At 52.2% G+C, this 122320-nt stretch overlaps 8 protein-coding genes and 1 long non-coding RNA gene across 27 annotated transcripts in view; 5 read left to right on the top strand and 4 right to left on the bottom strand.

Annotated features, from left to right (window-relative positions):
* SLC2A11 (solute carrier family 2 member 11) overlaps positions 1-16304 on the bottom strand; it is a 23089-nt gene extending 6785 nt beyond the window's left edge. For 2 of the 6 annotated variants that reach the window (XM_059408965.1, XM_059408964.1), the window contains exons 1-12: positions 16225-16304; positions 13085-13183; positions 10922-11082; positions 8323-8447; positions 7406-7535; positions 6792-6940; positions 2044-2231; positions 1824-1934; positions 1142-1243; positions 968-1043; positions 587-714; positions 151-360 (exon numbers count right to left, since the gene is read on the bottom strand). In XM_059408965.1, the coding sequence (XP_059264948.1) occupies positions 160-360; positions 587-714; positions 968-1043; positions 1142-1243; positions 1824-1934; positions 2044-2231; positions 6792-6940; positions 7406-7535; positions 8323-8447; positions 10922-11082; positions 13085-13183; positions 16225-16245 (1491 nt within the window). In that variant the 5' untranslated portion in view covers positions 16246-16304 and the 3' untranslated portion in view covers positions 151-159. Of the gene's footprint in view, positions 1-150; positions 361-586; positions 715-967; positions 1044-1141; positions 1244-1823; positions 1935-2043; positions 2232-6791; positions 6941-7405; positions 7536-8322; positions 8448-10921; positions 11083-13084; positions 13184-16224 lie in introns of those variants that run through there. The other 4 variants (XM_059408967.1, XM_059408966.1, XM_059408970.1 and 1 more) reach the window with 4 other exon arrangements.
* Positions 16305-30304: 14000 nt separating this feature from the next.
* DERL3 (derlin 3) lies at positions 30305-33194 on the top strand. 6 transcript variants are annotated; one of them, XM_059408979.1, is made up of 7 exons: positions 30316-31104; positions 31220-31282; positions 31372-31445; positions 31564-31657; positions 32124-32319; positions 32780-32870; positions 32970-33194. In XM_059408979.1, exons 1-7 carry the CDS (start codon positions 31012-31014, stop codon positions 33049-33051), a joined length of 693 nt encoding a protein of 230 aa, XP_059264962.1. In that variant the 5' UTR covers positions 30316-31011; the 3' UTR covers positions 33052-33194. The 6 variants fall into 6 exon arrangements, with proteins under 6 accessions (XP_059264959.1, XP_059264964.1, XP_059264958.1 ...); XM_059408977.1 differs by having other exon boundaries at positions 30320-31104; positions 31217-31282; XM_059408976.1 differs by lacking the exon at positions 32780-32870 and having other exon boundaries at positions 30305-31104; positions 32907-33194.
* Positions 33195-35082: 1888 nt separating this feature from the next.
* SMARCB1 (SWI/SNF related, matrix associated, actin dependent regulator of chromatin, subfamily b, member 1) lies at positions 35083-72749 on the bottom strand. 2 transcript variants are annotated; one of them, XM_059408974.1, is made up of 9 exons: positions 72469-72749; positions 68508-68619; positions 66702-66831; positions 61819-61956; positions 59680-59807; positions 48515-48681; positions 42845-43035; positions 35775-35906; positions 35083-35424 (listed from the first exon to the last, which is right to left on the bottom strand). In XM_059408974.1, exons 1-9 carry the CDS (start codon positions 72559-72561, stop codon positions 35385-35387), a joined length of 1131 nt encoding a protein of 376 aa, XP_059264957.1. In that variant the 5' UTR covers positions 72562-72749; the 3' UTR covers positions 35083-35384. The 2 variants fall into 2 exon arrangements, with proteins under 2 accessions (XP_059264957.1, XP_059264956.1); XM_059408973.1 differs by having other exon boundaries at positions 68481-68619.
* A 47-nt stretch (positions 72750-72796) lies between these two features.
* On the top strand, positions 72797-75872 carry LOC132023389 (uncharacterized). The gene is made up of 3 exons (XR_009405953.1): positions 72797-72876; positions 73271-73455; positions 74845-75872. It is a non-coding gene; the product is annotated as an uncharacterized LOC132023389 (long non-coding RNA).
* MMP11 (matrix metallopeptidase 11) lies at positions 73867-84194 on the bottom strand. Of its 2 annotated transcripts, none has more exons than XM_059408971.1 (8): positions 84052-84194; positions 78714-78943; positions 77633-77776; positions 77420-77553; positions 77039-77280; positions 76743-76959; positions 75881-76138; positions 73867-74705 (listed from the first exon to the last, which is right to left on the bottom strand). In XM_059408971.1, the coding sequence occupies exons 1-8, from the start codon at positions 84160-84162 to the stop codon at positions 74572-74574; spliced, it is 1470 nt and encodes a 489-aa protein (XP_059264954.1). In that variant the 5' UTR covers positions 84163-84194; the 3' UTR covers positions 73867-74571. The 2 variants fall into 2 exon arrangements, with proteins under 2 accessions (XP_059264954.1, XP_059264955.1); XM_059408972.1 differs by lacking the exon at positions 84052-84194 and adding an exon at positions 83836-84025.
* A 2313-nt stretch (positions 84195-86507) lies between these two features.
* Positions 86508-88506, top strand: CHCHD10 (coiled-coil-helix-coiled-coil-helix domain containing 10). Its single transcript, XM_059408985.1, has 4 exons — positions 86508-86668; positions 86946-87153; positions 88040-88187; positions 88290-88506. Exons 1-4 carry the CDS (start codon positions 86628-86630, stop codon positions 88307-88309), a joined length of 417 nt encoding a protein of 138 aa, XP_059264968.1. The 5' UTR covers positions 86508-86627; the 3' UTR covers positions 88310-88506.
* A 71-nt stretch (positions 88507-88577) lies between these two features.
* On the bottom strand, positions 88578-91387 carry C8H22orf15 (chromosome 8 C22orf15 homolog). 3 transcript variants are annotated; one of them, XM_059408983.1, is made up of 5 exons: positions 90857-91387; positions 90177-90263; positions 89948-90085; positions 89638-89712; positions 88578-89557 (listed from the first exon to the last, which is right to left on the bottom strand). In XM_059408983.1, exons 1-5 carry the CDS (start codon positions 90879-90881, stop codon positions 89418-89420), a joined length of 465 nt encoding a protein of 154 aa, XP_059264966.1. In that variant the 5' UTR covers positions 90882-91387; the 3' UTR covers positions 88578-89417. The 3 variants fall into 3 exon arrangements, with proteins under 3 accessions (XP_059264966.1, XP_059264967.1, XP_059264965.1); XM_059408984.1 differs by having other exon boundaries at positions 88578-88939; positions 89634-89718; positions 89939-90085; XM_059408982.1 differs by having other exon boundaries at positions 88578-89028; positions 89397-89557; positions 89948-91387.
* Positions 91388-93200: 1813 nt separating this feature from the next.
* On the top strand, positions 93201-96483 carry VPREB3 (V-set pre-B cell surrogate light chain 3). 3 transcript variants are annotated; one of them, XM_059408986.1, is made up of 2 exons: positions 93201-93952; positions 96037-96483. In XM_059408986.1, the coding sequence occupies exons 1-2, from the start codon at positions 93895-93897 to the stop codon at positions 96351-96353; spliced, it is 375 nt and encodes a 124-aa protein (XP_059264969.1). In that variant the 5' UTR covers positions 93201-93894; the 3' UTR covers positions 96354-96483. The 3 variants fall into 3 exon arrangements, with proteins under 3 accessions (XP_059264969.1, XP_059264972.1, XP_059264971.1); XM_059408989.1 differs by lacking the exon at positions 93201-93952 and adding an exon at positions 95197-95317 and having other exon boundaries at positions 96085-96483; XM_059408988.1 differs by lacking the exon at positions 93201-93952 and adding an exon at positions 95198-95317.
* Positions 96484-97424: 941 nt separating this feature from the next.
* ZNF70 (zinc finger protein 70) lies at positions 97425-106196 on the top strand. 3 transcript variants are annotated; one of them, XM_059408990.1, is made up of 2 exons: positions 97425-98050; positions 101511-106196. In XM_059408990.1, exon 2 carries the CDS (start codon positions 101588-101590, stop codon positions 102932-102934), a length of 1347 nt encoding a protein of 448 aa, XP_059264973.1. In that variant the 5' UTR covers positions 97425-98050; positions 101511-101587; the 3' UTR covers positions 102935-106196. The 3 variants fall into 3 exon arrangements, with proteins under 3 accessions (XP_059264973.1, XP_059264974.1, XP_059264975.1); XM_059408991.1 differs by lacking the exon at positions 97425-98050 and adding an exon at positions 98082-98265; XM_059408992.1 differs by lacking the exon at positions 97425-98050 and adding an exon at positions 98411-98484.
* The last annotated feature ends 16124 nt before the right edge of the window (positions 106197-122320 follow it).

The raw sequence follows: 122320 nt of genomic DNA on the forward strand, positions 1-122320 counted from the left end.
TGTCAAATAAATAAATAAATAAGCTTTTAAAAATAAAAAATAAAGCACTCATTAGACAAATGAACACAGGAACTAGGGAATGCAGGGGGCCAGGACCCTTGGCAGGAAGCAAAGGAGACAGCAACAGCTGAATCTGGGCCCCCACCATACCTAACAGAGCTACAGCTCTGTGGACAGGATGACTTCTGGGCCCATCCTCTTGGGGCCCTGGCTCTGCCGGGGGAAGTTGAGTCTGTGCAGTTCCTCGGAGATCTCCAGGAAAGTCTTGCCTTTGGTCTCAGGGAGAAAGAAGCCAGTATAGATGGCCCCACAGACACAGAAGGCGAGGAAAGGCATATAGAGAAAGTGGGACAAGCCCTCCTGTAGGTGTGGAGAGACCCGGAGACCTGCTGTGGCCCAGTTCAGCCGCCAGATGGAAGGCTTCATGACAGGTGGTATTGAGAGATTCGTCCCTCTTGGTTCAGATGAGTCCCAACCCCACCAGCCTCCTGGTGGAGGATGGAGACCTCCAGCAGGGACTCTGCTGCTGACAGAGGTAAAACCTAAGACAGGGCCCCGGTGTTTGGGGGAGACAGGGGAGGCCTACCTTAATGAAGGGAAACCCCAGCCCGACCAAGAAGAGCAAGGTCCACACGAGCGCGCCGCCAACCATATAGGCAGCAGGCCTGGATTTCTGGTCAAACAGCTCCGTGGCCAGGATCCCTGTCACTCCAGCTAGAAGGAGGAGCAGGGACAAGGGGCTGCCAGCCAGAGCTCCCAGCCCAGCCTTCCCCCCACCTTGTCCCTGACATGGGAGTGGGGACCCCCTTGTCCTCTTCTCTGGCCATTCCCTCCCAGAAGCCTCAGCGCAGGTAGGCTGGGGGGAGGGGCATGCAGGTGACACAGCATTCACAACCACCTGTCATGAACACAGACAACTGAGTTCCTTCTGCAATGCCAAAGCCCGGTGTTCCTTGGGCTCACTCACCGGGGCCAATGCCAAAGCTGAGGATGAAGGCAAAGATGCAGGACATGGCCAGGTAGGGCATCCAGGAGAAGGAGCTCTGTAGTAAAGGAGCAGAGGGGGTGCAGTGAGGTGGAGATCAGGCTGCCCCAAGTTACAGCACTCGTGCCCGCTCCGTCCCCATCCCACACCAGCTACCTGCAGGCATAGGGCCACGGTGAAAATACTTCCCCAGCAGGTCATCAGGCAGTACCCGCCTATCAGCAGCACGCGGCGGCCGGACCTCTCGATCAGCACACACTGCAAAGGAAGGGAGGCCTGGTCACTGACCCCTGCACTGGAGGCATGCTTCCCCTGGTTTAAGGGAGAGCAGTGGGAAGATGGGGGCGGGGGCGGGGACTGTTAGGAGCTGTTGATTGCTTCAGGAGATTAAGGCATTTTTTAAGATTTTTGAGAGAGAGAGTGTAAGTGAGCAAGTGAGAGAGCAAGCGCAGCAGTGGGGAGGGGCAGAGGGAGAGGGAGAAGCAGGTTTCCCGCTGAGCAGGAAGCCCAATACAGGGCTCAACCCCAGGACCCTGAAATTACCATCAGATCTGAAGACAGAAGTTCAAGTGGCTGAGGCATCCAGGTGCCCCTATTGATGTTTTAATTATTAATTTGGCCCCTCCCCTTCATTCAGTTTCCTCATCTCAAAATGGTGTGTTAAGTGCACGGTCAACAGTTGGTGTTCAATAAATGCTAGCTAAGTCGCCCCATTTGAACATAGTGACCTGGAGTGGAAAAGAGCTCAAGGTAGAGGACTTCAGTCACTGCCCACCACCCCCCCCCACCAACCCCCAAAGGCTGGTAGAGGGTCAGCCCAAGCCCATGACAAACTCACACTGAGGCAGGCTGCAAGCAGCTCACAGCTCCCAGTCCCCAAGACTGCATACTGGACCTTCTCCTCAGGGATCCCCGCCGCCTGGAACACTGAGGAGGCGTATGCGTACACCTGGAGACAGAGAGCAGAGGGCCAGGCTGCCAGAGGCCTGCAGTCTGCAGCTTTCTAGTGGCCTGCAGCCTCCTGTCCCAGGGAGAGGGGAATGAAGCACAGTCCTCACCGAGTCGTTCCCGCAGAGCTCCACGGCACTGCCCAACACCACGAGGCTCATCACCTGCCTCCGCAGGCCGCGATCTTGGAACAGCTCCCACGGGCGCCGGGTGCGCTGGTCCTGGCAGGCGACCCGCTCCTCCTCCAGCTCCTCCAGCTCCCCCACCACGTCTGCAGTGCCCCGCAGCCGCTGCAGGGCTGGGGCAGGGGTAGAGGGCGCTGAGCCCCATCCGTCCCTCTTTGGTCCCCCATAGTGAGCTCCCACCCCCAACTCCGTTCATCCTCTCCCCCGGCCCCCTGATCATATGGGGATGATTTTCCCCTTTCCCTGTCATTTCAGGGCATCACGGACCAAAAAAGGCTTTAGGAGCTTGGGGTTCTGCAGAGACATCAGACTGGACACAACTGCAGCAGATTGCCATTATTCAATGTCCCCAGTTCTCCATCCTCCCCTGCATCCAGGCCCTCTGCTAGGTGATTTTTGCAGCGGCCCCAGCCAAAGGGGCAAGTACCTATTCTACCCCTTGACACTGAGCTGTGTCATATGACTCGCTCTGGCCAATAGAATGAGGTTCTAGGGAGGGTATGCAAATTCCAGCCCAAGCCTTAAGAGACCTTGCTCATTTCTTCTGCTCTTCTACCACCATCATAAGAAGGTGTGGCGGGGCTAGCCCACCGGTTCCAGGAAGAGCAGAGATGGCCCAGCTGGGACCCTCCTAAATTAGCCAATGCCCAGCAGACTGTGCGAGAGACCAAGAGCCGCAGAGCCACCAGCCAGGTGCAGACATCAGCGAATCCCAGGGAACTCAGAAGCTTCAACTAAGGGATTGCTTCTTTGGCTTGCCACTGAGGTATGATTATTAGGCAGCAACAGAAAACTGATGAATTAACAGGTGCAGGTGCTACCATACTAGGACCTGTAATCTATGGTACAATTCCAATACCAGGCAGAGATGGAGAGGAGGCTGGAAAAATGGACACCTGGGTGGGTAGGAAGGGCAGTACTGCAGAAAAAGGAAAACAGATCTCATGAACTCCTGGGCTCTAGGGAAGAGATCCTTATGTGGTGAAAGCATGAACTGATTGCTTTTCATTGATTATCCTAAACTTACTGTAAGAAAAACATGAGGGACACCTGGGAGGCTCAGCCAGTTAAGTGTCTGCCTTTAGATCAGATCATGATCTAGCCTGGGATTGAGCCCCGCATCAGGTTCTCTTGCTCATCAGGAAGCCAGCTTCTCTCTCTCCCTCTGCTCGCCAAACCCCCTGCTGGTGCTCTCTCTTTGTCTATCAAATAAATCAATAAAACCTTAAAAAAAAGAGAGAGAAAGAAAAACATGACCTCAAAAAGACCTTCAGAGAGAACAAGATTTAATTAAATTTAACTTATTCTGGAACTCAATAGGTTGATTTAATTAAAAGACAAAACAAAACAAAAAAACATCTCTAGCCCCACCAATTAGCAAAAAGACTTTCATGTGGGGACGCCTGGGTGGCTCAGTTGGTTAAGCAGCTGCCTTCGGCTCAGGTCATGATCCCAGTGTCCTGGGATCGAGTCCCACATTGGGCTCCTTGCTCAGCAGGGAGCCTGCTTCTCCCTCTGCCTCTGCCTGCCACTCTGTCTGCCTGTGCTCGCTCTCTCCCCCCCTCTCTCTCTGATAAATAAATAAAATCTTTAAAAAAAAAAAAAAAAAGACTTTCATGTGAAGTTACAGCCTGAAAGCAAATATCAAATCCAGGGGTGCCTGGGTGGCTCAGTCGTTGGGCATCTGTCTTCAGCTTAGGTCATGATCCTAGGATCCTCGGATTGAGCCCCACATCAAGCTCCCTCCTCTGTGGGAAGCCTGCTTCTCCCTCTCCCACATCCCCTGCTTGTGTTCCCTCTCTCGCTGTGTCTCTCTCTGTCAAATGAATAAATGAAATCTTTGTAAAGAAGGGGCGCCTGGGTGGCTGAGTGGGTTAAAGACTCTGCCTTCGGCTCGGGTCATGATCCCAGAGTCCTGGGATCGAGCCCCATATCAGGCTCTCTGCTCGGCAGGGAGCCTGCTTTCCTCTCTCTCTCTGCCTGCCTCTCTGCCTACTTGTGATCTCTGTCTGTCAAATAAATAAATAAACAAAACTTAAAAAAAAAATCTTTGAAAAGAAAAAAAAAAGGAACTCCTGCATGGCTCAGTGGGGTAAGCCTCTGCCTTTGGCTCAGGTCATGGTCTCAGGGTCCTGGGATTGAGCCCCACATCAGGCTCTCTGTTCAGCAGGGAATCTGCTTCCCCTCCCTCTCTGCCTGCCTCTCTGCCTACTTGTGATTTCTTTCTCTCTGTTAAATAAATAAATAAAATCTTTAAAAAAAAAAAAAAAAAAAGATCAAGTGCAGAGCCCTGCCAGTGAGCCATGAACTCAGGGTAATGATCAAATTAAGGGTGTGGTTTAATGCCAGTGCCTCATAGACACTCCTGGCAGGAAAAGGGGCATTTGAGGGACTTAAGGGTGTTGATCCCCAGCAGCCTACCATGCCCCAAATTCCAGTCATTCAGTCTCAAGAGGGAAGCATGTCCCAAAAAGACTTTTGGGTATGGCTTTTGGGCACATCAATCAAATACATAGAAAAATCACATCGTTTCTCAAAGAATTATATTGACAAGAGCTCCATACACCGGATGAAAAGGGAACGAGACAACTGGAAATGTAAAAACTTCTGTACCTCAACTTTCTAGGAGTATATTCGCAATGCCCTCTTCAGAAGGTGTCAAGGATGGATATCTCAGAGGGCAGAAGCTAGAACCAGGGGACACCATGGCCTCAAAGCCCCTCCCAGGGGACAGAGCCAGAACTTGATCATGGAACATTCCCTACCTGCAAAGCAGGGAGATTTGGCAGCATTTTCCGAGGGGCACCTTAGCGTTAAGGACCGGTGACTGCTTGACTCCTCCTCTTTGAAATGAGGGTTAGGGGCACCTGGGTGGCTTGGTGATTTAAGCCACTGCCTTCAGCTTGGGTCATGATCTCAGGGTCGTGGGATCAAGCCCTGCACTGGGCTCTGCTCAGCGTGGAGCCTGCTTCTCTCTCTCTCTCTGGCTGCCTCTCTGCCTACTTGCGATCTTTCTCTGTCAAATAAATAAATAAAATCTTAAAAAAAAAAAAAAGAAAGAAATGAGGGTTAGTTCTGGTTATACTGTCCTACTTTCACCATTGTGTGTTGAGTTCAGAGAGGCAGACGACTTGTGTTGTTAGTTCCTAGGTCTCTGGATCAAGAGAAGCCACACAGAGACTTGATGTGATCTTAAGATCCTGGACTACAAGACGGATGCCATGACTGGGTGAGACAAGGGGTTCCGGCTGACACTGAGCATGTTTCGCATAGGGGAAGGACATCAGTAATAGCTGTGGAAGGTGCATGAGTGCGCGCTGGTCCTCAGCTCTCTCTAAATGGACATCCCTTGCCATGTGAGAGGAGAGGCCGTTGATCTCCCCATGCCTTGACTTTGGACTCAGGGACACAGCTGATGGGCTGTTCACGGGCATGGGGAGCACAGATGTGCAAAATACTCGTGCAAGTAGATCTGCTTTCTTGGTCCTCTGCCATCACTGTAATAAGAACATTCCCGGGGTGCCTGGGTGGCTCAAGTCATGATCCGGGGTCCTGGGATGGAGCCCACATCGGGCTCCCTGCTCAGCAGGAGGCCTGCTTCTCCTCTCCCACCCCCCCTGCTTGTGTTACCTCTCTAGCTCTCTCTCTCTCTGTCAATTAATTAAATAAAGAAATCTTAAAAAAAAAAAAAAAAAGAGAGAGAGAGAGAGAACATTCCCAGGCAGGCCCACTGGTACCAAGAGAGAGGAGAGAGGCGTGTATGGCAGAACTGAACGGGCTCCAGTCTGGACCAGCCTGGACTGGCTCATCGGCCAATTCCCAGACACCAAGACTGCTGGCTGAGATCAGCAGTCATGCAGCCTGCCCAGCAAGTACATGAGTAGAAGACGCCCTAATGGATTATGTTAAGCCAGAGACTTTTGGTATTGTTTTGGGGCATCATTATCATGGCCGTAGCTAATGAATCAGTCCATCAGCACCCAGGTGACACAGTGTTTCGTCCTGCAAATGCGGTAGAGGGGAAGGGCTCTCCTTTGGCACCGTCACGCTGTTCCTGGATGTCAGAAGTGGGGTCTGCTCTGTCCTGCAGCCTTGGCACTTAGGACAGCCCTTTGGTAAAAGGTTTGTTTTTTTTTTTTAAGAGATTTTATTTATTTATTTGAGAGAGAAAGCGAGCATGGCGGGGAGGAGCAGAGGGAGAGGGAGTAGACTCCCCGCTGAGTGCAGAGTCAGAGGCTGGCTCTATCCCAGGACCCTGAGATCATGACCTGAGCCGAAGGCAGATGCTTAACTGACTGAGCCACCCAGGTGCCCTGATAAAGAGTTAAGATGCGCATCTGGGGGGCTCTGTCAGTTAAGCGTCTGCCTTCAGCTCGGGTCATGATCTCAGGGTCCTGGGATCGAGCCCCACATGGGACTAGCTGCTCACAGGGGAGCCTGCTTCTCCTTCTCCCTCTGCCCCTCCTCCCCACTTATGCCCTATTTCTCTTTGTCTCAAATAAATAAATAAATAATATCTTAAAAAAAAAAAAGACTTTTGAAGAGATGGGTGGATGGCACAAAAGTGAAGGTCAGTTTTTTCCTGATAAACCCAAGAAATGGGGATTCACATGCTCTGGACAGATGTGTCCCTGTGTCAAGGGTGGTCTGGGGACCTGAGGTCGGGGACTCACCTGCCAGGCAGGCCTCGGTGTCTCCACGGTCAATGAGTAGGTAGCGTGGGCTCTCGGGGAGCAGAGGGAGGGAGGCAAGCTGGAGCAGCCCAGGCACCAGGCAGCTGGCCAGCAGCAGGGGCCAGGCCCCTGGGTCACCCAGGAGCTCCCTGGGGAGGCAGAAGAGAGGAGGGACCAGGTGCTTCCTTGCCAGGACCCTGCACACTTGCCCCGTAATCCCCCCCCACCTCCCCCCACCCAGTCCCCTGCCTGTCTGCCCTCTCAAGGGCAGAGGACCTGTGTTACTCTTTGCTTCTTTCTAACCAGCTCTGGGTCTGGACACCAAGATCCCTCCCATCCTAGGTAGGATCCCAGGATAAGGCAGGGCCACGGCCCCACCTTATCCATAGTGACTCCTCTGCCCAGTCTTTCCAAACCACACTGAGGGGTGGTTTGACTAATACCCGTTTTGTGTATCGGCCAGATGGGTGTGGACAGGATTTTAGTACAAAGAGGATTTCTTAATTTAAAGAAGCAATGCCTTAATACACTTCGTGGATTGAAAAGAAATTTAGGCGAGGCCTTTTTCTGGCATCCCTCAAACCACTCAGGGCACAGGGAACCAGAGTGCTTACCTGAGTCCAACCACCTGACCTATCAAGATCCCCAGGGCAGTGAAGATGGCTGGGGTCATGGCCACGGCTCCTCGAAGTTCCTTGGGAGCACTTTCCCCCAGGTACATGGGCTGGACATTCATGCTCAAGCCTAGATGTGTGCATAGCCACGGAGTTTCAGAGTACTTTCTTTCCCAGGAATAGATAACTAATACAGAGACCCCTGGCTGTGTAAACAGTAGTAAGTCAAGAGGGGATTTGCTGATGGGTGTCTCTAAAAACCCAGGTAGGGCGCTAGGGTGGCTTAGTGGGTTAAGTGTCTGCCTTTGGCTCAGATCATGATCCTGGGGTCCTGGGATCGAGTTTGGCACTGGGCTCCCTGCTCATCGGGAAGCCTGCTTCCCCCTCTCCCGCTGCCCCTGCTTGTGTTCCCTCTCTCGCTGTGTCTCTCTCTCTGTCAAATAAAGTCTTTGGGGGAAAAAAAAAAAAGCCCAGGTAAATATGCTTCTACACATGACAAGCCCCAGAAACTGAGGAGCCCCTAACAGGCTACTTTGCCTCCACAGGGACAATCTGAGAACTCATCCTGATATCTTTGTACCTTAGCTTGCCAGGAAGCTCCTGGATTATAGTGTGGCTCAAATATGGGGCCTCTGTTAGCACAGGCTTGGGAATGTTCTTATTCACTTATTCACTTTTCCAACTTTCGATGTCCACTTTAAGGGTTCGGTTATATGAGCCTTTTGAGATAAACCATCTTGCAAATAAATAAATAATCATTTTGCAAAAGGAGAGGTGGGCGTGAAAGAAAAGTGTGAAGAAAGAGAATGCAAGCATGGATGAAATTAATCAAGAGAACACAAACGAATAAATGGGCTACATGACTGAGTAGGAATAGGGAGGCAGGATGGGCTACCCCCCACCCCCGCCCCGAATACCTGCACTGATTCCCATGAGCAGCCTGCCCAGCACGATCATCTCAAAGGAGCCTGCTCGGCGGCTGAAGCCAAACAAGGTGGCCGCGGCCACCACAAAGACGTTATTCACTAGGAGGGACTTCTTCCTGAGGGGAAGTAGAATGCAAGCAAGAGAGGCTCAGGTTCAGTCTGGGGGAGGGGGGACTCTTCCCAGGGACCCTTCTTTGCAGCTCCAGCTGGCCCCAATCAGACCTGTGTGTGCGCATGTATGACCTGCATCAAGAAGTCTAAGTTAGGGGTGCCTGGTGGCTCAGTCGTTAAGCCTCTGCCTTTGGGTCAGGTCATGATCCCAGAGTCCTGGGATCCAGCCCCACATTGGTCTCCCTGCTCAGCAGGAAGCCTGCTTCCCCTTCTCCCACTCCCCCTGCTTGTGTTCTCTCTCTCTCTCTCTTGCTGTGTCTGTCAAATTAATAAATAAAATCTTAAAAAAAAAAAAAAAGAGTCTAAGCTACACAGACAGAAATGCCCGCATGTGGTGTGCCTTGAAGGGCATACTCCCACATCCCTCCCTCTCCTGACATACTCCAAGTGACTGTCCTCTCTGCCTACACCACGGCTTGAAATGACAGTATTTTCAGATGAAGCATCGCTTTCCCACTCTTCTGTAAGATGAGGGGCCTGACATCTGATTTCTCCGACTCAATCAAACCATAGAGAAGAAGAGCTGGGACTTTCAGAGTAAGGGAAGAGACACCTGGAAAGCCAAGTACCGTCCTCTCACATTTTCTCCCATGTATTATAGTCATTTTTCAGAACTTTCAGGATGGAAGGGTGGCCCATGGCTAGTTCAGTGGGACAGTCTGCAGCCCGGGGAGTGGCCACTAGAAATGTCAGCGGCTTAACCGTGCCGAAGCTTCGACTCTGGGATTCCTGATACTGAGCGCAGAAGTGCTGTCACACAGGGAACTCGGGAGAGCCGGCTTCTGCCGGGGAAGCTGGATTCTAGAGGAGGCCAGTGTTCTGCCCAAAGCCAGCGGCACATTGGCGAGGGAATAAAAACTAATCTAGATTGCCTGGGTCTAGAGAATGGAGAATGGCACAGATTATAGCAAACGTGGTCCACGGGGGACTCCTGCTGAAAACCAGATAAGGTTTCCTTGGTGCTGTAAATTAATAAAGTACTTTGGGGGTGGGGTATTTATTTGGTAAATGCATTTTGCTCCATTTCCATACGCAGACAACACCGAAAACTTTTGGCTTTCCCCTAGCAGGGGCAGAAGTATACCTTTACTGACCTGCCTGAGGACAGAGCAGCTCCCCACCTGGGGCCACAGTCCCCATAGGGCGTCTTGCTGGCCCACTTCTCTGATGATTTTACACTGAAAGGACGGGGACAACGGGCACCAGAAGAGTCCGCTGTCTTGTAGGGCACAAGCATGGCAAAGACCAGACGTTTCAAGCCGCCGCATCAGGGAAGTTCCCGAGGCTCCCTGGACTAACGCCCATCAGCCTATTTCCTCCAAAGGGCATGAGAAATCACGGCCCTCCCTCTAAGAAGGATGATCAACTCTCAGAGAGCTCGTTCCCATTTTGGAGAGAGAGCACGGACCACCCTGGGTGTCATGCTCTCACACACAAACCAGGTGATTTGAAAACGTGGCGGCTTCGAGGGGAGCTCAAACACGGACAGTACATGGACAGTGTTCTCCAGTGGGTCCACGCGAAGTGCGAAGCGCTCTGCCACTCGCCCCTTTAGACCTAAGAGAGCCTACAGTGCTCCAAGTGACTGTGGCGGGTGTCTAAAAGGAGAGTCACAAGGCAAGACCTAGAATTTTGGAGCAAAGCCACTCTCCTTCAGTGAATTATCATCCTCTTTAAACAGCTTTTTTTTTTTTTTTTTTTGAAGATTTTATTTATTTATTTATTTGACAGACAGAGATCACAAGTAGGCAGAGAGGCAGGCAGAGAGAGAGGAGGAAGCAGGCTCCCTGTTGGGCAGAGAGCCCGACGTGGGGCTCGATCCCAGGACCCTGGGATCATGACCTGAGCTGAAGGCAGAGGCTCAACCCACTGAGCCACCCAGGCACCCCAATTATCATCCTCTTAATTAGAAATAACCTTGGACTTGTCAGTAGTGCCTACACCAGACTCTGGGATCACACACTGTGTCCCATAGGACAATCCTTCGCTAAGGTAGGGTGTGCCTAGTAGCACTTAGTCACTATTTCAGTGATGCCCCACATGGGCTCCAAAGGTTTGCATGAGCAAGTTACTCATGTCGGCATGCCTACTTGACCACTCTGCCTGCTTGACCATTCCGCTGCCCTTCTCCCAAGGCACCCCAGGGGTCAGAGCTAATTCCTTCTTTTTTGCAGGAAGAGCCCAAATTTACCAGCAGACATGGAACTAGACGCCAGGAATCCTCCCTCCCTCAGAGCACAAGGCTCCTCCCTCTACCAAATCGGCTTGGAAATGTGACTCTGTGATGAAACTTCTGGCAGGGTAGGAGGCTGGGGCAGTTGAGCGGACCTGGGCCCCTAGGGGCTGTTCCTTCTCCCACATTCCTCAGCCTACAGACTAGGGCATCCCCTTATCAAGGGTACACACAGAAAGTACTTACCTTCCCAGCAGGACAGCCAGGGGCCCAGTAAGCAAGGCTCCAAAGAGGCCCCCCAGGGGGTACAGAGACACAATGAGGGACCATACAAACAGAACCAGGTGGTTGGGCAGTGGCTGGCCGGTCCGTAGCCACCATGTCTCGTTGATGAATTCCTGAATGGGCTTTGGACAGAGATGCCAGTTAGCCTCCCAGGAACAGGCCCAACAGGCTAGGTCTTCTCCCCAACAGGTCTCTGCCTCTCCAGAGCAGGCACCCAGGCTTCCCCCAGCCATATTGCTCCCTGGCTGTGGGGGCAGGGACAGAGTCTCCTGAACTCCTACTCTGTGAGTACACCAGGCAGGTCTCCTTCACATATGTCTCCAGGAGCCTAGTGCTGGCCAGTCTCTGTCTGCCCCACAGAGTCCACGATCACCCCCTGGGGCCTTGGCTTTCAGCCCAAGAACCCAACCTCAGGGCTTGCATCAGTGGGCCCCTAGCTGACTGGCTTTCTGTGGGACTTGGCCAATGGTGAGCACCAGTAGGACATGAGAGAGAGCGGAGGGGTGCCGGCGTCCAGGTCATCTCTAGCTGGGGGGGGTCCCCTCAGGCCAGCTGTGACACTCAATCAAACATCACCACTCCTCTCAAGAGGTCCTATGCCACACGTCTCTTTCCTTCTGGTTTCGGTTACTGCTCCTTCCACGTGTCCCTTTGGGGGCAGGTGTGGTAATGACTCTGGCGTCAGTGAGCTCTCCCTGGTCTTGTGTGCTCTCTGCCACACTCAATCTGTAAATTGTCCCTTGTGGCATCTAAACCTACCTGACTTATCTGGACTGTACCATCTGCTTCCCTGGGACCCCGATTTTGACGGCCCTTAGAGGTATTCTGTTAGATACACGTCACTCTGCTCGCTGTTTACACTCAGAATTAGGACCAGATTGGTGAAAGGACTTGCTCATGGCTTTAGCCACAGGTCAGGGCTGCAGAGGGTGGTCAGGACAACCCAATCCTCCACCCCCAGAGCTGCAGTTCTAGCTAAGTGAACAGAGGCCACAGGGTGAGGAATGACTGCACTGGGGCAAGTCCCGGACACATTTCAGGGTCTGACTGGTCTCAGGCTCCCAACAGGATGTGAGGGAGGATGTAGGGAGGGCAGCGGGTTGAGGGGTTGGACCAGCTCCCCTCGGGTCAGGCCGGCTCAGAGTAATGGGTGTCAGCCTGGTGCCTCCCAGGTCCCTCCCGGGGAAGGACCATCTAGGAGAGCTGGGAATCAGGCCCAGCCTCTCCCGCCCTTGGCTGGAAATCCATTTGGTGGATTAGGAGTCTCTGAGGCCAAGAAAGTCCCTTGGGCCAGGTCAACACCATGTGCTGGGGGCACAAGGACGACTCAGACACTGAGAGCAGTGTCCCACACAACCGGCACACAACCTCAGTGGGGACAGCCCGCTCGAAGGGCTGGGGAGGGAGGGGCAACTTCCACCTGGGGTTGGGGGGCTGCTGTCGCAGGAAGGTTTCAGGATGGTGATGGTGTTTGGGTGGTCCTTGAGGGGCTTCTGCAGGGGCAGCAGAGAGGGCTTCCTAAGCAAAGATGCTTAGAGAGAGAGCTGTGTGCATTTGGGGAGCTGCATTTAAATTGCTTTGCTAGTGGGGTTCAGGGAATGAAGGCGGGGGTCAGGTAGACAGGTTCTGATCTAAGGAGGCTTTGAATTTCAGGCGGATGAGACTGTTCTTACTCCTATAGGCATCGGGGAGCCACAGAATGTTTCTGGGCAGGGGAGTGCCTTGGTCAAACTTTCAAGGCCAGTGAAGAGGCAAAGCCAGAGGTCCAGGAAGGAGAGACAGGGCCTGAACTGGAGTCATGGCAGAGACACAGGGAGAAACGGCTAGCCAGAGGTAGTTAGGAAGGGCTCGGTATTTGGGGGCAAGGGGCAGAGTCAAGGCTGGTTCCCCCGCTAGGCAGACAGTAGAATTATCCGCTGATATCAGGGACCCAGGAGGACATCCAGGTTCAAGGGAGGATGTAGAGCTGGGTTTGAACCTGCATCTGTGGGCCATCTCAGTGAAGGTGGATGCATGGGGGGTGGGTACCACAAAGTGGATGCCGGCCTGAACCCCACAGCAGGCAACTGTTAGCCTTCCCCCACACCTACTGGGATGGGGATGGCAGGCACAGAAAATACATACCAAAGTCGGGGCATTGATGATGGAGAGGTTGTAGCCAAACTGAAAAGTACCACCAATGCCAGCCGCACAGGTGGTCAGGAGCAGGACCCTGCCCTGAATCTGAGGAGAGAAGGGAGGACACAGAGTGACCTTTAATAGCCTCCACCTCCCTCCCAGGGCTGCAACCTGCCAATCACAGCACTGCAATCTAGTTGAACTATGCAGTGATGTTTCCACTTTGTAGATAAGCCAACTGAGGCAAGGAGAGGAGGGGTTACCTAGGTCACATGGCTGGTGGGTAGCAGAGGAACCCCAGGCTCTGCTCTCGAGTCCCAGGCCCCACTGCCCCCTCACCCTCCACCCTCTCCTCCATCAGCATCTTCCCAAAATAGACAACAGGTCTGTGGCCAGGCTGTCCCTGGGCAGGCCTGCCTGCTGTTGTTCTGGGGCACAATGCTCTGGGCTGGGGCCCCAGGAGAGTGAGGCTCTGCCCCTAGCAGGACTAGAGCTCCCCAGCCCCAGGGGCTGGCCCCAGCAAAATATTCTCCAACAGAGAGGCTGCGCCTCCTTCTCTCACTTGCCAGCCTGTTTCATAGTAAGGCTAACAGAAGGGCCACATGGATCTGTATGTGTGGGGACTTGTGGGGCATATGAGAGTAGCCACAACTGGTGGCCGTGCTTGGGTCCCGCTGCCAACTCTGCCCCTCCTCCCTTGTCCTCTCTGAGTCACTTCTTTACTGGACCTGGAGATGATCATGCCTACCTCCAGGGTGGGGGGATAGGCAGCCAAGGTACACATGCGCCACACATACTTGGTACAACAGAGGACAGTTTTCATCCCCATGCAACACCCTTGAAGATGGAGAAAGAACGCTCCAGAGCACCCAGCCATGGGAGCTCAATGCTAAGGTCCTGTCCCCTTAGGTCAGTATATTTTTTAGGGATGCTCAAATTTCTTTTTAAAAGACTTTATTTATTTATTTTTTGTGTATGTATGAAAGAGCACAAGCAGAGGGAGAAGCAGGCTCCCTGCTGAGCAAGGATCCCTTCTGGGGACTCGATCTCAGGACTCTGGGATCATGACCTAAGCTGAAGGCAGCGGCTCAACCAACTGAGCCACTCACACGTCCCTCTCTTCTAGTTTTTAATGACAAAAAACTACATGCTTATTAAAATGCTCGAAAGTTTAGTAATGCTGAAAGTTCTCCACTGACCCAAAGGCACAGCATTGAACTGCTCCTCTCAGATACTTTCCTAGGCATGCACAAAGTAGTTGACTACACAAAAATCAAAACATTGATCTTTTCCTAGTAAATCATACTGCCTGTCTTGTTCTAGCAGATCACCCTGCAAATCTGAAATCCTACAAGTCAAATGTATGACTTTTTAAGTACTCTCATACCAGTTTCATGGCGGAAGGATGTTTGGCTAAAGATTTCCCAAAGAACTTCCAGAACCTGATGACTATTTATTCATTTTATCAAACACCCAGTGCCTGTCCCAGCTAGGAACAGTGCTAGGGAGCAGACCCAGCTGGGCAAAAAACCGATGTGCTTTCTCCATTTGGTGAGCTACCATGCTGACAACGAGGAGGCTGAGGAAGGGGCTCTGGGGTGCAGGATCTTGTCAAAGATCTTGCCACAGGTCTAGAGACAGATCTATCAGAGGACCTGCCCACAGTTCCCTGAGGCCTAAATAACTTCCTTCTGGAAGCCAGAAGAGGGAGCCAGGCGAGGGCCCAGGACTCCGTCTAACTGGAGTCACGTTGAAGCTCCACGTGGGCTGCATGAAGGTGCGCCTAAAGATTGGTGGTGGGTGGCGTGGATGGTCTCTTCTGGCTGCCCCCATTTCTCTGTGAAGCAGAACATCAGGACAGGGCTCAGAGGGAGCGTGGAGGAGGAAATGAAGGTTGGGGATGTGGCGAGGGTGGGAAACAGTCGTGAGAGGGAGTGAGGCGACCAGGACTGCAGTGCCCAAGGGCTGCTGTCTCTGCGGGCATGTCCGACCTACCGGAGGACTCCAGAACAATGTGGGCAGCACGAGGGCTGCTCACGTGGGATGCGGCCCAGCCACAGTTCCTGCAGACAGGTGACCCCATGCACCGCTGCACTGGCCTCCTGGCCATTCCTGCACGTGACCTCCAGCTTATGTTCCCCAGAGCCCAGCACCTAATTCCACTGGACAAACAAGCACCAGCTACTTTTACACACGGACACTTCCGCTAAACCTTCTAGAGTGGCTGCGCCGGTACATTCACGCTGGTTTGCAATCCCTCGTCAGAAACACTGGGTCAGGGCGTGGTTCGGAATTCAGAACTTTCCGGATTGCAGGACGGCATTGAGGAAGCACACACTTCTCTAGCATTCGCTATGACACCGGGTTTGCGATTCAGAACTGCCGCTGCCGTCGCCGCCCGACCCGACGCTCAGGTGCGCAGAACCGAGGGTGACGGAGTCTTTGCTGCAGGACCCCAGAAATGTTGGGGAAGCGCATGCGCAGTGGACGTGGTAGATGCGCTTGGCACCTTAGCGGCCCCGAAGCGGATGCGCAAGCGCAGTGGGTGTTGAAGGCAGCCCAGTGAGTGAAAGACTCGCGCAAAGCGCGCCTCTGGGCAGAGTGCGCACCCTAGACACCTGCGCAGGCGCAGAGGGCGGTTAAGGGGTATGAGGCGCTTCGGGCCGTCACCGGGGAACGAGACCCAAAAGGGCAGGTGGTATTCTTCCTCCATCCCGCCCTTTCCGTAGCTTTGAGGCTGAAAAGCCACACGTTCCTTAGTCGACCGAGCCTGGGGCCCATCTCTGCAAACCGGAAGGGAACTGTGGTCCGAGGTCACCATGGCCTACTCCTTGCAGTCGCCCCGTGAAGTCCCAGCGAGCTGCAGATTCACCCGAAACCCTGTCCTGGCCTCTAGTCCCTTTTCCTGCTGCAGTCTCCGGTGTGATGCCGGTCCCTGCCTCGTTTCCCTCGGACCTCCGCCGCTGCCCCTCCTGACCCCTCTCCCCTGCTTCCTTTTACCCCCAACAAGCCCCCCCTGCCAACCACCAGGGCACGGGAGCCCCACCCCTGCTCCCACGGACATCCCCGCCCTCCCCCAATCCAGGTGTCCCCTCCCTTGACCCAGTGGAGGGACAGAATCAGAAGGGACTGAAGGGCAGACCCACCAGTCTCTGGAGCGCTCTCATCCGTCAGTCCTGGCAGAGCCAGTGATTTGGGTGCAGAGCGGAGAACCGGTTTGGGGTTGATGGCATGAGAGGCTGACCCTTGGAGGTGAGGAACCACAGGGTCCACTGGACCTGGTTAATCTTTTATTTCTCAGGGCTTTTCAGAGCCTGCGTGGAATCCAGGACGTGGATAAAGGCCAAACCGAACCAGACTTGGCAAAAACACTCTTTGTGGTCATAGAAGCGTATACCCGAAAATGACCTTAGGAAGCCCTTTGAGAAAAGACTGTGATGGGACATAAACTAGAACGGAGACTGCAGTATCTTTCTTGCTCATGCCTGGTTTTTGTTTGATTTTTGCTGCTCTGAATTAAAAAAATAATAATACATTAAATTTTTTTTTAGAGAGAGAGAGGGCTCAAACTCGTGAGAGTGAGGAGGGGCAGAGGGAGAGCATTCCAAGCAGGCTTCCAGCTCAGCACCCGCCCAACTGGGGACGCCATTGCAAGACCCTGAGATCATGACTTGAGCCAAAATCAAGAGTGGGTTGTTTAACTGACTGAGCCACCTAGCAGTCCCTGCTGCTCTGCTCTAAAAAAAAATTTTCCTAAAAACATTGGAACGCATGGTGGCTCAGTCTGTTGGGCCTCTGCCTTAGGCTCAGGGGAGGATCCCAGAGTCCTGGGATCAAGCCCAAGTCCCTGCTCTCTGCTCAGCAGGGAGTCTGCTTCTCCTATTGCCTGCTGTTCTCTGTGCTTGTGCTCTCTTTCTGACAAATAAATAAATAAAAATCTTTTTAAAAGGTTTTTCTAAAAACACCATGCGTTATTAAGGAAAAATACAATAAAGTAGTAGCAGTTGCTAATTGCATGTGTTTTCTGCACCTGTTGCAATGATCATATGGGTTCTACTATACTGTTTATGAGCTCAGCTACATCAAGAGTTTCTAAGGGTAATTAATCCTTTAATTCTTAGGATAAACACAACTTGCTCATAGTGTTGTCACTGTTGGTTTCAGTTGCTAATATTTTATTTAAATTTCTTTTTTTTCCCCCCCCTGCAAATAGCTGTGCTGGTCAGCTAGGGCTTCAACATATTTTGAGGTGGGTCACTCAATGGGCCTGCTTGTATTCACCCAGGGGGTAGGTGGTCACCGTGAGCCCTTCTACCCTACTCAGGTGTCCATTGTGCAACCTGGTTGCCTAAAAGCGGCTTCTACAATAACCTCAGTGTAAGGACCTATTTTTATATTTTAGCTAGAGGCTTTCATTGAGGTTAAACAAAAACCTTGTTGTTTAACCCTTAAACTGTCCCTGCTCCCATTCCCCCAGGAGATTCACTTAGAAACAAGTCCCGGAAACCACTCCAGGTAACAAAGCCCAGATACAAGGGTGGGTCAGGCCAGGTAGAGAACATCTGATCAGTGGGAGGGATGCATACTGTCTCCCTGGTTACCAAAGAGTATGGGCCCCGCCCTTTGGGAGCCTTTTGGGCACCAATCCCAACCAAGGTGATAGGCTGGGTCAAATGTCTACTAGGGTAAATTGTAATTCAGTTGGTCACCTAGCATCACTGTGTGTGTTACAATCTCATTGGTCACCTGTGCGTGGCCAGGCTCGACTGCATGGCCTTTGCCCTTAAAAGCTAGTCTTTGGGGGTGCCTGGGTGGCTCAGTGGGTTAAAGCCTCTGCCTTCAGGTGAGGGATCAAGCCCAATGTCAGGCTTTCTGCTCGGCAGGGAGCCTGATTCCTCCTCTCTCTCTGCCTGCCTCTCCACCTACTTGTGATCTCTGCCTGTCAAAAAAAAAAAAAAGTTAGTCTATGAAATGGGGAAGGGTCACCCTCTCTTGTAAGAGGTGCGTCCCCGAATGTTGGGTTAGATTCTTGATGCTTGGCGCGAAATAAAGCTTTGCTTGACCTTCGCTTTATATCAGTCTCGCTCCTTTAATCACGGACCCGTTATTGGTGCATAACACTCAGTATAAATAAGGATAAAACACGCAGGTTTCTTATGAGGATTTAATATCATTAAAACTAAAAATCAAGTGGCACCTGACTGGTTCAGTGTTAGAGCGTGCAACTCTTAATCTCGGGGTCATGAATTTAAGCCCCATGTTGGGCTTGGAGCCTACTTAAAAAATAATAATAATAATAAAATTATAAAATTGGGGCACCTGGGTAGCTCAGTGGGTTAAAGCTTCTGCTTTTGGCTCAGGTCATGATCTCAGGGTCCTGGGATTGAGCCTCACATCGGACTCTCTGCTCAGCGGGAGCCTGCTTCCCCCTCTCTCTGCCTGCCTCTCTGCCTACTTGTGATCTCTGTCAAGTAAATAAATAAAATCTTAAAAAAAATTATAAAATTAAAAATCTATGTTAAAAGATAACCATAAAAATGTGAGACTAAAAGCTACCATGTTGGAGAGGATGTCCACAAGCATATCACCAAAAAAGTACTAGTATTCGGAATAAAACAAGACAATGGGCAAAGTCTCTGAACCAGGAATGTATAGAATATAAACGGAAGTGGCCAAAAAAACATGAAAAGATTCTTGCTTGTTTCAGCAATGAGGAAATGCAAACTGGATTGACAACAAAATATTATGTCCCACTCAACAGACTGGCAGCTTCATTCTGACAATACCAAGGCAGTAAGGATCAGCTGGAACGCTCACTGTTGATGAAAATGTAGATGGGTTCAATGAGGCTGGAGAGCCATCTGGGCATATCTAGAAAATGGGAGTTGCAAACACCTGGCAAGCCAGCAAATTCCAACAGTTCCTCTCCTAGGTCTGCCTGAAAATAAGAACTCTTAATCCCATTCTCAAGAACTTCTGTTCACAAATGCAGCATACTGTTAACAGCCCAGATGTCAGTCATCTGTGGTTTGTCCTGAGAATGATTTGTGGTTGAGCCGAGAATGCCGGTCATCAGTGGAAAGTGATGAGCTAGAACAGCATTAACATAAAGTTAGGTGACTCCTAACAAGGCATGAATAAAGTTGCAGAAAATTGCACAGACTATGAAGCCTTCATAAAAATTTTATTTTTATTTTAAAAGATTTTATTGTTTTGTCAGAGCGAGCACAAGTAGTGGGAGTGGCAGGCAGAGGAAGAAGCAGGCTTCCCACTGAGCAAGGAAGCCCTTTGAGGGACTCCATCCCAGGACCCTGGGATCACAACCCAGAGTCATAGGCAGAGGCTTAACCCACTGAGCCACCCAGGCATCCTGAGGATTTTATTTATTATTTTTTTAAAGACTGGATTTTTTGGGTGCCTGGGTGGCTCAGTGAGTTAAAGCCTCTGCCTTCGGCTCAGGTCATGATCTCAGGGTCCTGGGATCGAGTCTCGCATCAGGCTCTCTGCTCGGCAGGGAGCCTGCTTCCTCCTCTCTCTCTCTGCCTGCCTCTGTGCCTACTTGTGATCTCTCTCTGTCAAGTAAATAAATAAAATCTTAAAAAAAAAAAAAAGACTGGATTTATTCATTTGACAAAGAGAGAGAGCACAAGTAGGCAAAGCAGCAGGCAGAGGGAGAAGGAGAAGCAGGCTCCCCGCTGAATGGGATCCTGATTCTGGGCTCAATCCCAGAACCCTGGGTTCATGACCTGAGCAGAAGGCAGCCGCTCAGTGACTGAGCAGTCCAGGCAACCCTTAATTACTATCCTTGTCAGGAAGCTTGAGGTTTCTCCTCAGCAAACATTAACTGGGAGTTTAATCTTGAGTATGAAGGTTAAGGTGTGAGCAGTGGGTGGCCCCAGGGCTGTATGCTAATCCTCTCGGCAACTGCCTAGTGGGAGGTTTCAGTATCCTTTGCAAAGGAGTCACTGATAGTGAAGAAATGATTGGGGTTCGGAGCCAGCGGTGAAGAAAGAATTCTTGAGGCATCTTGGGTGCAAAAAGGTGGTTTTATTAAATCACGGGGACAGGACCCATGGTCAGAAAGAGCTGCACTGGGCTTGTGACCAGTGGCTGATTATAAACTTTCAAGTTAGGAGGGGGTTAAGTCTGTACAGAATTTGGAACCAAGGTTTCCAGGACCTTGAGAGGCTAGGGGCCATTAGGAAAAGGTAATTTATTATGGTCTAGTAAAGCCCTAGTCATGAGATCCTTCAGATGTGCTTGGGGGACAGTGCAAATGTATATCTTGAGGAGAAGAGATAAAGGCCGTTTCCAAAGGAATTTAGATCTTAGAGGATCCTGGGGGTTTGGGCCTTTTGCCCTTAGCAAAGTATTAACGTATAGGTTGCTGAGCTCCCAAAGGAACGTTACTCTGTGTCAAGGACTCGGCAATGGGCTGTAAGTAGTAAGGAATTTTTTTTTTTTTCTTTTTGGGGGGAGTGTAGAAAGAACACCACTTGACTCTTCCAGCCCTTGGGTTTCTGCATCTGATTCTCACCTAGTGGGTCTCCTGAGAAGGTGGAAGTGAGGGGCAGGGGAGGAGGGGTAACCTGCCACAGCCACCAGCCACTCACAAAAGACACTTACCAGGGGCTAGTGTAGATCAGGGGCTGGCCTCCAGCTGGGTGCAACTGGGTATGAGGCCACGCCTCCATGCCCCCTCCTACAAGCTAGAGCCTTTCACTCTAGAGATAGAGAAACTCAGGCCCAGAGTGGGCCTGGATCTGCCCCGGCACTCAGCAGGAAGCAGGGAGGAATGATGCTCACACTAAAATTAATGAATACAGGGCACCTCGGTGGCTCAGTTGTTTAAGGTCGGAGCCCCACATGGGATTCCCTGCTGGGCAGGAAGCCTGCTTCTCCCTCTCCCACTACCCCTGCTTGTGTCCCCTCTCTCGGTATGTCTCTTTCTGTCAAATAAATTTTTAAAAAATTAAAATAAAATAAAAATAACCAGTACATGCAACAATGTGGATGGAACTAGAGGGTATTATACTAAGCAAAATAAATCAATGAGAGAAAAACAATTATCTTATGATCTCACCTATATGTGGAATTTAAGAAACAAGGCAGGGGATCATAGGAGGAGAGAGGAAAAAATGAAACAAGACAAAACCAGAGAGGGAGACAAACCATGAGAGGCTTTTTTTTTTCTTTAGATTTTATTTATTTATTTGCCAGAGGGGAGCAAGAGAGCGCGCACAAGCAGGGGGAGCAGATAACAGAGGGAGAAGCAGGCTTGATCCCAGGACCCTGGGATCATGATATGAGCCAAAGACAGCCTCTTCACTAACTGAGCCACCCAGGCGTCCCAAGAGACTCTTAATCATAGGAAACAAATTGAGGGTTGCTTGGGGCGGTGGTGGTGGGGTGGGGTGGTGGGTGGGGGTAACTGGGTGATGGACATTGGGAGGGCATGTGGTATAATGAGCTCTGGGTGTTATATAAGACTGATGAACCACAGGCCTATACTTCTGAAACCAATACTACATTATATGTTAATTAACTGTATTTAAATTTAAAAAATAATAATCAATACAGAAAAGCCAGTACAACTCCCTTGGAAGCGCCTGGGACCCACCTCTTGCCTGCCGGCTCTGCTGCCCTTTACTCCCACCTGACCTGTCCCAGAAAATACCTCTGCCTGTTGTCCCAGCTCTGGCGCGGGCGGGGCGGGAGCTACCAGAGATGGGGCCTCCAGACCCCCATTCAGCCTGCCCCGCCCTGCTGGGTTCCCGAGGTTTCCCCGATGCCGCCGCCACCCGCTCTGGCCACGAGGGGACGACAAATCCCAGGTTGTGCCGTTGCTGGCTCCTCCGAGCTAGCGCCTTTCCCCCTGAAACCGGTGCTCAGTTTGGACCCAGAGCCCCTTGGCCTCTCCTCCAGGGCTCAGGCCAGGAGAAGGCCAGGCCATCACTGGGACTGAGTGGTGCGTGGACCACTACTAGTCCAGGCTGAGGTACCTGGCACGTGACTTAGGGCTGACCCGTTTTGGGCCTACCTCTTAGCCTCTCTGGGCCTCCATTTCCCAGAAGTTCTGCAGAGTGGGCTTTTAACTCCTGGTTCAAGGCCACTCAAAGGCCCTTCCTCCTTTCAGTTTTTCCTGTTCCTCCCACCTGGACTGGCACCTCTGCCCCATCCCAGAAGTCTCCCAGGGAGGTATGGGGGCAGAGGTTGGCAGACCTGCTGACCTTGGACACCAGGCTGAGAGAGTGGCCGCCGGCTGTCACCAAGCACAGCATGGCAGCCACAGGCCTGGCTGCAGCCAACACCCAGTGGGGCTTCTGCAGCTCCAAGAGCTCCCTCCTCTGTCTGAGTCTCTGTCTGCTTACCTGTAAAATGCGGACATCATAACCCCTGGCCTGCCCACTGCACAGGCGTTGCGTCTTCAGGCCCCTGTGTGTGTCTGTGGACCTTCCCTGCACTGAGCATCCTGAGGACAGGCCTTCTTTTCACCCTCACACTTGTCCCAGACAGGCCCTTGGCTGTGTGAACACGGAGAGGGCAGCAGCATAGTTGGACATCCCCAGTGGGGGCAGGGGTGCAGAAAGCAAGGCCCGCAGGCCCTACCCCTGAATCCTGCTTCACCCTCTTCCTCAGAGCTGGCAGGCATCCATTCTGGCTCTGCGTCTCATTTCCAATTTGATGGTTCAAAGGAAGAAGAGAAGGAAGGAAGGGAGGGAATGAGGGAGGGCCGGCGGATCACAACCAGTCAAAGCGGCTCCTCCTGGCCACCTTCTGATATTTGAGGACAGGACAATGAGACCCTTGCGGCTAGGAAATTTGAAGCCATCGTAATTAGAAGGAAAGAATGTCCTTGCGGTTGGCTGCTTGAAAAATACAGCTGTGTCCACATCTGGAGGGGAGGGTGGGAGGTGGGGGGGCGGGGGGGGGGGGGCCGGGGGGGCCACGGGCGGGGGGGGGGGGGGCGGGGGAGGATGTGGAAGCTGAAAAGGCAGCCCAGCCCTTCCTGGGTACCCCCTCACCCCTTCCTGGACCCCTCCCCCCACCTCCATTGCCCCGAGGGGTCCCTGCCTGACCTGCCGCAGCACACCATCTGGCCACATGCTTCTCAAGATGGAGGGATTTTTTTCTGGGTTTTATGATGTTGGGCGGTATTTGTCAGCTTTTATGAATGTAGTGTTTGTTTTGTTTCAGTTCTCATTTGAAGTCAGTGTTCCCTCTTGCCACCAAATCTTGCCATTTTCATTTTGCTTTTGTTTTGTTAACGAGGCCCCAGTGGCTGGGGTAAAACCAAGGGCAGAGAAGTGGAATTCTGGTGGCAGGGCCACAGTGCTGACGGGCCACAGCCACAGGCAGGCAGGCCACAGGCAGGCCACAGGCCAGCACGGCCTGATGATCCTGTAAGGAGCAGGAAGACTGTAGGACAGTGTGGCCCCGGTTCCGCACACGCACGTCAGGGCCGCACAAACCACAACTACGTTCTGTGTGCTACCCACCAACCCACCCCGCCCCATGTGCAGACAAGCAGCACACACTCACAGGGCTCTCCCGTCTTTCTACGGCGCCTTGCGCTCCTCCTGTCTGGGTGAACGGGCATTGTGGCCCTGCCATGCCGCTGACTCTGACAAGCGGATTTCCCGCTTCTCCCAAAACACCACCCACAGTGCTGAGCCCCAAAATAGCAGAGTCCAGGGAGAGGCTCTTCCAGATGCTCTGGGGACTCCTCAGTGGCTGGCCGGAGGTGGCTTTGACATTCCGGCAGTGGCCACAGAAGGAAGTGGGAATTAAGGGCACTTGCTGAGGATCAAGACAGCTGGGAGGGGACCAGCTGGGAAAGGACGCGCCCATCCGGCCATCTAGGGTCAGACACAGTGACCCTGAGGCCCAGGCAGAGAGCCAGGCACCCACACCACTCAGCAGGAGAGTGTCGCAGTATTGCCGGACGTGCTTCTGATGCTCATGACACTCCAGAAGCCCAGAGATGGCAAAGAAGTTTTGCCTCCAAACTCTGGCTGGAGAACCGTATGAGGCTGTGAGATGCTGGCTGGGTGAGGGGGTGGGGGGGCTACCTTCCACAGGCACCCGCAGGTGATGTCCCTCACTCCCCACGCTGAACACCCCTGTGCCTTATGATAAGATCTAGGAGCAGCTCACTGCCACCAGTCCTTTCCATCCGTCCTCATGGTGGCAAAGTCAGCATGGACATCTTGGTGTCTTGGTTCCTCTCTCTCTAGCTGAGTATCCTCAAGTAGGTGACTTAATCTCTCTGAGCCCATTTCCTCCTCTGTAATAATAACCTCTTTGAGGGGTGCCTGGGTGGCTCAGTGGGATAAAGCCTCTGCCTTCCGCTCAGGTCATGATCCCAGGATCCTGGGATCGAGCCCCACATCGCATCGGGCTCTCTGCTCAGCCGGGAGCCTGCTTCCCCATCTCTCTCTGCCTGCCTCTCTGCCTACTTGTGATCTCTGTCTGTCAAATAAATAAATAAAATCTTAAAAAATATATTTAAAAAAATAACCTCTTTGGTAAGGTGGCCATGTGATAGTGTGTGATTGATAAGAGATATACTTGGGAGGCACCTGGGGGGCTCAGTGGGTTAAGCCTCTGCCTTTGGCTCAGGTCATGATCTCAGGATACTGGGACTGAGCCCAGCATTGGGCTCTCTGCTGGGCGGGGAGCCTGCTTCCCCCTCTCTCTCTGCCTGCCTCTCTGCCTACTTGTGATCTCTGACTGTCAAATAAATAAAATCTTAAAAAAAAAAAGAGAGAGAGATTTAGTCTTTCCGATGACCAAAATATATTTCTCGTATTTGTTAGATCTTTATCTACAGTTCCTTGCTGACAGCTTCCCAAATCCTTGGAATTCCTGGGGGGATAAGAGCAAGGGGAGCCTCTTGTGTTCTACTTGTTGTCTCATAAATTCCTGAAGCCTCTTCTGAGCCATGAAGGTGAAATGGGGTTCTTATTACTCATAACAAGGTCCTTTCCGTCACAGCTGGGTTTATGTTAAGCAGGTGACTTTTCGGAAAACACTTAAGGATGGGGGCCGGTTGCCAGGGAAACCACCCTCGAATAAAGGGGTGGAGCTTGCAGTCCCAGGCCATGACATGTGGGGTGGGGGAGAAGAGCTAAAGGCAGATTCAAGCATCAGCAGCCCACACTTTCATCATTTGTGCCTAGGTGGTGAAGCCTCCAGAAGGATGGGGTTCCGAGAGCTTCCCGGTTGGGGAACCGGAAGGCTTCCATGTGGCCTGGTGCAGAACTCCAACTTCCACAATGGCAGAAGCGCCTTTGTTTGGGACCTCACATTAGGTATCTCTCCCTGTGGCTGTTGATGGATCGCCTTTTTTGTTTTTGTTTTTGTTTTGTTTTTAAGTAATCTCTACACCCAGTGTGGGGCTCGAACTTACAAACCCAAAATCAAGAGTGGCAGCCTCTTCTGACTGAGCCTGTCAGGCGCCCCAACTGGTACCCTTTAATATCTTTTGACTTAAACCAGTCATCTAGTGAGTAAACAGGTTTCCTGAGTTCCGTGAGTCGCTCTAGGAAATTAGTGGAGCCCAAAGGGGGTTCGTGGGAACCTGATATAGAGCCAAGAGGAAGATATAGAGCCGAGAAGAACCTGATATAGAGCCAAAGGTTATTACCTTTGGACTCTCCCCTGAAGTGGGGGCGATCTTGGGGGGACTGAGCCCTTAGCCTGTGGAATCTGATGCTATCTCAGGGTGGAGTGTTAGAATTGAGTGGAATTCTTGGACACCCTGTTGGGGTCTGGTTGCTTGTGGGGAAGCTTGAGCACACACACGCCCCACACGCATGCATCGGAACTGGGTCCAGGAACCCACTGAGGGGCTTCAGTGAGGGGTGCAGAATCCGGTGAGGGGGTCGCTAAGCCACTGTTCTGACCGTGGCGACTGGCTCCAACCTTGGCTCTCAGGACCTCACTTGTCCTTGCCTCCGTGAGACATGGATTTTTTTTTTTTTTAATTTAAAGATTTTATTCATTTGTTTGACAGAATGAAAGAAAGAGCACAAGCAGGGGGAGCAGGAGAGAGAGAAGCAGGCTCCCTCCTGAAGAAGGGAGCCCGATGCAGGGCTCGATTCCAGGACCGTGGGATCATGACCTGAGCCGAAGGCAGTTTCTTAATGACTGAGCCACCCAGGGTGGCCCGAGACATGGATTCTCCATGTGTCCACACCTTTGCTCAAGGCATTCTCCTGGCCTTGGTGCCCTCTCCACTGTCATAGTCCAGAGTCTTTCTGCCCGCCCGGCAGTCCTTCCTCAGCAAGCCCACGACTCTTGGCCCCTCCCTGCACAATGTCGGTATCTTTCCCCATATCCCCATCAGAGCCAGACCCTACTGCCTCCCTCCCAGGCTCTTGAGGCCTCTGTGAATGTTCCTCTGTGAATGTTCTCCACTGCAGCCCTGGGAGAGCTCTGGACTGGGAGGAGGCAGGTGAGAAAACCAGCCTCGGGGAGAAAGTCCTGCCTTGGTGCATTCTCGTTCTTTCAGGGTCTCTACCTTGCTGGGGGCCAGGAGGGGCAGCCATGACTGTGTCCCAGGAAGGGGCCCCTGCCCAGAAATCTGATACTCCCCACATCAGGACAGACTACAGCTGAAGGAGGCTCTACAAATGGGTTCTTCCCACTAGCCCATTTCACAGACCAGGACACAGAGGCCCACCTGGCACGGTCAAGTCTCAGTGCCAGCCCCCAGGCCGCAGATCCAGCACTGGAGGACGGGTCTCGGCCTTCTTGAGGCTCAAAGGTCACCGAGGACTTCCAGGGATAGAGAGCATGGTGAGCTGAGAGCACCTACCCCGTGCTGTAGGTGACAAGGGGCTGGGAGAACCAAGCTGGGGTGGCCAGGGAGGGAGGGCTTCCCTGAGGTGGTCATGCCCCACAGCACCTGAATTGACATGTCCCAAGCCAGTGGGAGGTTTCCCTCCAAAACCTGGCCCTCCCCGACACTCACCTGTCTGCCAATCAGTCACGAAGGTTTGTGGCTTCCACCTCCTCCTCTGTCACTCACCCCTAATGCAGGCTGGCTGCCATCCTTCTCCACTCAAATGAGTGCTTCTCTTCTTGTCTCCTTCTTCCTCCCGAGAGCTGCCATCTCACTGGCACGTACCACCATGCTGAAAACTCTCAGAGGGCTCCTCATTGCCCTTCAGGGCAGGGACCACAGCCTCTACAGCCCTGCTCAGCCTCACAGTGCATACAGCCCCTCTTCCTTGCCATGCCTTCTGCCTCTCTCTGCACCTGCACCATGGCACCTCAGGACTTTTGCACAGACTGTTCCCCAGATGGGCCTGGCTCATGCTACTCTTCCTCAGCCCCAAGCTACCTCCTCCCTTTCCATCCACCCCAGAGACCTGCTAATTCCTGGAAAGTCTGGAATCTGCTACCAAGCTCAGAGGGCCAGCCCTGGCCTGACAGAGCCCACCTGGACGGTTTATTGTTCTTGCACTCCGGCCATAGGCAGCTGCTGCCGAGTAGGTTCCAGATTCAGTGCTAAAAATACACCATAACCCAGACAGGAAGGGCCAGCGGGGACACAGCTGCTCCTGGGAGGAGCTGGCTGGAGTTGCGGGGGCGGTCTTCCCACCACAGTTGGGGGCCCATGTGCAGGAAGGGGGTTGGCACTGAGCTCCCAGCCCCTGAGGGAAAGCCCCCCTGATGGAGGAGGCCCAGGGTCTGAAAGGGGCAGGTTCATGTCAAAAGGAAAACACAGCAAGGCCAGAGAGGCAGCTTAAGGAGCAGGGCTTGTTGTCACCTGGCCCAGGGACCACAGGCCCTCCTTCAGCTTCATCCTCAGCCCAAGAGGCCCAGCTGGCACCCCTCACCCCCCAACCCCCACTTCAGACCAGCAGCCACATAGACGTCAGGCTGCCTGCCCACATCTCTAGGCCCCTGGGACCATGGGGAGTCCAGGGTTCCTTTCCGTAAATAACTGTCTGCAGGTGTCTGAGGCAAGAAGTGGAACGGCCCTGGGCCTGCAACTGACGGGAAGAGCCTGGACTGGTGATGGAGGTCTGCCTCAGGCTGTGCTGTACCTCCTACTGGGGCTCAGTTTCCCCCTCTGAGAACAGCCAGGGTTCTGAGGAGGGAGCATCTGCCCTAAAATCCAGCCATTGTTCCCCTGGATGTCCCCACCTGTCCCAGCCTCCCGGGCTCCCCGGGGAATGTGCTTCTCTGTCTGTCCCTAAGCGAGGCGCCTGCCTTATCAGCTGCAATCAGAGGGGAGACAGATGCCCCTGTCCACAATGACAAACCCTCCTGTTAGCCCTGGCCTGACCCTGAGTGGAGGGCCTAGAGCTTGCTGGGTGCCTGGAGGCAGGAATACCCACTCTTCCCCACACGGGCATGAAACCTGACCTCCCGGGATGGCTTTCCTGCCTGGCAGGTGCCAGCCCTGGCATCTGCAGCCCTGCCTCCACCCAGATGGGATCTACTCCACTGGGCCCACCTCAAACATGACCTTGGCCTGCTTTGCTGGACAATGGGGGCCATCTAAAGGGGGGGGGGAGTCCCACCACCCAAACTCTCTGCATGTTAATCCAATTCCCACTGTTATCAGACCAGACCTGTTCTCACTCTGGAGCCAAATGCACAGTGCCCTTTCATGCTTTCAGCCTCTTCCTCTGCTTCTGTCCCCTGGGGACTCCTTGAGCCACTCCCTAGGGAACCCTTCTTAGCCCTCTGTTTTCTCAGGATCCACCTGAGATAACTCTGTCAGCTGGTTCTCAGCCTTTCCAGTCTCCTCGGGGGGCCTCAGTGCCCTGGTCCAGGGCATTCTTAGTCTTCTACAGTTACGTCCACACCTGAGCTCCCCATGTTGGTAAAGGCACATCTGTTTGGGCACCTTCCTCTTCCTCCTATCCTCCAGTGTCCTGGCCACAGCGGCTTTGGCATGGCTGCACCCCACCGTTCCCGGGCCTCATCTCTGTGAGCTTCTCGCTGCCTTGCTCCTGAAGCCCTTTCTTGGCTCAGCTTCTAGAAGCCCTCTCCAGCCTCCCCAGGCCTCCCTGGCCAGGTCTGCCTTCTCTGACTACTGAATGGTAAGCCACCCAGGCAGGGCCTCATCTGCCTCACACAGGCCCAAGACTACACAGGCCACTGGTGTACAGAGGACTGATATCCACAACTGGACTGCCTGGCCAATCTCTCCCCCAACACCACCCTTAGATTTCTCCAGGTGGAAGTCACACAGATGCCCCAAACTCAACAGGGCCATGAAGGGATTCCGTCCGCTCTCCTTTTCCCCAAGCGTTTTTTCATCTTGGTAAAAGCCACCACCATCCATCTGCCCTATGGCTCAGACCTTCAAGTCACCCTTGGTTGCTCTCTCACAGCTCCGTCCCATCAATGGGCAAAAGCGTCTCCCGCCCTTCCCCTATGCTCCAGGCTCCACCCTGCCCAAGCCACCATTGTGCCTTGCAACCTCCCCTGCTCACTGATTCTTCAGTCTACTGTCCTTGCAGCAGCCACAGGGGTCTTTTAAAAGTGACAATCAAGCGTCACTTGCTCATCACTTGTTTGCAGAGGCTTCTCAGATCACCCCACCTGCAGTGATGGCTCACGACCCAACCCTCCAATCTTGGCATTATTTGCGTCAGTTTACTGTCCTGGGAACACAAGCTCTCATATTAGTACGAGCCTATGACTGACTATCTGTCTCCTCATCTTTTCTTGGCTGCTGTATCTCCCACATCCAGAAAAGCGCCTGGCACACAATCTGTGTTCAGTAAACAGTGGACTTAATAAATGAATAAATGGAGTTTCTCTTTTCTTTTTTTTTTTTTTAAAGATTTTATTTATTTATTTGATAGAGAGAGATTACAAGTAGGCAGAGAGGCAGGCAGAGAGAGAGGAGGAAGCAGGCTCCCTGCTGAGCAGAGAGCCCGATGCGGGACTCGATCCCAGGACCCTGAGATCATGACCCGAGCCGAAGGCAGCGGCCCAACCCACTGAGCCACCCAGGCGCCCCGAGTTTCTCTTTTCCATCAAAATGATTAAAACGGGGTGCCTGGGTGGCTCAGCTGGTTAAGACGTCTGCCTTCCGCACAGGTCATGATCTCAGGGTCCTGGAATTGAGCCCCCAGTAGGGCTCCCTGCTCCGTGGGGGAGACTGCTTCTCCCTCTCACGGCTTCCTCCCTGCTTGTGCACGTGCTCAAAGAAAGAAAAAAAAAAAAAAAAAAAAAAAAAGAAGAGGCCCTTTCCAGCCAGTTCACTTGCTCTGGCCTGTGTTGACACTCTGGCGTTTTGGGTTCAAAGACTGTCCGCAGGAGTCGGCGTGGGGTCAAGTGGACTGCAGGAGGGTACGGGAGTGGGGTGGTTGGACACAGTGCTGAGCGCCTCTTCTGTTAAGGGTCAGGTGGCACTGTGTTTGGCTGTCAGTAGGAGAGAGGACGGGACAAAGTGTTTGGCGGCGCTAGGTGGACTCACAGAGCCTCCAAGACCAGACTCCCGACGATTCCGCCTGGCCAACCGCCCCCACTGTGGCCCCGCCCCTTCCGGTCTCGCAGTTCCGCGGTCTTTTCTCTTCTTCACTCGCGGAGTAACCTCAGTCCCGCCCCCAAAATCTTGTGCGTCCTCGTTATTGGTTCTCTCTAGCTTGCCGTGAAGCGACCCGTTCCTCATTGGTCACACGTTCTCCCGCGCCGCCACGCCAGCCATCACAACAACCGCCACGTGCTCAACAGTGGGGCCTGTTCTTTGGTCCCTAGTTCCGATCCGCCCACTACCCTGTCCCGCCCCCGGCTTCCCAGTTCCTCCTCCTATTGGTTACCGGGCCCAGGGTCCCTCCCTCGACCCTGGGCGTGCGGCGCCTCCGACGCGGATTGGCCGAATTCGAGAGTGAGGCGGGCTTTGGAGGCGGGTTAAAGAGCGCGCAGCAAGTTGGGCCACGCGTGTCAAAGAAGTTTCAATGGCGTGGCAGGGGCTGATGGCCGAGTTCCTGCAGGTGCCCGCGGTGACGCGGGCCTACACCGCGGCCTGCGTCCTTATCACCGCTGCTGTGGTAAGCTGGCTAGACGGGTGGGGGCATCTCCGTGGCTGCAGTCCGGGAGGGGTGTCGTCATGGTTACCTCTGCGTTCCGGGGGCACCACCTGACGCGTCCCTGGTTCCGCAGCAGCTGGAGCTCCTCAGCCCCTTCCAGCTCTATTTCAACCCACACCTCGTGTTCCGGAAGTTCCAGGTGAGGCGGCCCCGCTCATGGCACCTGACAGCCGGGCCCTGCCTGCCCTGCGCCTGACCGCCCGCCCGCCTTCCTTCCCATCTCTGTAGGTCTGGAGGCTCGTCACCAACTTCCTCTTCTTTGGGCCGCTGGGATTCAGCTTCTTCTTCAACATGCTCTTCGTGTATCCTGCACCGTGCGGACCCAAGCGTGGGGCGGTGGGCGGGTCGCCGGGCTGGGGGATGCGCGCTGTGGGGAAACTGAGGCTCTGCCTGGTGACACTTCCTTTACGGACGCCGCAGGTTCCGCTACTGCCGCATGCTGGAGGAGGGCTCGTTCCGTGGCCGCACGGCCGACTTCGTCTTCATGTTCCTTTTCGGGGGTGTCCTCATGACCGTATCCTTTCCCGGGCTCTTAAACTGAAGGCCGCAGTGCCTCTGGTCCAGCCTGTGCTGGCCGGTGAGCGACAGAGTCGCTCCCTCCAGCTTAGGATGTATTTACCGTACATAGCGGACTCGGCTCCGGATGTCAACGCCAGCTCTTCAATGCTGTACACAAAATACTACAGGGCAATGTGCAGGGGAGCCGGGTGGCGTGGTTGGGGGCTGCGCCCTGCATGCCCATTGTCAGGAGAAACTGGGGCAATGACAGGCAGTGTTTGGAGGCTGGGGGTGGACAAGAAGGGCAGATCACTTGTGGGGCCTGAGGCCATAGTGTGGCCTTGATTGGAAGGGCACAGAGGGGTGATGAGAGAAGGGAAACTAGGGATGATTCCAGGGTGTTAGCAAGTCAGAGGGGCCCTGGGCAGGAGCTCTGAGGCCTGCACCAGGAGAAGGCCTCCAGCACCTTGACTCTGGCTCAGCTGCTGGGGCTCCTGGGCAGCCTCTTCTTCTTGGGCCAGGCACTCACAGTCATGCTGGTGTATGTATGGAGCCGCCGCAACCCCCAAGTGAGAGTCAACTTCTTCGGCCTCCTCACCTTCCAGGCACCATTCCTGCCCTGGGCACTTATGGGTTTCTCTCTGCTGTTGGGCAACTCCATTCTTGTGGACCTGCTGGGTAAGCCTGCCTGTGCATCCGCCCTCCCCATCTGGTACCTGATGGTCTTTGGGAGGACTCTCACCTGTCCTCCCACCCCCTCTTCCAGACTTTCTAGCTCCTTTGTTCTCCCGGCCCCTGAATAACCCAGCCAGCTATGGGCTCCCCATATTCGGGTGTACTGATGCTCATGTGGGTCCTGACCAGAGATGAGCATACGGTGTGTCAAGGTGCCAGCCTTGACTCCTATTCCTCCCATGTTCTCAGGCCCTCCCCTCCCCACGTCCTGCCCACTTCTGGGCCAGGTAAGCCTGTCCTTCAAGGTCAACCCTGTGCTGGCAGTCTGTGCAGAACACTGGGTACTCATAATCTGGGGCCTGAGTTGTTTGCCTGCCTGTGCATGGAAGGAGGGAGTAGGCTGTGAGGGCCTCGGGCTCTGGACCATGGAGAGTGGCCTCAGCCATTCAGGGTTCTCCTACAGGGATTGCTGTGGGCCACATTTACTACTTCCTAGAGGATGTCTTGCCCAACCAGCCTGGAGGCAAGAGGCTGCTACTGACCCCCAGTTTCCTGTGAGTGCTAGAGATAATTCTGCTACCCTCCCTCAGATGGCTTCCTGCACCAGTGGGAACGCCCGCTGGCCTCAGCTCAGTGTGGGCCCCTCCTTACAGGAAGCTGCTACTGGATGCCCCACAGGAGGACCCCAATTACCTGCCCCTCCCGGAGGAGGAGCCAGGACTCCTGCAGCAATGATCCTACCCAGGACCAGCCTGTTTTCCTGGCCTCTGGCAGGCCTCCATTCTACCCCTAACTCCCGATTACAGGAGAGCAACCTGTCCTGGAGACTGGGCTGGTGCCCAGGGCCCACCCAAATAAACAGAATGACCTGCATCTCATTGCCCGCAGCACTGGCTCCCTGCCTTGGCTGGCCACATCCTTCCACGGAGCTGGGCAGGTGTTGCTGGCCTTGACCTAGGACCACCAACCCTGGCCGGCCCTCTCAGACCAATTGTAGGTGGTAGGATGGGAGGCCCAAAGGGGGTCAAGAACCTGCCCACAGTTGCCCAGCAGCTTTGAGCTCACACATGGCATACTCAGGGTTCTTACTCCAGCTTTGCCAACACCTTGATGGAGCCTTGGGAAAATACCACCTGTACTGATCTCTGCTCTAGGCCAGGCAGCAAGGGGGTTGGCCAGGTTTCATTGGCTGGGGCCAGGACTGGGATGTTCCCATCATGCCAGGCCTAGGGGCTCCTGCCCATGGTACCCTCAGGCTGATGCCTCACTTGACTCTTTCTGTCCCTCACGGGCAACAAGGGGACCTTTGCCCCATTTTCCAGCTGAGCAGCCAAGGGACTTGGCCGAGGCTCCATGAAGTCAGGTGCAGGAGAGGGCCAGGACCGGGGTCCTCTGCCCTTTCTGCAACCCCAAAGCTTTGAGAAATTTTCACCTCAGCAGAGTTCTGCAAAGTTCTCTCCCTGATGTTTGTAGCTAAGGACCATGGGAGCCTGATCTGATACCACAGCTCACTTTTTACTTTGGTAAAGCGGGTACCAGACAGCCTGGCCAACTTTCCTCATTGCCCTAGACTAGTCATAATGACAGTTGATTCCTGGATGATCAACAGCAACGGTATTCCTCCAGCCCTAGGCTGTCACATTCACGGATGACACAAGTATTCATCATGGAGTCTGACCTAAATTTTGTAGGCAAACCGTGTGGAGTTGCAGCTGGCTCTGTAGGAGCACTGGGCTGGGTTGCCCAGAGGGGCTGAGGTGGGCAGTATTCAGTCCATCCCACCAGTTGCATGGGCACATGGACCAAGCAAACCCTTCAGCAATGGAGCCCACTTGTCTCCAAGGCCAGGAGAACCCAGTCCTGGAATCTTCCTCTTTGTTCAGGGCCTTCCAGTGAAGCCCAACTTCGCTCCAGCAAGTTGCACTCCTGGATGAAGGGCAGTGGGCCTGAGTACAAACTCCCCAGGAGCTAGGAGCTGTCATGTCCCAGGACATGATCACAGGACCCCCAGCCCAGAGGGCCAGGCCCATCTACCCCTATATCCTGGCACCAAAACCCCAATTCCTACTCAAGAACTCTGCCCTTGGCCAGTGTGGGGCTCAGGTTGGGAGCCAGGTGGCACCATGCTCCTGCCACACCCAGGGAGCAGAGCTGCCCTGACCCAACAGGGAAGACGCGGCAGCAGCTAAGGGCAGCTGCCCGGTGTTGGGGTCTATTCTCTTCGGCAAGACTGCAGCCATGGGCTCAGTTCACCAAGCACTGCTTGGCTCCGTGAGGAGACCCACACGTGCCACCCTTGTGGAGCCCATGTGCCTTGTGTAGAGTGGGGACATTTCCCCATGAGACAAGGATGCAGAGCTGAGGAGAGGCCCAGGGCTGTGCCTCCCTTCTTGGCACACCACAAACCCCCACTCCAGCCCCAGGCAGGCGTGCCGCTCCACATGTCTTACTCCTTGAGACCCACCTGAGAGAGTTGCTGGCAGGGCTCAGGGCTCCAGCTGGGGTGGAGCTGGAACAGGGTGGGGCTGTTGCTGACAGGAAAGCCGGCCCCCTGCCCTCTGAACCTCACTTCTGTTCCTTGGAGGATGGCACAGGTGGTGGGTATCAGCCCAGGGCCTCGGATGCAGCCTTATCAGCCCCCATCTGCCCACCTGGGGCTCTGAGGCACAGAAGGGCGAGAGGCCTGGTGTGCTGGCCTTGGCCACACTCCACCCAGCCAGACCCTGCTCCTCGTTCCCTTTCTTATTTTTATGCTACCACTTTGAAAAAATGGAACATGACCTGTTGTCTTTATTTAAAAAGTGTTGCTAGCCCTACCTGGGGCTCCTATACAAAAACAAAACACAATCCAAAAATGAGGCCTCTTTCTGACCAGGGACTTGGGTGGGGACTGGGGCTCAGAAACTGGAATGTGTGCCCAGGGGAGGGTGACCGTAAGCCCTCCCCACACCCCATGCTCCTCAGGATGGCCCCGGCCTGCCCCCTTTGCCTCCTGCCTTGCCAGGAGATGATGGAGAGGCGGTCCGATCTTCTGAACGCTCCGTGGGAGCCACGCACTGACAGGCTGGTTACCAGGCTGGGGCAGTGTTGGCAAGACGTCTCATACGCCTGCAGGAGGAGAGAAGGAGTGACCCAGAGCCCCCCAGGGATCTCTAGTGCAGCTGGGGGAGTGGGGACAGAGATAGGACATGGATGGTAAGAGGGAGGATCCCTAGCCCCACTCGGCCTGTGCCTGTCTGCTGCTGGAGGCCCTGCGTCTGCTCTCTCTCCAGCTTGCACAGGTCCCGCCTACCTCTCCAGGGCTCCAGAGGGGCTTATTTTTGTTCCCTGCAGGGAAACCCATGCAGGGGCCTGTCTTTGGCAAGTTGGTTCCCCACAAAACCAGGTCACCACATCTCTCACCTGCCTTCAAGACAGAGCCAGCTGTAAGGGACCTGGAGGGGTGGGGGTGTGGATACCTCGTGTTCCTGTCCTGGTCGCGGATCTTCTTTTCCATCTCGGCATCTGTCAGAGTCTCCAGCAGCGGGCACCACTGGTCAGCATCCCCTGTGTTCCGGATGGCAATCTCTACCGTGGGTAGGGGGTTCTCACTGTGGGCCAGGGTGGGGTGGAGTGGGGGGTAGTGACTGCTGAGTTCACAGAGTAGCAGCTAGAAACGCCCCCAGAAACAGTGTCCGCCCCCTGCCAGAATGCTGGAGCCAGGCCATGGCAGGAAGGCCCACGCCTTTCCTGCTACCTCCTCTGTCTCCTCCCTACTGGGCCATTTCCATGCCTGGCTCCTCAGAACAGCACTCCTGAGAGGAGTGGCCCAGTCATCACCTGTCACTCAGACCTCAAGGCAGAGTCACTGGAGATGCCAGCCCCCCCCCGCCCCCGCCAATAACAGCCTCTCTTCAAAGCACTCTCAAACAGGCTCTAGATTGCTGCCGAGGTGTCTCTGTCTATAAGCCTGGAGAGGGCATTCCCCGTGACCAGTGTTGCTGGGAAGGCAGGGGAGGGCAGTCTATCCCACTCAGTGTCCAGGGCCAGGACCCACCAGCCTCAAAGACTCATCCCACTGAAGGCTGCTGGGCCGGCCTATTCCTGAATATTCTGTACACTTGCCCTTCAGCCCACTTCACTGGCCCAACTAAGCCCCAGAGAACTGGGCTATTTGCCTAAGGTAAACAGTTGGGCCTGGGACCCTTGTCCCCAAATCACTACACTCTGTAGCCTCTAAACGACCACTCTGATGGCCACCTAAGCCCCTTCTTGCCAAAGAGACACAGCATGGGCATGGGGAGAGGGGGAGGAGCAGACACCATGGGAGGGAGGACACAGCTGAGCTGCCACCTCTCCAGGCCTTGGTTTCCAAGCCTCAGAGCATGGCCCTCACAGTGACCTCTCCCAGCCCCTTCCCCTATCACCACCGCCACCTCACCAGCCCTTTTCTCTCTTCTCCAGCTGGGTGGCCTGCACCTGTTCCCCGAGGCTCAGCACCCCAAGAAGGCCAGCCCCCTCCAATGCAGTCCTATCACATGTCTGCCCCCCTGCAGAACACTGTTCGCTCTGGTCAGGCACTGTTGGTTTTGATATTTCATCTGGAAACCAGGAACACTATCACAGCTGTGGGAACTTTTCAGAGCTTTGCTGTTATTTAAACCAGCCAACGTATGCCCACTATGTTGGTGTTGGGAAGGGGCTCCCCAGGGGCCAGGAGCCTTGTCACAGAGTCTCCCTGTAACTGGTGCTCAAGGTTGTGTGTGTGGCCCACTGGAGAGGGGCGTCTGGTGGGCACATAGCAGCCGAGGGCCAGCTCTGGCCTCCCTCGTGTTCTTTTCCTCATCCCAGAGTCTCAAGGAACGCGAGCAGACATGGGCTAAGGCTCTCACCACAGCCCAGGGCTCCCTCCGGCCCCTCTGCAGGAGTCAGGTTCACCTCCTGCTGCTGAAGCTAGTCCCCGAAGCCCGAGCTTGTGCTGGTGACTCAGAGGCCAGTGGATGCACCAAGCCCTCACCCGAGGTTCCCCGAGGCCGAGCCTCCTCAGCAGCTCCTAACAGCTGTTCTGCAGCCAGGGCCGTGGTTTGGCAATCCTAAACCACCCAGCCACAGACCCAAACATCATCCCGCACCTCAAGGCCTCCCAGCTGCCGCCTTCCTTGGGAGGACAGACATGAAAGGCGCCAAGCCCATGCTGAGGGGAGCAAAACATGTTTTCCTCTTAATTTAAACAAGAGCTTGTGAGTAGGTTCTGGAGGTCCCTTTGTTTACCTCCCCTTGGCTCTGGGAAGATTCCACTCCTGTGGGTTTGTTCTAAAATAAGAACTGCTGGATCCAACCCTGTAAGAATGGGCTTTGGGCCAGTAGGCCTGCCTCGGATCTAGGACAAACACAAAGGCGGGAGAGCCACCTTGCCTCCCACTCCTCCTCTGAGGGGATTCCACATGACGACTTCAAGGTCACCTGGGACCCCAGATTCTCCTACTTTCTTGCAGAGTCCAGGTGGGGACACAGAGCCCAGGTAGGGGAGGGCTGTAGCTGAGGTGACAGAGGGCCCTGGGCCGCAGCTTGTAGGGCTGTCTTGCTGTGATCTCACTTTTATGCCCTTGCATGACACAAAAGCCAGGAAACACTACTAGGCCCACTTCACAAATGAGAAGGACAGACTCTTGGAGGGAAATGACCTGTCCATGGCTGCTCAGCTGGGAGTGGGCAGGGGACAAAACCTGACACCACCCTCCTCTTCCTGGTCAACGCATTTTGACATGGTGTGGGAGCCCACGCAATGGGGAGAGAGCAGTCTTTCGAACATATGGTGCTGGATTAGGCAGTGATTTCATAGGTGTCACATTAAAAAAAAGGACCGTGGGGGCGCTGCGCTAAGTCAGTGGAACATGCAACTCTTGATCTTGGGCTGGGAATTTGAACCCCACGCTGGATGTAGTGATTACTTAAAATCTTTAAAAAAAAAAAAAAAAAGCACAGGCAACAAAAGAAAAAATAAACTGGACTACATTAAAACTTAAAACTTCTGTGCTTTGGGGCGCCTGGGTGGCTCAGTAGGCTAAAGCCTCTGCCTTCGGCTCAGGTCATGATCCCAGGGTCCTGGGATTGAGCCCCACATCGGGCTCTCTGCTCTGCAGGGAGCCTGCTTCCTCCTCTCTCTCTCTGCCTGCCTCTCTGCCTACTTGTGATCTCTGCCTGTCAAATAAATAAATAAAATCTTAAAAAAAAACAAAATCCCACAAACTTCTGTGTTTCAGGGCACCTGGCTGGCTCAGTCAGTGCCACATGAGATTTTGGGTCTCCCAGTTGTAGGTTAAAGCCCCAGGTTGGGTGTGGAGATTACTGGGAAAAACAAACTAACCAACCCAAAACCAAACCAAACCAAACCAAATAACTAAATATTAAAAAAAAAAAAAAAAAAAGACGACATAAAGCTTTTGTGTTTTGAAGGACACTGTCATGAAAGTGGAAAGACAACCCAAAAGTGGGAGAAAATATTTGCAAATCCCATCTCTGATAAAGACTCCTATCTAGAATATATAACGAACACTTACAACTCAGTAATAAAAATGCAAATGACCCTATTAAAAAACAGGGGACCTGAACAGCCATTTTGTCAAAAGCAATGTACAAATGCCCAAGGTCATCAGGGGTCAGGGAAATGCAAATCCAAACCACCGAGTTCCCCCTACCCCACTGCCCTAGGAGTGCTAGATTTAAAAGTGAGATACCAGAAGCCTGGCTCTGCTGGCTGGGAAATAAAATGGGGTGGGGGGTGGTTTCTGGAAAGCAGTCGGGTCCTCCCTCCAAGTGCTCAACACAACTATCATGTGACCCAGCAACTCCCCTCCTAGCACCTACCCAAGGGCACTGAAAAGAGGCACCGAAACAAAAATGAACGCTCACCCCACTACCCTTAACAACAGCCCCAAAGGGACAACAGCCCACCTGTCCCTCGACGGCTGACTGGGTAGATAAAATATGGTCCATCTGTATGATAAGGTATCACACAGCCCTCAAAAGGAACGAAGCTCTGATACAGGCTGCCACAGGGAGAAGTGACACTGAGAAGTCAGCCACAAAAGACCACGTGATCTGGGATTCTATTTATACTGAATACCAGAAGAGGCAAGTTGACGCAAAGCAGATCAGTAGTCACCTGGGGCTGAGAGCCATGGGGGCAGGGCAATGGTGAAAGGGGGCAAGGCTTGCTGGGGTGAGGAAAGGCCTGCCAGCTGTGACAGCTGGGGCTCTGCGGATCCTACAGAGCCCGTGCTAGCTGGCTGGACCGCACCCTACATGCACTGTACCTCCAGGAAGTGGTTCTCAAAGCAGATAAGCAGGCAAGCAAATGCCTGCCACTGGCAGGTGGGCAGAGTTGCAGGAGGAACCCGTGTGGCTCCTGGTCAACAAATCCAAAATGACCCTGGTGTCTCCCAACCCTGATGTGCACCAGGGACACTGCCTCTCTGTCCCCCATTGGGCCCAGATCCCAAGTTCTCTGGCCCCTCCCCATGTCCTTGGCTTCCTCCTGGCCGGTACTCTGTCCTCCCTCCCCACCCTGGGGTCTCATGCTCCCTACCCCGGGCCTGCACCCTCCAGTACTTTCAGTGGCCACACACAAGTCTCCCGTGCTGGACAGGGTGCTATTTCTTCTCTGCACCCAGCTGCAGCCACGGGACTGACACAACTTTCTCAGAGGTAACAGCTTGCAGGTTTGGGTATCTGACAGCCTCCCATGTGCCAGTCGGCCCAGGCCCTTACCCTGGTAGAGTCCTGTACCCCTCCTGCTAGGAGTCTGGGGCCCCCTATCCATTTGTTACATGCCATGCTCCCTCCTCATGCTTGCCCACATCAGGCCTGCTCGTCCCATGGCTGGAGGGAAGCAGCCTGTCCTCTGGCCTAGCTCCTGAGACTTGTCTGCCTCTGCTCACACATGCCCTGTGACCAGCAGCCTGCCCTGCTCCACTGTGGACACAATTCAGTGCCACCATCACTGCAGATGGCACCGCAGCCGGATGCTGGGCTTGGTCCGGGGGGCAGACAGACAGGAAGGACCAGCTGGCGGGAATTCAGAGCATTTATAACACAGGATGACGGAGGCCCTGGATTTCAAGCCCCTTTGAAGGAGTCATGTGACTCAGCGGTTGCCAAGCTTTGGGTGTAGCAGAGACCAGGCCAGGGTTCCTGATCCCACCCTCCACAGACCAAGTGGCCCCTGGCCCTGGGGATGTTGAGAGCCCACTCTACTCCCACTACACAGCCTTTCCCCCAGAAAGACTGACTGACACCAGGCTCCCTGGGGAGAGTCAAGAGCGGTCAGAGCTCCCAAAGGATGACATGGTGCAGCAGTGACAATGTGGGATAGGGGCAAGAGACAGAAGTTCCAGTCCCTTCCCTTGATTGCTTTAGAAGGCCACAATCGTCCCCTGGACGATGAAGCCTACATCAAGCCAGCTTCTGACCCTAAGCTCCCATTCCTGTCTTGCAAACTCTCTCTAGAGTCCAGATGCCCACACCGCACACAGCACACATGACAGGCCAGGCCTAGCATGAGGAGTGCAGGAGGCCTGGTCAGCTGGGAAATCACAAGCAGCTGTCCCAATACAAAAGAGACACTGGGATGTCTCTCAGATCCAGATAGGCTGCGTCCCGCCGGCCTGGCCTGCTAGGGCTGCTGGGGCTGCTGGGGCTGCTGGGGCTGCTGGGAAGGGGTATGTGCTTACCCCAGTCTCCAGTCAGCGGACCTGCCTTCCACCGCCAGGACGAGAAACCTGCACACTCAGCATGACAGCCTGCAGATCGCAGCAGGCTGGGGCTCTGGAATGCTACCCATCCAGCCGGCTGGAACTTATTAAGTGGCTTCTGAGATGGGGGCGTGCGGGCTGTCTATAAGTCCTGACCTGTCGCCACCAGGGACTCCCAAGGGGGCCTGCTCTGTGAGCTGTCTGGCACACCACCAATGGCCTAAATCCTCGGCAGGGGCTATGGGAGGTTACCTGGGATCGCCCCGAGAGATAAGAGCAGGAGGACGCCACCACCCTCAGGGTCTTCCTGCTCTGAGCACCCCCAGTCCACAGCATCTGCTGGTCAGAATGTGGATTCTGATCTGATCAGCATCTGGGGGATGAGGTATCTAGCGTCGGTGTCACTCCCATGACCTGTACCACATCACCACCTCCCAGGACCTGGAGAGGGGCACTCCAGCAAGTGAGGCCACCCCAGATTGGTCTATCAGGCCCATTGGCCTTGGCTTAGGTACAGCACGAACGGACATGTAGGCCTGCACCTCCAGCTGGACTCTCACAAGGGTCAGACGCCACCACATCGCAGCTCATGGATGCCTCCTCCCAGGCAGGGCCTGGACCCTGTCTGTGCAGCAGGACCACCTGGACGGCAGGGCTGCTGGGAGGTTATGGGAGGGGACACGTGTGCTGTCCCAGCCCAGATGCTGGGAGTGCAGGTGGCGCTTGGACACCCCCCAGGAGCTCAGTGGTTTCCCAGGGCCAGGATCCTCAAGCCCCAAAAGTGTATGGTCATTCCTTCTCTCTTGCTCAGATTTACAGGAACCAGTCAGAAGCAGTCAGTCTCCTGGGATTTCTGGGAAAATCAGCTGAGACACAAACATACTCAAGAGCTCCGTTAACTGTCATATCTTTGCCAAAAGACCTTCGCACTGGCTCCTCACGGGCCATTTTAAGCTGCCGTCCCTGAGTAATGATCGCCAAATGTAGACAACGACAGTTATGAGCAGAATAAATGCTAACATCCTGTTTTGATGCATGATACTCATCACTACCCACAGACTGCACTTTCCCAAGGGGAAAAGGAGCTCAGGGAACAGTTCTGCAGCGGGCAATCTCTACTCCCCGTGATCACTCGTCAACCCCATCCCCTACCAAACCTGTACTCTGCACTCCGGGGCCACCATCAATGGGAAAGCCACATCTGCCTCTCCAGAAGCCGCCATCCCCTGGTCCACCCCCACACTGCCACAAAGGACACAGGACTGGAATGTTCTGTTTACACTTCCACCTTCATTGGCAGCCTGGATATGACTCTTTATCTTTCACGACGCCCAGTATAGGGTCCTGCTGAAGTGGGCGCTCGACTAGCCTCTGACTTAATGGTGAGATACAACAGTAAAAATAAACTGCTAGAGATCCCTGACTCTCCCGAGGACCAGCCCTTATTTGAGACAGAAGGCAAGTCCACCAGATGACAGCTCCTGGGGTGGGCAGTCTACCCCCGATGGAGGGAAGAGTCTGGGCAAAAGCACAGAGGTGGCGGGGCAGTAGAGTGTGGCCTCAGGCAGTTGGGGGGGCACTACTGGGTACAGAGGGGATAGAATCACCCCCCACCGTGATGAGGATGGGGAGCCCTGCTGCTGACACACAAGAGGCAGGAGGAGTGAGCCACCAAAGGGCTGCTAAGCTGGCCAAGGCTCCAGAGAGACCCGAAAGCATCACCACACATAGGGAGATGATTTTTCCCCCTAAGAGGTTTGCAAAGGAATGAGGGCGGGCCGCATCTGGTCTCCTACCTGAAGGCATAGGTCTTCTGATGCCAGCTCAGCTGTCCCCGGATGCTGTAGGCAATGGTGGTGACGAACTCCCCGCCCAGCCCCAGCTCTGAGCACAGCTTCAGGGCAAATTTCTCTGGTGAGTTCTCCTTCTCTGACATGTCCCACTCAAACTGGTCCACCAGTGAAATGTTTCCCACGTGGATGTTCAGCTGGGGCAAGAGCCAAAGAACACAAGGAAGAGGAGTCAGAACCACTCCCAACCTCGGGAGGCCTCAAAGAGGTGAGACAGCTGACTGGGGAGCCACCGGGCTGGGCTGGACCTTGCCCACAGCTTGCTCGCTGAGAACCGGGGCTGGCCCTTGTCCTTCTGGCCACACAGGTTCTCATCTAGATAACAGAGATGACACCATATACCTGCTGAGGGGTTGTGGCTAAGACCTGGCAGAGTCACCCATCTTGCTTAGTAAGTGTGATCACAGACCCACATCCCACTCGAACAGCCCGTAGCGCAAAGCCTGGGGGCAGGTAGCAGAGGCTCACGGCCAGCCCAGCCCACCATGCTCCCAGCAAACATCCTGACATGCAACCTGGTGCCAGGAGAGGGTCCGGGCCGTGGCTGTGCAGCCCCCAGACCGAGATGGGACACAGCCTGAGCCACAGGAGCTCCCCACCAACACTTGCATTCAGAACCCCTACCTTTACTCATCACGCCACAAATGAGCAGGCCTGCTCTGAAACAGAAAGGATTCATCAGGGTCTGGCCGTGTTCTCTGGGCACTGTGCCCACGAGGGTCCTCCTATGGCTCTGTGGGGTTGGGACCACCCCTTACTGCTCTCCAGCTAAGTGCCACCATGCACCTGCCCATCCATGCTATTATCCCTGCGTGCTCAGCTTTTTAAGACAAAGATCAGGGTGGCCACTGCTCAGGGACCACCTGCTGCCCTCAGAGCAGCATGGGACCTCACTCCCTCTCCCTAGTCACAAAGCCTTGCACCTCTGTACCCCACACACCACTTTTCCCTCACTGCAAACAAGCCCCATCTTTTCCCATTTCCGTGTTCTGCTCATACTGGGCAACTGACCAGTGATGGTATGCAGAATGAAACCAAAAGAGCTGCCTCTTCCCCTAACAGGAACCTAATGCCCAGTGAGCTCCAAGGGCATGCTGGGACCAAAAAGATGGGAAACAGCAGGCAGCTCACAGAAAAACATCAAACAGGAGCAATGGGTGTAGCTGTTCCCACGCAACCCAAGCAGGCCCTGCCCCAGGTGCAATGGCAGGAGTCCTCCTGGCCACCAGGCAGAACTGCGCAGATTTGGGGGCCTGTCCCCTGCCAATAACTGGTCATTAACACTTGCATCTATTAAAAAATACAGATTGTGTGTCGTCAAAGAGAGGCACAGGGAACAGAAAGGTGAGTATTACCGGCAAAAAACCATTTTCATGTGCTGACATTCCAGCTGGGGAAGAGACACCAAAGCAAGTGAAATATGTGAATGGAGGCTGAGGCCTCCTGGGGGAAGGCAGCATTTTAGGAAAAACTGAATGGACATAGAGAGCAGACCATGGGGCTCCGTGGAGAGAAGGATCTTAGGCAGAGCTGGGCCTGAAGGCTCCAGTTTCCTAAGGGCTCCAGTTTCCACAAAGGGATCTGGAAGGCCTGTGCAATGTTTTGAGCAGCAAAACTTCCCTGGGCCAGCTGTGTCCGACCTTAGTGCTAGCGAGCCTTTGTGTCAGAGCCGGGCAGGAAACTCCACCTGAGGCGGGGAATGGGGACGACAGGTGGGATGGAGGGCCTGAAGGGGCCCCACAGCTGCCTAGTTGCCAAGAAAGCCTCTGGTCAGGAGAGATGGTGGCAACCCTCAGCAGATTTTCAACCACCTGACAACTTCCTATATGGCTGCCCATAAGCTCCACGAGGATTTGAAACAACACACACACCCAAAAATCCTGAGAAAAAAATATCAGGAAGCCAGCTGGTCAGATTCATGAGGACCCTATTCATGTCCAACCCCAACTATTTGGAAAATGTTGGTGGGGGTGGCTAAATCCGTAAGGCCACTTCCCCACTACGGTTATAGTTACAGGCGAGGATTCGAAGACTTGGCACAGGGCGGAGTCCTCAGGGACATCCTTCAGAGATGAGAGACTAGGCATGAGAATGCAGGTGAGGCTCCCACTGCCCCCATTTCTCTGTGAAGTTCCCCTTCCCTCTCAGCATGCCCTTTCTCTGCTGCTTGGCCAGCCAAAATACGAAACTAGAATGGGTTAAGAAAAACAGATTCGTATTTCTCTCAAAAGAAATTAACCAGTGGGGCACCTGGGTGGCTCAATCAGTAGCACATGCAGTTTTTAATTGTTTTTTACATTTAATTTAATTTTTAAAAAAGATTTTATTTATTTGAAAGAGAGAGAGGGATCGCACAGAGGCAGAGGGAGAGGAAGAAGCAGGGAGCCTGACACAGGACTTGATCCTGGGATCATGACCTGAGCCAAACGTAAACACTTAACCAACTTAGCCACCCAGATATCCCAGGACATGCAATTCTTTTTTTTTTTTTTTTTTAAGGATTTTATTTATTTATTTGACAGAAAGATAGAGAGCCCAAGCAGGCAGAGCAGCAGGCAGAGGAAGAGGGAGAAGCAGGCTCTCCGATGAGCAGGGAGCCTGACGCAGGGCTTGATTCCAGGACCCTGGGATCATGACCTGAGCTGAAGGCAGATGTTAACTGACTAAGCCACCCAGGTGCCCTCCAGAACACGCAATTCTTGATCTTGGGTCACAAGTTCAAGCCCACATTAAAAAAAAAAAGGAAAGAATGAAAAGAAATCAACTAGTAAGGAGACTGAATGAGTAAACAAAAACTTCCCCACAAAGAAAAGCCCTGGGTCCTAATGGCTTCCCTGGTGATTTTTATGAAACACTGAAAGAAGAACCAGCATCAATCCTTTTAAAATTCTGTCAAAAAACTGAAGAGGAAAGAACACACTTCATAGCTTGTTGTCCAGATATCAAAGCCAGATACTATAAGAAAAGAAAACTACAGATCAATATTCTTCATAAACACTGATGTAAAAATCTTTAACAAAATACTAGCAAACTGAATTTTGTGAAATATTAAAAGAATTATATGCCATGACCAAATGGGATTTATTCTAGCAAGGCAAAGATGGTTCAAAACAAAAACTGACCAATGTAACACACCATATCAACAGACTGAAAAACAAAAAACACAGGATCACCTGAATTAATACAGAAAAGGCATTTGACAAAATTTGACAAACTTTCATACAAAAAACTCAACAAACTACAAAAAGAAAAAAACTTCAACTTAATAAAATCCACATATGAAAAACCTATAGTTAACATCATACTCAATGGTAACACCAGAAAGGTTTTCCTTTAAGATCAGGAACTAGCCAAGGCTTGCTCTTGTCATTTCTAGTCAACAGAATACTGGAATTTCTAGCCAAGAAAAAGAAATAAGGTATCCCAATTGGAAAAGGAAGAGTGAAGGTTACTTCTATTTATAGAGGATATGATCTTATACATAGAAAATCTTAAAGATCACATACAAAAAAACTGTTAGAACAAATGCAACAAAGCAGCAAGAAACAAAGTCAACATACAACTCATCAGCTGCATTTCTATACATGAATAAACAATCTGAAAAAAAAAATTGAGAACAATTTCTTTCAGAACAGCGTCAAAAAGAATAAAATACTTATGACTTAACTTAACCAAAGAGGTGAAACGCCTGTATGATGAAAATTACAAAAACTGCTCAAAAAAATTAAAGAGAGCATAAATAAATGAAAAGGTATCCCATGTTTATGGACTGGAAGACAGAGTATTATTAAGATGTCTAGACTATCCAAAGCAATTTACAAATTCATTGCAATCTCTACCAAAATTTCAACAATGTTTCTTGCAGAAACAGAATAAAAATCCATCTTGAACTGAATCTAAGGGACCCTGAAGAGTAAAACCAATCTTGAAAAAGAAGACCAATGCTGAAAGACTCACACATCCTAATTTCAGAAACTATAGTAATCAAAACAGTGTGGTACTGACATAAAAACAAACACAGAGACCAACAAAACAGAAATAGGGGTGCCTGAGTGGCTCAGTGGGTTAAGCCTCTGCCTTGGGCTCAGGTCATGATCTCAGGGTCTTGGGATCAAGCCCCACATCAGGCTCTCTGCTCAGCAGGGAGTCTGCTTCCCCTTCCCTCTCTGCCTGTCTCTCTGCAAACTTGTGATTTCTCTCTCTGTGTCAGTAAATAAATAAAATCTTAAAAGAAAAAAAAAAAAGAATTCCCAGAAATAAACTCTCAAATATACAGGCAAATTATTTTTGACAAATTGTGCCAATACCATTCAATGTGGAAAAGAAAGTCATTTCCACAGATGATGCTGGGAAAACAGGCTATCCACATATATAAGAATTAAGTTAGACCCTGACACCCTTACCTGACACCATATATAAAAATTAACTCAAAATGGATGAAAAACCCGAATGTAAGAGCTAAAACTATAAATATATTAAAAGAAAACAGAAAAAGGCCTCATAGCATTGGATTTGACAGTGATTTCTTAGATATGAGACCAAGGGCACAGGGAACAAATTAAAGGACAAACTGGACTTCATCAAAATAAAAACTTTTATTTATCAAAGGACACCATCAAAAGAGTAAAAAGGCAGAGCACCTGGGTACTCAGTGGGATATGCCTCTGCCTTTGGCTCAGGTCATGATCTTGGGGTCTTGGGATCCAGCCCCACATCGGGCTCTCTGCTTAGCAGGGAGCCTGCTTCCCCTCTTCTCTCTGCCTGCCTCTCAGTATACTTGTGATCTCTCTCTCTCTCTCTGCCAAATAAATAAATAAAATTTAAAAAGAAAAAAAGAGTAAAAAGGCAACCTACAGAACAGGATGAAATATCTACAAATCACATATCTGATAGAGTGCTGATATCCACAATATATAAAGAACTTGTTAAATTCAACAACAAAAGAACAAAATACCTGATTAAAAAAAGGCAAAGAACTTGAACACATTTCTCCAAAGATCTATAATTGACCAAAAGGCACACGAAAGATATTCAACATCACTAATTAACAGAAATGCCAATCGAAGCCACAATGAAATAACACCTCACACCACACAGGTGCTATAGCAAGCAGGCCTAGGCCTAAATCTCAGCACTACTACTTATCAGCTGGGCAGTATGGGGCAGGTGATTTCACCTCTTCATGTGGCAAGCTCTTCACCTGCAAAACAATGGGTAAGGCAACATCTTCCTCCAGAACTGAAGTGGGTTACTAGATAGTGAGAAGTGTGGTTGACCCAGCCAGTCCACAGGAAGAATGTGGCACTGCTGTCCATCTCACTGTGGGCTTCCCTGTTCTGCCTGTCAGCCGGCTTCATCTCCTCTGTACCACTCGGGCTCTGCTCAACACCTGGCAATGCCCTGAATACACCCAGAATACATCTCTTACTCAGAGAAAACAGCCACAACCCTTCCTGGGGTAAAGAGTCACATGCTACCTTTAGGATAGCTTTCCAGAAGTCCAATTCCACAGCATGGACCCTAAGGCCAAGGAGGTTCAAGGACTCAATGTACTCTCAGCACCCTATAACCACCCAGGACAAGACAGGCTCTGGAGCAGGGTGAAGAACTGCCCACCTTAATGATGACACGCTGATCTGACTGGTCCTCCAGGATGCTGTCCGTGGGATAAGATTCTATCTGTTGTCTGATGGCAGAGGCGATGGCTGGCACAAATGTCAGCGGGTTCAAATCCAGGTCATCACAGAGGATTTCTGAAAACATCTCAGGGGTCATCAGCTTCTCTGAAATCAGGAAAAAGGGCAGGAATTGCCAACTGATTGCAGGACCTAACTTCGCCATGTTTGGCCCTAGCCTCCCCATCCCCTTCCTTTTCTACTAGACCTCCCCAACAAAGTTGAGGATGAAGGGAATGACCACTCTGGGAGGGTGGGTAACCCTCCCAGAGATGGAGCCGGGGGAGGAAGTGGAGGAAGAGCATCACCGGCTTCTGGCCCTCGTTCCACATACAATCCTTTGACACCTTGATCTGGGACTTCTAGACTCCTGAATGGAGAGGAAATGAATTATCGTTTAAATAATCCAGTCTGGTATTTTGTTATGGAAGTCTGACCAAAATAATAGTCTCCTTCCAGATAAGTCACTTTGAGGTCAGCGTCCCATTGGCATACCATCATTCACCACTTCCTTTCCAAAAGAGAAATCCCTGAGATATTAGGCTGCTTGTGGCTTTTTAGGGACCTTACTTCAGCTTCTCTCAGGGCAGGACATATACATAAAAAGGTGACAAATATGCAGGTGTAAATGGACCCTGGATGCTGGAAATGTAGCCATACCAGGTTATGAATTTGCACTGGGCCATCTGCAACTGGCCAGTTAGCAAGGTACCATGAGATCAAATGTTCTATCTGTTCTGCCCTATTGTTGTAACCCAAACTGTAATGGCTATGCACCACTTCTGGGATGAGCCACAGACAAGAAAGGATGCATCCCCTTATTGGTACACAGCATGATTCCATCATCAGGAACAAGGTCTGTTCAACAACTTACCCTACTATTTCCTCACTAGCCCAGAAGGGCTAGAGACCAGCCATCCTAACAGTACCACCAGGACAGACCCAGAACACTCAGCCAGTAAGATCAGTAACTCATATAGCAAGCAAGCATAGTTAATTTTGGAAACTGCAGCATAGAGCTGAAGTGCCCTATGAAGCACCCTATGAGTACAATGTGCAAAACATTACTAAACTTTTTAGTTTGAGATAACTGTAGATTAACATGCAGACTTGATTACTGTAGCTATATGTTAAGACTTGAGACTGGGGAGACTGATTCCTCCTACTTTATTCTTTTTCAAAACTGCTTTAGTTATTCTAGTTCCTTTGCCTTTCCATTCAAATTTAGGTAATTTTGTCTACATATACAAAAAGTCTTATTGAAATTTTCACAGGAATTGCATTCAACTTGCAGGTCAATTTAGGGGAACTGACATCTTGAGTATTCTAATCCATGAACATGGTATGCCTGTCCATTTATTTCAATCTTCTTTAATTAGTTTTATTGGCGTTTTTCTAGTTTTGGCATATAAGTCCTATAAATGTCTGCTAGATTTACACCAAAGTACTGTTTTTCTCTTTTTAAAGATTTTCAGAGATGGAGAACTCGTGTGTGTGCATGGGGGTAGAGGGAAAATCCCAAGCAGACTCCATGCTGAATGTGGAGCCTGATGCCACACTCTGAGATCATGACGTGAGCCAAAGAGTTGGTTGCTCAACCAACTGCACTGCCCAGGTGCCCCCAAAGTATTCCTTTTCTTATTATGTCAATGTAAATGGTAACATATTTTTGAGTGCCCACTGTACACCAATAGTACATAGAAATACAATTGATTTTTGCATGTTTATCTTGTATCCTATGACCCTGCTGAACTCATCATTAGTGTTAACAGGTTTTTGTTTTTTTTTTTAAAGATTTTATTTATTTATTTATTTGAGAGAGACAATGAGAGAGAGCATGAGCGAAGAGAAGGCCAGAGAGAGAAGCAGACTCCCCGTGGAGCTGGGAGCCCGATGCGGGACTCGATCCTGGAACTCCGGGATCATGACCTGAGCCAAAGGCAGTCGTCCAACCAACTGAGCCACCCAGGCATCCCTAGTGTTAACAGGTTTTTTGTAGATCTTTTGGGATTTTCTATGTAGACAATCATGTCGTCTACAAATAGGGAGAGTTTACTTATTTACTTATTACGATTTATTTTAGAGAGAGAGTGTGTGTGTGAGCAGGAGGAGGGGCAGAGGTAGAAAGATAATCCTGAAGCAGAATCCCTGGTGAGTGCAGAGTCTAACGTGGAACTCAATCCCAGGACCCTGAGATTAAGACCCAAGCCAAAATCAAGAGTTGGCACCCAACCAACTAAGCCACCCCCAAACAGGGACAGTTTCTTTCTGATCTCTAAGTTTTCAATTTAATTTTCTTGCCCAACTGCACTGGCTAGGTACAAGAGTGATGAGAGCAGACATCTTTGTTTTGTCCCTGATCATAGGCAGAAAACATTCAGTCTTTCACCATTAAGTATGTTAGCTATAGGATATTTTGAATATACTCTTTATTATATCGAAGTAGTTTCCCTCTATTCTCATTTTGCTTCAAGTTTTTGTCAAGAATGACTGTTAATTTTTTTTCTGCAACAAATTGCTATCGCCTGGTTTTTCTTTTTTAGTCTGTTAATACGGTACATTATGTAGACTGATTTTCAAACATTTAACTAGATTTGCATCCCCAGAATAACAAACCCTATTTGGGTCACTGGTGTACAATTTTTTTTATATATTGCTGAATTCTGTTTGCTACTCTTTTGTTAAGGATTTATGTGTCCCAGTGCCTGGGTGGCTCAGTCATTTGTTCTGACTCTTGATCTTAGCTCAGTTCCTGATCTCAGGGTTGTGAGTTCAAGCTCTGCATCGGCTCCGTGCTGAGCACAAAATCTACTTTAAGGATTTTATTTATTTATGTATTTGTCAGAGAGAGACAGAGACAGAGACAGAGAGCGCACACACAAGCAGGCAGTGTGGCAGGAAGAGGCAGAGAGAGAAGCAGGCTCCCTGCTGAGCAAGGAGCGTTGCCAAGACTGGATCCCAGGGCCCTGGGATCATGACCTGACCCAAAGGCAGTGGCTTAACTGATTGAGCCACCCAGGCGTCCCTGGGTGGCTATATGGGGCACCTGGGTGGCTCAGGTCATGATCTCAGGGTCCTGGGATCGAGCTGCACATCGGGCTCTCTGCACAGCGGGGAGCCTGCTTCCCCCCCCTCTCTCTGCCTGCCTCTCTGACCCCCCCCCACCCCCCCTGCCTACTTGTGATCTCTCTTTCTCTGATGAATAAATAAAAAAATCTTTTTAAAACAAACCGATTTATGTCTATAATCATTAGGGATACCGGTCTACAATTTATTTCTGTACTGTCTTTAGTTTTGATAACAAGGTAGTATGAGCTTTGTGGAATGCAGGGGGGCAGTAAAATTCATTGGGAAGTGTTCCCTCTTCTATTTTCTGGAAAAGACTGCAGAGAATTTATGTTAGTTCTTCTTTAAATGTTTGGTAAAATTCCCCAGAGCCACTATTTGTGCCTGGAAATTTCCTTTTGGAGAGGTTTTCAAATTATGAATCATATTTCTTAATAGTGATAGGGCAATTCAAATTATCTATTTGATAATGAGTGAACTGTGGTAGCTTATGTTTTACAAGAAACTGCTCCATTTTGTCTAAATTGTCAAACTTATGTGTGTAGAGCTTTTGTGGTATTCCCTTTTGATATCTACCAAATCTGTAGTGAACTTGATAATTTTTGTTTTCATCTTTTGTTGCTAGTCCTGCTAGGTGTGTCAGTTTTACTGAGCTTTTTCAAAGTATCAGCTGTATTTCATTAATTTTCTCCATTGTTTTTCTGTTTTTAATGTTGTTGATTTCTGCTCTATTATGCCCAGCCTTCTGCTTGCTTTGGTTTTATTTTGCTCTTCTTTTTCTCAATTCTCGAAGCAGAAGCTTAGATTAGATTCTAAACTTTCTACTTTTCTATTGTAAACTCTGATGCTACAGATTACCCTGTCAGGACTACTTTAGCTGTATCCTACAATTTTGGTATGTGATTATTTTCATTCAGGTTCATGTATACACTTATCTCCTTTTAGGTTTCCTCTTTGAAGCATGAATTAGTTAGAAACATGTTGCCGAGTTTACAAGCATTTGAGTCCCTTCTGGTTGAAGAACACATAATGTACAATTTCAATTCTTTTAAATTTGTTGAGGTTTGTTTTATGACCCATGACATGGTTTGTATGGTGTATGTCCCACAGGAAGTTAAAGAGAGTATGCATTTTGGGCCCCTGGGTGGCTCAGTGGGTTAAGCCGCTGCCTTTGGCTCAGGTCATGATCCCAGGGTCCTGGGATCGAGTCCCACATCGGGCTCTCTGCTCAGCAGGGAGCCTGCTTCCTCCTCTCTCTCTCTCTCTCTGCCTGCCTTTGCCTACTTGTGATCTCTCTCTGTCAAATAAATAAATAAATAAATAAATAAGAAAGAAAAAAGATTTTAAAGAGAGTATGCATTTTGCTGTGACAGATGCAGTGTTCCACAAATGCTTGACACTGCTGGCTGCTGCTTGTGGTGGTGGGTTTCTATCATCTTGCTCATTTTCTTTCTTTCTTTTTTTTAAAAATATTTTATTTATTTATTCGACAGAAAGAGAGACAATTAGGCAGAGCAACAGATGGGGGCGGGGGGCAGTGGGAAGCAAGCCCCCTGCTGAGCAGAGAGCCCAGTGTGGGGCTCGATCCCAAGACCCTGGGATCATGACCTGAGCTGAAGGCAGAGGATTTAACTGAGTCACCCGGGCGCCGCTCATCTTGCTCATTTTCTGTCTAGTTGCTCTATCAGTTGCTGAGAGAGAGAGATACCAAAGTCTGCAATGTAATTGTGGATTGGTCTGTTTCTCCTTTCAGTTCTGTTTTTGCTTCCCATTTTTTCCAGCTCTGCTGTTTGGTGCGCACATATGTAGGATTGCTATGTCTTGTTGGTGGACTGGCCTTTTTATCATTACAGACACCCCCAACCCTTATCTGTGGTTTTGCTTTCTACAGTCTGTTACCTGTTGCCAACTTTGGTCTGGAAGCAGATGACCATCCTTCTGAGGTATCATCAGAAGATCACAGTAGGCTAATCCTACAGCTCACTAGATCTCATCACGTAGGCATTTTATCATCTCAAATCATCACAAGAACAAGGGTAAGTACAGTACACTAAGGTATTCTGAGAGAGACCACATTCATACAACTTCTATTACAGCACTGTTATAATTGTCCTATTATTGTTAATCTCTTGCTGTACCTAGTTTATAAACTTTACTGTAAGTAGGTATGCATAAGAAAAAACATGGTATACATTGGACTGGGCACTATCTGCAGTTTCATGCACCCACTGGTGGCCTTGGAACATATTCCCCATGGAGAACGGGGTATGACTGTACTTCATCTCTCTACCTGTGGTCATTTGCTTTGCTCTTAAGTCAGCCTCATCTGATACTAATGCTACCGTTTCTGCTTTCTTCTGATCAATTCCTGAATGATGTATATTTTCTGTGTTCTTACATCCAACTTACTTATAGCATTATATTTGACATAAGTTTCATTTAGATAATCTATCATTTTAAAAATGCACTCGGCTCAGTTGGTAGAGCATGTGATTCTTGATCTTGGGGTTGTGAGTTCGAGCCCCATGTTGCGTGTAGAGGTTACTTTAAAAAATGAAGTTTTGGGGTGCCTGGGTGGCTCAGTGGGTTAAAGCTTCTGTCTTTGGCTCAGGTCATGATCCCAGGGTCCTGGGACCTCTGCTCAGCAGGGAGTCTGCTTTCCCTCCTCTCTCTCTGCCTTCTTCTCTGCCTACTTGTGATCTCCGTCTGTCAAATAAATAAAATCTTTAAAACAAAATAAAAAATAAAAATAAATAAAAAATACAGTGTTGAGGGGCACCTGGGTGGCTTAGTCATTAGGCATCTGCCTTTGGCTCGGGTCATGATCCCGGGCTCCTGGGATTGAGCCCCACATTGGGCTCCCAGCTCATCGGGAGGCCTGCTTCTGCTTCTCTCACTCCCTCTGTGTTCTCTCTCTCGTTGAGTCTCTCTCTGTTAAATAAATAAATAAAATATTTTTTAAAAAAATGAAGTGTTGAAAAAAATGCACTCTGAGAATCTCTTTTTTTTAACTGGTAATTACTGACATATTAAGGCTTACATCTGCCACTTTGTTTTTGTTTTTCCTGTTTTCTTTTCTTGCCTTCCTGTGGATTAGTTGGAACATTTTTTAGGATTCCATTTTGATTTATCTGTAGTATTTTTTTTTTAAGATTATTTATTTATTTATTTGACAGACAGAGATCACAAGTAGGCAGAGAGGCAGGCAGACAGAGAGAGAGAGAGGGAAGCAGGTTCCCTGCGGAGCAGAGAGCCCGATGCGGGGCTCGATCCCAGATCCCTGAGATCAAGACCCGAACGGAAGGCAGCAGCTTAAGCCACTGAGCCACCCAGGCGCCCCTGTAGTATTTTTTTTTTTAAAGATTTTATTTATTTATTTGACAGAGAGAGATCACAAGTAGGCAGAGAGGCAGGCAGAGAGAGAGAGAGAGGAGGAAGCAGGCTCCCCGCTGAGCAGAGAACCCGATGCGGGACTCGATCCCAGGACCCTGAGATCATGACCTGCACCGAAGGCAGCGGCTCGACCCACTGAGCCACCCAGGCTCCCTATCTGTAGTATTTTTGAGCATATCTCTTTGTGGAGAATTTTCAAGTGCCCTTCTACATGTAATATCATATACACATAACTTTTCAGTCTATGGTTTCTTAATTTTTACCAATTCAAGTGAAGTATAGAAACCTTACCTCTCATCACGTCCCTTTACATTTCCCCATTTATAATATGAGTATCTTTAATATATTTCCTCTACATATGTTTAGAACCACATCAGACAGCATTACCGCGTTTGCATCAACTGTTGAACACAATTTAGAAAACTCAAGAGGAGAAAGCAAGCTTATTATATTTACCCGTACCTTTGCTTATCATATTCATTCTTCCTTCATGATGTTCCGAAGTTTCTTTTATAATACCCTTTTTTTTTTTTTTTTAAAAGATTTTATTTATTTATTTGACAGAGAGAGATCACAAGTAGGCAGAGAGGCAGGCAGAGAGAGAGAGGAGGAAGCAGGCTTCCTGCTGAGCAGAGAGCCCGATGCGGGACTCGATCCCAGGACCCTGAGATCATGACCTGAGCCGAAGGCAGTGGCTTAACCCACTGAGCCACCCAGGCGCCCTATAATACCCTTTTTTAAGATAAGATTTATTTGAGAGAAACAGAGCACGGGCACATAGAGGGGAAGTGAGAGGGAGAAGCAGGCTCCCCACTGAGTACAAAGCCTGATGCAGGGCTTGATCCCAGGACCCTGAGATCATGACCCAAGCCAAACGCAGCCACTTAACTGACTGAGCCACTCAGGTGCCCCTCCTTCTTTTTTTAAAAAAAAAATATTTATTTGAAAGGGAGTCAGTGAGTGAGAGCACAAGCAGGTGGAGGGGCAGAGGCAGAAGGAGAAGGAGACTCCCCACTGAGCAGGGAGCCTGATACAGGACTAGATCCCAGGATTCTGGGATCATGCCCTGAGCTGAAGGCAAACACTTAACCGACTGAGCCACCCAGGTGCCCTATCATCTCCCTTCTTTTAGGTTAGGTCTCTAGGCGATAGTATTCCTTCATCTGAGGATTTCCCTTTCATTCCTGAAGGATATTTTTACTGGGTCTTAAGATTCAAGATCAGCAGTCCTTTTCTTCTAGTGCTTGAAAAACCATGCCATTTTCTCCGGCCTCCATGGTTTCGGATGAGAAATCTGCTGTCAGCCTAGGTCTTTCCCTCTAAGTCAGGTGTTCTTTTTCTCGGCTTACAAGATCTTTTCTTTGGGTTTAGTTTTTAGAAGTTTAATTAAGATAGGCCTTGGCATGGATTTCTTTGGGTTTATGCTGCTGGGATCCACTTGGCTTCCTGAATCTGTCACTTAGGGTTTTTAAGCATCCAAAGGGAACACATGGACACAAATCTCTAGAGCCTGCTTCCTGTAGCCACGCCCCACAGAGTTAACCTGCAGGGCCCTGGTCACCCTTGGCCCGTGTGCAGGAGAAGATGCCACACCTTCTCCTGGGGTAGCTCAGGGCACTGCCTTGGGATGCCCTCAGCCCCTGGTGGGGCCACACTGGTGTCCACATGTTCCACTTGTTCAGCAGCTCATCCTGTCTGGAGGATTTTTTTTTTTTTTTTTTAAGATTTATTTATTTATTTGACAGAGAGATCACAAGTAGACAGAGAGGCAGGCAGAGAGAGAGAGAAGCAGGCTCCCTGCTGAGCAGAGAGCCCGATATGGGGCTCGATCCCAGGACCCTGAGATCATGACCTGAGCCGAAGGCAGCGGCTTAACCCACTGAGCCACCCAGGCGCCCCTGTCTGGAGGATTTTAACACACCCCAGGGAGGCTGGCTATTGAGACAGATGATGTCATACTTCACCAGTGACTCACATAAGCTCTCTTCCATATCCTTCTAAGAGAAGATAACCTTGAACTCATTATTAACAGCTTCCTTCCAAAAAGTTTGTTGAAGCCAAATCCCAGGTCTGAAGACTGTCCTGGTTCTGGAGGATATGTAGTTCATTCACGGCACTCAACATTTTCAGTCCCTTAGTGATACGATAAAGTATCTCACACCCACCATAGTTACTTGAAATTTTGAAGTAAATGAGATATGATCACAAAGAACACCAGTGATTCTGAACATGCAATTTTAACTCCCATGCCAGGGGCAGAGCTTCCTAATCACCAGTTAAGAATTACAGCTCTTAGACAGGCTAAGTACCACTGTGGGCTGATAAAGAGCTTGCAGAACAAAATTATTTCGGTTCTTCAAGGGTTTGTACCAAATTATACTTAGTGGGGGATAGGATATGTTACCAGAGGACTCCTTTGAGGAATAGCCCAGAGAAACTCCTGCAGTGTTCCCAGAAAGATACAGGTCTTCACTGCGTTTTACAGTGTCCTCTTTCTGAGAGCCAGGGGGAAAGGTGCTTTTGGATACAAACAGTACGTTGTGATTCTGTCGCTTCTGAGCCTCGACTGGCTGCTCATCCTGACCACACCAGGAACTGCAGAACCGATCATCCTGTCGCTTTCTGCCCAGTTCTAAAGGGCCGAGTGGCATGCCCTCCCCTCACACCGTACGCCTACTGAACTGAGTATATGAACCAGAACACTGGCTTCATTTTGCATCTTCTCATTTCATTTTCTGCCTCATCCAATTTTCCCTAATGACATCTTTTGCATTTGCTTTATTCTTTTGTACCCAGCGTTCCCATGTAAGATGCCTTCTCCCTTCTAAAATAGGGTGGGAGTAGAGATAAATAGTTTGAGCTTTCTACATGTTATTGAAGAAGGATAACATAATACGTGTACGGCGTCTGTTTGAACAGCTACGTTCCTATGCCATGGCCTAAGGCCAGGTTTTATGCTAAATGTTGTAAGAAGAGCAGTGATTTAAAAAACAAACAAACAAACAAACAAAAACAGCTCTCTGACCTCAAGGGGTTGAAACAGGGAGAGAGAAAGATGAATTAACAATGAACTCTAACACACACCAGCAGAGATAAGCCGGGAATGGTGTAACAGAGGCTGTGCAGCACTGGCCATGGCCTAGGGCTCATCAGCTGTCCTGTCCCCATGTTGGAGTATCACCAACGCACCATACCTGCCCTGTCTATGCTCATTACAAGCTCCTGGAACCCCTCATCCCAACTCCCACTGGCCATATCCTCTCTCTAGCCCACTAACCCATGGGCCCTGGAGGACAGGCACCTGGCTCTTGGGTCTTGTTCCCAGAGCTGGGCAGAGGCCCTTGGACTCAGGCCTGGCATGTCAAGTGCCAGGAGATGACCACAGGAAGCACCCAGATTCCTCCAGAAAGCTCAAGACAACCGTGTATCAACAACTACACACATTGTTCCCTGAGGAAATCCCTCTGGGAGAAAAAACTTGTAAGCAATGATGTTCTCTGCCATGGAAAGGTTTAACAGCAGAGGAGTTTGAGCAAACAGAGGCACTATACTCATCAGAAAATCGTGCACTAATTATGAAGACCAAAGAAACCAGAGAGATACTTATAAGTGAATTAAAATAAAATTATACTTGCACTCTAACTACAAGTCTGTTAAGTATGTTTGCATGTGCAAATGACTGGCAGGGAAACTATTAGCAGGGATGGTGAGATTCTGGACAGTCTCAACTTTCCTTCACTTAAGAATGATACTCATGGGGTGCCTGGGTGGCTCAGTGGGTTAAAGCCTCTGCCTTTGGCTCAGGTCATGATCTCAGGGTCCTAGGATCAAGCCCTGCATTGGGCTCTCTGCTTAGCGGGGAGCCTGCTTCCTCCTCTCTCTCTCTCTCTGCCTGCCTCTCTGCCTACCTGTGATTTCTGTCTGTCAAATAAATAAATAAAATCTTTAAAAAAAATGATACTGACTGGGGTTTTTCATTGTTGTTGTTTGGTTTGGATCTGAAAATAAATAGTCTGTTTATTGCAAACAGTCTGAAAGATTCAGGAAAACAATAAAGAAAAAATAAACACAGATGCAATCCTCCTTCCTCGTTGGGATAAGAACCCAACACTCCGGCAAACATCCCCTATGCTTTCGTCTGCTCCTTTGCATGGAGTCATGCTCAGACTTTGGGAGCCAGGGCAAAGCAGGAACCTGACCCAGGACTTACAAAGCCAAGGATGGGAAGAGGAAGAACAGAGCAAGGGCAGACCTTATGGGGCCCAGCGAGGTATAAGCACACACACAGATATGAAAAACCAGAGGGGTGGACAGGGCTGATGGGAGGTGTATGGATGGCCACGCGGCCAAACTGGTCTAAGCAGCATCAAGGTCATCATCAAGCTCTGTGGATAGAGAGCCTGCATCGTGACTGGCCCCTGACCCGCCCACGCTCAGTGGGAGAGGAAGGAACCCGAAGCGCATGGGTCCAACCCTCAGGTTATGGGGGGGCAGAAGCAGGATTTGAACACAGAGTCCACACCCTCCCCATCTATGCCATGACACTCTGAATGTCATGTTCAGAGTCCAGGATCCCAATGGGCAGTAGGTAAGAAAAAGAACCGTTCCACCACAGTCGGGCCTGGGCTTCGCAGAGCCCAACATTACCATTCATGTTCCAGGTAAAGGCATCTCGCAGCTTTTGCCCGTCGATCTCCATGTCCAGCCGGATGGGGACCAGCACCTCAGGCTGGGATGCGTTCTCATGGATCACAGCTGGGTCATGGTCATCAAAGCTGGAAGTGAAGTGGCAGCAAATTCAGCAAGGGGTGCTGTGGGTCTCCACGCTCAGGACCTCCCTCCCTGCACTACTGGTCACTGTGAACCTGGCCAGAGGGGAAAATCCCATTTCTTACGGCGACTCATTGACTGAGAGCTGAGCTGGCAGAGACGAGTCAGCAGGGGTCCTGCAGCCACAAGGGCACAGCTCACTCTTCAAGGACATATAGGGAAGGGAGAGGGAGTTGTGGCCTTGGGCAGTGAGCTATAACCCTGATGCACCCCAAAGGAAAGCAGATTTAAGCCCCAGGGCAGGCAGAATTTTCACAGAAAACTGTAGGAAAGGAATGATATTTCCAGAAGAAGAACACTTGAGCAAAAGCCAAGGGGCGGGAGCAGTGAGGAGCTGTTGGGGGAGTAAAAGCCAGAGCCCTGGAGGAGGAGTGCAGACTGGAAGGAAGAGGGGGAGCAGCGTGGGGGATGCAGAGAAGCTACAGGCGTCCACAAGTACCCACGATTCTCCACCTCAGGCTACGGAATCCAGCCTCTTCCCTGAGGGAGCCCCAGGAGAACCCAAAGCAAGGCAGCTCTGTGGTCATAACCGTATTTTAGGCAGACAAAAAGGGAACAGACTGCGGTGGTGAAGGGGATGGGGGAGATGCCAGAGGGTAAGGGGACCCTAAGGGAGTCTGTGGAATACAGAGGGCTGAGACCTGTCTCAGGTGGGGCAAAAGTGACAGACAAACAAAGGCCAGACACCAAGGCTCAGGGAAGCACAGATAGGGAAAGGGACAAGAGGGGAAAGCAGTGCTGAGAAAGTGAGGTCAAAGAGCGAAAGGAAGGAAAGGGAAAAATGAAGGAAGAGGGAAAAGGGGTCAGCGATGCAGATGCTGGCAAGGGGTGAACTCTTGGCAGAGGGAACTACAAGGGCAGAAGCTTCTGAGTGGCTCTGAAGGCAGCATGGAGGTTCGTATGTCTGAGGCAGAGTGAAGGCAGCCAGAGAGTGGTAGCCGCTATAAGGACTCCAGTCCTGGCAGACACGTGACAGGGTATCTGGAAGACCTGCAACAGGAGCGGCGCCATCTGCCCTGGGGCGAGGGGGCCCACACCTGAGTGGGGGGCTGGCTGAGGGTGGTCCAATTCTGGACACTTGGAAGGCCGAGAAGGCAGGAATCTGCTGAGACTAGCTCTGGGGCATAAGAGGGCAGAGTTCTGAGGCTTTGGCCTGAGCGCAGGAAGGCTAGGATTGCTATGTCCTGGGTTGGACGGTCTGCAAACAGCGTGTGACAGACACCTGAGGACAGTGTGTAAGGTTGAGGCCGGGCTGCAGAGATGAAAGTGGGAGTGGATACTTAAAAAAATGCCTCCCAAAAGACATCTAGTCCTAATCTCTAGAACCTGTGATCATTATATGGCAAAACGGGGGAGAGGGGACTTTGCAGATTTAATTAGCTTAAGAGAAGAAGATTCTGCAAGTGACCCTGATGCACCTCACAAGCATCCTTTTAAGATGAGGAGGCCCTGTGACCCACTGGGGCACATACTGGTGATGCAACCACAAGCCACCAGGGGCCAAAACAGGCAGGAACTGCTTCTCCCGAGAGCCTCCAGAGGGAGTAGGGTCCAGCCAACACCTTGATTTTGCTGCACTGAAACTCCTGCCCCTGAACTGTGAGAAATACACGTGCGTTGTTTTAAGCCACCCAGCTTGTGGTGATCTGCTCCGGTGGCCGCAGGGAACAAACCAGAGGCTTCTCCGTGGAATGGCGTCTGAAACCACAAGGGAAGATCCAAGGGCTGCACCTTCAGGAGCACCACTGGAGGTGCTGGGGACAGGAGAGAGCAGCGAGACTAAAGCAGGCAGAGCCTTGGAGCAGCAGCAAGCGTGACACTGGCTGTCCTCGAAGCCGAGGGGGACAAGTTTCAAGAAGGCAGCATAGCAATTTAGGGACCACAAGGTCAAAGCAGAGGGAAGAGGCTAAAACTGAGGTGGAATCCATGGCGGGGAAGGGTTTGAGGCATGCTCACCACAGAGGGAAGGTTCTCTTCTTGTCCCGGCCCATGCGGTTCCTGTTGATGGTCGTGGAGCAGGGCACAGCGTCCAGATGGTGGGAGCTGTTGGGCAAGGTGGGCACCCACTGACTGTTCCTCTTGGCTTTCTGTTCCCTGGGGAGATGCAAGAAACACCCCTGCTCAGTCTAGGAGCCCATTACTGGCCATCAGGCTTCAAGTCACGGTCAGTGGACACCTACTGCACCCCTGCTGGGCTCCAGGACCCTGTGGGAGCCCCTTAGCACCCCAAATTCTGCACATGTCTACTCCTCAGGCTCCAACTGGCACCAATTCAGAGGCACCCGGGCTAGACGAAGGGTGCAGGGACCCCAAACAGCAGAGCAGCGCCCAGACCAGTGCCTGAGTCGCAGTGTAACACGGTACCTGCCAGGCAGGACTCCTGGGAAGCACTGTCCCCTCTGGAGGGAAGGTCTATGAGGTGGCAGCTTCCAGGAGAAAAGACCTTGGAGGGGAGCCTTGTGCACTGAGTTGGGGCTCACTGGGAGTCAGGATAGGGGAGTAACTGGAATGTGGAGGGCATGTCCAGAAGTGCACAAGTGGCGGGAGAGAGGAAACTTAGGCTGTGGGCTTGGCAGGGCTGGACAGGTGGGACATGGAGACAGTCCTGATCCCAGGGGCCGGCATGCTCTCAAGGACAGCTAGGAGTCCCCGAGGAGTCGGAAGGGAGGAGAGACAAGATCAGGCTGTTCTTTTAGATACACAGGCCAGCTTGAGATGGACAAGGCAACACTTCTGGCTTCTAGGTTTCCAGACCAGCAGGGCGGATGAGAAGCTGTGTTAGTAAAAACTTTCTAGAAAGTGAGGCTCCAAGTAATTTAAGTGACCTACCATAAAGGACTCACTCCTCTCTACAAATTACAGGCTTCTCTTACTACTAGGAAAATACCAGAAGGCTATTTTAAGTCAAGGCTCCAGGGCTGGGTTAGTCTGAAAGGCAAGTTCTTTCCCACCGTGCCCTGTGCATGACTTTTTCATCCTCAAGGCCACCTTCCCTAGTGAGTCTGAGCAACGTGAAGGCAGAGACTGTGTGTCATTTGCTTTTATATCCCCAATGGCCACACTGCGTCTCCTTCAATGACTGTGTGCTACAGTTCTGAGAACGGGACAGCAACTGCTTGATTCCCCTCCCCTCGGTGTCCTCACAGGAGGGGCAGGGAGACGCTGCTGGCAGCCCTTCTTTCCATGGGATGGTGGAGGCAGAAGCAGTGGCCATGACCTGCAGGGCCGCAGGCCCTTCGACTCTTTCCTTTTCTAAAGCTGGGGCCACTTGCACCTTCAATGCGGCCACTGCAGAGCGCCCCTTTTCTGAGGGTGGGGGCAGGGAGAGATGTAGAGTACCAAACTCCTGGCTGGGACTCTTATCAAGTCTCCCATACCCACATCTTACTCTGATCTGATGACCTGCCTTACCACATACAAGAGGCCTGAGCAAAGGAGAAATGTGCAACTAATTTGGGCAGAGCTTATAGCTAGGACAGCAAGACTGGGGTCCCCTACCACAGTACCTATGGGCCAGTGGTTTTGAATCCTGGCTGCACAGATTCACATAAGGGTTCAAAACTGGGGTGCCTGGGTGGCCCAGTCGTTAGGCGTATGCCTTCGGTTCAGGTCAGGATCCCCAGGTCCTGGGACTGAGTCCCACATCGGGCTCCCTGCTCTGCAGGAAGCCTGCTTCTCCCTCTCCCACTCCCCCTGCTTGTGTTCCCTCTCTTGCTGTCTCTCTCTCTCTGTCAAATAAATAAATAAAATCTTAAAAAAAAAGTGCAAAATTTCTGGTAGGAAATCTCCGAGCCCCACCTGTATCAAGGGACTCTAATCTCTGAAGAGGGCCCAGGAATACAAGTTCTTTACAACTTCCCTGGGCGATGCTGGTGCAGCTGGCCCTATATTTGGGAACAGGTCAAAAACACCACTTTTTTCCCGAGCCTCTCAGACCTGGCATTGTGGTTCCTCCTTCACCAGAAAAATCCTGCCTTATCTCAGTAGAGATCCCATTCGTTCCCAGGCCTGGGTCGCTCTGCCATGCCCCTCTGTCAGGTAGCTGTCTCGAGGAGCATGCAAATCCTGTCCCAGACACAGGGAGTAAGCCAGACACAGAATCCAAGAATCTGGCTCAAGGGATTCAACCTTTCTTCTGCAACACGTAGGTCTGCCCAAGAGGGGACATTCAGCCTCAGCCCGACCCATCCAGTGACAAGGAGGGAAGGCCCCAGTCTTCCTATGGAGGTGACTGGGTAGTGGGCACTTCCTGAGCACAGAGCACAAGGAAACCAGCTTCATTCAACTTTTACCCCCAACACTCCCAGCAGTTTTTTTTTTGTTTTGTTTTGTTTTGAAGTAGGCCATGCCCAGTGTGGAGCCCAATGCGGGGCTGGAACTCCTGACCCTGAGAGCTAGACCTGAGCTGAGATCAACAGTCACCCACTTAACCGACTAAGCCACCCAGGAGCCCCCCCTCCCAGTAGTTTTGGGCTCTGGGGTAACTGCAGTACTCTATTCCCTCAGCTGTTCCTCATATGACATGATCATCAAGAAGTGTTTACTGCCCCATAAAAGGTTCCTGGCTGACATGTGAGGACTTGAAAGCCCCAGCCATATGTACATAATTTCCTTCTGCCACTTCCCTAGGAAAGTCTAGCCATCCTTATGCTCTTACCACATCCCCAGAGGGAAAGAGGAATCTGCAGAGCACACATGCAACATTGGCCAAGTGGGATGTGTGTCACCTTTGGGTGGGGGTAGGGGTGAGGGGGGGAGGATTAGAAAAAACGACCCAATGGTAAAGTTGAAAGAAAATCTGGAAAGAAAGGATTTTTCCATAACTGCATCACTCAAAACAATAACCCTTCCCACCCCCTCTCGGTGCCCCCAGGGGTTTTGTGCATCTAAATGCACGTGTTCTTGAGAACTGAGAGGGTAAAAGAGGTATTCTGCACAGTTCCACACGAAGCCATGTTTCTGGTTGCCGCAGAATCTATTTAATTATGACCTAAACAGTCACCAATATCCCAGTCTATCTGGTTTGAGGATAGTCTGCCCTGGTCTATGTCCTAGGATGTCACACCCAAGCCTACTCAGCTGGCCGCACCTTTTCTCGCTAGGCCTCTCCCTAAGGCTGGACGCCCAAGGGGCTCCATATCGTCCGTTACTACTCCTGATGCTACCAAGTGCCTCTGGTGCATATTATGGTCTCTGCTGGTGGTGGCGGTCTTTTAAATTATTTGTCTGGGACACACTCCCAGCGGTGACATTAATGGGCCAGAGAATGAAAACAGGTTTGGTTCATCACCATGGCCTTGTACAAAGCCTCTGCAGGGTGCCTGAGTGTGTGAGCTCTAGACTACCTTCCCTGGTTCTTTATGTAGCTAGTTGTTTATTTGTTTTACTCCGAATTCTAAACACTACACAGGGACAAACATCGTCTCCTCTATTTGTTTACTCCTTGTGTTTCGGGGGGGGGGGGCATTCTTTACCTATTTAGATACTGGAGTATCCAGGTTTCTCTTATAAACCTGAATGAATAAATACCAAATAAAATTACCTATGGGGGCACCTGGATGGCTCAGTGGGTTAAGCCTCTGCCTTCAGCTCAGGTCATGATCCCAGGGACCCGGGGTCAAGTCCCGTATTAGGCTTTCTGCTCGGTGGAGAGCCTGCTTCCCCTTCTGTCTCTGCCTGCCTCTCTGCCTACCTATAATCTCGTCTGTCAAATAAATAAATTAAAAAAAAAAAAAAAAAGCCTACCTATGAAAATGAAAAACAAGATAAAAAATTAGAAAGTAAATCTGAACGAACAGACTCTATGATGTAACCACCACCCAATTACTTACCTAATCCTTACTGTAAATACTGTAAACACACAAAGGTTATGAACTCATACATTAAAATCTATCAACCATGGGCGTCTGGGTTGCTCCGTCAGTTAAGCATCCAGCAGTTGATTTCCGCTCAGGTCATGATCGCAGGGTCATGGGCTCAAGCCCCCCAGCACTCAGTGCAGAGTCTGCTTGAGATTCTCTCCCTCCCTCTCCCTTCCAACCCCAAGGCTTGTATGTATGAGCACTCTGTCTCTCTAAAAGAATAAATAAATCTTAAAATCTATTGTTCGTTTCTTTTGTGAATTTATCTGGGCCACTCATTTTTTCAAACAGATTAGTCCCAGTTTGAAAGCATTCCTAATGGCCTTCCAGAAGCCAAGACTTGGCCTATGTTTCTCAGAAATTCCACAGACACAGAAGAAACTTGGAAACCTGGCGAAGACAATTTGTTAGCATAGTGGGTAAAGTGTTGCCAAGTATTTTGGTTCAGCAGTGCTTGGGTGGAGCAATGCATGCAGCTTCTCACTCATGGTTTCAGCTCAGGTTGTGATCTCAGGTTCTGAGATGGAGCCCCGCCTCTGGCTCCAGACTCAGCAGGGAGTCTGCTTAAAAAACTCTCTCAGGGCACCTGGGTGGCTCAGTGGGTTAAGCCGCTGCCTTTGGCTCAGATCATGATCTCAGGGTCCTGGGATTGAGTCCTGCATCGGGCTCTCTGCTCAGCAGGGAGCCTGCTTCCCTCTCTCTCTCTGCCTGCCTCTCTGTCTACTGTGATCTCTCTCTGTCAAATAAATAAATAAAATCTTTAAAAAAAAAAAAGACTCTCTCTCCTCCTCCCTCTGCCCCACCCCACACCCTGGATGTGCGAGTGCACACTTGTGCCTTCACTCTTTCTCCCACTCTCAAATAAATACATCTTTGAAAAATATTTCAGCTCAGCTGAATCATAGTCACTTCTGGAGTAGGAGAAAAATACCTGTGGGTGTTGCCCCAAGAGCATGCCCTGGCCGGGGGGTGCACTACCTGAGGTAGGTGGGGGGCTCCGTGCTGATGGACACTGCCTTGTACTTCTCGTCATTGCCGTCAAGAATCTCTTCCACCTCTGAGGCTTTTAACAGCGTCACGCTGGTGGCCAGGGTCGTGTAGCCATGATCTGTAAGCAGAGACGCGGCTGCGGTCACCCTGCTGGTGGGATAGCGGGGAGCAGCAGCCAATCGATGCGGCACATCAAGGTCCTCACATGCACGAGGAGGGACAAGCAGGTGTCACCCTTACTACTGCTAAATGTTGGCCTCTTCCAAAAGGGCGATCTGGATGGAGTGCTTTGGGGATCCTACCGAGTCAACACTCCCAGAGGACTGACTCGCACTGATTTGTGCCAGGAGCACTGGCACAGAGGAAGCACACAGGGCAGCAGCAGCTACAGCGTAGCACAGCCAACCAGTTCTCTCTGGGCAGGGAAGGGAGGCTCCAGAGTAATACCACCAGTGGGAAGAGGTCTGACACCACGGCAATCCACGACACGAAGCAAAGTGGAGAGATGGAATGAAAGATGAGAAATACTTTTCTTTTAAGACAAGAGCCCAGAGAGTTAGAAAGAGCTGCTTCACACCAAACATGAATGCCCGGCCCCGTGCCAGTCAGTGCGTGCCGTCTGGGAAGCAGGACAGAAGCTAGGCAACTCGACCCAGAGCTCTTCGCGGAACCTCAGTCAAGAGATGCTAGCTGTCTGCGCATCCCAACTGGCTTCTCCTGGAGAAACAAATCAGTTATGGGGAAGGTGTCTCTGAAGCAAAAGGCAGAAGAGTCACTGAGACTTTTCACTTGAGGCTTGCCAGGGTGAACGCAAAGCTAGGAACTCACTGCGTTAGTGACTGGTGCTCCACTGGGGGGCAGGGGGCAGACGGAGGACAAAAAGGAGACTTTTTTTAAAGCAAGTGAGTGGCAGTGTTATAGCAGCAGATAAAAAAAAGCAGCTCCGGCTCCTGCATTAAAAGAACCACTACTTTGCCCACAGTGGACAAGACCACAGCAGCACCTACAGACACAGGGCAGACAGACAAGCACGCACGTGCACGGACACACGCACGCACACACGCACGCATGCACGGCTTAAGGCGGAGTCTTAACCAAGGCCCGGGGCAGCTCTGTGTAAGGCGTCACTGCCAAGTTCACGCTGCGCCGCATCCAAACTGGAAGGTACAGCGAGATTCTCCCGCCAGAGCCCTCTGAGCATCTACAGAGCACCTTCTGGCCCTGTGCAGAGCTGCCACTGCCAAGGCCCACCCGTGTCTCGAGTGTCGGGCAGCTCAGCCAGCAGGTCCCAGGCACACCTCAGGCACACCAAGCAGGGACATGCACGAGAGCACTAGCACGCCAGCTGCCAGGATGAGGTTCTACGGGATGGATGTGCTCTGGGAAGCGAAGCGGTGAAAGCCCCAGAGGGGAGTGGGAGCTGGGGCCACCACCCGCCGCTCGGGCTGCATGAAGGGTGACGATGGCGACACGCCCACGGCAGATGGCAGAGCATCACAGCATTCCTAAAACGTTTTGAGACCAACATGTCTTCACAGCACCCACTTGAGTCCCGGCCCCGCTGCCCTCACGCCCCCACAGGCCCTGCTAAAAATACCTGACGGGGACCGCTGGCTGTCTCGCCTGAGCTGTGTGGCGAGCCCCGGGGCAACCCTGCCCCGCTAAGGTCAGGGCTGCAGTGAAGACACTCTGGAGTGAAAACGTTTTATCTTCATGACATAAGCGAGTGGTTTTGAAACAGGTTTACAAACCCTCGTGAAGACGCACCCTTAGTGTTAGGTTTTGTTTTTTTACCATGTGACGATGCAACTATTTTCTTCCTCTCTTCCACAGTGGCTAGTCGCCTCCAGAGCGAGGGGTATCTCTTGTACAGAGAACCTCGGAACATACGGAGGTAGTTTCCCACCTATGAGTAAAGCAAGAAGGCTCATTATGAGGGTCACACCTCAATGCAGAAAGAGAGGGTCGTGGTGCAGAGGCTCTGTCCGGCTGAGTGACAAATTGAACATGAGTTACCCTCCGGGCCCCAGGCTTTCCGCAGCCTTAAAAACACATTCTGCTGACATCGAGGGTTCAACAGCAGTGCACATCTGGCCCCCATCTGCCCCTCATGGCAGGGGCCACATCTGCCTCCTGAAGACAGGACCACGTTCTGAAAGGCCTGACAGGACGCTTCTGATGCAGGCTCCCAGAGCTCACTGAGGAGTTCACGGGGATTTTGATTTTAGACTGAGGATCCTGGGCCCTTTCCAGAAATGTAAGGCCTCTTTGACTTTCTTTTATCCTAAGAACAAGACTTTGATATTTTTACGATCTAATAAACACCAAAAAGGTCTTTTAATTTTAGACAGATGCAGGATAATTTCCCCACAGCCCCTGTTGCTTTGTTTAGTAACAAAACTCAAACCAGGGACACCAAAGGAATTTTCCGAAGAGTTTAAAAAGCACTTACTGGCAATCACCAGATTGCTATATAAATCATTACTACCCCAAACAACTGCTTCAGCTTGTCTGCCCCAGATAGTCAAAGTATGACTTCCTTAATGAAATGAAATCTAGTCTCCAAGTTTTCATCAAGAAACTCAATTATTTCACTGACAGTGCAAAAATGACTGCTTGGGTCCCCTAGCAGGGGACAGTCAGTAGACCGAGTGCCATGTGTGGCTCCACCAGTGGTGAGAAGCCCAGCCCTTTCCTGGGTCTCCTCACTCATCTGTCAAACAGGTAGCAACTCTGAACTTTGCCCTACGGAGCGCCATTTCTATTATTTTTTCCATTTACCTACCTGCACGATATATTTGTTAAATTAAAATGGGTTTCTCCCATTTTCACAAATCAAAGATTGTTATGATTGACAACCAGGGCTGCGGAACAGCCTGATAAAGGAGTGGCCACAGGCAGTCAGTCGCTCATGCTTCATACAGAAGGCACAGACCCCTCTCTGCATTATTTGGCTGAGTATCATTACTATTCAGGGGCAAACAGATAGTTTCCACTAGGTTTTTGGAAAGAAATTGACAACAATGCCCTCCACTATTACTCTGCGGGTCCTGTAGGGCTCCAGAACACTTACATCCTCCCCAAGACCCCTTTGGAACTTGGGAGACTAGGCTTTGCCTTCCTGGCTTTCCCCTACACCAGCCTTCACCCTCTCTGGAGGGTGAAACATAAAATGAAGGTTGGGGCGCACAGGTGGCACAGTCAGTTAAGCGCCTGACTCCTGGTTTTGGCTCAGATCAGGATCTCAGAAGTGTGAGATGGAGCCTTGAGTCAGGCTCTGTGCTGAGCAGGGAGTCGGCTTGAGATTCTCTCTTCTTCTCTCTCTGCCCCTCCCACTTCGTTCGTGCTCTCTTTCTCTCTCAAATAAGTAAATAAGTCTTAAAAAATAATAATAATAAATAAGGAGCACCTGGGTGGCTCAGTCAGTTAAGCGGCTGTCTTCAGCTAAGGTCATGATCCCTTGATCCCTGGGATCAAGCCCCGCATGGGGCTCGCTGCTCAGTGGGAAGCCTGCTTCTCCCTCTCCTGCTCCCCCTGCTTGTGTTTCTTCTCTCGCTGTGTCTCCCTCTGCCAAATAAATAAATAAATAAGTAATCTTAAATAAAATAAAATAAGAAGGTGTGAACCTGGGAACTTCTTAGGGTCCCGTCAGCTCTGTTACTCTGGCTTGGCGAACACAGCTGCCTGAAGATGGCAGGAAAACAATGACACATAGGCTTGCTGCAACTGCAGTTGCCTCCCAGGCAATCCCAGTGGTGTTGCTATGGCCAACGCAACCCTTCCAAGGGGAAGGGGCTCAGAGCCCATCTACCCAATGTTGTCACAGGTTATCAATAGTCAGCTTCCTGATCTAACATCCTTCCCAGACCTCCAGAGGTCTAACAACTGTTAGCCTGGCCCAAGAAAGCAGACGGCTCTCCCCTCTCCCATCTAGGTTTCTACAGACTGGGTCTAAAGACAATTCTCACTCAACAGGGCTGCAAGAGAAGACTACAATTAGCCTTCGAGACACCAAGAGGTGTTATGGGAAAGATCTTAGAGACACTGAGTCTAAGCATCTCTCACACACGAGAAAAGTGAGGAGGCAGAGCAGAGCTGGAACCAGACCTCCGCCTTCCCATCTCTCAATATACTCCACCTAATAAATGAAAGCTTGCTTTTCAAAAGTAGCATCCAGGGGCGCCTGGGTGGCTCAGTGGGTTAAAGCCTCTGCTTTCGGCTCAGGTCATGATCCCAGAGTCCTGGGATCGAGCCCCACATCGGGCTCTCTGCTCAGCAGGGAGCCTGCTTCCTCCTCTCTCTCTCTGCCAGCCTCTCTGCCTATCTGTGATCTCTATCTGTCAAATAAATAAATAAAGTCTTTAAAAAAAAAAAAGTATCCACCCAGAGTCAAGGCCAAACTGAGTGCTTTTTCCTGCCCATTAGATCAGGTATGGGCTTCTTTAAACAATGTATCCAGTACCATAGAGAAAACTCCTTAAATGCCCTGTATCCTGCATTTGGGCACTTCCTACAGGTCACTGAGAACCATTCTGAGCTGTGGCACACGGACAGGCATGGACTTCGCTTCCCCACTATGTCTGAAGAGCAGCACTGATGTGAAAACGTGAAAAGTTGATGGATAAATCCTGCCCTTTTGTTTTATAAAAGTTGGTGAAAAATGGACTCTAAAGTCCTGATGCTACTGACAACACTGGTCTAACCCGATACAACTAAAACAAGCCAGAAATCACAGGGTGTCCTCAAAGCCTCAGTGTGACCATCATGAGGCTCCATTCATGCATGCTATGTTCAATCATAAAGACTTAAATCCCCCATTATTTTAAAAAACGGGAAGGAAATGCTGGCATATGATACTGAACACTGCCACAAGGAGCAACAACCCAGGGCATCTTGTAACTGTTTTAGTTCTCCGGGACTGGCACTTATCTCATTACCCAAAAAAGACTCTATGGCCTGGTATTTGCACATCTGAACTGCATATCCCCAATTACACACTAGCTGGGGATTACTTTTGGATCAAAAAGGGCTAGTCTGAGGCAATCTAGAGAAAAGCTTAGTTTTTAGTACAAACTCTCACAGAAAGACCAATTGTAGGGTTTTCCTAAAGTGCAGCCGTTTCAACAAAATGCTGTCACTTCCGGTTAAGAACTGAAAATATTTAGAATCTCTCCCTGAAAATTCAAAGTAAGTTCAGGATAGTCCAAGTGTCAATTTCTTCGGAACTGTTGATTGATCTAGCTCAGGGACTGGGGCCTCATCCACGCAAAAGCAAGCATCCTCCTCCCAATTTTCTCATTGTTGAATAAAAGTAACCAACACAATGAGGCATGAAACATCAGTGAGCCCCGTTTCCAACCTGCAATTTCGGGGTCCCAGATGCAGCAATGGAGGAGGGATGCATGCGAAACTTTCAAAATCACTCCCCCAGGCGCCCCAGGGGCTAACCGAAACATCCTGTTTCTCCGCGGCTGCCTGGAGTTGTACCAACTCAGGGCGGAACCAGTGGCTCCTCGTGGTGCCCTAAGCCCTGGCCGCGGTGCGTGCCCCCGACCATAACTAACAGAGTAAGCGAACCCCGAACGAGGAGGTGCGCGGGGCGGAGTCAAACAGGCCCCGCCCCGCTCCTTCCTACGGGCCCCCCCCCGCGCTCCCGCCCACCGCGATGAATGGAGATGCGCGTTCCCGGCGCGCAGACCCGCCCCGAGGCTCCCGCTGGGCCGGAGCCGGAGGACGAGAACGCGCCGCGGGCTACCTCAGAGCCGATCATGTAGAACTCGCCATCGTCCTCCAGTTGGAACTTGACAGGCTTCTGCCCGAAGGTCTTGCTCAGCGCCATCATCATCATTGCGGCGGCGGAAGCGGGCGGCCAGGGCCGGGCTGCGAGGGATCGGGAGGACTGAGGAGGAGCCGGGGCGTGCCGAGCTGAGGAGAGCCGAGGCCGGGAGGCGACAAGCGGGCCGATACGGGGCTGGTGCCGCCGCCGGGGTCCTCAGCCGCCGCCGCAGACGACGACCAGGCCGCCCTCAGTGCGCATGCGCGGGGCGTTGACGCTGACGCGCGCGCCGCCGCCGCCGCCCAAACAAAAGGCCGGGGCGCGCCCCCTCGGGCCCTTTAAAGGAGCCATGACCGGTTTTTCCTCCAGGCTGCTTCCCAAGTAGAGGTACCCGACAGAACTTCTCAGGGACAGAAATAGCAGCCGAGGCCCTGACTCAAGCGGTGGTTTTCCCAGCCTCACTTCTGGGAGTAGGACTCAGTTCAGTGGAGGAGGAGTGAAGTGGGGCCTGAGGCCAGAGCTATCTGTGCCTCAGTTTCCCCACCCAGAAAAACCCAGTGTAGTTGAGTAGATAAGAGGATCCTAAGAACAGATACCCTACTTCCGGGCCCACAGCTGTGCCTGCGGCTGTGGAGATGGGTGGAATGACAACACTGGGTGGGGGAGTGGCATGGGCAAATTTTCCCCAGGGTTGGCAGCATTCCAAGGCCCAGGTGGTATTTGGTTTGGCTGGCAAACTTCTCCATTCCTTCCTTAACTCTGCACTTTGTGACTACAACAGGTGCAGCTGTGGGGTGGTGAGCGAAATTCGATAGCCCTGGCCTGCAGAGCTTACAGCTGGGAGTGGAGCTAACACTGTTGAAAGCATCAAAGCTTCCGTGCGTCTGGCTGCACAACGCAGCAGGTCAACAGCCCACCACTGACAATTTCACGTGGTTCAGTCTAATACAATTGCAGCTGTGATAGGTGAGGCTGGCTGGCCCGGCAAGGTGACCCTTCAGAGTTGGGTGGGATCGGCTGTGCTAACCATTGAGTTTTGTTCTCAAAGACAGCAGTGCGACAGGTAGTATTAGAGGAGAGGGGCTAGGGTGGGACAGGATCAGATAAAGTGACCACCACTTGGTGGAGGATGCCCCAAGGGGCCAGTGGGGAAGCCTAGAATCAATTGCAAAGCCACTCCAGGTGACCAGCCAGACAAAATGAAGGAATAGAGCAAGAGAAGCCCTAGGCATTGCGTTGGTCCCCAAGGGCAGGAGCTTGGGTGGGTGTGTGGATGGAGTAGGCTGTGACCCTGGCTCCTAAGACAGGAGGCTCCCACCTCCCCAGCTCTTTTCCTCTCCTGGCCTCATAGTTACAGAAAGAACTCAGGCATGCAAGTAGAAAATAACCATATTTAATGACAGTACTCAGTAGAAAAAAAAAAAAGGCTTTGTACACACTGTACACACATTTACATGACTTCAGAGGGTCCCAGTGCTGGAATGAGGGCTGGGAAGGATCTAGCCCAAGCCAGGATTGAGGTATGTTGGGGCTTCTAGGGCCCAGGGTCTCCAGCAGGAAACGCCCCTGCCCCAAGCTGACTCTGGACCTTTTGGCCTGGATCCTGGGGGAACACATCACTAGGATCATCAGCTAGAAGGCAGCCAGTTCCAAACACCTACCCAGAGCTGACCTCTCAGGAAAAGGCAGAAGGCTCCCCCACCACATGCCAGCACCCTGCAGGGACCTCACAGCAGGGACAGAATGAGGGCTTCAGCTCCCCAGCCCGGCTGAGGTGCTAACCTGAGGGACAGGGATGGAGACTGAGGGCAGCAGGGTTTGAATGTGACCTGCACAGGTTGGGTGGGGCTGGCCCAAGACCACTGTCACCCTCAAGTAACACCAGAGTCTTCTTGCCCAGTCTGAGACAGTTGCTGGCAGGTGACCATGACCTGCATGGCCCTCCCTGCACCCCCAACCCCCCTGAGGAAACACGGGTTCCATCCTGTGCCTGTACCCACAGCCACAAAGATGACCACTGGTCTCTACCCCAGACCAGTGGTCTGGCAGGGGTCAGGAGCCCTGAGAGCGTTGAAGTCGAGGTTAGCGGAAAGTGTTGGCAGGCTCGGTACAGCCGAAGAAGTCAGGGCCCACGAGGCGGGGGAAGCCCTCCAAGGCCTTCACCTTCACAGGGTCGAACTTCCAATAGAGGCGACCACGCAGAAAGTAGGCATAGCCTGAGGAGAGAGGAGGGTCAGGCTGGCATGGGTAGACACTGGGCCCTGCACCTGCCAGTCAGAATGTGTCCAGGTCCAGGCAAAGGGGGAGGTCAGATTGCCGGGGCTTGACCACTGTTGCACTCCTTGAAACCTGCAGGTCCCAGCATGGCCATTCCAGAACCTTCCATCCTTCAGAATCCTACCTTTCCCCAGGTCTGAGCTGCAGGTTGTCCAGCTTCACAGATGCCTGGAGTCTCAGAAACTCAAACCCTACCTCTCAGGAAAGCAAGTCTCCCTCCCTTCTCCATACACCACCGACCCCCTCCCTGCCATGTCAGTCTATTCCTATACCTGCCAGTGACTATAAGCAGATGTCCTGAGGCAAGGTGTACCATGCGGGTGACCGAGAGCCCCAGAGCCACCACAGAATATCTCTGCCAGCAGGTACCAAGGTAGGACAGCACAGAAGCAAGCTTGAGATTACAGGGGAGAAAGTAGTGGAATGAACATCAGTCCTGCTCTAGTCCTTTGAGATTGTGGGAAGCCAGCCTGGTGGTTCCATGCTAAGCGGCAGGGACTGCCTGGGTGGGAGGCTTGGCTCCCCATGATCCACCTGAGAGGCACAGTTAGGGACCTCATCACCTGAACCTCTGTTTGCCCCTCTGAAAACTGGCTTTGTAGAAAGTGTTAGGTCGGGGTGCCTGGGTGGCTCAGTGGGTTAAAGCCTCTGCCTTCAGCTCAGGTCATGATCCCAGGGTCCTGGGATTGAACCCCAAATCGGGCTCTCTGCTCAGCGGGGAGCCTGCTTCCCTTCCTCTCTATCTGCCTGCCTCTCTGCCTACTTGTGATCTCTGTGTCAAATAAATAAATAAACTCTTAAAGAAAGAAAGAAAGTGTTAGGTCAGAGGGCTGGTCTGAGAACTGCAGGAGACACACCAGGAGTTTAGCACTGTGCCCAGAACATCATCAGTCCTCAGCGTGCAGCAGTTATTATTTTCTGAATTATGACTCTGACCCTCAGCTTCCCATCTGCAGCATGGGGGCAGAGCACTGCCCTGGCGCAAGGAAGAGGGTGGATGGGGAAAGCCCTGGAGAGAGGACCTGAGATGAGGAGCTAATGCCCAGCCAACTGCTGCGGGGGAGGTGCAGCTCTGGCACTACTGGTACCAACCAGCCACTCCACCCCAACGCACCATCAGCATCCCGGAAGGCGGCGTCGATCTCCGGGGGCACCCCTCGCCAGTCAGTGGCCCGGCGGGGCACAGGGCTGTCTACCCGGCCGGTGCTGAGGTGGAAGCGCCAGTAGTCTCCGCCTCCGAAGAAGTAGATCTTGTTCTTCTCAGGACCCCAGGCCAAGGCGGCCTGGATGGGGGACCCCAGCAGGCCCAGCTCAGAGATGGGTGCAGGGCCCAGGACTGGCTTCTCACCATTGTACACCCAGTACTGAGCACCTGCCGGAGAGGGGAGGTTGCAATGGAGCTGCCCGACGGCTGTGCCCGGCCAGTGTGGACCCATGTGGCCACCACCACTGCCACAGACCTTCCCCCGCGCCTCAGTTTCCTTGTCCATAGAACACTCAGGCCAGTAATCCCATCTGACACCCTTATCCCCAGAGGGAAGTTAGAGCCAGTGGGGATAAGCTGAGGTGCTGCATGCTCTAGAGGTAGAGCTACCTGTGGCAAGCACTTCTGACCAGTCCCTGTGCCCCACCCTTGCCACAGCAGGCTTGAGCCTCTGTGGCTAAAGTCCCTGCCACCTAGAATGTTCCAGGCTCCTGTCTCTCCCAGGTGCAAGTTACAGCACAGGGTCTGGGGTTACCAGAACCAGATCGAATCCCTGCTCTGCCTTTTCTACACTGTGCCTTCAGGTGACACTGCCCCCCATCTACTCCCCAGAGACCTCATCTCTAGGGCAGGCATGCTAGTCACCCATAACCACCCTCAGGGCACTGTGCCCTGTATGGCTGGCTGGCTGGCTGGCTGACCGGCCCTCTCCTTGGCCATGATGCTCCCGGCTCCCAGAAGTCTCCTGAGCAGAAACCCCAGTCCCCCTCACCTTGGAAGAACCAGATGTGGCCCTGGGCATCTTCAAAGGCTGCATCCACAGGGCTGGGCAGTCCCTGCCAGTGGCGAGAAGCCAGCGCCGGGTAGCCAGGCTGCAGCCGGCCCCCACGCAGCCGCCACACGAAGCCCGCCTTGAAGAAGAAGAGCTCGCCACGGATGGTAGAGACCGCATCAAAGGTGGCCTCGCAGGCATCCGGCGGGGCTTCCGGCTAGTGCGGGAGAGAAGGGCTTTGAAAGAGCCCGTATCGGAACCACGGAGGGTGAAGGGAGCTGGGAAGAGGGCCTCACCTCCAGCGGGGCAATCTCGTTGGTGTCCACCCCGGGCTGGGGGCCAACAGCTGGGGGCTTGGAGGTGGGGGCTGGCCGTGGTCGCCCGTAGAGGTGCTGGATGCCCCTGCGGTCATCTGGACTGAGGCTCAGCGGGTAGCGGAAGGTGTAGAAGGGGGACATAAGTGCCTTAGCAGCTGTCGTGTGCTGCAGCCCCAGCACATGGCCAAATTCATGGGCCGCCACCTGCAGGAGGTCTGTGCCTGGAAAAGGGAGATAGCCCAGCAATCCCCGAACTTCCTGCTGCAAGATACCCAGGCTCCAGAGCCCAGCACAAGGACTTGTCCCCATTGGCTATGATCTTCACTTGCCCCAGCTGGAAAGGGGGTCCCTAGCCCATACCCTGGTTGTTCCCGATAGTCCAGGTCTCGTCGTAGTCGAAGTGGACATCTCCTTCTCGATGGGTCTTAGGGAAAAAGGCATGAGCCAGGATTCCCCCGGGCCCATCAAATGGCAGGTTGTCCCCATGCCAGTACCTATGGGTGGGTGGGGCAGAGTTAGCTGCCGCTGATAAGTGGGGTGAGCTCCCTGTGGGTTCTCAGGCCACTGGTTCACCTGGTGAAGTCGATTGTGATGTCAGCGTGGCCCTCATGCACCTCGGTGAAGGTGAGTGGTGTCACCTCGCTCCACACCTGCAGGGCCTCTGCTACCGTCTGCCGCACCTGCTCCCGCACCAGCTGCCATGGGAACCGGAGGATCCTGGGGGGAGGAGGAGGGGCCTGGGCCTCGCTTGGGACAGCTCCCTGCTGGCTGATGGGCCAGGAGTTGCCCCTGGGTGCTCAGCGGGGAGGCATGCAGGGGGGACACAAGCCAGGTGTGCTCTGGGCCTCAGCTGCGATCCCTCTTCCACAGGGCAACATCTTTGTAAGGGTTTGTATGTCCTTTGGTGCACACAGGTGTCTGCATTTGGTGGAAAGAACGCAGAACCAGGAGGAGCCCCAGGACCCACCTTCTAGACCTGACTGTGCCACTTGCTGTGGGGGGGACCCCAGCCTCTGGCCCCCAACTTGGTTTTAGCTCCCCACCCAGGACATTTCTGAGCTCTGATCTGTGTGACACCGTCATCCTTCATGTGCCTTCTGTCCCAGGGCAACTCCCCACGTCACCTGCAGGAGAAGCCTCAGCTTCTGCATCACTGCCCAGGTTACCTGTCCTGCTCGCTCACCATGGTTCCCACCCGCATGGACTCCAAGCTCTCATCATAGGTCTGAACAATGACATAGCTAATGCCTAGCTCCCCGAGAGGATAGGCCATGTCTCTTCCAACTACCACAAAATCCCAGGGCCTGGCACTTTCTAGGTCCCCACTAGAGGTTGCCTGGGTGATGGAAGGCCACGCCCCTGCATGTCAAGGAAGCCATCAGCTGTAGCCTTTTCCAGTGTTGACAGAGCTACGGCCCCCTCCGTGGGCAGGCATGGCCATATAGAGTGCTGCCTGTGTGTGCATCTAAGTTGGGGTTCAGGGAGTCAGTCGGTCCACGGATGACTTGGGGGTCAGTGGACAGAAAGGCCTGTTAACCACAGAGATCTAGCTCCAGTACATGTATCAAGAAGCAGAAGAGAGTGGCTGTTCCCACACAGACACTCAGGTTTGTGGAGACATGTAGAATCTGCTTGCATGGCCACTGGCCCCTACCTGTAGGTGAGGTCCGTTTTTTCCCAGCGCCCGCCTGACAGCACGAACCGCTTTTGTCGGTTGCGGGCGCTCAACCCATCAGGCGGGTCAGGCACACCGCAGCGGGGGGGTCTGGGGCTGCTGGCAGGCTGGGGACTCTCCTGGGCAGTAGGGGCAGGTGCCAGGCTGCCGGAAGCTGCTTCATGCCAGGGCTGTGACCCCTTCCTCAGAGGGTGGCGGCGGTGTGCATCCTGGGCAGGAGATAGGACGGCAAGGCTTAATCAGGCCCTGGGTCCTCCCGGCCCATCAGCATACCCATGTGCAGCCCCAGCCCACTTAATGGATGGGCAAACTGAGGGTAAGGGGTACAAGTCATCACACAGCAGGGCCCTTCGGCATGGACAGGCTCAGATTTGCTGAGATTTGTTCCAAGGCACCCTGCTGCCTTCCTGTCCACTAAAGGAGGGCCTGGGCTGCCAATCCAGCCCCCTGGGCCAGTAAGGTCTACTGACTACTACAGTAAGGCGCCTGACTCTCCACACTTACCCAGGAATAGATCTTACAAAGCTTTCAAGCAAAGGCCAGGAAAGCTCTTCCTGTTCCACCAACTGGCCCCCACTTTTTCTCTTTCCTTTCTTCCAACCTCCCCACCAAGCCCCACCAACTCTGCCCTCTCCAGTTAGGTGAATGGGCTCTGACACCCACCACCAGCACTCCCCAGTGTGGAAGAGCTGTAGCCATGCAGTGCAGCCTTGATGTGCTCACCTGAAAAATGGGGAGAATACCTCCCCAGTGGCGATCCATGTGTGGGCAGGGGGAAACAGACCATTATCAGTTGCCCAGCCCCCATCCAACCCTGCCCTGCTGGAGTCCTGGCACCAGATGGGCGTTGAATTCTAACCTGGAGCTCCCACCCTCTGCAACCTCCATGGTCGGTCGGGGCGGGGGTAGGGGGGGAGGTCACAGTTCTCATGCCTTAAAAACAGCAGAAGCTCCAGGAAGTTGGGAGACACTTCAAGGTCACCCAGCAAGGGCGCAGGCAGGGCCAGGTACAGACTCTGGTGTCCCAGGCAGGAGGCAAAGGGGAGGCTAGTACAGAGCCATGCTGTTTGTTAAGGACTAAGTGTTAGGGCTGACAGGTCTGGGCGGGAGGCTGGGGCCTCCCCACAGCCATATTTGGGGTGGGAGCCAGGCCACCCAGGCTCCACCCTCGCCCTTAGCCTCTGGCAGCTCTCCCAGGCTCTAGGCGTCCCAGGACTCTGACGCCCAGCACCCTCAGTCTCCCAATTCCAGAGCTACCAATAATTCAACCTCCCAGAGCCACCCAGACTCAACCCCAAGAACACCCCATTAGGAAGGGGTCTTCTGAACACCCAGAGGCCACAGCTACCTGGGGTATGAGAAGAAGCCTTTCTAATTTCAGACCAGCTTTCTAATTTCAGAGCTTGCTTCCTGAATGGTTGGTTAGTTCTCTGGCAGAGCCCAGCCTCACTGACTTATAGGTTTCCGTCACTACTGGACTTATTGCTTGGTAAGTACTTCTCATTTGCAGTCCACCTGTATCTAGACTTGGACCCTGCCAACAGTTCACAGCCATGCTCTTATCCCCGTGTGGGATCTCTCACTAACTCCACTGTCTTCATTGCCCATTTCTCAGGTGAGAAAACAGAGCCCAGAGCAGTTAAGCAATTTGCCCCAGGGAATAGCTGGCAGGTGGTAGGTTCTCTCTACCACTCTCTACCTGCTACCTGGCTGTATTCTTCAAGCTGGAGCCACCCTTCCCCTGGAGGAGGGATCCAGGCTGGCCTCACCTTGGTGACAGTAGAGGAGTGGGAAAATTATTAAGCACCTGCTACTTCCCAGGGCCCCCATCAGCTCACTGAACCTCCACCCCAACACCCCCAGTAAGATGGGGAAGATACACATGCGAGGTCTCACGCTGCAGATGTGGATCCCAGGTCTGTGTGCCTAGCCATGGGAGCCTGCACCTTCTCTTCCCCATACTGCCCCCTTTGACTTTCTGGATAACCAGATTCCTTCCCCCATCCCTGGAACGGGCAAGACTGGGTTGCCCTGGGGGCCTAGAGCCCAGAGCCCAGCCTACCAGGTCTCTTCACACCTCTGTTCAGAATTCTCTCATCTTCTCTGCCCTCCCGTGAGGCCTGGAGCAGCGGGCCATGTAGTGAGGGTAAGTAATGGACACACACACCATCCCTTCCTCTCTTGTCTTCATGAAACTCTAGATCCGCGCCCAGACCCCTGGAACATAGCACTCTCAGTCCAACAGAAAGAGCCACAGTATGAGATAGGCCCAGTGACATAGGCCCAGTCCTATGTCATGGTCACCCTGGAGGGAAGTCTCTTCCCTCTTTTAGCTGTGACTTCTCTGTCCGTTGAGGATGGCACCATAGCAGAGGGCTTTAAATAACCTTCTTCTATATTGCCTACTGTAGCCTCTTCCCTGGCCCAGCTCCTTGGCCCTGTGGGCCTTCCCCTCCCATACTTAGATATCTGCTCTCCCCAGCTGTGCTACAGCTCCCAGCACTCGCCTGGGGGCCAGCTCCCCCAAAGTTCTCAGACCAAATCATAAACAGGAATTGCACCTAGCAGCAGGGAGCCTGCAGGCCCAGAGAAGAGGGACTGGTGCAGCATCTCCCCCAAAGCCAGAGGCTCAGGCTCATTGTCCATGTCACACTCACTGGTCTTGGAGTGAGTGAGCAGGAGGTGCTAGAATCAAGGTTTCCTTTCCAATATTTGGGGTTTGGAGCCCATCATTTAATGGCTCTTGGCCTCAGTTTCCCCATTACTGGAATGGGACACATGCTCCCTGACCTGCAGACCTCCCACACTTCATGTTTCTGAGTCTTTTCTGGCCCAGGGTCAGGCACCTTAACTGCAAGGCCTGGCACAAAGCCTCTTGCTGATCCCTAAGATTGGTGTGCTTCGTTCTTCCGAGGCTGCTGGGATTCAGTGAGGTGGCGTGGTAGGCACTGACCATGCCTGGCCTCTTCTCCACCCCTGGGAGGGTTGTGGAGCAGGCACCAGCACATTTCTCAGAGGAAGAAACAGAGCCCAGAGAGGTCAAGGACTTTGCTCCGGGTCACACAGCAAGTCAGAGAAGAGCTGGGTCTAGACCTGGGGCTCATGCCCTCTCCCCTTACCTCTTCAACTCTTGGCCTAGCTCCAAAACCCACATTCCTGAGAAGTATTTCTTTTTCTGATGCCTTCCCTTCTCCTTTTCCTCAATCAGGAGCCTCTCCTGGGATTGACATGTGGTGGGCACTGAGCTCACTCACCCCTGCCTTCCTCTTGGGGGCACCAAACCACAGCCTCAAACATACTTGAGGACCTTCTGAGGTGACTCCATGTCCTGGCTGAGCTAGAGGCTTGGGGTCAGCACCTGGGTCAATTTCTAATCTAGAAAATGGGAGGCACCCCATAGAGGGGAGAGAAAGGACCCCAAACCAAAAAACTGCTGGGTAAGACCGGCCAGTTTCGCCCCTCTCTGATTGTCAGTTTGCTATTGGTCCAAGGAGTCTTGTTAATAACAGCTCTGCCTTCTACAGTCAGCAGGAGGTGACCGTGATAGGAGGGCACGTGGTCAGACTGTGGGAAAGAATGGGGAGCATCACCACACCGTTCTAAGGTGAGGCTCAGAGAGGTCAAGCAGCCCACCCAAGTCGTACACCAGGCAACAAGCAGGTCCCTCTACTGCCCGCCTCCCCCACTGGCTCCAAGAGGGAACACAGCATCGGTCCCACAGGGCTGCGGGGCTTTCATCAAGCTTAAAAGCTGCAAACTAGGATGGATAAATATTTACAGAGCTTTCCTGGCCCTGCCAACACGGCAGCCTGCGGATAAACACGGTGAAAGCGACCCCAAGTGCTCCCTGCATATCTGCGGAGTGATAGACAACAGCCCAGCTCAGACCCGGCCCCGACTGACCCTGCACGAGCGTCAAAGTGGCAGCCACAGGTGACAAGTGTGTGTCCAGCATGACTGGCTGTGCCCTCTCCTCCCATGACCTCGTTTAATCCTAGGTGTCCGGCAGTGGGCACTGTTATCCACCCCCTCTCAACCAAGATGGAGGGGTGGGGTCCGAAGACACAACAGGACTCACCTAGGGCACATGGTTCAAACCAGATCTCCAACTCCTGAACCCAGGGGCTACCCATGGGGATTCCAGACTCTGCCCCAAGCTCAAGGGGACTGGGAGGAGTTGGGGAAGAGGCAGAGCCTCTGGACTGAGGTGCCCCCCGCTCCCTAACCTACCCATCCTATCCTCTTTTGCTCCCAGCCAGGATGGGGCAAGACTGGCCAGGGCAGAGCTGGTGTGAGTGGACAGAGGGGGCCTGGCTGGTCAGATCTCCTGCCTCACCAGACCATCCCACAACTCCTGCCTGCCACACCTGCTAATGCTCCTATCCCAGCCTGAGCTTCTGGATGCCCCAGCTGAGGTCCAAGGGGCCTGTGGGCCTGAAGTTGCCCTCACTCTGCCTGGCCACCCTTGTGAGTGGTCCCTTGAGGCTCCAGCTGGGCACACAGGCTTTCACACAACATCCCGTGACTGCCCTTCCTCTGGTCACTCTGCTGCCCTCTCACCCAGACTATCTTTTCTCCTAATCACAAGTTCTTCTCTCTTCCCTTTCTCTCCCCATCTCTTTCCTTTCTCAGGGTTTCTGCTGCCCACTCTCGGCTCTTCTTTCTCTGTAGCATGCACGAACGAACACACACACACACACACACACACACACACACCCTCCCTGGAGCTCTCACGCTCATTCTGTCCTGGTTTCACACCTCCCAAACTTGTAGGTGCCCAGGTGGTGCCACTTCTTCCGGGCTCAGACTCCATGTGCCGCAGAACAGTGCTGCCCTCCCAGCTCTTCCTTAATGCTCCAGCTCATTGCACGGGTGTAGGTGTGCTCACGGAGGCCACACACCTGGAGGCTGACACCAGCCCTAGTCTTTGTCCCCGCAATGAATAGGAGGCCCTGTAACCACTCCCTCTGCTACCTGGCCCAGCACCACACAGCCCAGCATCTGCAGCTGCGGCCACAGAGGAGCAAGTCCCCAGGCCACCGAGGAGCAGGTCCCCACGCTGGGAAGGGGCGTGCTAGTCTAGCACAGAGTCTCGCCTCACCAGCCGGAGCGATCCCGGCATAGGCTCCACTTGCATACCTCCAGGGACGGAAAGCTCACTATCTTTCACGTTCACAGGAACCCAGAAAGCATTTCGGGTAATGGGCCTCTCCAGGCTACCCCGGACGCCCCCGTGGCTCCAGTTCGGCCCCTGAGCCCAGCCCGCGTGCCCGGCACCCCCTCCGAGAGGAGCGGCCGACCAGCGGCGGGCACTCACCAGGGGCCGCGGGGCCCGGGCCAGCAGCGGCGGCGGCGGGAGCAGCAACAGCAGCAGCGGGAGCAGGAGGACGCGCAGGACCGCGCCGCGAAACCCGGCGGCCCGTGCCATCCGCCCCGGGGCTGCTGGGCCTGCTGGGCCGCGCCGGGCCACCGCCCCTTATAGCCTCTGCCCCGCCTCCGGCCCGCCCTGGCCCCGCCCCTCGTGCCTTTTGTTCTAAACTCTCCCCGTGGTGGCCGCCGCCAGGGTGGGGGAGGTGGACGGGGAGGGGCTGGCCCGGGTGGGGCAGGGGGCCGGCGACCCAGTCCTTCCAGGGGTCGGGCAGAGCCTGAGGTCTCTGAGGCCCAGTGCTGGGTGACCCAAGCTAACTGGCGCAACTCCGGGCCTCAGTTTCCCTGCTGTGCTATGGGGAGTCTGAGAGAAGTTGGGATTTTACTCCTTCTGGTCCCTACCCCCCACCTTTGGAAGGCTTACCCTAGCTGGTCTCCCTGATGGCCTGACCTCTGACCTATTGCTAGCCTATGACAGGTGGTTGTTCCCATGGGCAAGTTCTACCTGGTACAGCCTTAGCTGATCCATCTGGAAGATGCCACAACAGCCCTTCTGATACCAGGGTGTGTCTCAAGGGAAAATGAGGCATAAGGAGGAGGCTGGCCAGCCCCCCAGCTTGGAACAGAACTACAGTTTGTAAATGGGAAAACTGAGGGCCCAAGAGGAAGGGACCAGATCAGGCTTTCCCAGACCAACAGGCAAGAGAAGGGGTGGGAAGGGAGGGTGCTATCAGCAGGCTGAGGTAGGTGGGGGGACAGTGTCTGAGTGGGGCACCAGCTGCCCAAGAGACTAACCCTAGGGGCCCTAGGGGTAAGACCCCTGAGATCTGAGAGAAAGGAGGTGAAAATCAAAGGAGAGGGTGGTGTCCATATTCTGGAAGGGATCCTCTGCTCTCATTACCTGGGGCCCTGTCACTTCACTAAGGCAATCTGCTCCATCAATGGCAACCATGTACAGCCCAGACCCAGGCAGCGGCTCCCATCCTGCCAGGCAGGTTCCTGAGAAGCTGCAAGGTGAGACTGTGGGCACCCAGTCTGGGCCGAGTAAGGGAAAGAGTCAAAGAGGGAGAGGGGGGGCAATCAGATCCACTCAACCCCTCCCTACTGGTCCCAGTCCTGGGAGTCCTCATAGCCTCTCCAGGAAGGCTCCACAGAGGAAAGAGAAGACAGACCTCAAGTGTTAGCAATCTATTTCTTTAAAGTGACTCACTTTTGCTTAGGGTGATTTCATCCTCTCTACAATCCTGGTGCCACAAGCCCTGTACCCACCTCCCACCCCCACGACACATGGGACAGTGATAGAGGAGGGTAAAGAAATCAGAGCTCCTCTCAGTTCAAGGGTAATAATATGGTCACCGAGAAATCACTCAGAAAAAAAACCATAAACCTCAAGTTCCTGAAGGGCTGGGAAGCCTCCTAAATCCGCACCTCCACCCTTCCCTTGGCCTGGAACCAAGATGGTAAAATCCCGAGGCCGCAGGATTCAAACGCCTCTGGGCACCTTTGGAATGGGCATGCTGCTTGTATGTCCCGTAAACGCTGTCAGTGTCTGGCGCTGCGTCCGTTTTGCGGGTTAGGGTGTCAGGTGGGGTACTGCGCGAAACGGAGGGGGCGGTCATCCCCGCCTCCCAGGAGGGTACTGCGCAAGGCTTCTCAGGGTGCCATGCACTTGAACCAGGGAGTCGAAGAGGGGCTCCGGGCGCCCCCTGGCGGGAGCTCTGGAAAAGAATCCCGCCGGGCCTTCCTTTGGGTATTTCTTCCCAGCTGGGTTCCCCTCTAGCCCCGCTGCCCTCCTCCCTGGCGGGGGACCCTGAGGTCAAGTCGTAGTGGGTAAACCCAGTCCATAGGAGGGGGACCAAAGCCTTGTCTGGCGCCTGGTGCCACTCCCTTGCTGGCTTCATCCGGTCGCCTCCCTGTCTATTTCTTCCCTGGCGATCGGACAGCAACCAACTCCACTCCCTGGGCTCCGCGGTGGTGGATTTTTTTTTAAAGATTTTATTTATTTATTTGACAGAGTGACGGCGAGAGAGGGAACACAAACGAGGGGAGTGGGAAAGGGAGAAGCAGACTTCCCGCCAAGCAGGAAGCCCGTTGTGAAACTCTATGCCAGGACCCTGGGATCGTGACCCCAGCCAAAGTCAGAAGCTTAAAGACTGAGGCACCCGAGTGCCCTCAGAGGTGGTTTTTGAAGAGACTTGGCCCATCACCGCGGGGTCAGCCCTCGGCACTTTGCAGCATTAGCCCGAGTCCCCAGGGCCCACACAGCTCGGGCCAGGCGCAGAGAGCGCAGGATAACACCGCCAGGTAAGAAGGGTACTGAGACGAGGTGACGCTGTAAGGGACAGGTCCCGGAGACCCGCGAGAAGGTGAGCACCGCCCCACGCTCAGCCACTCCCTCTGGAGGCGTGTCCCCTAGGCTCCGCCCCCTTGCGCCGCAGTGTTTAGCGGTGTCGCGTTCGTCCACGAGACAGAACCGCTGTCACTGTCGCCGTCTCTGATTGCGCTTGGTTGCGTCTCACCTCCATCATGCCCCGGGGGAGCCGAAGCGCGACCGCCCGGCCAGCCAGGTGTGAGCGGGACAGGAGCGGTTGGGGAGGGGGCTAGGGAAACGTGGGCACTCCTGCGCAAGGGCGCAATAGATTGACCTTGGCGGCGGCTGCGCCATCTTGGTGGGGGAGGGGCGGGGTGCCGCATCCGCGTGTCTTAAGAGGGTGGTCGCCCACCCTCGGGGCGAAGAGGGGAGAAGGGGGAAGACGGGGTTCGTGTCCAGGAGCTGCGAGCCCCGGGGCCCCAGTTAGGGGTCCGGCCGCGATTAATCCTACTTAATTACTCCCTACCCCGCAGCCGCACTGTTCACCCGCCCGCGCACCCGCCGCCTTCGGCCCCTGCACCGGCCCCCGCCTCGTCTGGCCAGCCCGGCTTGATGGCGCAGATGGCGTCCACGGCCGCTGGGGTGGCCGTGGGCTCGGCTGTGGGACACGTCGTGGGTAGTGCCCTGACCGGAGCCTTCAGCGGGGGGAGCTCAGAGCCCGCCCAGCCTGCCGCCCAGCAGGTGAGCAGCGGGCTCAGGAGAAACTGAGGCCGACTTCCCATAAGGGTCACACTAGTAGGAACCTGCTGGAATGTCCAGCGAAAAGTGCCCTGGCACCTTCAGAGCTGCTTCAGGCCCAGGACTTTTCCAAGAAGGGTCTTTTTCCTCTCTCTGTTTTTAGCCCCCTGTTGATCACAGGCAGGCTCTCCTAGCCCCTTTCCTGAGGCCAAGGTCCCTAGACTTCTAGGGACCAAGCAGCTTTTTAAAAATGGGGAAACCAAAGCCCTTAGCAATTCAGAGAGTGGCTCAAGGTAACCTAACCCTGGTGGAGGGATGTTGAAGTTCTGAGTCCCCACTCTCCCCATTCCCAGGTTCTGCCCTCTAGTCCCCACATCCCAAGGGCAAGGGGTAGCCAGCAGCAGGTCTGAGCCCCATTTCCTGTTCACCGTTGCCCTACTGGGCACCCCATTAGTCCTGAGCCAAATGTGGCTTAGTGGCAGGGTCAGGGGTCATGAGGATTGCTTTGGCTGAGCCTGTAAGCTGCTATTACTTGTGGGGGTGGGGCATATACGCCTAGAATACAAGCACAACGCTCAGCTTTTCTAGAGCTTTCTCTCATCTCTCAGGCCCTGCTTACTCAGTGAGCCCATTATGAGGGAATTGGAAAATGCTGTCCATACCGGCACTAGCCATCAGCTGTGTCGGTTTGAAAGGGTTGTGGGCTCCTGATTCTCAGAGCAGCTGGGACTGGACAGGGCAGGCTGGCCCCTGAGTCACTCAGCCTGCCAGGGAGCCCAGGGGCACCTGGGCTAGGGGTGTGGGGAGAAGCTGGTGGCCCCCAGCATTGGAGCCCACTTCTGGGTGCCAACCTGGAGCCGACTTTGCTGCCTCCTGTGCCATACTCTAGGCTCCCACCCGGCCTGGCCCCCAGCCCCTGCAGATGGGGCCCTGCTCCTACGAGATCAAGCAGTTCCTGGACTGCTCCACCACTCAGAGTGACCTGTCCCTATGTGAGGGCTTCAGCGAGGCTTTGAAGCAGTGCAAATACAACCACGGTGAGCGGGCAGCCCCTGACCCAGGCTGGAGTGGGAAGGGCAGTCCCTCATGTTGTACCTGCAGGCTGACCACTGGCCCGTGCCACCCCTCCCTCTCTGCAGGTCTGAGCTCCCTGCCCTGAAGAGACAGGTGCAGACTGGTGCAGATCCATGAGCCAGCCCTGCAACCTCCCACCCACCCTCCCCCCTTCACCGACAGCTGGACCATGACGTCAGATTGTACCCACATAGCTGGGATTGGGAGTGAGGAGGGGGTTTCTCACCCCGCAAATGACCGGAGACACAGATGTGCAATTAAAAGAGTTTATTTTAGACTGTAGCCTGCCGTGTGCCCTCTCACTAGCCTGTCTGCTGGGGTGGGGTCAAAGAGCATCTCCGGACGTCCATCTGTGAGGTTGAATTGCTTTACCTTAAGCTGACATCCTGGGTGGGGGCTGGGGAGGAGGGCTGTTGTAATCTGATGACCTTGGACAGTCCAGATAGGAGTGAGGCATTAGCCTGGACCCCCAAGGGCATCTGACTCTGGGGACTGGAATCCCTGGATAAGCCTCTTTGTTGTCTTCTGCTCTCAGGGCTGCCTCCTCTCCCTTCACCCTTGTCTCTGCCTCTGGATCCCTTTCTCTGCACCCACATTTTGGGGGCCACCCCCCCATAGTGCCCTCATAGCTACTCCATGACCTTGCCCCTCTGGCTGATGCAACTTCTTCGTAAGTCCAGATTCTGCAAGAATGGCCCTGGGCAGCTCTTTGGGCCTGATCACATGGTAGAGGTCACGGCCAACCCCCTTGGATCGGAGTCCAGCTCAGCCACTTGGCTGTGATGTTCCAGATCACAGGACCTGCTGGAACAGACGAGCAGGCCATGCACAGCCAAGGCAGACCTCACGATCACGTGCTCTGGGCTGCTGCCTTCATTGAGTACATCAGCCCTGCCTTGAGCACCTACTGTGTGCTAGGCTCTATTTGATATCTCCTGGCCATGGAGGATGTTCCTGAACTTGGGTACTCAGAGTCAAGTGGAGCGGTAGGGATGTCTTTTGGGCCAGTATATTCCATCTTGTTGGTATTTGTGTGTGTGTGTGTGTGTGCGCGTGTGTGTGTGTGTTTGTGGGGTAAAGGGGATGGTGGTTGTGGTCTATCAGCACACATAAGCCTGTCCCTGGGACTTTGGGTGTGAGCATCCCCCCAGGTGTCCGTGTCTCCTCCTTACCTGGCCAGCTTCTGGCCCCAACTAGCGGGTCCTGGATGGCAGGGAGCCCATCCTTCGTGGCCTTGAAAGGGGACCTTGCTCCTGGTGCCCACGCCGAGTGCTTGTGCGCCTCTTCCGGCCATCACTTGCAGGGTGTAGGCCTGACAGGTGGCGAAGCTCCTCTGGAAGGCCCAGGAAGCCCTACCTATGGGTGCTGGGGAAAAGGTGCACCCTCCCCCTGGGGCTCAACCATGACACTCACCTGCAAGCTCTGGATACTGGTCATCAAGGTTCTCCAGGAGGGACTCATAGCGGGTGGGGGCTCCACCCTCCCCTTCTGTGGAGGGAGGAAGACCAATTCCTGACCGGCCTGCTAGTCCGCACCCCCACCTCTCACTCTGGACCTGTTTGCTGGGCCTGGCTGGGGCCGCCGACAAGGCATTGGATGGAAAGGGTCAGGGCCAGGTCTTGGCCAAAGGTGGGGAGCTGGCCAGGGCCTCGGGTGGTCTCAACTGCTGCCCCCCTCCCTCATTCTAACATAACTCCAGGGGGAGATCTTGGGCCCCACTTACTGAAGATCTGCACGAGGACGTAGGTTCCACGCTCCTGCAGCAGGGGGCTGCCCATGGAAGGGGCCAGGGATGCCCCCTCCTCCAGTCCTTCATCCAGACTCACCAAGTGCCCGTCCTCAGCCAGGAGGGCAATGATTGCTGGGAAGGCAGAAAGGGAGGCAAGACAGGGCTGGCATCTGCCGGGGGGCCCTTGGCCCCTCTTCCCCAGCATCCCTCCCTGCCCCCTCACCATCCGGGGGCACCTGCCCCCTCTGCCTCAAGTGGGCTCCGAGGGTCATGGGGCTGCACCAGGTGTTCACCAGCTCCCAGCAGCCAGCTGTAGGGGTGGGCAGAAGTGAGTGAATGCGACCCCCGCCTTGCCCCCAATCTGGGACCATCTGTCTCTCTTCCATCCCTTCTCTAACCAGAGCAGAGAATAGGGCTCCATTATTGAGCCTGGACCCTCCATCTCTTGAGGTGTCAGTGACCAGGGCACACAGCTCCTGTCTCCTGCACGCAGTGCTGCCTCTGCACAGGACCTCACCTCCCACCCCAGCCCCACCTGCCACTGGAAGTAGGGAAATCTGCAACTGTGGCCAGAACTTGAGGTGCCTGATCAACCCTGAAGCTTGACCACCCACTGAATTAGAGATTGTGTAGTTCAACAACACACCCCATGGTGATGTGGTGGTTAGTCCTCTAGAGGAGCCATGAGAATTTCCCAGGACCCAGCCATCAGGGTTGCCCCACAACGGACTCCAAGTACTCTGTCTCCTCATAGAGCTGTTTCCCTAACCTTCCCCCATCCTTTTACACAAGTGCATCCCCCTTCCCCACACTGCCTTCCTAATCTCCCCCAGGTCAGAGGGAAGCAAGCCTCTGAATGTACCACCTCCCTACCCATCTGTAGGGACAGGGGACCCCACTTACCTCCAAACATCACTTTAATAAACATGGCTGTAGGAGAGAGGAGACAGACTTTCCAGCTATGGAAGGATCTAGGGCTGAGATCTAATGGGGAGAATGGCACTGCCAGGAAATGTGTGTTGGGGGGAATGGGTGGGTGGATCGGGCTTAGGTCCTTGCTTGGCCACCCTTAGGTCTAGACTCTACCAGTCTAAAGGGGTCCTTTTGGCTTCCTCTTCCTCTTGCCTGCTGCTTCAGAGCAACCCGAGGAGACTGAGGCCCTCCCAGCTTCCAAGTTGGTCTCCATGGCAGTGGGAGCTGCCAAGTCATCTAGGCAGGAAATGCCTTCCCCCACCCCACAGTATCTCGGTAACAGGATCTGGTGCAGGAGTACAGGCACTCCCTAAGGCAGGGCTGCAATGGGGGTTCAAGGCTTGTGGTCCAGGGATGGCCCAAGACCACATCCCCCCCACCAGTAGAGAGAGAGACAGAGCTTCCAGGCTGAAAGTGGGGAGATTCCTGGATCAGTGCCCCTGGTCCTGGGAAAACTATGACCAGGTAAGGCTATGGCCTGATGGAAGCAGGGGGATTCTCGGCACCCTTGTGATCCCCTACCTTCTCAAGGCCCCCTTCCCTGTCCTCACTTCCCTGCCCTCTCTGCCTTTCTCCTCACGTCCACCCTCCCCTCTTTTTCCTTCTGTCCTTGTTTCTCTCCTTGTTTGGGCAAGTTTCTTGAGCTATGATTTATATACAGTAAAATTCACTTTTTCGTGTTTTCCAGTTTTGACAAATCTCATTGAACCACCACTGCATTCGGGAGGCAGATCATTTCCCTCATCCCCAGCCCCCAAATTCCTTTATGCCCCCTTGTAGTCCGTGCCAGCCTCTGGACACCATGGGTCTGTGTCCTGCCGCTGCCTTTTCCAGAATTGTATAAAGGGAATCATGCAGCATGGAGCCTTTGGAGTCTGGTCTCTCTCACTCAGCACGCAAGTCACTCAACAGCTCGTTCCTTCTTGCTGCTGAGAAGGGTCCCATTGTCGGGTTGGGCCTGTGTGTTGATCCATTCACCTGCTATTGTTTGGATAGTTCTCAGTTTTTTGCAGTTACGCATAAAGCCAGGATAGACATTGGCAGACAGGATATTGTGTTTCTCTGCCTCTCCATCCATGCCCATCCATTCTTTGACTTTCTCTCCCCCTTTCTCTTCTCTTCATCGTCTTCTTTCCTTCCTCCCCCTTAGCACCCTCTCCTTCTCTCGGTTTCTGTCTCCTGCCCCCTCTCCATGAGCCCCTACCAGACCCCTTCAGCCAGAGTGCCAGGTAGGCGTCTGGAGCAGGCTTCTGACCTTTGCCAGCTCCCTTTCCCCAAGGTTTTAGAAATGCACCGCCCCCCTCACTCCCTACCAGGGTGATTAGGCTATATGTCCTACCCGCTGGGCCACTGACTCCGGAGGAGGACTGGATCCTCGGAGCAGCTCACTCAGCACTCAGCTCAGTGCTCCGCCCCCGTGGGGGATGGGCAGTAAGAACAGGGCTCCGCAGAGTCCTCGTGAGGATTAAACGTGGTAACTCTTTTCTCTTTTCTTTCCTTACCCCCTTCCTTCCTTCCTTCTTTCTCTTTCTTTCCTTCTTTCTTTTATTTTTTTCTAAAGATTTTATTTATTTATTTGACAGACGTAGATCACAAGTAGAGAAGCAGGCAGAGAGAGGAGAAGGAAGCAGGCTCCCTGCAGAGCAGAGAGCCCGATGCCGGCTCGATCCCAGGACCCTGGTATCATGACCTGAGCCGAAGGCTGAGGCTTCCACTGAGCCACCCAGGCGCCCCTTTTCTTCTTTCTTTTCTGTTCTTTTATTTCTTAGTAAACTCCACACCCAGTGTGGGGTTTGATCCCTGAGATTAAGAGTTGCATGCTCGGGGCGCCTGGGTGGCTCAGTGGGTTAAGCCGCTGCCTTCGGCTCAGGTCATGATCCCAGGGTCCTGGGATCGAGTCCCGCATCAGGCTCTCTGCTCAGCAGGGAGCCTGCTTCCTTCTCTCTCTCTCTGCCTGCCTCTCAGTGTACTTGTAATTTCTCTCTGTCAAATAAATAAATAAAATCTTTAAAAAAAAAAAAAAAAGAGTTGCATGCTCTACCGACTGAGCCAGCCAGGCGCCCCTTAAACATGCTAACACTTTAAAGTGCTACCTTGGGGCATGGGGGTGGCATCTGGGTGGCTCAGTCGTTAAGCGTCTGCCTTCAGCTCAACTCATGACCCCAGCGTCCTGGGATTGAGCCCCACATCAGGCTCCCTGGGAGCCCCTTCTCCCTCTCCAGCTCCCCTGTGGCTTGTGTTCCCTCTCTATCTCTCTCTGTCACAAATAAAATCTTTTTAAAAATTATGTATTAAAAAAAGGGGTAGGGGCACCTGGGTGGTTCAGTGGATTAAGCCACTGCCTTCAGCTCAGGTCATAATCTCAGGGTCCTGGGATTGAGCTCCGCAGCAGGCTCTCTGCTCAGCGGGGAACCTGCGTCCCCCCCTCTCTCTGCCTGACTGTCTGCCTACTTGTGATCTCTCTCTCTGTGTCAAAGAAATAAAATCTTAAAAAAAAAAAAAAAGTGCTCAGAATGCTGCAAGTGCTCAGAATGAGCACTGTGACAACAAATAGTATTTTGCAGATTTATTTAAACACTGGACACCACTGTCCCTGGGGACCTGTGTCCGGCAGACCACAGCTCAGGAGGGGTGGCAACCAAATTCCAGAAGAATGTCCATGCAGAACCCTGAAGCCTCAGCTCCAGCAACCATCCTTGTTGTCTCAAGGGTTCATTTCCAGTGCTGCCATGAAGGAGTCTTTGAACTTAGTGTCTTGGAGATGCCCTAAGGAGATGTTAGAGACCGAATGGGACCCGTTTCGGGGAGGTGGGGCTTTATAACCTCCCCCAAGGGAGCTCTCAAGGCTTTGAGTTAATGAGAACGTGCTGTTTTAATTACTTTTATAATTATTTAGGTATGCTAAGGCCAGCAGGCCAGGAGATTGCCTTTGAGAAAAGTGTTCCCTGCAGATCTCTAGAGCATGGGGCATGGGGCACCACAGAGGGACACATAGGGAAGCACCCACACTGGGTCAGCAGGCAGAAGGTAAGAGAGAGCCCTGTAGTTTCTTTATCTCTATTATTTTTTTAAAGATCTTATTTGTTTATTTGACAGAGACAGACACAATGAGAGAGAGAACATAAGCAGGGGGAGTGGGAGAGGGAGAAGCCAGCTTCCCATGGAGCAGGGAGCCCAGGACCTGGGATCATGACTCCAGCCGAAGGCAGATGCTTAACCAACTGAGCCACCCAGGTACCTTGGTCTGGCAAGTTAAAGGAGCTGACCACGTTAAGTGCTAGTGAGGATGTCTCCAGACTTCTCCCACCTGCTGAGGGGGAGCGCAAGATCCGTACAACCCCATTGGAACACTAGTAATTATCTACTAGAGATAAATGCGCATGTTCCCTCCGTCCAGCAACTTCTGTCCTGGGTGTCTACCAGAAGAAATGAGAACACAGGTGCACCAGCAGTTTTATTTGTAATGGCTAAAGACTGGAAAGCACCCAATTGTCTATTAACAGAAGAATGGGAAAGGTATGGCTTTGTGGTGGTCTATCCACATACAACCATGAGAATAAATTAGACACCGCTGTACACATATGGGTGACTCTTATAACGCTGAACGGAAGAAGGAGGAGCAACAGGAACACACTGCCATTCCCTAGAGTTGGCATTCTAGAGCAAGCAAAATTGATCTAAGTGATTGAAGTCAGAATGATGGTTACCCTTGGGGTTAGAGAGCCTGTTACTGATGGGGAAGGCACATGAGGGAGCCTTCTGGGGAGATAGAAACATTCTAAATTGTCATCTGAGTAGAGGTTGCAGGGTATAAGTATAAATAAAATAATCTAGCCAGGAGTGCCTGGGTAGTACAGTCGGTTGAGTATTTGACCCTTAGTTGAGGCTCGGGTGATGGTTTCAGGGTCATGGGATCGAGACCCACGTCGGGCTCCACTCTCAGCATAGAGTCTGCTTCTCCTTCTCCCCCTGCTCCTCCCCTATTCTCTCTCTCTAAAATAAATAAATTAAAATATTAAGAAAATCATCAAGGCATACACTTAAAAATCTGTGCACCTTACCCTACGTGAGTTACACCTCAATAAAAAAGCATCTACCCACTATAATTGCACGTGTATGTCTGGATTTCTGTTCTCAGGAGGCCCTGTGGGGCCAGGCCATCCACATTTGGGAAGATAGGGCCCGCCGTTGGGCCCCAGCCACTGTACCCCCATGCCCCCACCCCCAGTCAATGGGCTGATTTGCATGCCTTGTCATGGTCCAGGGGCTTCCCCTGCTTGGGCTCTGAAGCACCTGGGACACTCCCAACAGAGCAACTCCTGTCTGCCTCCCTGCCTCTGGCCATGGCCTGCTGGCATCTGGCCCTCCTTCTGACTGGGACCCTCCTGTCTGGTGAGATCCCCCAGGCCTGGCTCACCTGGGGTCGGGTGGGGGATGGCATGGGCTCCAGAAGGCCCCTGCAAAGAAACAAATTGATGTGGGCAGTGGGAGGGTTCTAGAAGGGGCATTAAGATGGAGGGGAGAACTAGCTACAAATAACTCTGCCCTAGACTCGGGGCATGTCAGTTCTCGGTGTGGGCCTCAGTTTCCCCATTTGTGAATGGGGAACGAGCAGATTGTTAGGATCCCTTCAGATTCTGATTCTTTGGGGTCTCAGAAGAAATTGGAATTGATTGGTCACCTTTTTAGTTTTTCACGTGGGAAGCTACCCCAAGGGCCTCAAAGACAAACTACCCTTGACAAGATTCCTAGCAGCCAGTTATCTGAGGTTGACCTGAAGGATGGGACAGCCCAGGAGGCTTCTGGGTGGTGACAGTAGCCAGAGTCTGGAAGAGCCAGTGTGACTGAGGGGTAAGGAATGGGGGCTGGCAGAGAAGGACTCAGAGGCCACCAGTCCCACACTCTGAACTCTAGGTGCTCAACTGAACACAGATTCTTGGGAACATAGCACAAATGAGGACTTGGGGGTTGTCAGCTTTGTGCCCCACCCATCTCAATTCTATGCACAGGTCCGTGAGCCTTTTGGGGGTCAGAGTCTCCTTGGAGAGAGACCAAGCCTTTGTGGGGTGGGGACAGGAAGAAAGGAGCCCACGAGTCTCTCTCTCTCTCAGTCTCTCAGCCAGGCTTACCCCAGCCAGATGCACTGCTGGTCTTTCCAGGCCAAGTGGCTCAACTCTCCTGCATGCTCAGCCCCAGCCATGCCACCATCGGGGAGTACGGCGTGTCTTGGTATCAGCAACGGGCAGGCAGTGCCCCCCGATACCTCCTCTACTACCGCTCAGAGGACGACTACCACCGGCCCCCTGACATCCCTGACCGCTTCTCGGCAGCCACAGACGCCGCCCACAATGCCTGCATCCTGATCATCAGCCCCGTGCAGCCCGAGGACGACGCAGATTATTACTGCTCTGTGGCTTACACATCCTAGGGGTGGAGCGTGGGCTTCTTGTCTGCCTCTCATTCCTGCACTCTGATCTTGGGCGCCCCTCTTTTTCCAAACTTTGAACTCTCCTCTGTAAAATGGGTTAACAGTATTAAACATGTAAAAGAGAATAATATCAAACATATGAACAGTAACTATTCTGAGGGCCATGAAATTCCTGCTGAAAAAGTGACTGGGAGTGTGGGGGTAGGGATTCTGGGGATTGTTACAGAAGAGGAAGCACCTGAGATCCTTGGGGCGGGGTCCAGCCTCTCCACTGGCCCCCAGGGGGCTTAGACTGGGCTTCCTGTGACCTGAGGAGCTGGAGGAAGAGAAAAAGGAACCAGCTCTTGCTGTTCCCAGCTCTGCATGGCTGGTTGTGGTTCAGCGCTCAAGGGGTGGCTGGACTGGGTTCTTATGGAGCCCCTGCTTACTCCTTTATGGGGCATGGAGGGGTATGAGTATGTATGTGGGGTGGGGCCACTCGGAGGCACCCCGGAGCTCGGACAGAGGGTGCTCATTGCAGGTGGCAGCATCTCTATCTTTCTAAGTGTTTTATTTATTTATTTGACAGAAAGAGATCACAAGTAGGCAGAGCAGCAGGCAGAGAGGATGAAGCAGGCTCCCTACTGAGCAGGAAGTCTGATGTGGGACCTGATCCCACGACCCTGGCATCATAACCTGAGCTGAAGGCATCCGCTTAACTGACTGACCCACCCAGGTGCCCCTGGGCAGCATCTCTCCCATTAGGAATGTGTGTTCTTCTGGTCACCAGTGGTAGGCCTGTGCCCCTCTCCCTGACCAGTTCTCCCACACGCGGGGAAGGCTGTACCTGAGCAACTGGGCCGAGTAGGGGGCACTGGGTAGGGGAGCAATCCTTATTAGAAGCAGAGCTGAGAGTCTGGGTGTGTGGTGGGGGTTGGGAGGTGTTGGAGCGGGCTTCAAAAACACACTGTTCGTCCCTCCCGGTTCCTTTAAGAGGCGCCTATGTCTGGAGGTCATCCCTCACATGCACTGGAGTTCCGGGTCTCCAGGGTCCAGCCTCCACTCCCAGCTGTCTCCTGGGCCCTCACTCAGCCCCTTCTCGTCTGTCTCTGCTGGTACCAGCTCGGCAGGCAGGACCAGGTTACCCAGGAAGGGTGAATCATGCAGGACCCCTGGGCCTGCGCGAGGTGACAGGCTCCACAGCTCTAGTTACCCCTTCCCTTCTCCCGAAGAACCCCGCCGCCCGCGTGGCCTCTAGCTCGCCCCCACCCGTAGGGCAAGTGCAGCGGGAACTTGGCTGCCTGCCTGCGGCTCTACGCCCGCCCGTCCGCCCGCCCTTCCCGGCCTCAGTTGCCTCTTCTGCACTCCCGCCAACGGCTAACCAGCTGTCTCCCCCAAGACCAGGATTTGTTCTGGGAACCGCCCAGAGACCACCAGTCCCAGCCTTGGAACCTAGAGTCGTGGCGCCTAAGTTCGCGGACGCCAGGGGCCGCAGGAGCACCGAGACGTAGGGACCTCCACGCGGCCTAGAGCGGTCCCGGAAGTGCCCGCGGGTGGGGGGCGGGGCTCCGGGCGCTCGGGCAGCCGCGGGCTCCGCGTCAGCAGCTGCCTCTGAGCTAGGCCGGGTCGGCCGCGGGTTGGAGCAGCTCTGGTGCGGCCCCGCCCCGCCCGCCCGCGGCCCCGCCCAGGCCCAGGTGAGCGGCCCCGCCCAGGCCCAGGTGAGTGGCTCCGCGTCAGCCAGTGTGACCACCTGTCCCTCCGGTGGCCCTGGGTATGGGCGTCCCCCATCGGTGGGAAGCCTGTAGGGGCTCCGCGTCGCCTCTCGAGCGGCGTGTGCGTGTCCGCAGCCGCCCGCGGGCCTCCAGCCAGGAAACCCTGACGGGACCGAGGGTCTCCCGGGTGCCCAGGCCCCGAGGGCTCCCTGAAGCATAGGGTGAGCATACAGGAGAAGCCGAGGAAGGCCCCGAGAGAGGTGGGAAGTTGGGGTTCCAGACCTTGGGATCTTCGGTCCCAAAATATTTAAGACATTGTTGAGGATAGATAAAGGATCGCCAACTTTGTGAACGGCGTGGAGACTTCAGCATGTAGGTGGTCTATAGTGGGAATGGGAAACCCCTAAGGAGGGAACCTTGGAAACATCAGGATTTAACAGGTGGGTGGAAGAAGAGTTGTAATCACAGATGCCAAGAAAAAGGGATCGGAGAGCATCAAAACAGGGAGTGGGGGAAAGAACTTTAATAAATGAAGGGAATAAAGAAGGACGTGGGAAAGGGGTGGGGGGCTCAAAATCTTGAGGCGTTCAGGTATGCAAGGAGGGTTTAATGACAGGGTAGACCCATTTTATCACATCTTTCAGGTTTTCAAGAGAAAGCCTGAAACCTACAGAGTTTCCAATATTGGCAGCTAAGTCAAACAAAAAGAAAAAGTTCCAGCTCTTTCCCGAGCCAAACAAAACGTTTCTGTGACAGGATCCTCAGGCTGCCAATTTGCAACTTCTGAAATGAAGGGTTTTGAGAAGGGAGCTTTTGGTGAGCACTGCCAAAAGGGGTGGGAAAGTGAGGTCTGAGAATAGAGGGATTGGCCATAAGGAGGTCACTGGATGGAAGAGCTGAAGATGCTGAAGTCCCAGCTGGAATTGGAAACTTGAAATTTGTCTTGGTGCAGTACACAGTCCTATGATTTTCTTTGGCAACATTTAACATCTTAGGAGGAATTGGCGGAGTGCTTTGGTATTTGGCGGCTGGTTGCAGCAGGGCAAGGAGGTGAGGAACGTGATGCTGGTCAGAGTCTGTGGTTCGATCCACAATAGAGTCTAAGCTAGACAGGGAAGGGTGGACTAGAAGTGGAGAGCCAGGATGAAATCAGTGGGTTGTTAGACCCAATGAGATTAATCTAGAGAACCTGAAGGATGGGAGATTCTGGTTGCTGAAGAAGAGGGGAAGGGGAGATAAGTGATCAAAGAATTTTTGAGAATACTTCAGTTCTGTGCTTTTTTTCCACATCTGGCCTTCGTATCGCCTGATTATTCATTAAAAAAAAAAAATCGTTTCCAAATAGGAATGAGCTCCATTGCGACTATGCTGATTAATTTAGTGTGTTTTTGAGCTGCTTGTCTACGCTTCAGTGTACTGCTAATAGTATCTTTGTATATAGAATTGTGAGGATTAAATGCACATGTGCTTATAGAAGGTCTAGTAGTGCCCAGCACATAGTAGATGCTCAATAAACACGAGCTGTTATTGTTATGATTCCTGGGGTTTCCCTTCAGCTTGCATAGCAATTTCTGTTTTGTTTTTTAATCTTTCTTTTTTTTTTTTTAAGATTTTATTTATTTATTTGACAGAGAGAGATCACAGTAGGAGAGAGGAAGGGAAGAGATCACAGAGAGAGAGGAAGGGAAGCAGGCCCCCTGCTGAGCAGAGAGCCCGATGTGGGACTCGATCCCAGGACCCTGAGATCATGACCCAAGCCGAAGGCAGCGGCTTAACCCACTGAGCCACCCAGGCGCCCCTCTGTTTTGTTTTTTTTTTAAGATTTTATTTTTTATTTATTCGACAGAAAAAGAGAGATCACAAGTAGGCAGAGGGGAAGGCAGAGAAAGAGGGAGAAGCAGGCTCCCTGCTGAGCAGAGAGCCTGATGCAGGGCTCGATCCCAGGACCCTGAGATCATGACCTGAGCTGAAGACAGGGGTTAACCCACTGAGCCACCCAGGCGCCCCTTGCACAGCAATTTCTGAATGAGGTCACGAGAGGCTCCCTTGGAGGCTACCACAGTGGAATGGGGGGTGTTCCGGGATCCGTCCATGTCCCTATGAAAACAACCCCCATTAACTGGAGCATCTCTGCTTTTATCTTTTATTTATTTGTATCTCCCAGGTGATTTATTTGAATAGAGTTCTGTGCCCCCCTCCCCTCAAAAAAGTGTAGCCATCAGTTCTAGCAGGAAAACATGACTTTTCTTCCATTCAGTGGAAATTGTCCTGTTATGCTGGGGGCTGGGGGCTTCACGTTGAAGGAGCACAGTACTTGCCCCCAGGGAGCTCTCAGGCAGCATGTTTGCCGTCCAGGGTTGTGAGTGCTTTGATGGACACGTGCACCGAGCTTTGCAGGTCCCTGAGCCTGAGATCACCAGACTTAGGGTACAGAAAAAGGGACATTAAGACTGAGTCTGGGGGCGCCTGGTGGCTCAGTGGGTTAAAGCCTCTGCCTTTGGCTCAGGTCATGATCCCAGGGTCCTGGGATCTAGCCCCGCATCGGGCTCTCTGCTCTGCAGGGAGCCTGCTTCCTCCCTTCTCTCTCTGCCTGCCTCTCTGCCTACTTGTGATCTCTGTCTGTCAAATAAATAAATAAATAATATCTTAAAAAAAAAAAAAAGACTGGGTCTGGGAAGATGAGCCAGTGGCAATCTGAGACGGGAGGGGAACCTGTTAGGAGCATGAAACAGCAGCTAGGGCTACATGGAAGGAGAGGCTGGATCTGGGGCTGGGACGGCTAGTGCGAAGGGCTTTGTGAAGGCTTTGGGCTGCCGCGAGATCCTGAGGCAGATGATCGGGCCTGTGTTTGGGGTATTTGACGCTGGTGTCAAGGTAGAGAACAGACCTGAGGGAGGAGTAGAAGCTGGGGGTCGGTGGTCATTTGGGCAGTGAGCATTGAAGTGATCCTGGGGAACTGCATGAGGCCTCAGCTGCAGACTGACAGAGAGACAGAGACCCTTCATAGAGCCTCAGGAAATGGACAGACTAGATGTATGGGGTGAGAGAGGGGGAAGGTCTAGGCTGACTCCCAGGGTTGTGGCTTGGGCACCTGATTGGAGGGGCTGCAGCTAACCTAGTAGAGGAGGGAAGTTTGTACTCTCAAAAACCGCCATCGTCAAGATCCTCCATTAGCCAGAATCTTGCCCCCTTTCCACAGTGGCTCCACTTCTGGTCTCGTCTACCTTTCTGAACCCCTTCAGTCTTTAGATTCTAGATCCCATGGTATAGCACTTGATTCTGTCCATCTTCTTTGTCGTGTTTCTGATAAATCAGACTTGTCTCTAACTCAGTGGGGATCATCTCAAGGGCCAGCTTGGATCTTATACCTATTTCGTTTAGTCCATGATAGATTCTGGCACAGGCAGGAGGTACGTCCTAGGGCCCTGATCTGCAGATTTGACAATGTTCCTTGTTTTCTTCTCAGATTGGGAGGACAGTAAGTGCCCTTAAGAAGACGATCTTTCAAGAAATACAGTTATTGGGGGTGACACTAGATTCACAATGGAGGTTCCCCCAGCAGCCAAGTTTGGTGAGACCTTTGTGTTTGGGGACAGCTTAGAGATGCAGCAAGGACTCTTCCCAGAGGAGGACCTGGGGGATCCTTTTCTTCAGGAAAGAGGTTTAGAGCAAATGGCTGTTATTTATAAGGAGATCCCTCTCGGGGAACAAGACGAGGAACATGACGATTATGAGGGCAATTTCAGCTTATGCTCAAGCCCTGTTCAGCATCAGAGTACCCCCCCGGTGAACAGACCCCAGGATGATGACATCTTCAGCCCAACCTTCTTCCAGAAATCAGACCTTAGTATGTGTCAGATAATCCACAGTGGAGAGGAACCCAGTAAACACAATTGTGAGAAGGCGAACAGGGCACACTCAGGACCTAACAAGCCTCACAGAACTGCACCACCCGCAAAACCCTATGCATGTCGGGAATGTGGGAAGGCCTTCAGCCAGAGCTCACACCTCCTCAGGCACCTGGTGATTCACACCGGGGAGAAGCCCTATGAGTGCTGTGAGTGTGGGAAGGCCTTCAGCCAGAGCTCACACCTTCTCAGACATCAGATCATTCACACTGGGGAGAAGCCCTACGAATGCCGGGAATGTGGAAAAGCCTTTCGCCAGAGCTCAGCCCTCACACAACACCAGAAAACCCACACTGGAAAGAGACCGTACGAGTGTAGGGAATGTGGGAAGGATTTCAGCCGGAGCTCAAGTCTTAGAAAACACGAGAGAATCCATACAGGAGAGAAACCTTATCAGTGTAAGGAATGTGGGAAATCCTTCAACCAGAGCTCTGGCCTGAGCCAGCATCGGAAAATCCACACGCTCAAGAAACCTCACGAATGCGATCTCTGTGGGAAAGCCTTTTGTCACAGGTCCCACCTCATTCGGCACCAGAGGATTCACACTGGGAAGAAACCTTACAAATGTGAAGAGTGTGGGAAGGCCTTCAGCCAGAGCTCCAACCTCATTGAACATCGTAAGACCCACACCGGTGAAAAACCCTACAAATGCCATAAGTGTGGGAAAGCTTTCAGCCAGAGCTCCTCTCTCATTGAGCACCAGCGCATCCACACTGGGGAGAAGCCCTATGAGTGTGGCCAGTGTGGGAAGGCTTTCTGCCACAGCTCTGCCCTCATTCAGCACCAGAGAATCCACACTGGAAAGAAACCTTACGCATGCAACGAGTGTGGCAAAGCCTTCCGGCACAGGTCAGCCCTTATTGAGCACTATAAAACCCACACCAGAGAGAAGCCCTACGAGTGTAACAAATGTGGCAAGTCCTTCAGGGGAAGCTCACACCTTATTCGGCATCAGAAAATCCATGCTGGGGAGAAGCTCTAGAAGGAGGAACTCACACCAAAGCTTGAGACCCTTTCCCAGATGGAGCCCATACCCCATCGTCAAAGACCCTGCCCACCTCCCTGATCCCAGGGCCGAATGGAAATGTGCCACCCCCAGCGCTTCTGGCCACACACACTAGCAGCCAGGCCCCCTCACGGACCCCCAGGCACCCCACATACAGCCGGTTTACTGAGTGGCAGGGAGGGTGGAGTAATGGGAAGGCCTCTGAAACAGAGGCATACCCCAAAAGAGACCTGGCCTTCAAGTCATTCACATTTGACTCCCAAGCCTAGGAGATTGGGTTTTGCCATCTCTTTGCCCTTGTCAAAATCCAGAAGAATAAACAGAGGGAGAAAGTTGAGTGAAACACACAAAAATGTCAGATGGACTCTAATGTCAGCTGCCGTCTGGCACTTTGAGAAGACAGAACTGTGTTCACGGTCCAAATCCGCTAAAGAAAAATGAATCTGGAAGTAGCTAACAGCAAAGTGGAATCTTCCACCTGGCTTGAGCATTGGTGGGGACAACCAACAACCTCCCTTACAGAAGAAAGGGAGGGTCTGAAAGGACTCATTATGGGGTTGGGGAAGAGGGTGGCAAGCCCCTGGCATGGTCTCTTGATCCCTGTTCTTTTAGAATAAGAATAGTTTCTGGCAGATAGCTCTTTCATAGGACGGTAGAGGTTTGGTCCTGCAGGCCAGAGGACATTTGACCTTGGCTTTGACTCAGCCTGGCCTAAGGCATTAGTGCCCTCCAGTTATAACCTCTCCACAAGACCTAGGGCTCCCCAGACCACAGCGTGCGTAGGTCGGCCCCATGGCCGGTTTCTGGTCCAGTGGCTCTGTAGTGCTGGGGGACGTGGGAAGCATGGCCATCCAGTCAGTTCAGATCCCAGTTCCACTCCTCCTACTTGTGTGACCTTGAGGAAGCTCCAAGGCTCTGTTTCTCAATCTGTGAGATGGGGCTATTGGGACCTGGCTGACTCCTGTTCAGAATGAAACCAGCCAGGAAGTTCTTTGGCAACTGGCAGTTGAGGATGGAGACCAAGAGGGACCCTTGCCCTAGCCAGAGATCTATTTCCTAAAGGCAGGAGAGGCACCCCTGCTGGTTCCCTGGATGCCAGGGTCTGTAGCCCACCTTCTTGTTGAACCGAGACTCAGGCTTTCCATGACCCCCTCCTGCCTGCCCCCAGGGCTGTGGGTGCCCTGTGGGGCCACCTCCCACAAAGGGACCCTTTCCAGATGCCATCCTAAAGCTCTCCCTCATCAGTGTGGTCTGTGCGGCCTGCATCCCCATGCTTCTCTCCTCTCCTCAGGCTTTGCTCAAAAATTACCATTGCCTGCTGCCTGCCTAGACCAATTCAGTTGGCATCCCCAGAGGTGGGGCTCAGACAGTGGTATGTTTTTAAATCTCCCTAGGTGATTAGAATGTTCTAGTACATAGCCAGGGTGTGAGCCCTATGCTAGGCATCGTCACGACCCCAGCATCTCCCAAATGTGCTGGGCATGAGCAGAGTTTGAAGGTGGCCATTCTGTCTCAGGACCCACACCTCCCTTCTGCCAGGAATCGGCACAGGCTGATCCATGTCTGGCTGGTTGAGAGGTGTCTGGCCCTGGTCCTTGGGCCTTCGTGTGTCCACCAGGATCTCTTTGGTACTGCCTTCCCCCAGGCTCCTCAGTGCCATTCTGAGCGATTCTGAAGTTTTCCAAAAGTTTATGGCTGGGATCCCATGACCCCCATCATGGGAATACTGGCTGTTTCAGCTCAGCTTGGCGATCATGTATTGTTTTGATGAATACAAATGGACAAGTAATGGTTACTTAGTAAGTGGAGCTTGGCAGGCTGGAGACTTTAAAAGGCCAGGTCTCCAGCTGGGGGGATGACAGCGGGCGTCCCAGCCATGGGGACAGCAGCTGCTCCTGTCAAGCTCCTCTCTGTTGCATGAATGTGTGAAACCTCGAGCCAGCACCCGGGTCTCCTAGAACCTACTGTACCACCAGCTAGACCAGCCTGACCAGCTGGCCCCACGTATTATAGGCAGGTGGCCTGCACTGAGGGTCTGCAGTCACTTACTAAAAGTGCAGAGAGAGTTGAGGCCCCTGCTCAGCGTGGAACAGCAGCACCCCCCACAAGATCTACCTCCGTGGCACCCCCATTTGACCTCGCCTTGGCCAGGCCTGTTCTCACCTGGCAGTCGTCAGTTTCCTACCTTTGATGTCTCTCCGTGTGCTTCTGCACACCCCAGCCAAATTGATTTTCCTAAAGCTTTTTGCACATGCCACCACTTTCCTTAAAACCAACCCTCAGGGGCTGTTCTACGGGTAAGCCCCCATTTCAGCCAATCTGGCTTGCTCCTTTGGAACAGACCACAGGGGCTTCAGGCCCTGCCTGGACGCTCCCTTGTCTCCCAGCTTCCCTTAGCTCATTTTATGCCCTTCTTGCGTTTTGGGATATGCACTTTTGCCTCCTCCTCATCCCCTGACCCCCGTCTCCTCCTTCCTCTTGACAATTTATGTAACATTGAGACCCCCTTTTCAGAAGGGTGGATGGATTCTCCCATAACCATGGTGGAACCAGGTACTTTTCAAAGACTGAGCAGGACCTAGTCCCTTCTGTTCGTATTCCTTTACTTTTATATATTTTCAAATCCTTCAATTTATTTAGGTTCTGGAACAGTATAGTATTACAAGAGAACATCCTGGTAACATTTTAATTGTCCTGGGATTTAGTTGTTGTTTTTGTTTGTCTTACATTTTTTTTTTTCCTTCTAATGGCAGATGTTGAGTGTTATAAAGCTCTGGCTTTCGGTTTTGTTGACTAATTGGATGGTTTTGTCCAAGTGTATGTAGTGTCTGCTTTTTTTTTTAACTTCATATTTTACATTTCTAAATTTATTTAGCTATAGCTAATCATATTTTTAATATTTCTAGTAAATGCAGGTACTCTGGTCTAGGACTTTTTTCTTAGAGCTTTTTCTGCATTCTTTCAACTTGACACATGCAAGTTCTTGTTACCATATGAGGAATTGCCTTTTGGCCCAAGGGTTGTTATTTTTTCTGTACTTCCAAGTGATGACTGCATAGGTCATTGCCATTCTTTCTTACTGTGCTGTGGTATCAACATTTCTAAGTGCCCATAGAACAACGCTGGGCCTGAAGATACGATCAGTTTTTATAAAGCATTTGTGTACTCTCAAGAAATGGGTTTGTACTCCATCCATTCTATTTGTTAACTTGTTTTTAAATTACTTTATTCAAGTTCATATTTTCTCTGTTGTTTACTTTACATTTCTTAACCTGGGGTCTGCATACTGCCCAGGAGCCCAGGAGCACGCAGGTCTATTGTAGAGTCGGCATAGAGGGTGGAACAAAGCTGGGGGTTATGAATGTGAATGGATTGTTCGGGGTCAGGGGTTGGGGGGACATGTAGCATTCCCCACATTCTGGAAAGGCTCTGTGAGCCCCCAAACAGTTAGGAGCATTCACTGACATGATCAGATCATAATCTGATTTTGTGTTTTTTACGTTGTTATTTCTGTTTCACTTCAATTGTTTCTATTTTATGTTTGTTGTTGTAATGTTAGATGTGATCTGCAGTTTCCTCAAATCCTTTTTGAGAAGCAGGGTATCACTAAGTAAGTACCAGGATATTTGGAGCATATATATTTAATAGTACTATATTGAAAAATTGTGCCTTTCTCTGCCCTCTTTGCCTCTTTGAATGCTTCTAGCTTACATTTCTCTTTTCCAGATACCACAATTGAAGCCCCTTGCTTTTTTCAATTTGCATCTGCATGAGAGTTGCTTTCACTCAGCATTTTATTTTCAAAATTTGTGCATATATTTTGCTGTATAACTTATAAACAGCAAAGTGTTGGATTTTATTTTCTGATTTTATAATTCTTTTTCTTTTTATGCAAGAAGTACTCATATCACAATTTAGAGTAAGGCATAATTTATCTTCATGCTTATGTTTTTATATAGATGAACTCACTTAACCCAGAAGAGGCCATGCTCATTTAAGCCTCATCTCTAGGAGCTATTCACCATGTGTGGAGTATTATTTCTGGGGATCCTGAGGGTATGTCGTTGGGCACACCGCTCCTTCCTGCCTTGGTCAATGCCAGGCTCTGTCCTGAGCCCACTCTTGAAGTCAGCCTCTGGCTGCAGCGCACCTGGCTGATGCCCCTCACAGCCCTGTGGAACTCAGAGGAGTCAGACATACAAACCTGCGTGGCAAACTGGGGGCAAAGAGGATTGAAATATTTCAATTTTCGATTCTCACTCCCAAAGTTCTTTCAACATAACTTGGAATGGTACCTTGTGGCTTACTTTTTAGAAAAAAACTGCCAGATGTAGCAAAGAATTAGACCTCACAGATCCCTCCCCACACCTCCCAAGTCAACGTATAGTCATCTGGACGAGAAGCGGGAACCCCGATTGCATAACCCACATCCCCATCACCTCTCTGTCCCAGGTGGCTTCCCTGGTCAGCCTTCCCCCTTCCCCTTCTCCTGTGGTTGTAGGGGGAAGCACTGTCACAATTGCAGAGGCTCGAGAATATGGTCACTCGGCCCCTCCTGTGGCAGGTGGGGAAACAGAGGCCATGACTATGGCATAAGTGAGGTGCTTTGGTGTCAGATCTCCCCGGCAGCTGTGAGAAGGAGGCATTCTGGAGGTTCTGCTGCAGCCTTGGGCAGCTCTTGGCAGGACTTTTCAGGTGGCAAGTGGTTTAGTCACTACAGTCCAAAGTGAAAACCAAGTATTCTCTGTTCGCTCGGAGCTGCTCAGCCCTTGGGGACAAGTGGACGTTCACCAACGTCACAAAAGGTGGATATATGTATTTGCCAGAATGCCAACACATAGAATTACTGGGGATGGGGAAAGAGAAGCCCTTTTCTTGTCGGAGAACCACATCTTCAGTATCTAATGACCCAGGACACTGCATCAGAAGGCTGCCTGGTGAGTGCGGAATTGGGGTGTCAGGATGTGGACCATGCCTACTGCACCAGAGGCCATCCCCTTGCACACACTCAGAAAGCTGGTGGGGAGCACATGAAGACTGTCCAGGGTCCACGCTCTCCCCCTTGGGGGTTGCCTGCCTTCTGAGGTCCCGAAGTGCCTTCTGGTGGCCGTCTGCAAACACGTGAAATGTTGTTACCAGAGCTCCCCAAGTGAAGTGTCTTTCAGTCCCTGCTTCCCTTTATGAACACCCTTAGCCAGGCTTCACCTTCTCCCTGGAGATGACTGGAAGCACCACTGTTTCTGCCTTCTGGACCTCACTTAGGTCTTCCAGGTCCTGGAACCCCTGAAGTGAGAGTGAGTCACAAACAGCCAAGTAGTAAGGTGCTCCTTATGTAACCCTCACATTGCCTCTTGGAAAAGGAAGTGGTCCCTTGTGTGGTTCTGGGTGGGTCTTCTCACAGGACTGTAGGCACCCCCAAAAGTGAAGAGTTGTACTAGGCTTGTGCTGGAGGTGGAAAGGGGGCACAGTTGCCTTCCTGGAGGCTGGTGGGGGTTTGTGTGGGTCTTATAAATAAAGCCCAATGCCTCTCCCTCCCTCTGATGGCCCATCTTCCATTTACCTGAGTCCTGGAGGGGAGGGACCTGCCACCATGTCTCAAGGTGGGCTGGAGACTGGAGCCTATGCTGTGTGAAGGGGACTTACTCCTTCCTGTTGTGCATAGCAAGGGTTTTTTTTTTTCAACATACATTCACCTGTTCTTCTCTCCGTACTTGCTGATAAGCCAAGAGCCAGACACCACCTCCTCTCCTGCCTTCTCGTTCACTCTTCCCCACCCCAAGTCAGGGCCTTGCTCTCTCAAGGCCACCTCCTCCTGTCACTTGATTGCTCCTACTCAGGGCTGCTGCTGTCCACCGCTGCCCCACTGCAGGCCTCCCACCACTGACCTGACTTACCCTCCATGTCTGAGTGATCATTCTGACTCAGTTGGATGGGGTCACTCCCTTTCTCAAACACCCCTGTTGGTTTCTTTCTTTCTTTCTTTTTAAAAAAATATTTTATTTGTTTATATAGCAGAGATCACAAGTAGGCAGAGAGGCAGGGAGAGAGAGAGGAGGAAGCAGGCTCCCTGCTAAGCAGAGAGTCTGCTGTGGGGCTCGATCCCAGGACCCTGAGATCACGACCTGAGCCAAAGGTAGAGGCTTTAGCCCATTGAGCCACCCAGGTACCCCAATCCCTGTTGGTTTCTATGTAAACCTCTGCTGAGGCCAGCTTGTAGGACCTTCCAGATGTGACCCTTCGTCCTCACCCAGGCCCTCCATGCCCCTGCCACACTGAACCCTGTCTTCCCAAACATGCCTTCCTCTGGCAGGAAGAGAGGAAGGGTGCCCTTCGGGAGACTGTTGTCTCCCACCCACAGAAAGAACATGGGCTGAAGATAGGGCATCTTTCTCCAGGGTTAGCTGTTCTGAGAAGGCCAGGTTCCCCCACTGCGCCCTTCCCGGCTCTGTGCTGGTTAGGTGCAGCTGGACCAGGGAAGAAGGCCATGTTCAGGGTGAGAGTCAACACCTCAGTTAGTGGAGAATGAGAAAAGACAGTGGGTCCAAAATAGGGTGACTGTCCTCCTCTGTGTCTCACAGTGACACTTTCACATCATCTCAAGACCTGGCATATTTACATATCTCCTAAAATTGACTTTGCAAGCCCCCTGGGCATCCCCAACTACAGTTTTGCCTGAGCCCTCAGCCTCCACAGCCTGACCCCTGCCCAAGATAGCCAGGGCTCTCAGATCCTCCCAGTGACTGAAGCTCACCTTGTCCTTGGTTTCTTTCCAGTGTGATGGAGCCAGGGCCCAGCAGGACTCTTGAGGGAAAGCCGGTCCATAGAGTAAAGTGAAGAGCTTGGAGTCCGTTTCAAGATTGTAACGGGAGACCTTAGTGTTTTGTATTCTCAGGCACCAATGTTGAGAATTCGGGCAAGAGTCCAGAGTACCTGGAGCAGGGGAGTGAAAGGGAGGGAGACGAAGAGACCCGCCAATCCACGGGGACAGAGGAGAACAGGGCTGGGACAACAGGGGGATCCCCTTGTCTGAGACCTCAGTGCTTTCCAGAGGCTAAGTATCAGATCTGAAGCAAGAGGCCACCAGTGGGCGCCAGGAGCCTGCCCCATAGAGCTACTGGGAGCAGGACACACCACCCACTCACAGGACAGGTGCTCCCCAGCCTATGGGATGTCCAGTAGCTGCCTCCCCTCCCGCCTCTCCACACCATCTCTTCTCCCTTTTGCTTCAGCCATGCCCACTGGTCTGAAGCCCACCTCCAGCTCTGGGGTCACAGGAGGCCAAGCCTGGAGGCCCTTACTACATGCACGGGTGCTACCAGATTTTTACACATCTCTACCAGTAACTTGTAGAAGAAGAGGGCTGTGAATGAAAAAAGCTAGAGAAGACTTGAACAAGACAGTTGACCTCACAGCCATCTATGGAGCAGAGCGTGCCAAATGTGGAACACATTCTTTCCAAGGACACATGGAAAAAAAGTGCACACATGCTGGGCTAGGCCGAAGTACAGATTATGTTCTTGGAATACAGCACAATGATGCTAGAAACCATAAACATGTAGCAGAGAAAGTGGAGCTGCTTCACCCCCTAGCCAGGATTTACAGGCCGGGGCGCCAGCAGCAAGATGTGTTTCCCATACACACGACTTCAGGCTCTGCTAGTTGAGAAGTTTTCATTCCTAAGAGAAGCATGCTTTTTCCAAGGACGCAGTAAGAAGCCACCCTCTTGGCCACTGTGGGCATCTCATGTCAGGGCACAACAGGCGTGGGTGATCAGCCTGTCGGTATTGGGAGCTGGGAGGAATGCGGAGTTCGGAGGGCCTCAGGGTACCTTCATCCTGAGAGGACAGTTCATGCCAACTACTCCTGCCTCCCTCAGTCAGAAGGGCTCATGTCCTAGATCCTCCAGAAAGGAGATTTGGATTACTGTGCTGGACAAGGTAGCCAGGTCTGCTGAGTTGCTTGGTGATGGCCAAGGGAATACAGAACAGGCAGTGGAAGCAATAAGCACCAGCTGCAGCCAGGGAACTGGCACAAAAAACAGTAGTTCCCAGCATTTCTTTCTTGCTTCTACATGAACATACGTGCATTTGTTTACTTATCTACTTTTAAGATTTTATTCAGTTTTTAAATTTTTTGTTCTATTTTATTTATTAAATTATAATGTATTATTTGTTTCAGGGGTACAGGTCTGTGAATCATCAGTCTATTCAGTTATTTTTTTTTTAAGATTTTATTTATTTATTTGACAGAGAGAGATTACAAGTAGACAGAGAGGCAGGCAGAGAGAGAGAGAGAGAGAGAGAGAGGCAAGCAGGCTCCCTGCTGAGCAGAGAGCCCGATGGGGGACTTGATCCCAGGACGCTGAGATCATGACCTGAGCCGAAGGCAGCGGCTTAACCCACTGAGCCACCCAGGCGCCCTATTCAGTTATTTTTAAAGACAGAGAGAGCAGGCATGTGGGGGAGAGGGAGGTGGGTGGGGGGAGGGGCAGAGATAGAAAATCTCAACCAGGTTCCATGTCTAGCACGGATCCCAACATGGGGCTTGCTCTCACAACCATGAGATCAGTACCTGAGCCAAAATCAAGAGTCAGATGCTTAACTGACTAAGCAACCAGGTGCCCCTACTTTGGAGATTTTATTTTTTAAGTTATCTCTATACCCAACATAGGGCTTGAACTCACAACCCCGAGATCAAGAGTTGCCTGTTCAATCAACAGAGCCAGCCAGGTGCCCATGTAGGCATTTGTAAAAGCCCTCCCTCCTTTTCCCTACAATCTAAAACTAGATGTATTAAAACTGTAGTCAGGTTCCTGAACCTTCTCCTAGGCCCATCTGTACAAATCCTTCTAAAATCTGTGTTTTGTTTTGTTTTAAGTAGGCTCTACGCCTAGCATGGAGCCCAACACCGGGCTTGAACTCAAGACCCTGAGACCAAGACCCAGGGTGAGATCAAGAGTCGAACACTTAACTGACAGAGCCGCCCAGGCCACTCCATCTAAAATCTGTTTTTTAGCAAGAACTCTCAGAAGTTAGTTTTACCAGAATCCCTCAGCTTTGATATTGACTGTGTTCCCCATCTTCCTCCATCCCCCAGGTGAGGTCTGATCGCCCTAGCTTGTCTTCAGCAAACAATCTGTGTTAAGTCAGGATAGCCAGAATCCTCCTTACCCATGGTGTCCCCTCTTAGTAATCTTCCATCCACTGCCCCTCACCCTGCTCTTTGGTGACAAATGCTCTCTTGCCCATGCTGTGTTTGAATTGAACTTGTCTCTATACTAAGTCTCTTTGCCCCTATTGCAGTAGTGCCTGTATAAAACCTGTTTTTGCCACTTTAATTTGTTGACCTTCAAAACACAGCAGTCACTGTTATTTTACCAGCAAAAATGGCATTATGTAGAGCAGAGAACTGTAATTCGGGACAAGTAAGTTATGGCAAAAATCATAGGCTAGTCCACCAAACAAAGCAGAGGAACATTATTTCATGGAAAAGAAAGAGGAAGTTGGGAAGGACTGTTTTAAATGAAAGCCCATTGGAGAAAGGCAAGAGCTCAAGGTGATGGCTGTTTTTCACTGCTTGAGTTGCTGGGGTAGTTGATTTTTTGTACGAAATGTAATGTATGTCTTTTCATGTGGGTCTGTGATTGATGATTCTTTCCTACTGAGGATTCTTCTTTGGGGGTGCGGGAGAGAGGTCTGTAATTGACAACTTTTTAAAAAAGATTTTATTTATTTATTTGACAGAGAGAGTGAATACAAGCAGGGGGAGTGGGAGAGGGAGAAGCAGGCTTCCCACTGAGCAGGGATCCCGATGCTGGGCTCCATCCCAGGACACTGGGATCATGACCCGAGCAGAAAGCATATGCTTAACGACTGAGCCACCTGACACCCCTGTAATTGACACCTTTTGATCAAGTGGTATGGCACCAGAGCTTCCCTCTTCTGGCATCCCAACTCCATCTCAGCAAGGTTTTCCCTTTATCATTTTTCACATTTCCTTCTTTTTGATCAAGATCTTTCTTTGAGGGACGCCTGGGTGGCCCAGTTGGTTAAGCGGCTGCCTTCGGCTCAGGTCATGATCCCAGCGTCCTGGGATCGAGTCCCACATCGGGCTCCTTGCTTGGCAGGGAGCCTGCTTCTCCCTCTGCCTCTGCCTGCCACTCTGTCTGCCTGTGCTTGCTCTCGCTTCTCTCTCTATGACAAATAAATAAAATAAAAAATCTTTAAAAAAAATAAAGATTTTTCTCTGAAAACATTGCTGACCAAAAGTCAGATTTTCTTAAATTCATTGGCCTTTTGTCCCCTGGTGCCAGGAAAGACCTTTCCTGGGTGTCATGTGTCACGTTGGAGAGAAACAGTACCGATTGGAAACCTACTAAGACCGTGTTCGAGTAACAAGGAGGGGAAGCAAGAGAACTCTCAGGTACTTCCCATCTGTAGTCCATACTGAGATCCTAAGCCCTGGAGACCATCTCCTCCTTTGGGTAAACCGTTTTTACAAAGGTTTGACAGCCAACAAGTACAGAATCAAAAGTCACAGACAATTCCAAATTGCATCATGAGCCAAAGGTTTTAGACCCCCAAGTAGTCCTAGGTCTGAAAGCAACCAACTAAATATATTTGTTGTCACTTATTTCAACTTAAGGGAGAAAAGTTCCTCTCGTAGAGGCAAATTTGGCGTCACGTATGCCTCTTGGAAGTCCCCACTTAAAGCAGCCATGAAAGCAAAATAATGAATACTGCAAAAGCACCCTTTCTTGCAATTAACCAAGTGCATTTGAGACGATGTGATGCAGGCACAAATGTGAAGCAATAACAGATGAATTTTTCGCAAAACTTGGAGGACATTTTAAAACAGTACTGTTATCTCAAACTGGAACGGAGTGTATTATACATGATACAGTCTAATAAATTCAGAAACCGTGAACCTGGATAAGAATCCAGAGTCATTCAATGGTCCAGATGAAAAAGAAAAACTTCTGCAAATCTGGAACCTTCTAACAGGCCTGGTCTGGATATCTTGGCAAAGTGGTCTCGTCAGATGTCATCTGCTTCAATTCTAGGTCACCACATGCTGTGCAGGTTCAGAGAAGGTTTGGTGCTTTCTTTACATGTCATGTAAATCTAAGAGTCTGTTCCCTGGAGTGGCATGAGTGGCACGAGGGATGGCTCGCAGTACCTGATAAGGACCTTTCTGGCAAGGTTGAAGAGTCTTTCCAGAGGTGTCTTTTCCAACAGACAAAATCCCCAGCCTGCAAGTCATGCTGGTCAAGAACTTCATCTCTTGGGAGTGCACGGTGAAAAGACTGATCTACCGAAGAACGGTTATTTTTAATAGAAGCAACTAAATTTTTACAATACTGAAATAGATCTCTTTTATCAATTGTGGGTCAAAGGAGACTGGTGCCAAGTGCGTTTGAGGTCCCAGGATTATCTCAAACGATGAGAGTCTACACGTTCCAAAGGGGGTAGATCTGAGATTTAAAAGGTCCAATGACATTGCTTTCAGCCATGTATTTGTATTTGTATTTGTCTCCACAAATTTGGCCAGTCGTGTCTTAACAAGTCGTGTCTTAACAAGTGTGGTCAGCTAACCCTGAGGATTGAGGATGGTCTGCACCATGGAAGTGTGGTAAAACTGGTCAAACCACTTGCTGAAGCACATGGTCAGTAAAATGAGTTCCATGGTTACCATGAAGTTCTAGAGGGATTCCCCCGATAGGCAAAATCTTTTTTTTTTTTTTAAGATTTTATTTATTTATTTGTCAGAGAGAGAGCGAGCACAAGCAGGGGGAGCAACAGACTCCCTGCTGAGCAGGGAGCCCGATGTGGGACTTGATCCCAGCACACTGGGATCATGACCTGAGCCAAAGGCAGATGCCTAACTGACTGAGCCACCCAGGTGTCCCAGGGATAACCTTTCTAAGAGAATTTAGCTGCAGAAAAAGCAGCAGCCTGTCTGCAAGGGCAAGTATCAGCCTAGTGAGAAATCATACAAACCATGACTGAAACGTATTCCTATCCATGGAATTGGGGAAGCTGTATGAAACCCATTTGCCAAAACTCAAATGGTCCAGCGGGCAGTTGAAAGTGTCTGGGCACAGTTTAAACAGGATTTCCTGGACTGTACTTTGACAGCTGGGACAAATGAGGTAGGCAATTTTATTTATTTTTTATTATTATTTTTATAATTTTATAATAAGTATTATAATTATTATATTTTGTATTATTTAATTATTATAATTAATCATTTATTAATATTTCCCCATCAATATTGGCTCATGAATGCCATAATTTTGTCAGCACACCAATGGTTTAATGTATGTACAGTGCTAGGGTAGGGGGAAATTTAGCGTTTCTGATCAGGTCAGGTTGTTATTTCATCCAAATCAGAGTTCTCACTGCTTATCAAACCACAGCTATTAGATTTCCAATCTTATTTTTCCTTTTTGGGGGCCAATTGTTGGGTGTCAGTGTTTCCAGATTATCATTTGGGAAAACATCTCTTTGGACCATGACAGAGGTTTGGCTACTTCTTTTCTCTTCTTTCCTTCTTGTCTTCCCTCCTCCTTTCCTTCCTTTCTTCCTTCCTACCTTCCTTCCGTCCTTTCTTTATTTAAGGGAGGGAGAGAACACAAGCAGGTCAGGGGGAGGGACAGAGGGAAAGAGAGAGAGAATCCCAAGCCGACTTCCTGCCAAGCGTAGAACACCACACAGGGCTCAATCCCACAGCCCTAAGATCATGACCTGATCCTAAATCAAGAGTTAGATGCTCAGGGACGCCTGGGTGGCTCAGTTGGTTAAGTGGCTGCCTTCAGCTCAGATCCTCGTCCCAGGACGCTGGGATCAAGCCCTGCATCAGGCTCTCTGCTCAGCAGGGAGCCTGCTTCTGCCTGCTGCTCTGCCTACTTCTGTTCTCTATCTCTCTTTCAAATAAGTAAAATCTTCTAAAAAAGAAGCTGGGAGGGGTTGTTCTGAAGGAGAGTGCATTGGAGAAAGCCAAGAGTTCAGGATGATGATGGTTTCTCATTGTGAGTGGCTGGGATGGTCAGTTTCTTGTAGAAGATGCAGAGAAAGTACAGCTTTCTCCCTTGGGGCCTGTAATTGATGGTTCTTTCCTGTTAATGCTTCTGCTGGGGGTCTGTGATTGACAACCCTTGGGTCCCTGCGGTAAATCAGAGACCTCCTGCCATTCTATTTCAGCAAGCTTCCCTTTTATCAATGTTCACAAACTTCTGTTCAGCTCCAGTTGTTGTTGTTGTTGTTGTTGTTGTTGTTGGTGGTGGTGGTGGTGGTGGTGGTGGTGTGTGTGTGTGTGTGTGTGTGAGCTAGGAGAGGAATGAATATCAACTACATACCTTCTCCCTTGCTCACACACAGACACCTAAACACACACCCCACACTCACACACTCAGGAGTCTGAGACTGGCACTTCCTTCATCCCTCACTCCTGTTCAAGACTCACAGTCTTTCACTCTCATTCATTGGTCCTCCGGAGCCAAGGGAGGATCCTTGCTCTACATGGAAGGGCCACGGGCTTAGGAAGAGAGCTGCACACAGGATGGGAACCTGATGAGAGGGTGCAAGGCGCTGGCAGTGCCCCGCAGCTTGATGGGAGGAGGGGTTCCTTGGGCTCCAAGACCTTTCTGCCTTCAACCCCAGAAGTGGGGCTGCCCTGCTCGCAAGTGAGGGGCGACCTGGAGAGGGCCCTCTCTCTGGGCACACTGCTGGCCAAGCTTCTCCCCAGAGTGTGGGTCCCAGGGATGCGGTCCAGAGCTCTCAGCTCTCCTGGGAGGGGATGGGGGTGCCGGGGTGGGGGGGGGGCGCCCTGTCCCTTCCCGTTCTTGCCTCCTTCAATCTCGCCTGGGCTCCCGGAATCGCCTCACCCTCCTTGGCCACGAGGTCTCTGACCTATCGTTAGAAAAGCAGGGAAGGGGGCGCCTGGGTGGCTCAGTGGTTTAAAGCCTCTGCCTTCTGCTCAGGTCATGATCCCGGGGTCCTGGAATTGAGCCCCGCATCGGGCTCTCTGCTCAGCAGGGAGCCTGCTTTCCTCTCTCCCTCTCTCAGCCTACTTGTGATCTCTCTCTGTCAAATAAACAAATAAAATCTTAAAAAAAAAAAAAAAAAGAAAAGAAAAGAAAAAAGAAAAGCAGGGAAGGGCTCGCGCGTGCACACGGACTGAAACAAGCGGAGACCAGGACGGTGGGGTGGGCTTGGGATCTCCGAGTAACACCACCGGAAACTGAGGCTCCAGAGTCCAGGGTTATACTAGGTGGGGGAGAATGGGGACCAGGATCGGGGGCTTAGTGACCTCCGGTTGATGCCAGGGGGCTTTATCAGGGTTCCCAGTGCCGCGGGGGTATGCTCACTGCGGGGGCAGCAACCTGCGAGCATCAACAATCCAAGAAAGGGCACGAACATGGGGACCCGGGGCGTGGCCTGTCTCTGAGCTGCAAATGAGAGCCAGCTGCAGCTCAAAGTAAAAGTGACCATAGATGCCCCATTGTCCTCGCAGCTGGAGGAATACAGAGGCCCTCTGCTCCTGCGGTTCCAGGTATGGTATGTGGCCCTCTGAAGCGCTGGTGTGTGCAGGGAAGACGCGCCAGGGTTCCCGGGGCCAGTGTCTGTGGAGGAGGAACCAGAACTGCCCCTGTGTTCATCCATCTACCGGGATGGCCAGTACTGTGCTGTTTATTCATACACGGAGCCATCCTGTTCAGTCCTTATCTGTGTAGGAAGTTAGAAGGAGCAAGATATGTCCATGTGATGTTCAGGTACATTTGAGAACCTGGAGTAAAATGCAAGGGGCTCAGCATAAACTGCAGGGCTCCAGGGACACACTGGCTCCCTCTCCCGCCTCCTGCCCTTCCCTGGATGGGGCCACACTGGCCTCCTGGCTGTTCCTGCAGTTTGTCAGTTACACCCCACCCCAGGGCCTTTGCACTTACTGTTCCTTCTGTAGGGAGCACCCTTCCCTAGTTGCCTACCTGGGATGGTCCTCTCACTTTCTTCAGGAGTGGCCTCTCCTGTGCATCTACCTAAACTAACAGTTGTCACTCTCTCCCCCTTAACCCCTTCCTTTCTGTAAGGAACTCATCACGCCACATATTACAGTAGAACATGATGTTTGTTCTGGCCTCTGCCACTCACTGGAACTTTGCTCCAGGATGTGGTCTCTGAGGCCACAGCCATATCCAGGCCCTACAGCAGTGTCGGGCTTCAGAGAAGATCAGCTTCTACTTGAAGACTGAAAGACATTGGGTTTCTTCCTGGAAAGTAGGGAAAGCATGGAACTATGGGGCAAGGGCAGGGACGAAGGGAGTCCAGTTTGACCAATTGTTTTTCTTTCTTTTTTAAAAAATATTTTATTTATTTATTTATTTTGAGAGAGAGAGAGAAGTGGGAGGAGGAACAGAAGGAGAGGGAGAAGCAGGCCCCCCACTGAGCAGCAAGCCTGATAACGTGGGGCTTGATTCTAGGACCCTGAGATCATGACCTGAGTTGAAGGTAGCCACTTAACCAATCAAGCCCAGGCGCCCTGACTAGTTGTTTTTCTTCTCTTAGTGAAATATCTGAGTTGGTTTACCACAGGTTAAGATTTGATGCTTCTGTGTGCATCACATCTGTGTCAGCGTTCTTGGTATTTTTGTGGTTCCCCACCCCATCTAGCATGGAGGAGACCCCTTTCAGGGACCCTCTGGTCTGGAAATTCCTCTTCCCCATCCCTTCTTCCCATGTGGTAGGCTGTGCACCCTGTGTGTGAGGGAGTGAGGGGTAAGGGACAGCCAGCTCCACTGCTCCAACTCCTGCCCTGGGAGAAGTCCCAGCCTCTGAGTTCTGGCAGGATCCTGGGATCTGGGATGTGTGTGTGTGTGTGAGAGGGGGGGGGCACTGTACAGAGACCCTTGGGATGTCTTGGCCAGGAATGTATCTGGGACACTGTGCAGCACGTGGAGAATAGCCAGGGGAAGTGGTGATGTCCCTGTGTGGGTGACACTTCTGTGCTGTGCACGATGACCTCCTGGCTGGGGCTCCTGACTGCTGGGCCATCAACTCCTGATAGGCCCAAGCTCCTCTCTCAGGCATGGGCCTGAGACTCCTTGGGCTGGGGCAGTACTGACAGGCCTGGCCTTTCAGAAGGGACCTGGGATGTTGGGTGTGGAGGAGTGGGCTCACTCTGCTCCCCCAGGCCTGAAAGGAGGAGTGGCAGGAGGGGAGGCTGAAGATGGTATCTGGTTGGCTGAGTTGCAGAGGTAGTGGATTTCTTACAGAAGATTCAAGGTAGGTCTGGTCCTTTTGTAATTGATTATTTTTTTCCATGGATGATTCTTCTGCAGAAGATCTGTAACTGACCATGCTTCCTGAAATTGACATTGAGTAGTAGGGTTCTTGGTTCCAGCCTCTCCTTTATCCTCTGAAGTCTGCTTTAGTGAGGTTTCTCTTTACTGATTTACCCAAGGACAAGTGCCAGCTGAGCCAGGATGTGCTTAAATATGCTTCAGTTCCACAGTCCAGAAGCAATGCTGAGTCATAGGGTACAGGTCACAGAGCTGGAGCCCAGTGGGGTGGGGGGGGCAGTGCTTTCAAGGCCAAGGACATATGAGCACCATGTGAGAGAGAGCACGGGGCTTTGGGGCTGGTAACCAGGCTCACAGTGGGGCCCAGGCAAGCCCTTCACTCCCTGTGGGCCTCAGTTTCTCCTGAGAAAGATGGGTATGTGTAGCCCAGTCTCTAAGGTCAGCCCAGGCTCTAATACCCTTCCCTACCAGGATGGAGGCACAAGGCCCTAATGCTGAAGGTCTCCCCTCCAACCTCCACATCAAGGGCAGCTGCCCCAAGAAGGCCAGATGGGCCTCTGGCCTCAGAAACAGAGGGGCCGTGCATTATCTGGGGCAGAGGGGACCAAGTCCCTTCCTTGGGTCCTGACTATGGGGACCACCAGCAGGGCCTCTGTGCCTTCCCAGAGCCCCATGCATGTGGGTTCCACAGCTCCTGGCCCACAGCATTCATACCCTCCAAGCCCCCTGAGACCAGCCAGAGGCTGAGCTCATAGCCCTGAGCCTTCTCCCCCTACCTGGAGCTCAGTCCTGCCAATGAGACACCTGAGGAAGGGTTACCCCATGGTGGGTGCCCCCAAGGAACTGGAAAGAGGTCTCAGAGCCCCCTCTGCCCCTGCCTCAGGGCAGAGCTGAGATCAGAGTGGGACTGGTGGGAGGGCAGTGTCCTCAGGTGTGTCTCTGTCCACGACCCAGCTGTCCCTTCCTCAGGGTCTAGGCAGGACTTCCAGGCTCTGAGGGATGGGTGGGGGGTATGTGCTGCCTTTCTGGAAGTTGGTCTATAACATGCTTCCATAGGGTTAGATAGGCATGACCTTCTATCCATGAGGTGATGGTCAATCCGAGGTCTGTGGTGGGTCTGGTGCACAGGGAAGGAGGCCAGGCCGTTGGATGCGTCTTGTATGGAATGGTGGTACTGGCGGGACCCAAGACAGGCTGCCCAAGTGTCATTAGAGCCTCCCACTCACACAGGGTGCACAGCCTACCACATGGGAAGAAGGGATGGGGAAGAGGAATTTCCAGACCAGAGGGTCCCTGAAAGGGGTCTCCTCCATGCTAGATGGGGTGGGGAACCACAAAAATAATGCACGCCCACTCCTCTGTGGCTGTGTTGTTCGGTGACAAAAGGTCTCCATCTAGCTCTCGTCTATTGTTTATCAATCACCTATCATCTGTCTATCATCTCTTGTCCATCATCTGTCATCTGTCATCTGTCATCTATCGCCTAATTGTTGTCTGTGTGAAATGCAAGGTCAAGTCTGGAAGGACATACACCTGATAAGACCAGCACAATTTCCAGGCTGTGCTGGCTACTTCTTTATACTTTTCTGCTGTTTATTTTTTTAATTTTTGAAAAGATTTTATTTATTTATTTGAAGAGAGGGAGAGAGCATGAGCAGGGGGAGGGGCAGAGGAAGAAGCATAATCCCTGCTCAGCAGGGAGCCCTGGGCGGGGGGACTTGATGCCAGGATCCCAGGATCATCACCATCCTTCCTCCCAGCGGAAGGAGACGCTTAAGCAACCAAGCCACCCAGGCTTCCTTCCGTTTTCTTTTTTAAAAGAACCTTTAAATTTCTTTTTATAATCAGGAAAACAAACAAACAAACAAATCCTAAGCTGTCTCCATTTTAAAAGAGAATAAATGAAAACAACATGCTGTCCAGTGCCAGGGCCCCAGAGAAAGCTTCACTCCGGGCTCCACAGGTGTCTGAGGCTGGCTCTGGAGCTGGGGCACACCTGCTCAGTGTCGCCCAGGACCAGGTGCTACCAGATGGTGGCTCCTCTGCACCAGTGCAGCCGAACAAAGAAGCCTTGTCACACAGCAAAGGGCTGGAGAGCCCAGACGCTGTGTTGAGAGCGAGAAAACACACGCAGTCTCACTAGATCTGTGGGAAGTTCAAAGCCAGGCGAAGCTGAGAAATGGTTCAAGGGCACAGAGACATGACACTGCGGGAAGGAGTAACGGGACGGTTGACCCAGGGACTGCTGAGGTCCTGGGCACATTCTGATTCGTAGGTGGGACGTAACAGTGATTTTGTTACTACTTTTCAAAGTTCACAGATATATTTTCTGAACAGGTGTCATGGTCCTTCTAGTGCACGGTTAGAACAGAGGAAGTACATCACCACATCAGCAGTGGCTCTTCTGGGTGAAGGATGAGGGGTGACTTTTTTTCTCCTGTTTGCTTTTCTGTACTTTCTACATTACTTGACTGAACTGTTGTTATTTTTAAACTAAAGGCCAAGATGAATAAACTGTATTTTAAAAGAAACTCAGAAAACAAATAAGGTGATTCTCCCTTGTGCTGAGCTGAGCTCAACACACTCTATTGCCTCCACCTGGGCCTGAAGTTCTAGGGCCCCAGAGGGACCCCAAACCTTTGCGCCAGGATGGCCCCAAGGTAAGAGAGAAATATCTCCCCAGGCCTTGTTATTTCCTCCCAAGATTAGTCCCTCCAGGACCTTTGGCTGACTCCCAAACCTTTTTTTTTTTTTTTAAGATTTTATTTTTATTTATTTATTTGACAGAGAGAGACACAGCGAGAGAGAAGTACAAGGGGAAGCAGGGGGAGTGGGAGAGGGAGAGGGAGAAGCAGGCTTCCTGTTGAGCAGGGAGCACAATGCGGGACTCCATCCCAGGACCCTGGGATCATGGCCTGAGCTGAAGGCAGATGCTTAACCAACTGAACCACCCAGGCGCCCCTGACTCCCAAACCTTTGAAGGCACAACATCAAAAGGGATCTTTAGTATGGACTGTGGGCTTTGGGTAACAAGGCCATGACAGTGAGAGCCCATTACCGCTCAG

Source organism: Mustela nigripes, chromosome 8 (genome assembly GCF_022355385.1).
Source record: "Mustela nigripes isolate SB6536 chromosome 8, MUSNIG.SB6536, whole genome shotgun sequence".
Classification (NCBI taxonomy): domain Eukaryota; kingdom Metazoa; phylum Chordata; class Mammalia; order Carnivora; family Mustelidae; genus Mustela; species Mustela nigripes.

Coding starts and splice junctions, on each gene's coding strand:
- DERL3 (XM_059408975.1), top strand. CDS start 31,012: ATGGCGTGGCAGGGGCTGATGGCCGAGTTCCTGCAGGTGCCCGCGGTG. Junction 31,658..32,123: donor TCGGGGGTGTCCTCATGACC/GTATCCTTTCCC, acceptor ACTCTGGCTCAG/CTGCTGGGGCTCCTGGGCAG. Junction 32,320..32,906: donor CATTCTTGTGGACCTGCTGG/GTAAGCCTGCCT, acceptor ACCCTCCCTCAG/ATGGCTTCCTGCACCAGTGG.
- SMARCB1 (XM_059408973.1), bottom strand. CDS start 72,561: ATGATGATGATGGCGCTGAGCAAGACCTTCGGGCAGAAGCCTGTCAAG. Junction 68,620..72,468: donor TCTACATGATCGGCTCTGAG/GTAGCCCGCGGC, acceptor CTTTACTCATAG/GTGGGAAACTACCTCCGTAT. Junction 48,682..59,679: donor CTTTACCTGGAACATGAATG/GTAATGTTGGGC, acceptor TCCTGATTTCAG/AGAAGCTGATGACCCCTGAG.
- MMP11 (XM_059408971.1), bottom strand. CDS start 84,162: ATGGCACGGGCCGCCGGGTTTCGCGGCGCGGTCCTGCGCGTCCTCCTG. Junction 77,281..77,419: donor GACTATCGGGAACAACCAGG/GTATGGGCTAGG, acceptor TCCCTTTTCCAG/GCACAGACCTCCTGCAGGTG. Junction 74,706..75,880: donor CGCCTTCCGGGATGCTGATG/GTGCGTTGGGGT, acceptor CTCTCTCCTCAG/GCTATGCCTACTTTCTGCGT.
- CHCHD10 (XM_059408985.1), top strand. CDS start 86,628: ATGCCCCGGGGGAGCCGAAGCGCGACCGCCCGGCCAGCCAG. Junction 87,154..88,039: donor CCCAGCCTGCCGCCCAGCAG/GTGAGCAGCGGG, acceptor GCCATACTCTAG/GCTCCCACCCGGCCTGGCCC. Junction 88,188..88,289: donor GCAGTGCAAATACAACCACG/GTGAGCGGGCAG, acceptor CCCTCTCTGCAG/GTCTGAGCTCCCTGCCCTGA.
- C8H22orf15 (XM_059408984.1), bottom strand. CDS start 90,881: ATGTTTATTAAAGTGATGTTTGGAG. Junction 90,264..90,856: donor TATTAAAGTGATGTTTGGAG/GTAAGTGGGGTC, acceptor CCACCCCTACAG/CTGGCTGCTGGGAGCTGGTG. Junction 90,086..90,176: donor GGGGCAGGTGCCCCCGGATG/GTGAGGGGGCAG, acceptor CTGCCTTCCCAG/CAATCATTGCCCTCCTGGCT.
- VPREB3 (XM_059408986.1), top strand. CDS start 93,895: ATGGGGCACCACAGAGGGACACATAGGGAAGCACCCACACTGGGTCAG. Junction 93,953..96,036: donor ACTGGGTCAGCAGGCAGAAG/GTAAGAGAGAGC, acceptor TCTCTCTCTCAG/TCTCTCAGCCAGGCTTACCC.
- ZNF70 (XM_059408990.1), top strand. CDS start 101,588: ATGGAGGTTCCCCCAGCAGCCAAGTTTGGTGAGACCTTTGTGTTTGGG.